This window comes from Squalius cephalus (genome assembly GCF_949319135.1).
Source record: "Squalius cephalus genome assembly, chromosome: 10".
NCBI classification, from domain to species: Eukaryota; Metazoa; Chordata; class Actinopteri; order Cypriniformes; family Leuciscidae; genus Squalius; species Squalius cephalus.
In genome coordinates this window covers 13,017,569-13,161,747 of record NC_137131.1, presented here as the reverse complement: position 1 = coordinate 13,161,747, position 144,179 = coordinate 13,017,569, and the positions used below count along the sequence as shown (strand labels likewise).

Genomic DNA, 144,179 nt, shown 5'->3' with positions numbered 1-144,179 from the left:
AATGACCTAATCCTATTGCCAGCCTGTATGTTACCAATATTTCAGTGAAACTGAACAATGTGTTAATTATTATTTGATTGTTTGTCTTTTGTTTTGGCTTAGGACTGCAATCCTGAAGAAGCTGAGAGAGGAATTTCTGAGACCACTCTGGGGCTTTTTGTGATCCGTAAAGAAGGTGCTGGTGCTGAGGACGAGCCAGAGGATGTTGGAGTAGTGATATAGGGTGTGCAGCGGCTACAGCCCTTTAAGAGTGTTTCCTTTGGATTGGTAATGCTGTTCAGACTGATCTACGCTCTCAACTTAAGCTACCCTCAGAGTCTCAAATTCACATTTGAATTCTTTCAAAAGGTTCTGATGAATTTGGATGGCAGCAAGCTTTCCCCAAAGGTTCAGGCACAGTGTTTCAGTGAATAGGACATTCACTTCTTGCCTAGATGTTTCCAACAACTGAAGGGAGATTAAAAACTTTAAAAATGTAAACTTAAGACACGGATGCCCTGAAAGGAATTTTTCAATGGACTGATGACACTAACTCCAGCATGCAAGAGACTGCACCTAATGCACCATTGTAGCTCTGATACTCTTGACACGTGAGATGTTAGCCCTTGTGCTATTGACTCAGTCCAGGAACTTATCTGATGACTTGTTTTGCAGCAGAGCCAAGACTGTTATAGTCAAGAACAGTTCTTTGCCTCAGATTTTTTTGTTCCTGTGTTCTGCTGAAATTCAGCTTCAGAGAGCTGACACAGAGTTCAGCAACAGTGGAATGCTACTTAATCCACCACCAAAATTAAGATTGGACATTCTTGGTGGAGATCATCTTTAACTATGCAGCATACTCCACGGATAGCTTGATCAGGCAGCTGAGGCAGTGAGTAGGACACTTTGTTCTTGCCTAAATGTTGAGTGAAAACAAAATGTTTACCTTAAAAATGTGAAAATGTTTGATGTTGAAATTTTGATCCCTGTTAATTGGCACACAGGTTTAAAACTAAAAAGTGTAACATGAGTAATAACCACAGAAAGTACAGGATGCATAAAACTGTTGCATTAATTTGTGAAGTGCTGTATTATGTCATTGTTTGTTTCTTTTGTCAGACTGAATGCTTCTTTTGACTTGGGGAGCAAATTGCACACAATAAATGTTTGAAAATATAACGTGTTTGACCGTTTATTCAATAGAATTAGGAAAATGTAAGATAGTTATATAAAGCAAGTAATAACTATTTATTTGAAATGAGTAAAGTTTATTTAATACACAATCTTGAATCACAGTTCATTAGTTCACATAACCATTATTTAATTCATTCACGTCAACTGAACATGATGGTGAAGCTTAAATAAAATGTTAACTTTTACATTGGATTTATGTGATTAAATTGGATGGGAAATTGACATGTAATTGAAATACATAAGTTTTAACTTTTGGGGTTAAATATTTTTTTGAGTGCAGACAGATCCAGGAGAATGAGGACTGAAGATTTGAAAGCAGCTTTTGCGTTCTGTAGGGCTTCTGTGACCGACAATAATGCAGTCTCAGTTGAATGCTCTTTCTTGAAACCGGATTGGTTGACATCCAGCTGGTTGTTCAGAGACAAGAAGGATGTTACTTGGTTGAAAGCAACTTGTTCAAGTGTTTTCGCAATGAATGGTAGGGGAGAGACAGGTTGGTAATTCTCTACAAGTGATGTGTTTAATGTTGGGTTTTTTAAGCAGTGGAGTTACCCGAGTCTACTTGAATGCAGTAGGTAAAATGCCAGTATGGATGGATGAGTTGATGATGTGTGTGAGGGCTGGAAGAAGTGAGGGAGAGATGGCTTGTAGAAGGTGTGAGGGGATGGGGTCTAGAGGGCAGGTGGTAGGATGACTGGAGAGGATAAGTTTAGATACTTCTTCCTCGGTTAGTGGAGAGAAGGAGGAGAGAAGGTTATTGGCTGTGGGAGAGGTTGGTCTGGGTTCTTGTGTTTGTGGAGCTTAGAACTGATTGCTGATAGTTGTTGTTTTGTTGGTGAAGAAGTAAAGAGGAGGTGGGTGGTGGTGGAGGTGGACAGAGGAGAGAGTTAAATGTCTTGAAGAGTGATCGTGTGTTGGAGGAGCTGTAGATCTTGTTGTGGAAATATGAAGATTTTGCGACATGAACATCAACAGAAAAGGAAGAGAGGAGAGATTGATACATACTCAGGTCAGATGTGTCTTTTGATTTGCGCCATTTCCTCTTTGCTGCCCTGAGTTCGGTCCGGTGTTCACGAAGAACCTCAGATAACCAGGGGTTAGAGGGAGTAGCGCATGCAGGCCTGGAGGAGAGAGGGCAGATATTGTTTAGAGAAGAAGTTGAAATGGAGCATAGGGTATCCGTTGCGGTATTCACATCCAGAGATGAGAATTGTGAGGGTGAGGGAAGAGAATATGACACAGCAGAGGAAAGATGGGAGGGAGAAAGTGAGCGCAGGTAGTTGTATAGCTGAGCTCCAGAAAATCAGTAATGAGGAGGATGTGACAGTTACATATTTGAAAAACAAAAAAGCAGGAATAAAGAACCCAAAACTCAAACGCAAAGAACCATTTCAGGATATAAAGGGTTCTTCATGATGATACGGTACTAAATAGAACTGTTGTTATGTGTAAAGGACCTTTAAAGAACCATCTTTACTTTATTAATCCATCTTTTGTCTTCCTAGTTTCCTTAATTAGGTTGAGATAACACTGTGTTGATTATACATTTGGACTGCTAGATTAGATGTTTCTCACTTCATTAGAAACTGTGAACATTGATTGAATGGTGAAACATCATAAAAAATATGTGCAACATCATTAAAAAAAAAGCCAGAGTATAGTTATACAGTTGCCTTTGCAATTCAAAAATAATAGTGAATATAATGGATGCTGCGGTGTCAAAAGAGAAAAGTAGAAAGTGTGGTGATGTTTTGTATTCTCCAAAGACCTTATGTTGTCCCTCAGCATGGAGTTTACATTTTCATTTTACATTTCAGCTTGTTTTATTTTGCCCAAGTTCTATTATCCTAGGGAATTATAACAAAGTAACTACACCTGAAAAGTAATCTCTCCTCAAACTACTGCAAAATTTTGACCACTCTGATGGTGTTAACGGGATTATGTTTGAGAGGCTTCTGTAGAAAGCAAAAGGAGTTTAAAATGCAAATGAAAAGGAGAGAGAGAGAGAGAGAGAGAGAGAGAGAGAGAGAGAGAGAGAGAGAGAGAGAGAGAGAGAGAGAGAGAGAGAGAGAGAGAGACAGAGCGAGAGAGAGAGAGAGAGAGAGAGAGAGAGAGAGAGAGAGAGAGAGGTGCAGCATTCATCTCACATCACTTGCCTCACTTTCTGCAAACCGTCTTCCAACACCTGCTACTAGCTGTAGATGACACATAAACTGTTCCATTTGATTGCACAACTGGAGTTCTGAAAGCAAAAGCAGCCTAAGTAATGACATCTCTTGCAAAGCCTCTGTACACATTATCCCAGTGGAAATTAGCTGATTTTATAAATGACTTGAATTCTATCAGGTTGAAGGAAACGTGTGGCCCGTTAGGAAAACTGCATATCTGAAGAGATACTCTGTGAGTGCTTGTGATAGACTTTTTGAAACGGTTTAGAGGCACCATATGCTGAGCAAGCCAGTTTCAAAGTTATTCAATCAGAGATTATTACAAATTTAGCGCACCATATTGAATCCTGGCCAGGTCGTGTAAGCCTCAGTAAATATTTCAGCTAGAAAAATTACTGCAAAATACTCATATGCCAGAGTGACCTATTGCTAATCTTTTAAATGGCTGTTGCTGCTTGTTGAACCCTTTTTTCTTCTTTTTTTTTTTTTTTTTTTTTTGTTTTGCATTAAACATCAGAAAAACTGATAATGAGAAATGCATACTGTACCTTCAGGAATTAAATTCAGATTCAGAAGATCAAGCAAGCATACAACAAATTTCAAATGTGTTTTTAAGTGCACAAAATAAAATGTATAAAATACTATTCTTAAAGAGTTTAAGACTATTTTACTATTATCACTATTTTACTGAATTCCTCAGAGAATTTATGGACTAAAATTTAATTGGACACTTTAATTTAATTGCTTAAATCCTCTAGATCTTAATGACAATTTAATCTATTTGCCAACTCTTTTCTAGGTTAAATAAAGCTTGAGCTCACAAATTCCATATAAATTATATTAAAATTTTTTTTTTTTTTTTTTTGTTGTTGTTGTTGTTGTTTTTTAGATTAATGCACATTCAATGGATCTAAAATTGTTTGGAAAGTTTGCCCATGTTATCAGAAAACTGGTGTGGTAGAATTGCCAGCCTTGCCTGTGGAAATTAAAACCATTGTAACTCTGTCATGACCCGGTTTTCCTTGCAACTTGCATTAAGGAGAGATGTGATGCAATTACTCGAGAGAGAGAAACTTTTAAATGGAGCAAACTCTACACACAGGAATAATGTCTGAAACACATAATCAACTAGAAGTTCATCAACCAATAAAAAGTACACCTCAAATATTAAACATTGTTTGCTGAAGAAATCATATGCAACAACAAAATTATGAAATACATATTACTGCTTTTAAACTCTCTGATCAGCTTGACCCGTAGACTTGCAATGTAAAAAGTGTACTATAGCTGAAAAGTTTGGGGGTCTGTAAGATTCTTTAATGTTTTTGGAAGAAGTCTGTTATGCTCACCAAAGCTAATATTTGATTAAAAATATATGGAAAATGAGTAATATTGTGTGAGATTATTACGAATTAAAATATCTATTTTCTTTTTAAAAAATTAATGTAATTTATTCCTGTGATGGCAAAGCAGATATGTCAACAGCCTTTACTGCAGACTTAAATTTCACATGGTCCTTCAGAAATCATTATTATTTGCTGATATGCTGATTTGATTTTTTTCTTATTATTATTGTAGTGAGTTTTTCTTTTCTTTTTGTGGAAACCATGATACTTTTAGGATATTCTTTTGGAATAACTCTCTGTAATTACATTCTTAAAGTTCTTTGCCTTTCATGCACCATGGATTCAAGTTGAATAAGAGGGAGCAAATGTACTGCATGTTTCATCTGGAAATCTGGGTGGCCATTAATTTGCTTTGTAGATTTTTGTATGGAAGATCAAATACAAACAAAGAAAAAAAAAAAGCTTTTAAGCTTTGGTTGAAGATAAAACATGATTCACAATGTGATGCATGCTATTAGTCACAGTATGCTGTGAAAAGCAGTTTCACAATAAGTGATAGCGTCTTCCATATTTCAGCACCAGCATGTTTGTTAGCGCCTGTTGAATGTATTAATTGAAATGGCTGATGATGATGATGAGATCTCTACACCTTGTAGAGGTGGGTGGTGGTGGAGGTGTATCCGAACCAAATGTATTTGGCCAACAGCAGTCCTATGGTCAGAAACATCTCAATGACAGATACAGTAGGCTACATGTAATTATACAGCTGCAAGGTAGACTAGAGCTACCTTGTGGCCCTTGTAGACTTGGGCTCTGCTTAAATATATACAGGTGTTTTGTAATGCTTTCACTGCTTAAAGTTTTCCCATATAATTTACAAATTATTTGTGCCCTGTATAGGTTAGAAATTGGTATGTTTAAATATGTTTAACGAGTTTGTTTGCCCATAAAATCTTTAAGATATTAGGTTTACCTTATTTGGCTTGCTGTCCACTGATGAGGGGCTTGATGAAGCAGCTTCAACTCAAGCTCTGATATACCCCCCACAGTGGCTAAATGTAGGATATGATTAAAAAGGGCAAGGTACCTAGATGAACGTGGAGTTTGGGGAGGTGAAGGGATGCTGGAACAGCTGATGCTAGAGAGAGGTAAGCAACTGCTTATACTCTGGCTGTTGATTGAAAGATTAGATGGGCTCGCTCCTCCCTATCTTACGTTTAGGAACTTCATTTATATTTATGGGTGCAAAGATACATTTTACAATGTTACAAAAAGTTACATTTCAAATAAATGCTTTTAAACTTTTTTTCAGGATTCTTTTATGAATAGAAAATATATTAAGGTTCCCACAAAAATATTAAGCAGCACAACTGTTTTCAAAATTAATAATAAGAAGAAACATTTCTTGAGTACCAAATCAGCATATTAGAATGATTTTTGAAAGATGATGTGACACTGAAGACTGGAGAAATGGGCGCTGAAAATTCACAGGAATAAATGTAATTGTAAAATATATTGAACTATAATTTTTTTTTAAATCGTCAGATTTCACAATATTACTGTTTTTACAGCATTTTTGTTAAAATAAATGTAGCTATACTGCTGAACATAAGAGACTTTCAAAAACATTTAAATCGCTGTCAATCATTTAAATTTGCTGCCAATCACCTTTTTAGCAATTTGATAATGCTTTGCACGCCCCCCCCCCCCCCCCCCCAAAAAAACCCACAAAAGAAGATGCATTCGTCACTGAAAAGTATTGAAAAAAAAATGTTTAATATAATAGAAGACTCAGCATTGCATTGTAAGCTTAGCAACACGTTAACATTATTGAAATTTAAGTCAGTCTTGTGTGTTTGCTGCCTATGCACAAGAGAGACAGCTGTATGTAGGCAGTAGCCAGCTCACTAGGTTTTGGAACATAGCCATTGTGTTTCAAACTCTGTGCAGACTCTGCACACTCCAAGAATGACAGCAGAAAAGCCTTGCATGCTGTTTTATGCATGGTGAGTTTGTCATTGAGATTCTTCATCACATGTTCATGGTCTCAAAACAGGAAGACTCTCAACAAAAAAAGTTGGGGATCGTTGGGTGCTTCTACATCACTTCTTACACTTCTAACAGAAGGCCGGAGGGCACTCAACTCCACACTCTCTCTGCCCAGCTGTGGGAATGAGACTCCCCTCCCTTAAAAGCTCAGGTGGTTTGGCTACTTTATAATTCAGTTGTAGTGGGTTACCTTACTTTAAGACATAAATATTAACCAACTTGGCATAAACAATCCAGAGAGTAACATTTCCATAGGGCCTACCTATCATGTGGTTTATCTCACTGACTCTCACATAACTGACTCAATGGACTCTTTTCACCAGACTGTTTCATAGCTATTAACATCGTAAATCTAAAATTTATAACAGAATATATTATATATATTTCCCTCTTCTGATCAATGTGATCAATCATTGATTAATCAATTATTTTGTTACTGGGGCAAATGTGAAGACAAAAAATGTATTTGTTGTAGTTTCTATTCACCAATATAGAAGTTTTTCCAGTGACCTCCGCTTCTAAGTCCTCAAGAAATGCGAAAAGGGTCCATACAATATCCAAAGCACTGATCTTTTGGATGTTATGGTGACTAACTTGGGAATGCCTGCCTAAACCATTCTACTTTAGTTGCTGTAAAGCTTTACATTGATGGCCCAAAGTGACAGACCCTATGGGGCCTTTTTATATTACTTTATTTATTAATTTGTCTTTGATGATACTATAAAAGCATAAAGATCAGTTAAAGTCAAACTTGAATTGACTTACAAATGGTCATAAACTTACAAATGTTTTGAAGTGCTACTTATATAACAATGTTTTCGGGAAAATGGCTGAAGAGATTAAGTACTACTTAAAAGAGACTTACTTTCCTCTTAATGCTTTGAAAAACCCGGCCAAGGTCAGACTTATGCAGTTATGCATTAATGGATTTATCTGTCTGATGTCAGAAAGATGTAGAAATACGAGCCATATTTTCAGCTAGGTTTCCTTTTTTTATTTTTAGATAACATCTAAAATAGCATCTGCTCTCTATTGTATAAGGTTACATAGTAGGCATTGTGCAACTGAAACCAATCTGTGTGGTATTTACTGGTTATATTGAAAATTCTGTTCATGAAGAAGCACACAGCTGTTTTTTGTTGTTGTTGTTGAAATCTTGAAAAAAAGTGAGGTTTGTGAAAAATGCAAAGTCTGAGAAAATTGTTTTACTTGGAGTTCTATAGGTGGTTTGTTTCCCATTAGCCTCTAGCTTTTTATTTTTAAGAGGGGGAGTGTTATTGTAGGTGACACACAAGCTTGACGTCACATAATACTAGCAGGTGCTACAGGCAACCTGCCCATTCCGTGACTGGCCACAGAGGAGTTCCTGTCAGCCCTGCTTACCAGTCTTTGCCCTGCTTTTGGTTATTTGCAAGGCAGATGAAAGGTCTGTTGCAAAACACTGGCAGAGTACTACGGCTGGAAATTGTTCATTTGCCAGGACAACCATGAGCTGGTTACATCGTAGCTATATCGCAGATGTTTAAAGGAGTTGCTTAACACAGGTGGCTGAAGTTCCTGGAGCTGCAGTTGATGGAGATTCAGCACTGACATGCATTTCTTTAATCACATCTCATTCAATACGGCAGCACATTAAAACTGAGTAACTATTTTCCAATGTTATATTAAGAGCCATGAGTTTAATCATAGAAGCAGTCCGTATTGATATAAATGTTCTTTCATATTAGTAACGGCATGAATAATCTATAGGAGTGTAGCTAATGTAGCATTCTTTTCCTGCTTCAAGACAGTTTGTAAATGGAAATTCCTGGCTATGGGGGAGCTTAAATGAAGCTTTACAGTGACTTCTGAAATTGCCTCTTTTGTCTTCTTATTTTTTCAGTTGTCACTCTTGTCACAGCTTTCAAAAAAAGAAAAGAAGAAAAAGGCCATGGGGCATACTGATACTGCAGACCATAATACTGGAGAATTATATCTGTTAGCATTTCCTTTCACAGTCTCACTAGCAGTTGGTGTAGGACCACTGGAAAGTACATACCGTATATGGCTAAAAGTGATGTCCAGCCTAGGAAATTTTAATCTTCACCCTTTATTCAAATATAATTAAAAAATTGTTTAAGATTTTGTAAGCGGAGTTGTGATTTGAGTTTTTTTTTTTTATTATTATTATTTGTAAATGAAACGAAAATGCAATGAAACATGCTAAGCTGTGAGGACATTTTTTGGCCAGGCTGTCATACAAGGAATTATGAACCCATGCAAAAATAAGAGAAAAAAACCCAAAATATTAATAACTGCAGTTTTTCCTGTGAGCTGTAGTTTTCTCATATTTAATACTGTAAAAATATACACTTGCAAAGGCTGTGATTTTATCAAATAAACATATGCGCTGCGTGTTTCATAGTGAATAGCGTCACTGTGCTGTGTAAGTGAGCAGCTCATTATCTGCTGGTATTTGCAGCATATTAGAGTGGCTCGATTCACAATAAATGCTGCTTCACGATAGTAATATTTCTTATTTTGCATTTTTTTTATTCTGGCCGAATTTTGGCACCCCTACAAACAAGCATTTATTTTAAATCACATTTTAAATAAAACATGTTAATTTTTATAGATTAGGTTTTTTTCCCCCAAAATATGTGCGGTCCTACTAATTACAATGGAACTGGTCCATATTTATATTTACTATATATAAAATATAAGCAGACTTCTTTGAAGCATTGGCCAGAATTCAAAATGAAGCTTCAGTTGAAATATAGCTGAAAAAGTGTGGACATTCTGCTACATTCCTTGTTCTGAGAAATTTAACTTTTGTGTTCCATTTGAAAGAAAAAGTTGTAAAGGTTTGGAACAACAACATTAACAACAGCTTACAACATATTTCTCACTTTTGGATGAACTACCCCTTTGAACTTTTCTTGATGTAGAGTGTAAAATATTGCATGGCATTGTCTCTGTGCAAAACAGCTTTCTTTTTGTTCAGTCGTTAATCTAGTGTATGTACATTTCTGTTAGAGTTTAATTTTGTGATGGACCAGTGAGAGCTTTGAAGGATACAATATGAGGTGAACTGAAGGGAGACAAAAAATAAAAATGTGCCTTCAAAACTGGTACGTGTACGTTGCGTTCATTTGTTTTTTGATTTAATGTTGAAAGTAGAAAAACGAGAAAACAATTTCAAAAGATGAAATGTAGTAGTTGCAATAAACGCGTTAAGAATCGGAGGACTTTTATTCTGCTGTGCGGAACTGAGGAAGAACTGGGCTGCGTTCAGCCCGACAAAATGTTGCACAACGGTTTTTTAAACAGAAACGGTGATGCGTTGAACACACTGTTCTGATGACGCAAGAGTTGCAACTATGGCATCTGAGAAGGCCATTCTTTGTGTTATTTGTGAAGAATTTTCGGAGCCTGATGAAGTCGGTATAAATATGTGTTTAATACTACAAAATATGCCCGATGTTACAGTTACTGCACTTGCCGCCCAGAACAAAAGAGAACATCCCAATCTAGTGAAGGGATTTGTGGAAACTGAAATGGAAGCACACATCTTACCTAATTCAGACTAAAACACATCTATTTAGCCTCACATACTGACTTTATTTGTAGTTCATACTGTTTTAATACCCTGTATTTTCTTTCTCATTTTTGGGAAAAGCACTTAATTACCATTGTTTATTTCTATACCAAATGTCATACACTTGCAATGAAACTAAAAATATAAACAACTACATCATTATGTTGATATCCTATATTTGTACAATAAAACTTACGACAAACATGTCTTCTAATATCCTCAGTTGTTGCGTATACCGAGCTGCATCGAACACATTTGTAAATTACTTTCATTGAACCCATTTTGCGAGTTCACTTTAATACTGCGTGCTTTACATGTTGCTGCTGATTGGACTGCAGTTCTGACCATAGACTGTAAAAAATATGGACAAAGCGTCTGTGACGTCACCCATAGACTTTCTCAAGAACGGTTTTGAAGCCGTTTATGGGGGGTATGGGCGGCGCCATCTTGGAAAATCTTGGGAAATCCTAACCCCGCCCACCTTCTGGCCAATCCATATATGGGTAAAGGACGCAGCGCTCGTCACTCAGCTCGCTCTGCTACTCCGGTTATCTCTGTGTATATTTTAGGCAACGAAATATGTTATAAAACACCATACTAACTCTTTTCGTTTTCATTTAAAGAAATCTTAAACATTATAGACACACAAATGTGGTTCAGGCAACACGTATTGATTATATTCACTGCATATAACGTTTGCCTATTTATAACAAAACAAAATATAAAACACACCTGCCTCTTTTCGTTTTAAATATAATATAAAAACATTCAACATTTTAATATGGTCCAGGCAATATGTGCATTTGTACTAAACAACAGATGTTGCAGTAAACAACATTACAGATCATCTTCGTTGTATTAACATTTAAAATGACAAAACTCAACCCAGTCTATTTTTGTTAAATTTCAGTTTTATCATTATTTGCCATTATAAAAGTATAAGTAAAAGGTACAAGAAGCTATACAAATAAAGCAAACAATTCAGTCAAACATCAGCGCTCTAGTCTAACGTTAACCATACAACAGTAAAGTTAAATACTTATAAAGTTATGAAACTTCCCCTCAGACAAAATGATTGGCCAGGGAACAAATTATAGATTCACGAGACCAAAAATCGCCCGTTAGATATACACAAGACGAATTATATCTCATATTTAACCACTACAGAGATGCCAGAGTCACCGGCAAACGTCAGAATGACTACCCGAGGAAAGGCTGTTCCAGGCGGGGTACATGAGCGCCGAGCGCCTGGTCATCGCTGGATCTCACAACTGGATAAAATTTTCATAAATCTTTAAATAAACCACAGATTTGAGCTTTAAACAACTACATTCTCGCCTGAAAAACTCTTAAAACTACATTTCATGATACAGAAACAGTAGTATTATATTTCAACTGTGTAAAAAAATGGCGCTTCTTATGTTGTCATTCTTCTTGGTGCAGCCTATGCTCTTATCAGCTGTCAATCAAACTGTCAATCAAAGTTAACCACGCCCTTATTTGTCATACATTTTATATCTAAATATCTAAACTAACGAGTTAGAAAAAAATTCACTATCCTCGCCATTGTCAGGCACTCGGAACCTATCGAAAAATACAATAAAAGTCCATGGGACCAACCTGTAAAAACATGAATTTATGCTGTGAAAACTGACATTTTAACATGGGGGCTATGGACATTTGCTCCCTTTTGGGACCTTCCCCTAGCGGATTTTCGATGTATTGCAGTTTTTCGCACTTCCGGGTAGGCTTCATTTTTCAGATTAGAATGTTGCCGCTTGGTTCTGACACACCCACCAAACAAGAGAAAACGTATCTCAAACCCCGTTGCACACCGGTGCACGCCGTTTCCAGGAAACATGACGTTCAACCCGGAAACCGTAGCAAAACGTTACGCACCGTTTTGAACTTGAACGTGCCCCTGATGTCGGAACAGTTTGATCTTCAGCTGACAAATCAGAGGAAAGGGGCGTTTCATTCCCGCCTACGATTCTCTACCTGCGAACGAAAAACGAAAAATCAAGCTGAATACTTGTTTTTCGTAAAAAAAAGAAAGAAAAAAAAAAGAAAAAGGAGCTGTTTTCTCGTTTTTCTACTTTCAATATTAAATCAAAAAACGACTGAACAATCATGGAATGATCAATGAAGGTACATGGACCTAATGCATTTTTCACACTCCTTCAATCACATGGAAGCTTTGTTCACAGACAACAGCACAGCCAAAAGAACCATTTAACAAATGCTTTTCCCATTTAAAACCTTGTAAAATGAGTTTCCTTGTTAGTTTTAATTTGACCTTTCAGGTTGTCTCAGAATGAAAGATGAAATTTTTAGAGGCTCCCATATTAAATAAACACATGTCAAATGGAGGGGCCCAATTTTAATGGAATGAGAGAATGTGCTGGATGAAAGAAAATGACAAATCATTACCAACCATGTTTGAGGAAATAAAGGTGTTTTGACCATCCCTTTTGAAAAAGATTTAATGCGGCTTACATTAAAAGCTGGCTATTGATGTGCCCTGATTACACCTCAAAGTTTAGGCCCACCGTTCAATCCATAAAACGTTAATTTACATTACTCTTGTCAGAGGAGCAGGCCTCCACACAGAGGGGGAACTTACAATATGTTTTCCAATATGGTGTGATGAGTGAAGTGTCATCTGTAAATTGTTCTACATCAAATCTGCCTTATTGATTTCTGTCTGTTGGTCTGAAAATCTTGTACTGTTTGGCTCCTCGCACTCTGGAGGAGAATTATTACTTTTTCATCAGCTCATGGATATTTCATCTTTATTCCTCCTCCAAATGCATTGCCAGCTGCTCAGTGAGATGGGTAATATGCCCTGGTCACGTCGATCATACGAGGCAAATAAAGTCTTGGTGCCAGTGTTAGACATTGAACAGACAAGCTGTGCATGTTGCAGCCTTCCTTGGAGCAAGCCGCTCTTTGCAACTTGACACCTGTCATAGAAGTGCTTACATCTGTTTCGCTTCTGAGCACGGAAAATAATTAACACTGTTTCCAAAGTTGTTAATAATGAAAAATGATCACTGTAATTAATGATATCTGCCACTCTTTATCCTCTCTCTCCTTCCTTTTTTTTCTCTGGCACACTGACAGAACATTAACTGGAAATTGTCTGCGCTGTTAATACAGTATGTTATTGTTGGACAACTATTTCTGTTACTGTTATAATATGAAGGATCAGTCAATTTCTTACCTTTTTTAAAATTAATTAGGCTTTAGTAGAGGTATATAGGACATAAATTGTGATGTTTTAGTGCAGGAAAAGGCTTTACTGTTTCAATACTGTTTATCATATGCATCGCCTGGGGAGTGAGAGAACCACCTGGTGTGCCAGCAGCTTGACTGAAAAATGTTTCTCAGAGAGGAAACTTCTCTCAAGGAAGGACCAGATGAGCACCAGATTTTCTGCGCACACAAAGAAATTAGGCATTACTTCTAGAAACATTCTCTTGCCGTTTACAGTTACTGTCTGACTATTTTTTTCTAATGGAAGAATGGAATTTAATGATTTACTTCAAAAAAGTAACTTATTAAAGGTAGGGTAGGTAGGAATTTTATAAAAAACTTTTTTTCCAAATTTGTTTAAACTTTCTATATATAGCAATACATAATTAAAATGTAAGTACTCTGAAAAAAAGAGTATAAAAATCGAGTGACTCTAGACCGTTTAATCTGCATTAAACACAGCTCATTATTTCCATTCGGGACGAAACAAAGGATTGGCTTAGGCAACTGTCACTCTCTCTCGCAACCATGGCAACCACCCTTTTGCCACGGGATCTGCCCACTTGCGCGCGCACGTTTGATTTGAGGAATTCAAGAGGCACAGAACCTAGGAATAGCAAAACAATGGCAGAGAAAGAGCAATCAAAATTCACATTACTGGCATATGCAGTTAGTGAAGGCAAACAAGGCAAAAAAAGGAAGACAGTACTAGAAAAGTTAATGAACAAAAAGTCTTTGGATAAACAAAGAAATAAAACGCGTGTCAATATCGGCGTGGCTTTCCAGCGACCACCCCGTCCTCGGCCTCTACTTCCTCGGACCCTAGTTGCACGGCCTCTTGCACGACCTCCTCTGCTTAGCCCTCGACCACAGACCTGTCCTCGAGCTGACGATGCGGTACTTGTCTCTGGAGTGTAGTCCTCATCAGAGTCAACAATGTTTTCATCATGTAAACTCTTACATGCAGATAGAGGTGGGAGATATATCGTTTAGACGATAATGTCCAAATTGTTGTCTGGACTATATGCAAAATTGGGATATCGAATATTTCATAATTTGTACAATCTGACCCCCCAAACATGAAAAGAGCTGAAAGAAGTTAAAGAGTAAACAAATAACGCACACTATAACATTCTAAACAATTATATGTAGCGATTTTTAATACTGTAGGGCAGTACTATTCCCTGAAGCAACCTCCGATGGTCCCGTGTCGTCAAAAACGCACATTCATACGTAAATTCGAAATAGTGCGCGCAGAAGCACATGCGCAAAAGCGTTTTTAAAATGATATATGAATTATTTTTATTTTATCATATGTCATTTTACAAAAGGACATTTTACAAACCTACATTTTGCGCATGTGCTCCTGCACGCACTTTTTCTGTCACAACACAATCAGAGGAGGACGCGCTGAAAACGGTAATGCTGTTCTCTTCCTTCATAACTCGTACTGAGAAGGTTTGAGTTGCAAAGGAATTTGTGACTGTTTCACCTGTTCAACCACATGAAAGTTTCGTAATTAGTAAGTCCGTGCTTTTTCTCTTTTTGTTCTTATGTGCTGAAGGGCCACTGTGCCTTGGTGAAACGGTGTTTGTAGCCTACGTGAAGAGCTCTTTTCCAAAACGCCATAAACCTAAAAAGCTGCCTCAAAGAACCAGCAAAAGTAATGATTATGAATATGTAAAATACTGCAATAAGACATTTTAATTGTTTATTAATTTCTGTGTCGGCTGCAAAGATGAAGTTGACGATAGGCTATTGACTCGCGATCTAGTGAATGCACCGGAGAAATGCACATTTATTAGGCTACATAGTTTTATTTTGTTTTGGATGGTTTTGTTTAGACCCAGATTTCTGTAAATATATTTCACATGTTTTAGGCCTGTGAGGCGAGGCTACGGTTCGGTTCATGATGAGATAATCTCCAGTTCAAGCACCTTATGTTGTGATTGATAGCCTATATTTACTTTTATGTATTAAAACCAGGAAATTGGTTAATGAAAAAAATATTAAAATTAAGATACAATTAATACAAAACGAAATTCGTTTTAAAGAAAGGCTTTGTGCTTTCTGTTTTGAGGTCTCTGTGAAAGTTTGAAAGTCTTAGTGCCGCTTTCAGAGCGCTCGTGTCCATAATGGAGAACTGTCACGTAATATTGTTTTTTCCTCATAAATGCAAACACGAAAAATAAAAGACAAAAGACTTTTTTAAAAAGACAAACCATACATTTTTGGAAAAAAAAGAGAGCTGGATTTATAGCGTTTTGGGGAAAAAATGGATGGATTTATAGCGCTTTGAACATTTTTTTTTTTACTTTGAATTGATCATCAACAATATTGTTGTTTGATTTAATAATCACTGTTGCAAGAAGTGCCTAGTTAAGTTTTTTTTTTTTTTTTTTGTAAGTGGAAAAAGTAGGGGCTACCACAGATTCTGTTTAGTTAGCTCCTTTATTGTTTTTTCTATAGCCTACAATAATAGGTCAAATGCAGCAAGTCAAAAGACCAACTGGACCTTCTTTGCCAGTTTGCACACATTTCTTTGAAGGATGGCAAAAATATCGCCTGAATATCGATATCGAGATATTGGAAAAAAATATCGAGATATTCATTTTTGTCAATATCTCCCACCCCTACATGCAGAACACCATATATGTTATGAATCTTACACGAAATTCATCTTCATCACAATGTAACTGATGGTAATGGAAAAACGTGTATCAATGCAACCTGTTTTTAGCTTTGCCTTAGATATAACTAGCTCGTTAGCGAATCAAAAAATATATATTTTAAACTTTACCAATATCAATATGCTAGCTTGATAGTGAGTACTAAAAGCCATCTTATTTGTTTATATTCATAATGATAAAGTTAGATTTTTTTATTACATGTGATTCTGACATGATGTCACTACATGCACTGTGCTCCTTCCTCTCCGCTCCTCTAAGGTAAATAATGCGTCTTCAGCTCAGCGGTCGGAGTGGCGCGTTCATGTGTTTTGGGGGCGTGGCTTTGGAAGGAGCCCAGAAGGGAGGGGGTGGAGTGAATGGAAATAATGAGCTGTCTTTAAAACAGTCGTGAGAGGTCTACAGACACTCGATTTTTATACTTTCTTTTTCAGAGTACTTACATTTTAATTATGTATTGATATATGAATAAAGTTTAAACAAATTTGGAAAATAGGTTTTTTTAGACAATTCCTACCTACCCTACCTTTAATACACATAATGCCCTTCAGCCATGACTGTATTCACAATACAGTACGACCTCTCGTACCTTATTGTTTAATGCTTATAGGCCTGGTTTCACAGACAGGGCTTAGATTAAACCAGGAATAGTTCAATTAGCACATTTAAGTAGCTGAATGTGTCCTAGAAAAAAGTTGCTTTCAGTTAAAACAGATCAAACATGCATTTTAGTCTGGGACTAGGCTGAAAAGCCTTGTCTGTGAAACCAGGGGATTAAACAGTTTGGTGGGTGAAAACATGCCCCACAGTACTTGAATGACAACCATGTAATGTTATGTTATGTTATATATGGATATGATGCAGATTTTAAATCTAAATCTTAAAAATTAATCTAAAATATCTAAATCACATGTCAGTAAATTCAGCAGGAACAAGGATGGAAGTCAGCAATGACAACTGGTTAATGTCTCATGCCTCAGCTTCCAAATTTAGTGAATAGAACAGTGAGACTCACCATCTAACTATAGCAAGTGTGTGGATTGTGGGCATCTAAAGTACACTTAATATAGAGCACTGCAAGAAAGTATGATTGAATCACATTATATTTTATTCAGATTTTTTTCTGAATTATTTGAATGGATGACTTGATCTTAAGTAAGTTTAAATACTTAAGATCATAGAGAATAATTGTTTATAAAATGTTCCATGTTTTAGTAAAATTTGACTTGTACCCACTGCCCACATAACTCAAATTCTCAAATATAGTGAGTATTATTTGCCATTTAACAGATGCTTTAAATTCAGGCACTTTAAATTCAAGAATTTTTGCTTAATTGCAGGAATCCCCTCGAGCCATTTGGGGTTGGATGCCTTGATCAAGGGAACAGTGAAAAAAAAAAAAAAAACATCATAACAGTCTCATTACCTTTTTAGTCCCTGGGTCACCCCTACTCTGTTTTGAACTTGTAGCCTTTGCATTAAGCCAGATCTTTAACTACTGGAGTACCACTGCCATAAAACATTGTCCAAAACATTGTCTGTTATCATCTCTTATTATCACATACAGTAACTGTCACTGACTGCTGTTTCATTTTATGGGACATATACAATCCCTCTGTCATCTCTAATAGAAAAATAAATAAATAAATAAATAAAAACCAAGTGAAATGAGTGATGATGAGGAGGAGAGAATCAGCTACCCTGAACATGTTCCAAAATAGTTATATGGGGGAGAAAAAAGAAAATGATGCATCTCCTGGCTGAGCCAGAACCACAGATGGAGATGCTGACAAGTACGAAATAAAGTTTAGTGTGAAAATAAATCATTACAAGAAGCACTGAAAAAAAAAAAAAAAAATTAAAATGCTATTGAAAATGTCAAGCTTTTCTAATGTGTAATATACCATTCAAAAGTTTGGACACACCCGTGTCAGTGTTTTTTCTTTATTTTTATTTTTATTTGGAACATTGCACATAAAAACTGAAGATATCCAAACTATGAAAACATGTATGGAATTATGTAGTAAACAAAAGTGTTAAACAACCCAGAATATGTTTTATATTTCAGGGGCTGTTTACGCAACACCGTTTTCAACTAAAACCGTAAAACTTTTTATGCGTTTTTGTCACAGTTCTGCAAGAGATAGGACCTAGATGCAAATGAGCAGACAGTGGGTTTTTATTTACAATACAGAAGACTTGAGGCAGCAGGGAGAGTGAAGCGTGAACCACATTTCAAACAGTAGGGCAGGGCAGACGACACGACAACAGCCAGAATGCGTGGCCACTGAGACCGTCAGTAAGATGGCGATGACGTGAGTGTAATAGAAGCAGCTCAGAAGGAAAAACCAGGCAGGAACACAAGGAACTCGTAGCTTGATGTAGATCTCAGATGTAGCACCAGTCTTGCCACCAGATAGAGGCTCACAGAACCAGAGGCTTGACACAGGGGTTATAGCTACACCAGTCAGGCAGTTAAAGGGTTAGTTCACCCAAAAATGAAAATTCTGTCAGTAATTACTCACCCTCATGTTGTTCCAACCCCGTAAGACATTCGTTCATCTTCGGAACACAAATTAAGATATTTTTTATTAAATCTGAGAGCTGGATCACTCCTCCATAGGCTTCTAAGGCATTATAACTTGCTGGCCCAGAAAATGTATTAAAGACATCGTTAATATAGTCCAAGTGACTCCAGTGGCTCAATCTTAAGTTTATAAAGTGACGAGAATACTTTTTGTGCGTGCGTCCTACGTGGTGACGTGCAACACAGACGTGCTACGCTTAAACACTACGTGAAAAGACTTGAGGCCCAGAGAGAAGAAAATGAAAAGTGGAATAAAGTCATTATTGTTGTTTGTTTTTGCGCACAAAAAGTATTCTCATCGCTTTATAAACTTAAGATTGAGCCACTAAATGCTAAAGAGCCACCTAGTGCTGCCACCTTCCAGTGCCTATCGAAAGCCTCCTGATCCCCCCGCATTTATTGAGGTGGAGATGGGACAGGGCTTAGGCCAGGGAAGTCCACAGCTGTGACCGCATGACCCACTCAGACAGACTTGGATAACACTGGGATAGCGTGCCCTTTAGTGTAAAGGGAGACGCTGCGAAAGCCACATCCTGCCCGTAGGGAGGTATCATGTGGAGGTTACACATATGGACTGGGCTTTTCCGGGCAGTACAACATATGGAATGTCACTGAGGTGGCTCCGGCCTATAGCTGGGGGGAGACAACACCGGTCAGAGACGGCAGAGTGGGCTCTGCCAAGGGAAAGACATGGGCTCGCCGCAGGGAGCCGTACCGTGGAAGAATACACATATGGGATCGTCATAGGGATCACAACATATGGGACCCAGCCTAGCACAGGTTCCACCAATGCATACAAGTGTTAGGCCAAGCATCAGACGCTCCGGCACGTCCGTTGCCGAGGGGTGTGGAGGAACTCAACAGGGTTAGGCTAATGAGGAACTCTACTGGAGCAAGAATGACGCATGTATCCAGTCCATAGGAGGGGAATGGTGCAGCAAGCCGACACTTTGAGCGGGGCTTACGGTGTTGACTGGCTTCTGTGCGAAGAGAGCACCCGGGAAGCTACCGGCTCGACACGTAGGCTTATTGAATCTAGCGAACATGTTGGTGTCACCCAGCCCGCAGCTTTACAAATATCTGTCAGCGAGGCAAGCTGTGCCAGCGCCCAGGAAGAAGCTTTACTCTGAGTGGAGTGGGCTCACAACCCAGGGGGGCATGGTGTGTCTTGGGATTGATACGCCAAGACGATGGCATCCACTATCCAGTGGGCCAACCTCTGCTTGGAGACAGCCTCCATTCTGATGGCCTCCATAACAGACGAAGAGCTGGTCTGAGGTCCTGAGGCTTTGCGTTCTATCCACGTACAGGGGCAGAGCGCGGACAGGACAGAAAGCCAGGGCTGGGAGCGCTTGCAGGTTCACCACCTGGTCCCGAAAGGGAGTGATAGGAACCATGGGCACATATCCAGGCCGGGGTCTCAGGATGCGAGAGTTGCCCACCCCGAATTCCAGGCATGATTCGTCGACCGAAAATGCGTGCAGGTCCCCTACCCTCTTGATAGAGGCCAAAGCAAGCAGGGGAACTGTTTTTATAGACAGGACTTTTAACTCTGCTGCCTGCAATGGCTCAAAGGGAAGTCTCTGCAGTGCCGTCAGCACCAGAGATAAGTCCCAAGAGGGTATGGGGGGCGAGGCGGATTCAGTCTCCCCGTGCCCCTCAGGAACCTGACGATCAGGTTGTGCTTCCTCATGGATCTCCAGTCAACTGCATCGTGATGTTTGGCAATAGAGGCAACATACACTTTGAGGGTGGAGGGAGAAAGCTCTTGCTCCAACGCATCTTGCAGGAAGGAAAGCACAGTGCCGATCGAACATTTTTGGGGTTCTTCTCGGTGAGAAGCACACCACTCAACGAACAGGTTCCACTTCAGGGCGTAAGCATGCCTCGTAGAGGGTGCTCTCTCAGAAGTGATGGTGTTTACGACAGCTTCTGGTAGATCACCCGGGTGCCCTACAGTGCTCCATCTCTGAGAGAGGAGGTCCGCCCTGAGAGGAATGGGCCAGGGAGGGGCTGTCTAGAGGAGCATCAGTTTGGGGAACCAGGTCCTGTTGGGCCAATAAGGGGCAACTAGCAAGACCTGCTCCTCTTCCTCCCTGACTTTGCACAGTGTCTGTGCGAGAAGGCTCACTGGGGGAAATGCATACTTGCGGTGACCTGGGGCCAGATGTATGCCAGTGCATCCATGCCGAGTGTCAGGGAGTAAAGCAACTGGAAATGGGACGAATCCGGAGAGGTAAACAGATCTATCTGTGCGGCCCCAAAGTGGTCCCAAATCAGCTGGACCACTTTCCCTGGGCCACAAGCTGTCGTGAGAGCTCGGCGGCGGCACGATTGAGCAGGCTGGGGATATAAGTGGCACGAAGCAACCTCAGATGCTTCTGACTCCATAGGAGGAGATGGCGGGCGAGTTGCGACATGCATGCGAGGGGAGTGTAGACCACCTTGATTGTTGATGTACGCAAAGGTCGCAGTTTTGTCCGTATGGAGGCATCTTAGAGCAAGGTGTACTGCTAGAAACTCGAGGAAGTTGATGTGCCAATGCAGTTGGGGGCCCGTCCAGATCCCCGCTACTGCATGCCCGTTGTACGTGGCCCACCAGCCGGTGTTGGAGGCATCTGTGGAGACCACAGCATACCTGGACACTTGTTCTAGGGGCACTCTAGAAACAAAGGGTCTGACCACGGGCTGAGGGTTTGGCGGTAGGACGGGGTGATTGTCACACGGAGCGTGCCGCAAACCCAGCGGCGTTACTGCGGCTATGGATGCCATATGCCCCGGGAGCCTCTGAAAAAGTTTCAGTGGGACCACTGTTCTGCTCTTGAGGGTATTCTAGCAGTTCAGCACTGACCAGACATGTTCCTCTGTGAGGCGTGCCGTCTGGTGAACCGAGTCCAGATAGACGAGATAGTTGAGGACACGATCACCACGCTCTCTCATGGGAGCAATGGCCGCCTCCGCGACCTTCGTAAAGACGCGGTGAGACAGGGCCAGCCCGAAGGGTAGCACTTTGTACTGATATGCTTAACCCTCGAACACAAAGCGCAGGAATGGCCTGTGTTGCAGGAGGATGGAGACATACGTGTCCTTTAGGTCGACCGCTGCAAACCAATCTCGGGGATGGATGCACTCGAAAATGCGTTTCTAAAGGACCCGATTCAAGACTCGCAGGTCCAAGATTGGCTGAAACCCACTGCCTTTCTTGGGTACAAAGAAGTATGGGCTGTAGAAACTGGACTTCATATCGGCTGGAGGGACCGACTCTATCGCATCCTTCGCCAGTAGGACTGCGATCTCCGCACGCATGACAGGGGCATGTTCGCTCAGCACCGAAGTGTACCGAACACCGCTGAACTTGGGCGGACACCGGCCGAACTGAATCGTATAGCCAAGTCTGATGGTGCTGAGGAGCCAGCTGGATAGGTTGGGAAGCACTTTCCAGACTTCCACAAACCGGGCCAGGGGGACCCAGAGGCAGCGAGATGGATGACCCAGAGACCTGGGGGGGGGCAGCGAGGTGGATGACAGGGACCCGACTCGCAAGGCCCGGCAGCGGCCCGAAGAGAGCTCTAAGTGTGCGGTGTAACACTTACCGGTCTCCGCAGGTCGGCAGGGGGTGCGTGAGAAGGCGTAATCGGGTCCTCGAAGCGCACCTGGCTGCCGGCTAGCGATACAAGAGGGGACTGAGGGTTGCAAGGCTTCGCAGGGTCGCACACTGCCAGTCTGGCCCTCTTGGGACCCAGAGATAGAGAAGCTGCTCTTACTGAGAATTTGGGTACCACTGGTTGAGACGCCAGTGACAGAACAGACAACAAAAGATTCTGGCTCTGGGTCACTTCCTGCGAAGGCTCAACGTCACAGTAGAGCTGGCTGGGGCAGAGTTTTTTGGGGGGTTTTTACACAGGGGACTGTCACCCTTGGCGACAAGCAGACCAAGGGGCAGCCCCCGAGTGACTCAGGTAACACATCGGGGAAAGCGCTTGGTTACCTTAGCCTGCTTCTGAACTGTGGCACGGTCTCCAAAAAAGGACACCTTGTGAGATGGGAGCATCGAGAAAGCGAACTTTGGCGATGTCTCGCACCTCTGCAAGGTTTAGCCAGGGGGCGCTCCTGGACCACCAGGGTGGACATCGTCTGGCCAAAGGCCAGCACTGTGACTGTAATCATGGTTAGTCACTATGCGCACCTCAACCCCGACTCAGAACTACCCTTGTGCGTTATGAGTGTTTTGGCCTTCCACTGTACTTGCAGGGTGGCCGTCACATGTAGGGAAGAGTAGCAGTAGCACAGCCACCCCATCCTAGAGGGTAGTGAGAGAGGAAAAACCTTTTCTGCAGATTTAGGCATGTTTGTCTTGCCATAGTGGAGCCAATATGCTTCCATACTGCCAAAGTTTTTCACACACATCCAGGCAGGCACGGGGGCAGGGCAAGACGATTACGCACTGCGCCCCAGAGTAGCACGGGAAAGCATGGCTGTCAAGCACGAGCTCACACACCATTATCGTGGGAAGCTCAGCATCATCTTCATTTCCAGAGCGTAACAGCCCTCTCTCCAATGCAGTGATCGACATCTGAAAAGAAACCAAGTCTTCCACTTGACAAGGAAAAGAAGAACTGGAGAAAATAATTACAAATAAAATTCTAAAGCAAAAGAGAACTCAAACTATATTATAAAGCACAAGAGCTAAAGCTAAGCAAAACAGAAGCGGAGAAAAACAAAATAGCAACAAGGATATTTTGATACTGGGGTTAGGATTAAAAAACACTAGAGTAAGCGCAAAGATAATTTCAAGAGCACAAACTGGAAAACACCACAAAAGTACATACACCAAATGAACCAGCAATGACATGAGGGAAAGAGGCACAATATATAGGAACCAGAGCACATGAGGATCAGGTGAACACAATTAGTGGAGGACAAGCCGTGGACTAAACAAGGGGGTTTGGTAACAGGAAACAAGGAGGCGGGACACGAGGAGCACATGACAAACACAAACCAAGACAGAGCCATGTGCTCAAACACAAGACAAACATAGAAACATGAAACAGGCTGCCAGGAAACAACAAAAACATGAATCTCTGAAGATGATGACGTCATGCACATGTGTGTTACGTGTTCAGTCTAGGGGTGTCCCCGACTATGGATTTTCATAGTCGAATCAGAATCATCAAGTCTTGCCTATAGTCGACTAATAGTCGAATCATGTGTATGGGGCTGGGGGCGAGGCTTTAACATTTCAAATAAATAAAAAATGTATAAAAACATTTTGGATCAATAAAACTAAGAAATAACATAAATAAATCCAGAAAGGCCACACTGCAGACAGGATTTACATTCACATGCAAATCAAATTAAATCGGCTAAATTACCTGTGCAAGCAGGCTCTAAGTAGGCTACAGCACAACATCGATGCATCATGCACCGAACAAATAAACAATTAATTTACTAAATTAAATTAGAAAAGAATATACCTTTCTAATAAATAAAAATACAAACCGAAATAAATCAGAATCAAGTCACAAGATGAGGAGCAAATGTGTGCAAAATGCCTAAAGTGCAGGGGAACATATTCAAAACACAAGCCACAAATAGTTAGATTAGATAACCCTGACAGATCAATAAATAAAATTAAAATAAAGAAATTATTAAAATAACGATAGTAGCCAGAATTTTCAACTTTGTCTTTTTAACTGCAGAAACAACAATAAATGCTAAACTGGAGTGGCAGTCTTTTTAGCTAAAAATGTTCACAGCATCCAAAAATCAAATTAGAACCGGCTGAAAAGTTTTGAAATCACTTGTACCCTACCTGATCGAGAGAACAAATCCAGTCTTTCACTCTGTCTGTGTCTGTTGGAGTCTTTTCAAATTGTGCACGCGGATAAAATACATTCTAAAATGTTAAAAGCGTTTACGGCTTAATCTCCTAAAATAGTTAAATTAAAATATGAAAACGCTTTACTATAGGAGGAACGCATTGTGTTCATATTCTGGGTTCATCTGCTTATCTGCACATAGTATGGTTTCTTAATAAAGTGTGTACTGTGTACATGCATTAAGCCACGTTAAAGTGCCTTTTAACCCCTTAACGCCTGAATTTATATAGCTGTATATAAAAAAAAAAATTATGTGTGTTTTTGCCTTTAAGTAGATGGTAAATAATGTTGAGATTATCAATTTCACTTTTGCACAACAAATAAATAGAAATTTTGGTATGTTGCAAATTTGCGACAACAGGCATTTAGGGTAATTTTTTTTTACAAAATGGTAAAATTAATAAAACACATTTTCCCATCTCAGGTATGTAGATTTTATTCATGGCACAAAGTTGTTAGAACTTATAAACTTTAATTGACAAATTAATGAATCTTGACAACAGCAAGAAACAAAACACTCTCCTACTCCCTAACATTGACAGTAGTTTTTATACATTCCATGTTACACTCTGTTTGACTCTTTCCTTGTTTCTCCAGTGCATACATTATATATTCTTATAGTGTTATATCCTAACATGCTATTTTTTGTGAAAAAAAAAAAAAAAAAATTTTTTTTTGGCTGAAACCATCTAAATACAGCATTATTATAATATGTAGCCATTAGCCCAATCCAGCCGTTATGGACCAATGTCGCAAATTTGCTACAAACAGAAATCTACAAAGTACGTAAAAAATATTCGTCACATGAAGTCTATATGAATAACATAGCTATAGAAGCAATCAATAAGCTGGTACATATTTTTATCTTAGCACAACTTAACTCATTTTGGGCAATTTCTCCACATTTGCGCCCTTGATATGCGGATTTTGCAAACCAAAATATTAGCTTCGGTGAACCGGATGTAGTTCCCACTCCGACCGCTCCTACGAGAAACCAGTGCGTGCAAAATGTTCCTAGGTATGTATCGAATGTGCACAAACAGGCATTGGGGGAAAACACACGCTATCTCGCCTGTAGTCTGAATGGAAGGGGTTTGTTGCAAATTCGCGACAGTGGGCGAAGCTTTTTTCACATTAAGCATTTTAGAATGTCCCGTGGAAAACCAACTTGTTAACGTTGGCCGGCAGGACGTTGCGATCATGGTTTTCCTGATACTAAATCCAGCCTTGGAGAATATCCTTTCTGATGGTGTACATCCACACTTTAGATTTTCTTATCCCAGACATTGTTAAAGATGTAACTCCTTGCCGCCAAGACGCTCCTCTGTCGGTCACGGATTGAAAGTGAAACTTAAATCTGTCACGGGGTGTTTGGATTTATTCACGCACGTTAAAAATATATATAGAAATATAGTTCTATGTGAAATCAGACATTGAGCGCCCTCATATAGCCAAAGTGGCATGATCCTCGTTTCATAACACCTCTGCGAAGATTCGACCGTGAGATCTGTAGTCGAATCAGGCTCCTCCAATCGAAGCATCGAATCTTCGACTATTCGGGGTCACCCCTAGTTCAGTCTATAGTGTTTTATCGCCATCTAATGGCCTGGCAGCAGAATACAGCATCTTTAGTCGTTTTCGCGGATCCGTGTGAATGGGGATTGTTTTGACAATGGTGTTGTCTGTTTGGAATGGGGATTGTTTTGACAATGGTGTTGTCTGTTTGCAGAAAACTCAAAAGAAAAACGTCTCAGTTTTAAGCATATCATTGTCGTGTAAACGTACCCTTAGATTGTTCAAAATAGCTACATGTAGCTTTGATGACAGCTTGGCACACTCATGGCATTCTCTCATTAGATTCATGAGGTAGTCACCTGGAATGGTTTTCAATTCACAGGTGTGCCTTGTCAAGAGTTCATTTGTGATATTTCTTGCCTTCAAATGTCTTGTGAAGAGGAAGGGTGGGTATAATAGTCCATAGTCCTATTAGTGCTACTACAACTACTGTACAAATCCATATTATGGCAAGAAACACTCTGGTAAGTAAAGAGAAAAGACAGTCCATCATTACTTTAAAAAAATGAAGGTCAGTCAATCCGAAAAATCTCAAGAACTTTGAATGTATCCCCAAGTACAGTCGCCGAAACCATCAAATGCTTTGATGAAACTGACTCTCATGAGGACCGTCCCAGGAAAGGTAGACCAAGAGCTATTTCGGCTGCAAAGGATAAGTTTATTAGAATTATCAGCATCAGAAACTGCTGGTTTACAGCACCTCAGATTACAGCCAGACATAATTCATGCTACCACAGCATTTTGCAAATACATGCCATCCCATCTGGTTTGCAGTTAGTGGGGCAATCATTTGTTTTCCAACTGAACAAAGTGCCTGTTCCACCACATCCCAAAGGTGCTCTATTGAGATCTGGTGACAGTGGAGGCCATTTGAGTATAGTGAACCCATTGTCATATTCAAGAAACTAGTTTGAGATTATTTGAGCTTTGTAACATGGTATCCCAGCAAACACATTTACGTTGTGGCAACGTCTGTGGCACGTTGCATTTCTGCTATGGTAACGTCGCTGTCTATGTTTTCGCAACATTGTAACAACATAGAATTGTAAGACGCGACAGGGTAGTTGCAACGTTGTTGTGTGATATTCAACAACTGAGAGACGACGTTCTGACAATTTTTTTTTTTTACTCTAGATATAGATATCCCCCATTTAGCATTTTATGTTTTGAGGTTAATTTTTAGTTAGTCAGATGTTAGATAATATTTGTATAATTATATTTAACAATTATATTATGTTTATCCTTATTATTAATGGGGCTATCAGTAAATTAGCCTAATTATAATCAACACCTGCAAGTGTTACTTACACTTTGAAGAGTAAAAATGACAGAAGGTTACGTTAATTCAACTTTATTAAAACTGCATATGGTAATCAAATTGGACTTCCAAAAGTCATACATTTGTAATAAAAGAAAAAAAAAAAAACGCAAAAAACCCCTAAATAAACGAATATACACGTTTATTTTAAGTATAATAAATAAAACATAAAAAGCAAAGATCAGAACATTTAATGAACAAAACTGGGTTCTGTACATGGCAGACAGGGGAGCGTAGTCGAAAGCCCGTTGATAAAGGTCAGTAACCGGAATGAGTCCAGGAAAGATCAACAAATCCAGAGGAGAAAAGAAACGAATGAGACTAAATGCAGACAAATCAAATGAAAAACTAAACAATGCAAGCGAGGCTACATTAGTCAAATTAGAAAATGAAGTTGTAGGTTGTGTTTGAATAATTACGTATCTTATTTAGCTGAGGTAAATAAAACGCAATACTCACGTATCATTGCTCGATGAAGAATGAGACAACACACAATGAGCCCAACGGGCGGTTGAAATTTAAAAGGCTGATTTTCGCGCTTTAGGGCAGTGACTGTGTACTCGAGTACATATGTCGTGCAGTGGTTGTCCAGACACCCTAGGCACATCTTTAAGCAATGGCCCTGAACGATGGTTCAATGTCAACACTGTGACAACGCTGTAACAACCTTCACCACACAACGTAGTTATAGCAACATTTGGACATGTTGTTAAAACATTGTTAGAAGGTTGGGTACATTGTGCCAACGTTCTGTGTTTGCTGGGATGTTATCCTGCTGGAATTAGCCATCAAAAGAGGGGTACACTGTGGTCATAAAGTGATTGACATGGTCAGCAACAATACTCAGGTAGGCTGGGATGTTAAACGATGCTCAATCGATACTAAGGGGCCCAAAGTGTACCAAGAAAACATCCTCCGCACCATAACACCACCACCACCTGGACCGCTGATACAAGACAGGATGGATCCATGCTTTCATGTTGTTTACACCAAATTCTGACCTACCATCTGAATGTTGCAGTAGAAATCGAGACTCATCAGTCTAGGCAGCGTTTTTTCAATCTTTTATTGTCCAATTTTGGTGCTCATGCGAATTGTAGCATCAGTTTCCTGTTCTTAACTGACAGCAGTGGCACCGGCTGTGGTCTTCTGCTGCTGTAGCCCATCTGTTTCAAAGTTTTGAGGTGATGTGCGTTCAGAGATGCTCTTCTGCAAACCTTGGTTGTAATAAGTGGTTATTTGAGTTACTGTTGCCTTTCTATTAGCTCAAACTTATCTGGCCATTTCCTCTGAACTCTGGCATCAGCAAGGCATTTCCACTCTGAACTGCCGCTTACTGTATATTTTAGATCAGCAGGTTCTGAAATACTCAGACCAGCCGTCTGGCACCAAGAACCATAACATGCTCAAAGTCACTTAAATCACCTTTCTTCCCCAATCTGATGCTCAGTTTTAACTTCAGCTGATTGTATTGGCCATGTTTACATGCCTAAATGCAATGAGTTGGAGCCATGTTATTGCCTGATTAGATATGTATTTGTGTTAACGAGCAGTTCAACAGGTGTACCTAATAAAATGGCCAGTGATTTATAAAAACTTGGTTTGAAAAAAATGGTTTGCTCATTTTAGGTTGTCATGGACAGGTACAGTGTAGCTTACAGTAATTTGTATATGTTTTGGAAGTCCGTTTGGATTTTATTGACCCTCTATGAAATGGTTATTTAATTGGAGTCAATATGATCAGTGTCTCAGTCGTATAAAAGCACTGTTTATCTTTCTCTCCTCTTTCCTTTTTCTTCCCAGATTGAAAACTATTACATTGAAAACTGTTAGCCTGATGTGTTGTGACCCCAAGATTGTAACTGGGGATTGTTATTACCTCTGTTTGTTTAATCCATTTGTGTTGAGGGTCTTTCTGTATTATTGTCCTTTGATCAGATCACTTTTCAATTGTTAGATGGCAACATAGACCTCTCTAAAGCATTTAATACATATATACTGATAAATGACTGTTCTAGTCTCTTGAAAGACCTTAATCCTCTAAAACAATTATAAAGACAAAGACTGTTTGTGCACTGGGAAAAGGTAGCATTGAACAAGCGAGTAAACTTAGTAAAGCGAGTAAAAAATAAATAAAATAAAAACGGCAAGGGAAAGTGGTTTAATTTTTTGTTCCTCTAACTCTGCTCATATGGTTATTGGAAAAGAAAAGCCCTGGGAATCTAATCTAACCAAAGGTGATGCATGCTGTTTTATCTTTGTTTTTTTTTTTTTCCTTTGCAAATGTTGGCAAAATGCAGTACTACTGTTGTACATCCTGACACAGGGCTCTGCTTGGTGCAACCTTCACATATATAAACGTTTGCAAGCATATGAGTCTTGGCAGGGAGTTACTATAGCAACCCTCTGGCCAGATGTTCCAAAGATAACTGTAAAAGCACCTGGCTGTGTGGACGTATAAGACCACTAATTTCAGACAAGCAAGTGTGTGAAGGCAAACATTTGATTGCAACTGATGATTTTTATAGGTAAGAAGGTTTTTTTTTTTTTTTTTTTTTATGACTAATTTCTATGAATCTATAGTTAGAGTCAGGCATAGATTTAGTATTGTTTCCCTTTTATTGATCAGTTTATTTGTGTATATATATATATATATATACATACATACATTTTAAAAGAACTGTTTTCTAAGTTTGTATTTTAGAATATATTACTATACGTACAGAACATACCATAAAATTGTATCCTGCTTTTTGCTGAATAATTGTTTATAAAATCCATCAGAAATCATTCTAATATGGTTCTCAGGTAGTATTTATTATTAAAAACATGCTGACTATATTTTTGCAGAAACTGTGATGCAGTCTTTTGATGAATAGAAATTTTGCTGTATTATATCGTAGAAATGAACATTGTTATATGTTAGATATGTGTTTTTATATTACTTGCACGTTGCTGTTGTTGTTTTTAAGTATCATATAATTTATATTTAAATATATTTAATTAATTGTTTTATTATCTTATGTTGTCTGGTTATTTTGTACTACTTGGCCAATAGCATCATGCAATATGAGCATATTATTATTATTATTATTATTATTGTTATTTATTTATTTTTTACTTTATTTTACTGTATTTATTAATTTTACTTATCTCTAGACATATTTGAATGCATCATAATTTGATATTATGTAAATAAATAAATTAAATTATTAGGTTACGATTTTTATTTCTGTTTCTTATTTTCTTTTCTTTTAGGCATATATTCATATTGGAGATTAAAAAGTTTGGGATTCATTACACAAGTTACGTTATTTAAGTGTCCATCAGCTTGCTTTAAACAACTACCACAGATGGCTCTAAATTATGAGCTGAAATTGGCAATAACATAAAAGCATTCCTCTTCGCTGTTGCCAATATAATGAATAGAACGTCCTTTTTTACTACTTTCAAAGATGCCCATATCTGTCAACTCATGGATTTATATGCCAAATTAAGCAGATCTAAACTCATCCACCACTAAGGCTACTAAGCTGATCCACTAGGCAGATCTGAAATAAAGATACACAAAGGGCCGAAGGCTTTATCGTCCTGTACAATACCTTAATTCCGGCCGACTCCATGTCGTCTTTCAGCTTCTAAGCAAGGTGTACCTGCTCTATTGCATCAAATAACTTTTTTGAGGCTGACCTTTTTACAATACAGACCTTTTTACAATACCTACCTCTAATACCACAAGAAGATTTCTTAAAATGCTTTAAAGAAGACACTTTTGCAGCATCAGAGGTACAGAGTTGGCCCAGGACAGCATGTGATCTAGACTCCGTGTTCTGAAGGAGAGAAGAAATATCAAGGGATAGTTTCTCTGCTGTCTGAGTGCAGTAGCATTTCTGAGTGCCTATCAGAAGGACCTCAAAGAAAATAAATAAATTAAACCGCTCCTAGTGGAGCATTTTACTTTTCACAGCAGAGGCTTGAGCTCAAACTATTGATTGTGCTGCAGTTAGTGCCTGTTAATGTCATTCTGACAACAATATTAGGCAGTTGTATGAGCCAGTGTGAGGTCTGTTTTATTTTCTTCAAATATATATCTACCCATTTGCTAAGATTTCATTCATGTAGTATATATTGGTTTAAATGTATGATTACACTGTCATCACAAATAACCATAAAGTGTATTTCTCAATGCTCTCAGTAAATGAAATAAGAGAGATATTGTTTTTTTTTTTTAACATTTCCCAACAAAAACCAATTTGAAAACATAAATTTTACATATTATCAAAACAATACATTTATCATAATTAGATTCTAATACCTAATTGCCATGAACCAACAGCTGTTTATCAACAGTCTATGGATATCAAAAACTTGACAGGGCTTGAAAGAGCACCTGTTTTGTTGCAGTGTTTTGTTGCAGCGTCTGCTATATAAAAAAAAAAAAACTATAATAACAAGCAATGAATCTATTACTTTTTTTTTAGCAATTATACATTAATTTATATATATATATATATATATATATATATATATATATATATATATATATATATATATATATATTATAATTTTATTTAACTTAATTATAAAACATCTCAAAGCAGAACATCTGGCTAACAATTAAGCCATGCATCTTGCTGTTCATTAGTCTATGATATAAAGGTTCGTTACATGACCTGGCATGCTGTAGTAGTTTTCCATGTCAGATTTGTGCTTATAATGAAAGTATAAATTATTGTTGTTACGATTATTTAATTATAATGAAATGAAATGAAAACTTCTCGTTTCTGATTAATTGCAATATGTCAAGTCATCTTTATTTATATAGCTTTTTTTAATCAGTAGATTGTTTTAAAGCAGCTTTGTACAGGAAAATAACAGAATCAATTATGCAAATTTCATAAAATATGAGACTCATTCAAATTATGCTGTAAAGCAATAGTGTAATTAGTTTCATTATTCAGCTAAAATCAGTTCAGTGTTGGTTCGGTTCATTTCAATAAAAAGTTCATCAATCATAACACGAGATCAGTTCAATTCAGCTAAATGTCTTGTCTGTTTGCTATTTGAGGAGAAATAAAAAGAGTTGTTTTGGGTTCTGGTCAGTCGGTTTGCGTCACAGGATCTCATTTTATTGCCCACATTTGGTCTGTATTCCCATATAGACCTCTATTATAACATGGCTATCATGAAAATGGAATCACAGGAACACTTCAAAAAATGTCTAACCTCCCCAACTCAAAATTTTCTAGTGACTGGTCACATCTAAATATTTCAATTGGCCCAATTGAAATTCTGTAAATTATCAAATTAAATTTACAAAATTTCACTTGGGCCAATTGAAATATTTAGATGTGACCAGTCACTAGAAACTTTTGAGTTGGGGAGGTTAGAAATATTTTACAGTGAACAAACAAAACTTACCAGAATAAAAATAATCACTGTGATGGCCAGCCATCAGCACTCCCTTGGCTTTTCATGGATAATCCCATGAGTGAGTAAAGCTTGATACTGATATGTCGTAATAAAGGTAGAGCACAAAAGGACCATCATATGCCAATCAGAGATTCATGCTTCTCTCTCTTTTTCTGCTGGAATTATGGACTGCCAGGCTCCTCTGCCAACAATGACAGCATCATTTAAAGATGCTGGTCTTGACTGTTTTGTTCCTGGTTAATGTGGCACAGCAATATAAATACCCAGTGAAATCAAAATGAGTTTTGTGGCTTTTAATCCATGTGTGTTAGTTTTGTAGACATCATATGCTACAGTAGCTATAGTGTACTCCTAAATATCTTCCATAACACACTCCCAACAGCTTGAAATTATCTAGCTGGGACCAATCATAAACTGACAATAATGTAAAACCATCAGCGATGTGATTGAAGCCATAGAGCTTGCTGAAATACCCAGATGAGAGAGTCTGGAGGGGTATCCTAGAGTACGTCAGCCAGAGGACACTCTTGCATGGGAATTATATTCCTTGTCCTTGTCTTGTCCACACCCACTGGAGTTATTGTCAAGCAGTGGCCCTGTAGAGTGCCAGAGGCTCACCATCAGGCTATCATGGGCTAAGTGTAATGGGCTGTCATTGAAGTCCCAAAGTCAATAGGACAGTCCCAATGTTGCATTGGCTTTCAGTGGCTAAATGACAGCCTCACCTTTGATGGCACCCAATGCATTTGGTTGTTGAGCTAATAGAGCACCCATACGTGCAGCAATGATCCTTAACCAACCCAATAAACACCCTCTGAGATCAGATTTCACCTGCTGTATGCTTTATCTGTCCACCAGAGTGTAAAAGGAAAATTGGGTTTTGTGCAGCTGGAAATGAAGCAATGAAGGAAAGTCGAGATGAAAAGTATGTTGAGGTAGCACTTGTATCGCTTAATGTAAAACCGATTGAATGCAATAAAAGTGTGCTATTGTGTGAGGAACAGACCAAAATTGTCTGACCAAAGTTCACAGTTAATATTGCCCTATGCAGCAGTTTTGGATCTTGTCGTGTTTTTATTTTCTTTCATACAGGTTTGATTGCTTGGTCCAAACCTGAGTTCGATTGTTCCTCACTCCCCTTGCACCCACTGGATTGTGTTCACATTATATTATTTAAGTCCGAACCAATATGCGTTTGCATTATCAAAGCAGCAGCCTTTTCCTCCTGTTGCTTGGTAACGACGACTCAAGAGAAGGTGGCAAAATGCATAACGTTGCTCACCTCACTTTTAGGGCTGCACGATTTGGGGAAAATGTCATATTGCGATTATTGAGGTAAATATTGTGATTGCGATATGTGATTGCGATATAATAAACAAATAGTTTCATGAGTCAACTTGCTTGGTTCTCAAGGAAAATGCACACACAGATTAGTGATTATGCTGAAATGTGTATTTCTCAACTCAAACTAGCAACAACAACTAAATGCACAGTGTTTTCAGATTAAAATATATTTTTTTACTAAATTAAATAATGACATCTTTGCATTACTGTAAATTTGTTATTGTCTCAATAGTACAATAGTATAAAATAAATAGAACAATAAATAAGAACATTTGTATGCTCATGAAAATAAGATTTTTTTTAACATTCTGTCCAGAAAAGCAGGGACGTTTAAGCAGGATGTAACATATGCTTTGTATAAACTCAGTCTGTGGATCATTTTTGGTGTAAGCATATTGTGATTGTCAAAAAAGTTTAGTGACGACATGTTACAATGTTTACATGCATGGTACAATGACTGGTAGGCTACTGTTTTTGTTATTGCTTGTCACAAATTTCACGAATTGAAATTTCAATTCAAATCTTGTGATCTTGATTCAATATAGATTTATTTGGATAAATATTAAGTACAGTAGGTACATGTTAATTTTTCTCAAGAAAAAAAAAAAACTCACCTAATGCTGTAAACATACAGAGAGCCCTGTCAGCTGGTATTATTATTAAAGGTTAAAAATGACAACTCAGATTAAATATGTGGTTTTTACTAGGCTACAATTGTCACGGTTCGTAAATTCATTGTTTCCTTCTCATCTCGTGTTACTGTTGTTATGTGTGTGTGGGTGTTACCGCTCATCCTGACTGATCAGCGGTCCAGCTGATCTCATTCATCACTCCAGCTGCAGCTCATTCACGCACCTTTAAAACCTCACCGCACTCTCCTTTCATTGTCAGATCGTTGTTTGATGTCTCCCGTGTGTGATCCTGTTCCTGTCGGCGTTCCTGTTCGTGTTCCCGTTCCTGTTTCTTGTTTACCTGGATTTTGTCTTCACTTGGATCATCACGTCTGCATCACTTCACTTCACGGACACCTTCGCTGACCATCTAGTCCCTGTGTCATCAGTTTGCCTACTTCACCATCGGACTATTATTCTTCATCTCAATAAACTGAGTTTCACTTGCATATTTGCTTCCGTCTTTTGTAACCATGACAGAACGATCTGTCCATGCCATGGAAGCAGCAAGTAACCCATCATCACTCGAGTCATTTGTCAATACCAGCATACAGCGAATGGATCATCAGGAAAAGAATCTCAACGACACAGCGAGAGCAGTTCAAGCGCTGGTGACACAGGTGTCCGAGCTCACCCAGCAACTTCAACTTCTGCGAAGTCCCGCTGCGCCACCCACACCGGCCGTTCCCCCCACACCACCGGACAATGCTTCCCAGTCAGAGCCCCGCCTTCCCGTACCTGAGTCCTATGCAGGTGAGCCCAGTTTTTGCAGAGCGTTTTTAACCCGCTGCTCGATGCATTTCTCCCTGCAACCTAGGACTTTCTCCAGCGAATCGGCCAAAGTGGCGTTTGTGTTCACGCTCTTGACTGGGAAGGCAGCACTTTGGGGAACGGCGGTGTGGGAGAATCAAGACCCATGCTGTACCTCGTTCCAGACACTCTCCGCTGAGTTTTTGACCGCGCCAGCACCGGGGGAGAGGCTCAAACAAGGAGAGAGGTCAGTCTCTGACTATTCTATTGAATTTAGGACAGTAGAGTGTCAATGGAACGAGGAGGCGCAGTGGGACATGTTCCTGCATGGGCTGGCTGACCGCATCCAGAGGGAGATCTACGCCCTGGACCTGCCCACGTCCCTCAATGGGTTAATAGAACTGGCTCTTCGAGTAGACGCACGTTTATCCCGGGTCGAGCGACGGAGGCTGCCCAGCCGACTGACGGAAGGAGCCGAGCATCAACGGTCCAGCGGCGGGGATGCGGCCAGTCCCGTCTACGATCACGAGCCCATGCAGGTCGGGCGAGCTCGGCTTACTCGGGAGGAGAAGGAGAGGCGGAGATCCCAAGGGCTCTGCCTGTACTGCAGGGCATCCGGACATTTTGCCTTCAGCTGCCCAGTAAAAGGGCAAGCCCGGCAGTAAGTATGAGGCTACTGTCGGGTGGGATCTCTGCCGAGAAGACCTCATCTACATCTATGCTCCTCCCAGTAAGACTTACCCCCAATTTCCACCAACTGCGGAACGGCTGCGGATCCGCTCCGGAACGGCGGCGGAGTCAATAGGTTTCCATTAAAGTCAATGTGTGTATTTTCACTGACTGCGGAACGGCTGCGTTTCGACTCCGTCCCAGCTCCGGCGATCCGCAGCCCTCCGGAGCAGATACGCAGAGCTTCTATTTTTGCCGGATGCCGCAGCCGTTCCGCAGCAATTCAGCACAGGGCAGATTGTGCGGGACAGGTTATATCGCGCGATCATCCGTGAATCTCGTGGGTCCTCGAAACTTCAAATCCAATCCGGACCTGGTGAGTATTGAAGGACGGCGGAGCACGGAGCCGACACGCAGCGGAGCCGATCCGCAACCGTTCCGCAGTTGGTGGAAATCCGAGGTAAGATGGTCAGCCCATGAGCACGACTGTCAAGCACTGGTGGATTCTGGGGCCGAAGGTAACTTCATGGACTATTCTTTTGCACATAAATTCCAAGTTCCCCTCCTACCACTCACCCACAAGATTGAAGTTCACGCACTCAACGGTCAAGACCTACCCAACATCTCACTCACCAACGGACCCGTCACGCTCGTCACGTCAGGCAACCACACTGAAACCCTTTCATTTTACATACTGGACTCACCCCTCGCACCCATTGTCCTAGGACATCCCTGGCTCATCAACCACAACCCCAAGATAGACTGGCAGCAGCGAGCAGTGATGGAATGGAGCACTAAATGTCATGAGTCCTGTCTTGTGTCTGCTTGTTCGTCTGTTTCTGTCTCTGTGTTTCAGGAGGAGGCAGTGGATTTATCTAACGTGCCCGCGGAGTACCAGAACCTGAAGGAAGTGTTCAGTAAGTCTCGGGCTGCGTCTCTTCCTCCGCACCGTCCCTATGACTGTGCAATAGATTTACTGCCAGGAAAATCTCTGCCTAAAGGCAAGTTATATTCGCTTTCTGTTCCAGAGAGGGGGGCCATGGAGAAATATATTTCTGATTCTCTAGCAACGGGGTTCATCCGTCCTTCCTCTTCTCCAGCGGGGGCGGGGTTCTTTTTTGTGGGGAAGAAGGACGGGTCTCTGCGACCTTGTATTGATTACCGGGGGCTGAACAGCATCACGGTAAAGAATACTTATCCTTTGCCGTTGATGTCTTCAGCCTTCGAGAGGTTGCAGGGAGCGTCCATCTTCACTAAATTGGATTTACGTAATGCTTATCATTTGGTCCGTATCAGGAAGGGGGATGAGTGGAAGACTGCTTTTAACACCCCCAGGGGGCACTTTGAATACTTGGTCATGCCTTTCGGTTTGTCCAACTCCCCAGCAGTCTTCCAAGCACTCGTCAACGACGTGCTGCAAGATATGGTCGACCAGTTCATATATGTCTACATGGATGACATATTGATTTTTTCATCTTCTCTCCAGGAACACGTGCAGCACGTCCGGCGAGTGCTTCAGAGGTTGCTAGAGAATGGGCTTTTTGCTTTTTGTCAAGGCGGAGAAATGCGATTTTCATGCACAGTCTGTTCCTTTCCTAGGTTACATTGTGTTGTCTGAGGGAATACATATGGATCCTGAGAAGGTTAAGGCTGTGGTGGATTGGCCAACTCCAGATTCCCGTAAGGCCCTACAGCGGTTTCTGGGGTTCGCCAATTTCTACCGGCGGTTTATTCGCAACTTCAGCCAACTAGCCTCACCTCTGACTGCCTTAACCTCCCCCAAAACTACATTCAGGTGGTCAGACGCACCTGAGGTTGCGTTTGCCAAACTTAAGAGTCGATTTGTTTCGGCTCCCATCCTGATTACCCCTGATCTATCATGTCAGTTCGTGGTGGAGGTTGATGCGTCAGAGGTGGGGGTAGGTGCAGTGATCTCCCAGCGTTCTCCCACAGTCGATAGAATGCACCCATGCACGTTTTTGTCCCATCGTTTATCCCCTGCCGAATGCAATTATGACATTGGTAACAGAGAGTTGTTGGCAGTCAAGTTGGCGTTGGAAGAATGGCACCATTGTTTAGAAGGGTCAGGGGTACCTTTTATCATCTGGACAGACCACAAGAATTTGGAATACATTAAGACTGCCAAAAGATTGAACTCCAGGCAGGCTTGGTGGGCACTTTTTTTCGGACGTTTTGATTTTACACTCTCGTACCGCCCGGGTTCCAAAAACATCAAACCCGATTCTTTATCGCGCATTTTTGACCGTTACGAACGCCCGTCTACTCCCGAGTGCATTTTACGCGAGAATCTATTTGTCTCCACATTCGTATGGGAGGTTGAATCGAAGGTCAAGAGAGCCTTAGAAGGGGTAACGCCCCCGGCCGGTTGCCCACCGAATCGTTTATTTGTACCAGAGGGATTACGGTCCGACGTTATTCAGTGGGGGCATTGTTCCAATGTGGCTTGTCATCCAGGAGTTAGTTGTACCAAGTTTTTGGTCAAGCAACGATTCTGGTGGCCACTCATGGCTCGTGACGTTCACAGTTTTGTTTTGGCTTGCTCTGTTTGTGCCACTGGTAAGACTTCCAATCGACCCCCAGATGGGTTACTTCAACCGCTGCCTGTCCCTTCGAAACCCTGGTCCCACATTTCGCTAGATTTTGTCACCGCCCTCCCACCCTCCCAGGGTAACACGGTAGTTTTGACCGTGGTGGACCGGTTCTCGAAGGCGGCACATTTCATTCCCTTACCCAAATTACCCTCAGCCAAGGAGACAGCGTTGACCGTCGTTAATCACGTCTTTCGCTTACATGGCCTCCCGACAGACGTGGTTTCCGACAGAGGACCCCAATTTGTGTCCAAATTTTGGCAAGAGTTTTGTAAATTATTGGGGGCGACTGTCAGTCTGTCCTCAGGGTTTCATCCCCAGAGCAATGGTCAAACTGAGAGAGCCAACCAAGATTTGGAGAGAACGTTGCAATGTCTGGTCTCCAAGAATCCTTCCTCATGGAGCCAGCAATTGTCTATCTGTACGTTCACACCGCCGCCGGCGAGAGCGGCAAAATTCGCTCTCGCCGCCCTGCCACCGACGCCGTAGAAAGATTCGGGGACGCTCTGACGCTCTGACGTAGATTAGAATGTGTGATTTTTTTCCTCCCATTGAAAATTTTTTTCGCCGCCGGCTCTCATTGAAAATGAATGGCTTCCGGCCACTTTGACGCTTTCGCCGCCGGCGGTGTGAACGCACAGTATGATGGAGTACGCACACAATACGTTGCCAGTGTCATCTATGGGCCTATCTCCATTTGAGTGTAGTGTAGGTTACCAGCCACCAATTTTTCTTAGTCTGGAGTCCGAAGTCGCGGTCTCCTCCGCTCACGCCTTCGTCCAGAGGTGTCGTCGCACTTGGACTAGAGCCCGTGAGACTCTACTCCAGGTGGGAGCGCGCACCAAGGCCAAAGCCGATCGCCACTGGTCTAGGCCTCCCGTATACGTCGTCGGTTCCAAAGTGTGGCTTTCTACCAAGAACATTCCTCTCCGCTCCGTTTCTAATAAACTTGCTCCTAAATTTATTGGCCCTTTCACTGTCACCAAGATCATTAGTCCGGTGGCAGTCCGCCTCAACCTCCCTCCAGTGTACAGGAGGATTCATCCCGTGTTCCATGTATCCAAAGTCAAGCCCGTGTTTTATTCTCGTATTAATCCGCCAGTCCCGGTTCCCCCACCGCCGCGACTCGTAGAAGGGGAACCCACATATTCGGTCAATCGTATTCTGGACTCAAGGCGGAGGGGATGCGGAATCCAGTACTTGGTGGACTGGGAAGGTTACTGCCCGGAGGAGAGAAGTTGGGTACCGGCCAGAGACATGGATCACTCCCTTATTGATGATTACAATCGACAGGTAATGGAGTCTGGGGACGCCAGGAGGCGTTCCTAAGAGGGGGGGGGGGGTACTGTCACGGTTCGTAAATTCATTGTTTCCTTCTCGTCTCGTGTTACTGTTGTTATGTGTGTGTGGGTGTGAGTGAGTGGGCATTACCGCTCATCCTGACTGATCAGCGGTCCAGCTGATCTCATTCATCACTCCAGCTGCAGCTCATTCACGCACCTTTAAAACCTCACCGCACTCTCCTTTCATTGTCAGATCGTTGTTTGATGTCTCCCGTGTGTGATCCTGTTCCTGTCTGCGTTCCTGTTCGTTTTCCCGTTCCTGTTTCTTGTTCACCTGGATTTTGTCTTCACTTGGATCATCACGTCTGCATCACTTCACTTCACGGACACCTTCGCTGACCATCTAGTCCCTGTGTCACCAGTTTGCCTACTTCACCACCGGACTATTATTCTTCATCTCAATAAATTGAGTTTCACTTGCATATTTGCTTCCGTCTTTTGTAACCATGACAACAATAACAACGTTACAATATTCTAATGATATAAGTAAAAATATAATAACACATATTTAGCAAATATATATATATATATATATATATATATATATATATACATATACATACTGGGCTGTCAATATATGTAAATATATACAACATGTATATATTTAAGAAATATTTGCATGTATATACTGTGTATATATATTTATATTATATATAATTTATATTATATATAAATATTTTACATATAAATAACACATTTTTCTTAAATATATATGCATGTGTGTGTATTTATATATAGAAAATAATTATACTCCATACACACACATATATTATGTAAACACAAACTTTTATTTTGGATGCGATTAATCGCGATTAATCGTTTGACAGCCCTAATATATACATATATATATATATATATATTAGGGTGGTCCTTATTTTTAAAGTATCCAATTGTCATGCTCTTAACCCTTCAAATTGTTCCTTTATATAAGAAAATACAGCATGCCAATTTTTATGGCAGTAACATAATAATTACTGGTAGCTCAATAGCTTTAAACTTTCTGAGATTTTGATGATTTTCGTAAAAACAGATCATTTGATTTGGTATTGTACCTGGCTAGTAAAATTCCCAAAAAATCTCCATAAAAGCATCTAATGCACCATATATTCCTAAATATTTTAGATACATATCTCAGTTTACTTATTGTAGAAACTAAATCCAAATTAATCCATCCATGACCCGGTTTAGCAGATTTACCTTTCCTGGTGGAATCAATACATATTTCTATTGATGATCACCTTGGTTATTGTTTGGGTTTAGAACACATTTTTTGGTTTAAAAAATGACATTACGTTCCTTGAAATTGACCCGGAACTTTGGCAGAATCAAGCAGATTATCAGGAGGCACAGGCAACCATGCAATGAAAGTAGTCAATGATCACGCCGAGCGAGGAGTGGCTCTGATTCAAGAATACAATGGCTATCTCACACTCTGAAGAACAATTGCAGTTTCTCCTTCATGTGGTGGAAGATCACCGACGGATCTATCCAGACTGCAAAAAGTCAACACTGGCTGAGCATCAGAAATGAGGGATTGTTGAAAACTTTGTGCTTTTTTGAGATTGTTGTCATGTCAGTGTTGCTCTGATTTCAATAAAATGTAGTTCATTTGCAGCAACTTTTAATATTACTTGCATATCACAATAACGCCGCACAGCTTAACAATCTTCCACATGATTGAGCTACCTCTAAATATAATTTTGTTGTCAACATTTTTGCATATTTCTAATTTTGAAGTTAAAAGGAACAGTTTAAAAGGTTAAGACACTAACATTTTGCAACAAAAAAAAAAAAAAAAAAATGGACTTGATAAGGACCACCCTAATATATATATATATATAATTTATCTATATATATAATTTGTCTAGCCAACTAACATACTATCAAATGGCTTTCCTGAGGTAAATGTAACGTTATGTGACATTGTTCTCCAGCTGTTTTATTGACCTCTTTCCGCGATCGAAAAACACTGATTAATCGATATTATGTATGAGGCATAAAGCATTCGGTAAGTTGTACTGTATCTTTCAACAAACCTATTGCTCATTCGTGTTTATTTACTATTAACTAGAGTAGGCTAAGAGATGTTTGGTTCACGACCACGATCTGTCACGTCACATTGCCAAAATGCTATTGTTTGAATTTCGTAATAAAATTGACAGAATCTGAGAACTGAGAATTTGTTCCTATCAAAAGTAACCTGCTCTGTCTAGTCTGTCGGTGTCTGTGTTGTCTTTGCTCCGCAATTATTCTCTTCGTGAGAAAATGGATGTGTGGCGAGAGCGTGTGAAAAGTGGCAACTGCGTGAGTCTCACGCTGAATGAGTGAGAGTTGTAGCCCTGCTCTCTCTGCTCAGTGTCGGTTATAGAGCTGGTAAGTCCCGCCCCTTCCGTAAAACCCCGCTGGACCTCTAGGTTGAAAAATCGTCAATGCAAGTGAATGGGAGAAAATAATTATTTTCTGGTCCCGTTTGAATTGTGCCATGAATGTGAACATATGTTGTCTGTGAATTTTTTATATAACTTTTCATGTTACAAGTTTGACAGTATATGGTATGATTCTTCGGCTAGCAGTTGTGGAAAAGACATAACGAGAAAGACTACATGTCGCCTATGTGACGTCACCCCATAAAGTTGACTTACCCGTGGTTTTCGCCAACCTCAATGATTTTGTCCTCTCCCTGAAAGAAGGAGGTGAAGTGCACCAAAGACACAGCCATGTTTAGCGGGATCCGTGAGCTAGTGTCCGTGTGCTAGTGGTGTTGACGTTTCAAACGCGTCGAAAGCAGCGATGAGTTGTAGTCCACAAAGTGCTCACACACAAAGTCTACCCGTATCAAACTTCTACACGTCGCTAAATTGTAGCATTCTTTACACGAAAAGATATATAAAAAATTCACACACAACATATGTTCACATTCATGGCAAAATTCAAACGGGACCAGAAAATAATTATTTTCTCACATTCACTTGCATTGACGATTTTTCAACCTAGAGGTCCAGTGGGGTTAGCGGAAGGGGCGGGACTTACCAGCTCTATATCTGCAGCGAATAGGCCTACTACAAATGTTCTAAAGAATGCGAGCAGGCGAGCACAAATAAGATATACATTATGATTTCTGTGCGTCAGTCACGCTTGTCAGGAAAGTGTGAACACACAAACAGTTTTATCAAATCATGCGTCATAGTGGTTCGCTTCTCTGATTTAGATTGCGTTTATATCAGCAGTGATGACAAACCTAGCATGACATATATAAAAGTGGCAGTTTTTTTTTTAATTGAACACAAATGAGAAGATTTAAGGAATCTTAAGATTATCAGTGATTACAGAATTAAACTTGGGTCTGTTCCTCACACAAAGCTATCATATGGCTTCAGAGGACTTAGTGCACAGGTTGGAGCATCATGACCCTCTTATTAAGTATGGAAAAGAGCATCTAAACAGCCTAATATTTTGTGTTATAACATAGAAGAAAGAATAGAAAAAAAAGTAGTTTCCATTAAAGTACAGTCAAAAAAAAAAAAAGAAAAAAAAAAAAAGAACAAAGAATCAAGTTTCCAAGAAACCTGTTTTCAATAATACTCATGCAATGGAAATCTATTGGGTAAAAGTAAAGCACTGCAAATATGTTTAAAATGTCACTGCTACACAGTTACATTAACATTTATTATTTAGCATAGATGTCCTAAAGTAAATGTCAAAAATATATTAACATAATACATTCTGTTTGTAACCGAGTTTATATAAAACCTATGAGAAAAAAAAGAGACAAAAGTAATATTTACATATAAATATTTTATTACTTTAGTGTTTAAGAAATTAAATATTGATGAAATATGTAAATGTAAAAAATTAGAAAAAATAAATAATTTGATCAGTTCAGAAGCTCCGGCCTCCGTTGGTTGCATCATGACTAGCGCGGGTTAGAGCTATGGTTAGAGAGGAGCGAGAGTCACTTGTCACAGAGAAATCGTGAAATGGCCGCTGGAGCAATGACGCATGTCAATTGCAGCAGCTGAAAAGTTGATAAAGTAAGTGGAAATTAGATTAATAACTGAAGCCAGGATAATATTGATATCGTTGCCTGAAAATAGTTGTTTAAATAGTTGTCGTTGCATTGTATTGAATCCAGGGATTTAAATGAAAAGTCAAGCTGATTCATCCGACGAAAACCGTTCGAACAGATTCATCTGAGATTTAATTCTAATCAATAGCACTTTATTCTTGGTAAGTGAGTTCCTAAACTACTTTAATTTGTTATAGTTGTGTATTAATCAGTGTTTTATGGTCTTAAACCATGCTGTGCTATATGATTTTTGAGAAATGTATTTAGGTAAAGTGATTGAAGTGATAAATTGAGAATTTATTTACTACTTAAAAGTGTTTTTGCACGTTGTTGAATTCATGAGCATAATGTGTGTAACGCTCACGTGGAGTTTTGCTAGCCATGTGTTAGGCTAATTGAGTGCACGTCATTTTCAGACGTCATTTTCTTCATTTTAGCTAATTTTTGTGTTTCTATTAGAGTTAAAATAAGGGTAATGAGCACTGATAAATGTGTATATATTCATTTTGAAGGATTTGTTGTGATAAAATTCATAATTTGAAGTGTTAATGTTGTTTAAATGGAATTAATTGTGATTAATTGTTATTTTTCTGCCTTGTCTTTGCAAGGTTGGGTTTTCCCCCCCTCTTCCTCTCTCTATTTTGTTGTTCCTGTCCGTGATATTCTATTGAAAGTGAACGAGGAGTTCTGAGTTTGAACTGTTTCTGCCATAAATGGGGAGTGCTCAACATTGGTGGAAACTGGCGGGCCAACCTGGTTTTTCCTGAACTTGGAAAACATTTCATGTTTCATCAGAGTGGTAGGACCACACGTATACTTTTTTTTTTTTCCTTGGACATTGTTGCATCTGTGAAAAGAAGTGATTTTTTTCTCCCTCTCATCAGTTGCGTATCGGTATTTTATAACTGAACACTGAAACGAGTGCAAAGGACTTTGAACTGAGCTAAACGAGTCATTTCTGATCCTGACCCTGATTTGGTGTGTCATTGGACATTTCACCTGAAAATTGTCTGCATTGTCATTTTATTTTATTTTATTTTCTCATCTTTTATTGAAATTTTCCTGAAAAAGAGTGAATACAGAGGTTGAGTTACATAACTGTAATTTGAATTTTGAGAGTGAACTGGGTATATTATTTTCATGAAAAGGAAATTAAAGAGTAGCCTAAATAGCTATAATTAAAGGAGTCATAACCTGTAATTTTCACTTTTCCACGAGAATCAATGTATGTTATGATTGCCTAACGATTATACACTGGCCGGGAAGCCGATATTTAAAAGTGAAGCGTTTGTTTACCCCTGGGTTCGTAAACCAGCTCACGTGCACGCGCACTCAAATACGAGATTTTAATTTCTGCCCCGACTTGACGTCAAGATGGGGCAGGATATACCATATATCAGGGTTCACCAATCTCGGTCCTGGAGGGCCGCTGTCCTGCAGAGTTTAGCTCCAACCAGCTCCAACACACCTGTTTGAAAGTTTCTAGTATGCCTAATGGGACCTTGATTAGCTGGTTCAGGTGTGTTTAATTGGGGTTGGAGCTAAACTCTGCAGGACAGTGGCCCTCCAGGACTGAGATTGGTGAACCCTGCCATATATGGTCCTTCGGATAAGACGTCTGTCCTTCGGATGAGACGTTAAACCGAGGTCCTGACTCTCTGTGGTCATTAAAAATCCCAGGATGTCCTTCGAAAAAGAGTAGGGTAACCCCGGCATCCTGGCCAAATTTGCCCCTTGGCCTCTGTCCATCATGGCCTCCTAATCATCCCCATATACTGATTGGCTTCATCACTCTGTCTCCTCTCCACCAGTAAGCTGGTGTGTGGTGGGCGTTCTGGCGCAATATGGCTGCCGTCGCATCATCCAAGTGGATGCTGCACATTGGTGGTGGTTAGAGGAGATTCCCCCATCTATGTAAAGCGCTTTGAAGTCTCAGAAAAAGCGCTATATAAATGTAACGAATTATTATTAATTATTATTAATATGGACACCACAGACCTATGCTGCAGGAAGCCCGCCCTGCCCCTCTCCCCCTCATATTCAGTCGCGAAAGATGCAGAAACGTAGTGCACACGTGAGTTGCTCTGTTGTTGACTGCCAGAATCAACATGTAAATGTGTTTTCTCTCTCAAGAACGGACCAAGCTGTCAGGGACCAGTGGATTAAATTCATTTTTAATGACGCGGTTCCTACAACCCTTCCCACTGGCTTAACGTTAGGTGTCTGTGCTAATCATTTTACGCCGGAATCGTTCACAAATTTAGGGCAATATCAGGCGAAGTTGGCATCGAAGCTCCGTTTGGAAAAAGGGGCCATTCCAACAATCAGAGACTTGCCTGCAAATGAAACGGTAAGACTGTGTTTTTATTGCTCTACTGTGTGTAACAAACAGCAGCTAACTGCTAATGCGGCTATTGTATGCTAGCGGGAGCAGAGAATGTCTAATAGGAAGAGAATTGGCACTCTCTGCTTACTTCCGGTTTCTGGACTGGCTGCAGTAACACGTCTCTGTCCATGCGGGGGCGCTCGCAGGCGAGTGCAGAATGAATGGAGGTCTATTGCGAAAAACCCTCAAAATCCACTTTTCTCAGGATATAATTTTTTGTCTAGTAATTTGAATGTTGTATTCGAAAGGAGATGCAAAGAAATTACACATTGCTGGGTGTTAGATTTTTTAGAGTAACTTTTTTGGTTTAAAAAGTCTTTTAAAATGTCAATGACGTCAGAATGCTGACATCATTAGCAGAATGCTAGCGTGTTATGGGCAACAACAACTCAACCTGTAAGAAATCGAAAAGAAATAAGTACTCGTTCATTCAACTTTCGACCTATAACCCATGTTGAACTTGCAAAACCTACAATAAAATCTGAGATTTCTCAACGGCAATCGGGTGAAAGAGACACATTTAGCCGTCTAGCCCCATAGACTCCCATTCAGTCTGCACTCGCCGGCGATCACCTCCAGTGGAATTCTAATGGAACTGCAACCAAGATCGATACAATGGGGCTAATAGGAAGTGCCAAGGCTCTCCGTAGACGGGCTCTGGCGGGAGTATTAGCTTCGAGGTAAACATGGGGAATGGCTGCTACTTTGCAAACAACAAATGACTGAGATTGCAGTTACATTTAAAGTTACGCTAACTGAGCATGGCAGTCATAGTAATGAGAAATCAGAAAAAACTTGCGCCATGATGTCATTTTGGAATGATATGCTGAAGCGTTACCTGCGGTGTCAACCCCCCTCCTTCCTGCCAACAATCAACGCGCCCCTCATTTGCATTATTAAAATGACCGTCCACGACAGCCAAAATATCGCATCAGATCTCGCGAGACAATAATGCCTTTAGAAATAAGGGTCAGGGGAGCTCTGTGTTTATTTTTTTTCCACTTTTCTTTTTTAGAAGGGCCTGAAAGACTATAATAGAGCGTGGGTATCCAAGGTAATACTAGGTTATGACTCCTTTAAAACAAGCTACAACCTAATTTAGCTAACGTAAAGAGTTACAGTAACTACAGAACTATTGAGCATGAGGTAAATTATCTAATTTAAATTGGGTTATTTCAAAAGTCATTTATCTGTGTTTGTGAATTTTCGTTGAAGCTATTGACTGTTTTTGTTTTTTTGTTTTGTTTTTCCCTCAAACTGAAACAACTTAATTATATATATATATATATATATATATATATATATATATATATATATATATATACACTGCTCAAAAAAATTAAAGGAACACTTTGAAAACGCATCAGATCTCAATGGGGAAAAATATCATGCTGGATATCTATACTAATATGGACTGGGTATGTGTTATGAATGAAAGGATGCCACATCGTTTGATGGAAATGAAAATGATCAACCTACAGAGGATTGAATTCAAAGACACCCCGGAAATCTAAGTGAAAAAATGATGCAGCAGGCTTGTCAATTTTGCTGAAATTTCATTGCAGCAACTCAAAATGGTACTCAGTAGTTTGTATGGCCCCCACGTGCTTGTATGCATGCCTGACAACGTCGGGGCATGCTCCTAATGAGACGACGGATGGTGTCCTGGGGTATTTCCTCCCATATCTGGACCAGCGCATCACTGAGCTCCTGGACAGTCTGAGGTGCAACCAGGTGATGTCAGATGGACCGAAACACAATGTCCCAGAGGTGTTCTATTGGATGTAGGTCAGGTGAGCGTGGTGGCCCTTCAATGGTATCATTCCTTCATCCTCCAGGAACTGCCTGCATGCTCTCGCCACATGAGGCTGGGCATTGTTGTGCACCTGGAGGAACCCAGGACCCACTGCACCATCATAGGGCCTGACAATGGATCCAAGGATTTCATCCCGATACCTAATGGCAGTCAGGGTGCCATTGTCTAGCCTGCAGAGGTCTGTGTGTCCCTCCATGGATATGCCTCCTCAGACCATCACTGACCCACCACCAAACCGGTCATGCTGAACGATGTTACAGGCAGCATAACATTCTCCACGGCTTCTCCAGACCCTTTCCTGTCTGTCACGTGCTCAGGGTGAACCTGCTCTCATTTGTGAAAACCACAGGGCACCAGTGGCGGACCTGCCAATTCTGGTGTTCAATGGGAAATGCCAATCGAGCTCCCTGGTGCTGGGCAGTGAGCACAGGGCCCACTCGAGGACGTCGGGCCCTCAGGCCACCCTCATGAAGTCTGTTTCTGATTGTTTGGTCAGAGACATTCACACCAGTGGCCTGCTGGAGGTCATTTTGTAGGGCTCTGGCAGTGCTCATCATGTTCCTCCTCGCACAAAGGAGCAGATACCGGTCCTGCTGATGGGTTAAGGACCTTCTACGGCCCTGTCCAGCTCTCCTAGAGTAGCTGTCTTTCTTCCTGGAATCTCCTCCATGATCTTGAGACCGTGCTGGGAGACACAGCAAACCTTCTGGCAATGGCACGTATGAAGGACCTGGACTGCCTGCGCAACCTCTGTAGGGTCCAGGTATCGCCTCATGCTACCAGTAGTGACACTGACCCTAGCCAAATGCAAAACTGGTGAAAAACAGTCCAAAAAGATGAGTAGGGAAAAAATGTCAGTGGCCTCCACCTGTAAAACCATTCCTGTTTTTGGGGGTTGTCTCACTGTTGCCCATCTAGTGCACCTACTGTTAATTTCATTAACACTAAAGCAGCTGAAACTGATTACCAACCCCCTCTGTTACTTAACTGACCAGATCAATATCCCAGGAGTTTAACTGACTTGATGCTATTCTCTGATTAAAAAGTGTTCCCTTTATTTTTTTGAGCAGTGTATATATATATACAGTGAGGAAAATAAGTATTTGAACACCCTGCTATTTTGCAAGTTCTCCCACTTGGAAATCATGGAGGGGTCTGAAATTGTCATCGTAGGTGCATGTCCACTGTGAGAGACATAATCTAAAAAAAAAATCCAGAAATCACAATATATGATTTTTTAACTATTTATTTGTATGATACAGCTGCAAATAAGTATTTGAACACCTGTCTATCAGCTAGAATTCTGACCCTCAAAGACCTGTTAGTCTGCCTTTAAAATCTCCACCTCCACTCCATTTATTATCCTAAATTAGATGCACCTGTTTGAGGTCGTTAGCTGCATAAAGACACCTGTCCACCCCATACAATCAGTAAGAATCCAACTACTAACATGGCCAAGACCAAAGAGCTGTCCAAAGACACTAGAGACAAAATTGTACACCTCCACAAGGCTGGAAAGGGCTACGGGGAAATTGCCAAGCAGCTTGGTGAAAAAAGGTCCACTGTTGGAGCAATCATTAGAAAATGGAAGAAGCTAAACATGACTGTCAATCTCCCTCGGACTGGGGCTCCATGCAAGATCTCACCTCGTGGGGTCTCAATGATCCTAAGAAAGGTGAGAAATCAGCCCAGAACTACACGGGAGGAGCTGGTCAATGACCTGAAAAGAGCTGGGACCACCGTTTCCAAGGTTACTGTTGGTAATACACTAAGACGTCATGGTTTGAAATCATGCATGGCACGGAAGGTTCCCCTGCTTAAACCAGCACATGTCAAGGCCCGTCTTAAGTTTGCCAATGACCATTTGGATGATCCAGAGGAGTCATGGGAGAAAGTCATGTGGTCAGATGAGACCAAAATAGAACTTTTTGGTCATAATTCCACTAAACGTGTTTGGAGGAAGAAGAATGATGAGTACCATCCCAAGAACACCATCCCTACTGTGAAGCATGGGGGTGGTAGCATCATGCTTTGGGGGTGTTTTTCTGCACATGGGACAGGGCGACTGCACTGTATTAAGGAGAGGATGACCGGGGCCATGTATTGCGAGATTTTGGGGAACAACCTCCTTCCCTCAGTTACAGCACTGAAGATGGGTCGAGGCTGGGTCTTCCAACATGACAATGACCCGAAGCACACAGCCAGTTCTGGCGTGGCCTAGCCAGTCTCCAGACCTAAACCCAATAGAGAATCTTTGGAGGGAGCTCAAACTCCGTGTTTCTCAGCGACAGCCCAGAAACCTGACTGATCTAGAGAAGATCTGTGTGGAGGAGTGGGCCAAAATCCCTCCTGCAGTGTGTGCAAACCTGGTGAAAAACTACAGGAAACGTTTGACCTCTGTAATTGCAAACAAAGGCTACTGTACCAAATATTAACATTGATTTTCTCAGGTGTTCAAATACTTATTTGCAGCTGTATCATACAAATAAATAGTTAAAAAATCATACATTGTGATTTCTGGATTTTTTTTTTTTAGATTATGTCTCTCACAGTGGACATGCACCTACGATGACAATTTCAGACCCCTCCATGATTTCTAAGTGGGAGAACTTGCAAAATAGCAGGGTGTTCAAATACTTATTTTCCTCACTGTATATATATATATATATATATATATATATATATATATATATATATATATATATATATATATATATATATATATATATATACACTGCTCAAAAAAATTAAAGGAACACTTTGAAAACACATCAGATCTCAATGGGGAAAAATATCATGCTGGATATTTATACTAATATGGACTGGGTAATGTGTTATGAACGAAAGGATGCCACATCGTTTGATGGAAAAGAAAATGATCAACCTACAGAGGATTGAATTCAAAGACACCCCGGAAATCTAAGTGAAAAAATGATGCAGCAGGCTTGTCAATTTTGCTGAAATTTCATTGCAGCAACTCAAAATGGTACTCAGTAGTTTGTATGGCCCCCACGTGCTTGTATGCATGCCTGACAATGTCGGGGCATGCTCCTAATGAGACGACGGATGGTGTCCTGGGGTATTTCCTCCCAGATCTGGACCAGCGCATCACTGAGCTCCTGGACAGTCTGAGGTGCAACCAGGTGATGTCAGATGGACCGAAACACAATGTCCCAGAGGTGTTCTATTGGACGTAGGTCAGGTGAGCGTGGTGGCCCTTCAATGGTATCATTCCTTCATCCTCCAGGAACTGCCTGCATGCTCTCGCCACATGAGGCCGGGCATTGTTGTGCACCAGGAGGAACCCAGGACCCACTGCACCAGCATAGGGTCTGACAATACCTACCTAATGGCAGTCAGGGTGCCATTGTCTAGCCTGCAGAGCTCTGTGCGTCCCTCCATGGATATGCCTCCCCAGACCATCACTGACCCACCACCAAACCGGTCATGCTGAACGATGTTACAGGCAGCATAACATTCTCCACGGCTTCTCCAGACCCTTTCCTGTCTGTCACGTGCTCAGGGTGAACCTGCTCTCATTTGTGAAAACCACAGGGCACCAGTGGCGGACCTGCTAATTCTGGTGTTCAATGGGAAATGCCAATCGAGCTCCCTGGTGCTGGGCAGTGAGCACAGGGCCCACTAGAGGACGTCGGGCCCTCAGGCCACCTTCATGAAGTCTGTTTCTGATTGTTTGGTCAGAGACAGTCACACCAGTGGCCTGCTGGAGGTCATTTTGTAGGGCTCTGGCAGTGCTCATCATGTTCCTCCTCGCACAAAGGAGCAGATACCAGTCCTGCTGATGGGTTAAGGACCTTCTACGGCCCTGTCCAGCTCTCCTAGAGTAGCTGTCTGTCTTCCTGGAATCTCCTCCATGCTCTTGAGACTGTGCTGGGAGACACAGCAAACCTTCTGGCAATGGCACGTATTGATGAGCCATCCTGAAGGAGCTGGACTGCCTGCGCAACCTCTGTAGGGTCCAGGTATCGCCTCATGCTACCAGTAGTGACACTGACCCTAGCCAAATGCAAAACTGGTGTAAAACATTCCGAAAAGATGAGTAGGGAAAAAATGTCAGTGGCCTCCACCTGTAAAACCATTCCTGTTTTGGGGGTTGTCTCACTGTTGCCCATCTAGTGCACCTGCTGTTAATGTCATTAACACTAAAGCAGCTGAAACTGATTACCAACCCCCTCTGTTACTTAACTGACCAGATCAATATCCCAGGAGTTTAACTGACTTGATGCTATTCTCTGATTAAAAAGTGTTCCCTTTATTTTTTTGAGCAGTGTGTATATATATATATATATATATATATATATATATATATATATATATATATATATATATATATATATTACTTACCTTTTTCCAACTATATCTGCCTTCTGTGATTTTTTTTCCCCCTTGTCTTGCTGCAACACTGGCTCATGAGCGAACATAGCCTTCTGATCTGGTCCAAGAGATTAGAAACTGGATTACGTTAAGACCGTAGGACGCGCGTGTTACATGTTCTGACCAAAGTATGACCAAAACCCAAAACACTTTTAGTCTTCACCTAATTGGCTACAACCTCTTTTAAGGTGCTGTAGTTGTTGACCAAGGAGGCTGGAGTCCATTATTCCTACAGAAGATGTTTACAGTTTTTGTTTTATTTTAGCTGGACATTTCATGTGCTTAAAAATATGAGCTTCACATTTCACATTTTAAACCCTTAAGTGCATTCACCTCATAGAATGTAAGAGCATCACTGTGCCTTAATATTATTTTTGTATTTACAGAGTGAAGAATTGAAATGCTTTGGATGAATAAACAGAATACCTGCACATTTTGTCAATATAACTTGAGTTCTGTTCTTAAAATATCTATTTAATTGTGGTCTGGTTAAAGGGATTGATTTTTTTTTTTTTTAAACCAGCACGTAATTGCAGGGCCAGAGGTTAAACAACACAGAAAACTCAGGCAAAAGCTTGAAAATGCACTGCAGCACAGTTCAACTTAGGGACCGTTCGGTATTTATGGAAAGGACCACTGGAGGAAAATAGGGGAGGGTCATGTCTTTTTATTCTTTGTTGAGGGGAGGGTCATCCAACTTTTTTTAGTCTAGGGGGAGGGTCACCCATATTCATGAAAACAGCAACATTTCAAAGTGGCTTGTTTGCTGCATATCTTTTACATGTAGCTCCATGTTGCTCTCGCGGTATCAGCCCCCCATCTATATCAGATGGGTCTGTACCAACAAAAATCCAGTTTGGCGCTGTTTGACAGTGCGCGCGCACTTCAGTACGCGCTCAGAAAAAGTGCATCATGTCAGAACAGAACGCCAATGAAATGTTTACTCGGCAAAGCTTTAAAGCACGAGCAAATAATGAACTTTTGTGATTGCGAATAAGTGCACAGTGTCCTGTGAGTGTAACTTTATCGCTGCATTATGTGATGTGAATGTACGTCGAGTTTTACAGTATTGGGACTGAGGTGCCAGAACTGCAGCTGATAGAATGTGCGCTGTAGTGCGATACTCCCATTTTAGTTTCCATCCTTATTTTGTTTCCACAATAATGTTAGTGAGTAAATCTACTGAAATTGCCACCATAACAGTGGAGTGTGATGTGTAAGATGTAGGGCTACCACATCTTTAAATTACTATTAGTATTATTTAAGTTAACATAATAAAATACGTAGACCTACACCAAAAAACTAGTTGAGGATAAATTCGTTAAAATTGGGCAATTCCAGCGTTATGGACGTGACATTTGCATTAAAAACTTGAAATATAAATTCTCAGAAAATGCATTTAATACCAATATATTGAAACGTCTGTTAATATATCCATACTCCCTTAATAAAGGAGTCAAGACATTAGAAAAATATCAGTCTACACATGCGTTTTATATTTAATATGAGGGAAATACACATGTGACGTGACACAAAAAATCTTTAACTTTTAGGTGGCAAAATATTTTTCAGTAATTCTATGAATTATAGGCTACACTGCGCAAACCAAAAGATGTATACCCACCAGTTGAAGAAGGGTCGGCCTCCACAGAACATAAAATATTCGTTTTATTTAATTTTTTGTGTTCGCATTTATGTGAAAAACAAAACAAAAAAAAAACAATGTTAAGGGCGTGACATGACTTCTCCAGTTCTCCATTACGGACATGACTGCTCTGAAAGCAACTTTAAAAAAATCACAGAGACCTCAAACAGAAAGCACAAAGCCTGTCTTTAAAGTGAATTTAGTTTTTTATTAATTGTATCTTAATTTTAATCAGTGTTTCATCAACCAATTGCCTGGACTTAATAAATAAGAATATAGTAGATATAGTAGAAAAATATAGTAGAAAATAGATAATCATGACACGGAGGCGCCGGTGAGTGAACTGGACTCTTGTCTCATAAATGAACCGAAACTCAGCGTAAGGTAGGCTACTTGCCTCACAGACCTGAGAAATATATAGAAAGCTTAAAATGTCTACTTTTAAACAGAACAATTCAAAACGAAAGAAAACAGACTGCTCTCTTATGTAATCCGTATGAAATGTGCATTTCTCTCTGGCGCGTTCTGCGAAGATCACGACGCATCGTAAACTTCATCTTTGCAGTCGACACAGAAAACACTTGTTTATTAATAAACAATTAAAATGTCTCCTTGCTATATTTGACATTCATAATCATTACTTTTGCTGGTTCTTTGTGACAGCTTTTAGATGCTTTATTGGCAGCGCCACCCACATGTTGAACGCGTCACACCGCATCAGCACCGAAAACATGATTTTTTTTCTAATCTAAAATCAAAAATCGTGATACGAACCGAATCGTAGGTTTGGTCTATCACAGGGGTGCAAACAGCGCGCTTTTCGGCGCCTCCCGCTTTTTTCACGTCAGTTTGGGTGACTTGTGTGAATCGTGCAGATCCGAAGAGTTTTTTTTAAGGGGGGGGGGGGGGGGGGGTTGAGAGGGTCTGATTATAATTTATTCAACAGTAATTCTGGATTGCGTCCACCAACAAGTAAATAGGAAATAAGCGAATCAGAACACTGCGCGCCAAACCAGCAGTATGTGCGCAAGCGTGAACCACTAGTGTTTCTGTCTCACTCTGGATCTGCCACTGCATCACATTTCTCTCTGCGTGGCGTGGAGTGTCCGTTTTTATGTCGGCTCTCATGTTAACTGGTTAGAGCTTGTGTTAGAGCACAATGCCTGCGTGACACACACACTTCTCGAGCCGCGCCGAAACCGCGTGCTAGAAATAGAACCGCAACCGACGCCTATTTTTCACGCGACACGCAAGAGTGTTGGAAGTTTTCAGACAAAATAGAAGGCGCAAATACATATTAATAAATTACATTTTGATGCTTGAAAGTCTCTCGGTTTTGACAAATGCATATATAATTGTAATTTAAAAAATAGGCCTAATTATCGATTTTCAAATATTGCCCCTGTCAGTGTCAATAGGCCTACAGAACGAAATATTCTGTAGCCTATTTTGCCGTCAATACTGCCGACGTTGTCTTTGCTGTATCAGGCTATATATATTATGTTTAACATCCAAATGTAGATGGTCTGTCGGCGCACAGAGCCACGCAGTCACAGACAGCACGTGAAGTTCGTGAACACCGAATTCCCTTTTCTTTCTTATCTATTTGTGTTTGAACAGACATGTGCACGAAAAAATAAGCCAGTGTCCGTCTCAACGAGTTTCCCCGTAAACGCAGTCAAAATAAAACGGATGCGTATCATTACCGGTATTAGATACGTGCATTCGTCTTAAAGGGACAGCACCCAATATACCTGCAGCTGTTTGTGTCACCAAAGTTAATCAAACAACAAAAGAGAAAGAGAAAAATCACGTTTTGTCAAAAGATAAACTGTATTAATACTTAATACAGTTAATTTACCTGAAAAACATAAAGCACTGCTTTATTTCTCGTGTATTTGTGTTTTATTGTATTTATATTTGTATTATGTTTATTAGTTTCTATGCAGATGCACTAGGCCTAGCCTACACAATTACCCCAATCATCCTAGAATTATTAATTCTTTACAAAAAGAGCTATTCAAATCATCAGGTGAAATTGTTTTCAGGAAGTAGCAGTAAAGCAAGAAGAAGAAGTGCAAGATAGTTTTTCTAAATTTCATTTGACTCTATGTGCCTATAGGGGTGGGTTGGGGATGGTGGCAATGTAGTATCTGGATATTTGCCGTGGGACGAGGGCTTCGATTACCTCTCTCTTTTTTGACCATACATGTGTTTGCACCCCTGCTATCATTACAGCCCTAGTAAGATGAGAAAGCAAGAGTTTATGGTTGTAAAAAAAAAAAACAATGGCTATCTGAACATCTTTGCCAAGCGCAAACCAGTACAGAAGTAGGCTAATCAATAAATTATCGGGGAGGGTCATGCCTTTTTTCACAATCATTTTGGAGGGTCATAGAAAAATTTATTGCTGACGAAGGGAGGGTCATGTATTTTTTGACTACAGATCTCAAAACTCCTCCGGTGACCCCTTAAATAAAAAACAAACAGTCCCTTACTATTATACTTCACCTAATTGACGTAACTACCATCCAGCAGCCACAGAAACATCTGCCCTTCTGCACCTTGTAGATCGTAGGAAAGAATAAGAGCCACCATTTGTCTCAATCATTATTGATAAACAAAAAAAAATCAAAAAAATCTTTGTTTAAACATGTTATCACTTTTAAATACATTCTGGGTAGGCCCAGAGACATCACACATTAGTTTCTTTGAAGGGTTAATATCATGAGCCAGACTATATCATTTTTTAGGGCCGCACAATTTGGGGAAAAAATCTAATTGCGATTTTTCTGGTTAAAATTGCGGTTTGCAAATTTGTTTAATTCATACTGGAAGTCAGAGGATGACGTAATTTTTTTTTAAAACAAATTAACAAAAAATTTATTATGTCATGTCTAACATTAATCATTTTTCGCCACTAGATGGCGCTGTTTGCCATAGGTTTAGTTAAACTTCTCTTGGAAAAACTTTATTTGTTATGCTTCATAGCTACAGTCACGCAAAGCTCAACAGCCATTTTCCAGTTCTGCGCAGCAGAGAGATCGCGCTCTCTTTTCTTCCGATTCCAGTTTGTTGTGTAAAGTCCAGAGAAGCTTTGCTTGTAAGTTTATTGAATATAATTGTTATTTTATATACTTTGTGTCTGTATCATTTTAAAATGTAGATATATTAGACGCACGTTAGTGGTGACGCAGGCATTATGCAGACATTTCAGGAGATTGCCATGTGATCACTTAACATCTAGTGTAATTTTCCGATATTAATGTAAACATTGTGTAAAGAGTTTTTGTATATTGTTTCTTTAAATTTAAATAAGCATTTTTGTATTTCTTTTTCAGTTTCACAAAGTAATGTAACATTGACAGAAATAACATGATTACACTCAAGTAAAGAAGAAAATTTACATCCTCTGAGTGGTCATTGAAGCCTCTTCATCACGTTACAATGTTTAGCTATCTGTACAGTATATGCATGCCCAACGCACACCCATGCAGAGGACAGAATATGTATGTTTAATTCATACTGGATGTCGGAGGATGCCCTCGCACAGAAAGTCCAAATATGCCTCACTGAATAAATAAAACTTATGACGTTCCAGGAAATCCCTAATATGAGCTGCGTCCCAATTCTCCAACTTACTTTCCATGCCCTAAAAGTGTACTGTTTTTTGTGATGGAAAAAGTACATACTTTTGAGTGTGTAGCAGAAGAGTAGGAAAGCTTTGGGACATACTTCATCATAATTCCGTCTTTAATGGACAGCTCTGTCGCTTAGTTCCATGCATCCTGTCACCATTTAAACTGCCCTGTCAATCATCTTGTCACAGTTAAAATTCTCCACATCAATTTAATTTGATTTCCTACCATTTAGGAGAGAAAGGTAGTAGCACGTTGATCTGCCAGTTGTGGGTCTTTCATGCGGTGAACTCTCCTCATGTGTTTGAATTTGCATAATGATGCATTTAAAAGTTAATGACCAAACGTATCATTGCAAAAGTTCACAATCCTGTTGCAGATTAAAGGCACACTATGCAGCTTTCCGTTTTTGTCAAACAGCGACCCCTAGAGTCACTGTGGAGTACTTGTATTTAATGTTACTGTCGTAAATACCACTCGCGCAGAGTCGTCTCTGCACTCACGGCCTGACTTGGGGCCCGTTCTTCGTACGTTGCTTATTACATCCGAGATCAAATGACACATCCAAGATGATATCATCGTGCGAATCATGATCTGGCTAACTCGGTTCTTCGAACACACTTGCCGGATATGTTTAGTATCGCTGGATTGAGTTATCTGAGATAATTGCGCGTTCATGCGCTGGTTAAAAGGGGATATGTATCGATAGTAGAAACATTGATCAGCAAAGCTGCTATTGGCTGCTCAGCGTGGCCAAAGGGCGGGCTCAGTTTTTCTCCTCAGCAGAGCAAGAACTAATAGTCGAAGTTTATTTGGAATTTTAATGTTTAATCAAAACACCAGGGAACACCTCAAAGTCTGCAAAAGCCAGGAGAGAGGGCTGGCAAAAAGAAGCAGACAATTTAAATCCGTTAGAAGTGGCCATGTTAGATGTTTTTATCACTTATTAGCCTATATTTTTGTATTTTAATAATTGTATAATTACTTTGTTCATTGTAATGTCAGAGTCACCATACTAGAACATGGGAACAAATAAAAGTGAAGTACAAAAATTTTTTGTTATATTATAGTCTCTTTTATAAAAGGTAGCCTACTGTTAAGTAAATGGTGTTCTGTTTATAAAAGCAACCAAGAAAAAGGCTGAGAAAAAAATAGAAAAGATCTTAGTAGCCTACACTGTAAAATAATTTTTGCTGCATTAAATTAAGGCTGTATAGTCATTTCAACTGTTAAATCTTGAGTAATGATGAATTGCTTTGACTTGTGAAAGTGAAAACTGATAAACTTATGTTAATGTAAAAATATTTTGCCATGAGTTATTGATCACATTTTCCCCCGTGTAGTTCATTGTAATGACATTGTGTTTTCCTCTTTTGTGCGCTTTTACATAATACACACTTGTATCTGTTCCCAAGAAAGTGGTGGCTGAAATATGTGCAGTAAGTGGACATTTTCTAACTTTCCAAAGGAAAAGACTTTGTAATTGTATAAGACTTTGTAATGTCCATTTGTTTCCATTGCACTGGCCAGTGAATAAACCCTCTCAGATAACTGTCATATGGAGGAACTAGCCTACCTGCAAGTGCATAAATAACTTTACTTCATTTATACTTGTATGCTTTATGGCTGCAATATAAGTTGCAGGATTCCACATCTACAGAAAGGCCTAGAGAAGAGTCTGCACAGACAGAGGAGACATAGGCCTACAGGTGGGCAGTGTATAGCCAGATTTTCCTTTTTAATTTGTTGCATGAGGCATGTGTCTAATATCTGTTGTTGCAGGCACTTGATCACTGGCTTTTCTTTACAAAGAACAACTGAAATAAAGCTCAAGGAACTAAGCATATTTGTCTTTTATTAAACATTTAATGAAAAGTGTTTTTTTGTTGTTTGGGCAATGTTGTGTAATATGGCACATGCAACAATGTCACAGGCCCTGTCAGGTGTGCAACCCTCAGACTTTTCAGACACTGAAATCTTCCCTTTAGTTAGCCAAAGTTCATTTCATTGTGTGCCCTTGTCCTGGCTAGAGCTGCATTGTAACTGGTTTGGGTCAGGGAATGGGGCCATAAAACACCTGTCTGCAGGCAGGAACATGTCATAATCACCTATGAAAAAATGCAGTTCTGTTAGGATCAGCATAAGTGTATGTAATACAGTGAGCTTGATATTTAATTGTGGAACTTTTCTTACCACTTTCAAATAATATGCATAAATGTGAATCTCTGAAAATTCTTAAGTCATGCACAGATCCTGGCCATTTTGCTTTCACATTTGTGATATGGAAGATTTTAGTCAACTGCCTTTTTTTATTTGATATAATATTACTAATCTGGAATATTAAGAATCACAATAGTAACTGGGCTGCACATTTACATTGTGAATCCCCTTTTCTGTTCACATAATCCCCTTCACTGAGGCCTTGATGGCAGTCTATGGTAGCCTATAGTCTATGGTACCAATCACGTTAGTGAAGCCTGAGTGACATACTGTAATCGGCATGGTCATGATTGTATGATCTTCAGAAAAAATTATGATAGCCTAAAAAAAAAAAAAAAACTGCTTTACAACATTGGGTCTTAAGTGGCTTGGAAATGTCACAAAAAAAACCAAAAAAACTAAACTGTTTTTTAAACATAAAAGCGACAAAAAACGACAATCTCACGAATCACGAGAAAAAATATATATCTCAGAAAGTGCACTATCGCGCTGCGCTGGACTTCCCGCATCAGCTCCGCTTATGAAGCCGGGACCTAATCCTGTTAATATGAAATAAGCCTGCTCCCGAGCAGGTTTAAGTTTGCACACCTGTTGCTATGACAGCAAGTTCAGGATGAGCGTCGAAGAACCAAACAATCCAAGATCATGCCAAATCGCCAACAATCAAATCCAGCTAAGTGAGTTAGCGACGTACGAAGAACGGACCCCTGTTCAGTAGGATGGAAGCTGTAATGAGTGGAAATAAGGTGTGGCCCCTTTAAGAGCTGCGCGTGCCCTGTTGAACTGTCGGCAGTCTGTATTGTATGTGCACCTTGAACACCCCGTGTATGCGGGTTATTTCAGTTTGATGCTCGTTCTTATCCTACTTTTGTTTATCAAGTAAAGCTGTGGACGGTAGAACGGGTGACAGACAGTTACACAAGTTCGATTGGGGAATAAAGTGCAAGTTGTGAGATGCCAATTGCCTCCGTGAGTCTGTCTGGCCTCTAATAACTTCATCTGTGAGCTATCCCTATTGTGTATATGTGCAGTGCCGTAAAGCAATTTGTTACATCGCGAGACCTGATATCACGCGATACTTTTTGACGCGGAGTCCGGCGGCCCGCCGGCCCAAAGTTGCAAGTGTGGTTTTTCGGCTCACAGGCGCTTGGGGGCTGCGCGACGACCATTTAACCCGAAAAAAGTCATATAACTATTCCAATGACTCCGAAGCTGTTCGGTTAAGGTAAAAAAGTTACTTAGTTCACCTTTAAATATAATGTGGATAACATTGAATAAATATCTTTTCATCAGGTTACTGATAATGTTATCTAATCCTCTCTACGTAACCGTCAGACTTGCACATCTGCCATTTTTGTTTTTAACACTTTTTATTCATTTTTCGAATCGAATCCTCGTCCAACGCGCAATGGGTTGTGGGCAATATTAGCCATTAGAGTGTGCGCAGATCTGCACTTTGGATTCTAAACGGAAAAAGTAGACCATCCGGGTATCTTAGGAACACTCATTTCAACACACTACGATTTGGGACACACCATTTCTAATTTCGAATACTGTTTTGGAAGGATATAGTATGTGACTTGGGATGCAGCAATGGACAAAGGTATCCATATCGCTGTAAATAAATAGAAGATAGAACACTTTGATTGTATTAAACATGAAGACAATAAGCACATGACTGCGACAATATTTATCTGGTTATTATATGGTTATTCAAACCATCTCGAGTATTTTCATAAGAATACAGCATATTTATAATGCAATGCTAATCGACACAGCTGATAAGAAGCCACTTCAGATCCCAAATGGAAGTTGTTTCAATCACTTTACTGATGTTATGAAGTGTGTTTGGAGTAAAAACATGTAATGTTTTGCTTTTCAAATGCACATCATAAGTGACTCAAACTCACAGCACTTGCAGAGATCGAACCGCTTTGATCACACTGCCGCTCCTCATTATGAAACACGCTTTGCATATATTTAATTAAAAATAGCAGTGTTTATGATTTCATAATTGCACTAATCCAAATTATTATTTTTTTATTTCGATTAATCTTGCAGCACTATCATTTTTGACATCTATTCTCATAATGGTGACAGGGTTGCCTTGAAATTTGAGCTGTTTTAAGTTGTTGTGAAGGTCAGGAGAGGGAAATAATTTATTTTACAATGAGAATGATTACCTAAAGGGCAACCACTAAGAATGAACTTATGACATTTATTTTTTTCCACGGGTTTAATCTTGAGAAAAAAATGGGCATCTGCATTACACTATTCCCAAAATACTTGTGTTGATAAGATGGATTGACAATTGCTTGTACTAGCAAATGCAAAATAATATTTATAAAGTACAGTTTTTACATGAAAGACAAAGAAAAAGTCAATAGCATAAAGACATTGCTCTTTTGACTCACACTTTCTTTTCTTTGTATGGATGCCAAACTAAGTTTTTAACATAATAAATCATTTTACATTCAGAATCGCAATAATGTGTGGAAGCTTTTTTGCTGTGGTTCTACATAACAAAAAACAAAACAGATACTTTGTTTAAATACTTTGTATCATATGATTTTTGATTGTTATTCACCAGTTTTTTCCAGGAACAAATGATTTTTAAAAAGTAAAATTTATACATGTAGATGGTCTCATCATTTGGAGATGCATTTTAGAAATCAATTGTTCTTTGTAAAAAAGAAAATAAAAACATAAGCTCGTGGTGAATGACGAACCAAAGTACCTCCTTTTTGTGCTAATTTAATTGTGAATATGTGCCACTTTCCTGATCATTTATGACTATATTTACTAATTTTACTCAGCCTAATGTATAGCTGCACAATTAGTTGTAGCATAATGATAATTACACAATTAAGTTGTAAATTTACCTTAATGGGTAATAGTGATGTCTATGGTGCTGGAGGCAAGAGAACAGTTCCCAACATGAACGCAGTATATGAATTAATCATGCAAACTACAGCTTTACTATATTTGCTTTAGTGCAGTTGTGTTTGTTTCCCCTTTAAATTATGTTTCATTTGATGTTAACTGCATTGCCGTGCAATAATGGATGTGTGCGGAGGTGCCAAATCACCTACCATGGTCATGTTAAAATGATATTTGAGCAAAGAAGAGATGCTCAAATTTATGAAAATTAGTTTAGAACATAAAAAACACACAGTGTGTGAGGGAGTGATAACCATTAATCTAATTCCACTCCTCATCGGTGTAGGTGTTCAATCTTCTTTTCACATATGTCCAAAATTTCTCCTATGCAGTGAAGGTGCAACTTTTTTTTTTTTTGGTGAAAATTAGTGTAATTAACATTTTAAGTGCCTATGCCTAATTAATTCATTAAATATATGGGGGAAAAAATATGAAGTCAGTCACAGTCAATAGAGCAGTTCTGTCAACCGTTCATGTTTTCCTGAAGCCACAGCCATTACTCTTCGGTTAAATTATTTTGGTGGAAAGGCTATTATGAACCAGCAAATAAGCTAGAGAAATCAAAATACTTTGTTCTGATAAGCCTTTTCTATCTATCTATCTATCTATGTTCTGATAAGCCTTATCTATCTATCTATCTATCTATCTATCTATCTATCTATCTATCTATCTATATCTATCTATATCTATCTATATCTATCTATATCTATCTTACTTGCTACATTCATCATGTGCTCTTCACCGCAAATAGAATGAAATTATTGCCTCTTCCTGAAAATGCTGTTACATGCATTTTTGTGTATGGTTGCCTAGAAACAATGGATGGCTCATCTTACCCTGTAGCTCATTTTATCTCCGTCTCCCCTTATCATTAATATAGCTTCTGTGTATCTCTGTGTTAAAATGTTATAGTGTTGCACTGCTTTTGCAAGTCTTGTACATTAGTGCTTTGCTTAGCTCAAATTTCCAATTAAGACAAGCTTTTTTTAACCTGTAGATATAAAGAGCCCAGTATTGTGCTTGCATTTGATCACCTTTTCCATGCATTTATGAAGCGAATGCGAATCGGACCAGTGACGTTGAAGCATTCAAACAAAAGTTTAGAAAGAAGGAAAGTGGAAAATAATCAGGAATCGCATGGTTACATAGATGTTTACAACTAATGAAGTGTATCTTTCACAATCTGTCAGCTGTCTCATGACCACTACCTGGTGACAAAATCAATAGTGATGTGGTCAAACACTCTGTGGTGCTTGAATAGCTGCTCTCACCTCAATCACTCTAAGTCATTATCTGTCTTTTGAGGGCATTTCTTTGTGATTGCCTTCTTAAACTACTAACATATTGTCATTGTCCATCTAAAGCTATAATGGGATCCTTTTGGTTCTCAAGGCGGTTTGCTGCGATAGTAATTCAAGAAGACCTTATTTCAAGCGGTGCTCTTATGAAGCTGAACATTTCCTCATGTGTGCCACTCGAAAGAACTTTAGAGAGGGATATGGAGTTTGGATAAAAATGCAAAAAAAAAAAAGAAAAAAAAAAATTCATTCTGCATGTTGCTATGAATGGGCTCCTAAAAATAACCATAGAAACATTTTCTGTTCATTGCTTATTCCCCTCTGTTATTTAGTTGTGTATAAGAGGCTGCAGTGTAAAGCTCAGATAAGCCATAGATGTTGTAAGGATAGCCATCAAACCTATTTGATATGTCTCGATTGATTTATGGTTCATGATAAGTATCTCTTTTCAGGATAAAAGGCTGAGGTGACAGGCCTGAATACTAACTCTTGGGAGCAAAATAATGAAAACAAAACGGCTGTCTGCTCTTCGAAAAGCTCATTTTAAAACACCCTTAAAATTAAATGCACGTGTAGGGTTTGACAGTATATGCCAGGTGAGATTAGAAATGTTTATTTGGCATGAACTGCCTTAGATATATTTGCATGGCTACAACAATGTATATGAATAAATATGTGTATTTATACATATTTTTTTATATACAAAGTGATATAAAGTTACTGTGATATAAAATTCATTCATATGCACATCACACAATTGGAGACCTAAATTGCTTGTAACGTTTTAGTATGGCATAATTCCACGTGGTTATTTTACTATGAAATAAAAAATACAAATTTTAAAAAAAGAAGAAAAAAGTAAATGGTGATTATTTGTTCACACCTTCATGAATCCTCTATCATGTGCAATAAACTGATGATTTTTTGTTATGATAGCAGAATCAAACAAGACCAAATGCAGAAGACTCAGCATGAAAAAGAAATAAATAATGGGATAAATTTAATATGCAGAAAATAAATCAATATCCATTTCCTTTTGCATCTGACACATATAATTATTTCTTTCTTGTCTCTTTCTTTTCAGAGTGTTCTATCACGTCCTTGAGGGAAGGCCTGTTTGAAATTGGCCTGTAATCATTTCAATCATATCAGTAAATTAATAAAATACAAGCAGCAATCTAGCTTCCTTTTAGCAAATATATTGAAATAACCCACCAGTGATAGAAAATGAAATAACATGTGTTGGATGATGTGAGAGACAGTTTTCATTTTGCACCAACTTGAAAGGGCGGTGGTGGGGAATTAATTCATGACTTCTGTGTCTTCAGGCTCTCTTATCAAATCCAGTTGGAATAAGGCCATTTCACACATGCATGGAGAATTGAGAATTGTATGTAATTATTGCTTCGCACTGGAATATTTTACAGTGCTAAAGATAAATTAAATGATAAAGCATTTTGCACATAGCCACGGCAATTTCCTTGTCTGCTGAACAAGTTAAAAACTGAAAGTGTGTTTTGGATGCATTAGCACGTAGACTACAAATGTTGACAGGAAATTGTGTCTTACTTTATTCTCAACTTTAAAGAGCATCACACTCTGTAGATTTGTCTGCTGCTTTGATGTGGCATGACTATATGTACTGTATTTATTTAAAAAATGTGTTCTAATTACTGTATCTGTTGTTCTGACAAAGTTTGTAACCGTAGAAAGTTTGTATGTCTGTCTACTCAAACTATATAGAGGTAAAATGATGTTGCTTTTGATAGGTTAAAGACATTTTTTAAAACAAAAAGGTACATCAAAGAATGATGTACTAACATCAGCTTTTGAAATGTCAGTCAACAATTATTTGCCCCTAAGCACAATTTGCTTCATATTAAGCAATCTTTATCTTTGTAGCTGTTCTACCTTCCTGTCTGACTCATATACAGTGCTTTGTTCCACATGGTTAAAAATACAGGCCAATCCATGTTTGATTGGGAGGTGTAAGCAAACTCTCTGAACTCACAGCTCTGTACGAAATGTCATTCGGCTCTAAACCCTTTGATGAAGCCATCACTTGTATTTTTACCTCAGTACTGTATCTTTTCTGGCACACGCTGTATTCATGAAACGTGAAGCTTCCTGCATCGTCTGCCATCATAAAGCTTGATTAAAGAGCAGCTTTCGAGATATATGATTTTTGGAGCTGCCAAACAGGTGTAGTCAGATGGTGACGGCACAGCAGCATGGCTGAAATGGGCTAGATGGAGAAAAATGAATCTTTTTTTCTGTCTATAGCTGTTCATGTCTGTTTGGCTAATGGTGTGTCTCTTTTGATTTCTGGCCTGCTAGCCATTGAACATTCCGTGCAAAGACCTTGAATAGTGGGGCGGCCACGTGTCAAGGACGAATGAATAGTGCAAAAAATAGAGTGGGGAAAGTTGAGCCATGCTATGGATCTATTGGGAACTGTGCAAATATTAACGTTTTAATGTTACCATATATTTAGAAAGGGCTTATTATTTATTTTATTGTCAGTCAGTTCAACCGAATATTTAAATACTGTCATTTACTGACCCTTGTGTCATTCCAAGTTGTATGCATTTCGTTCTTCTGTGGATTACAAAAATAAAATGATGAATAAAATAAATACACATATGACATATAATGACTAATATGTTTGTTTATTTGTTTATTTATTTGTTTATTTATTTTTTAGACCACATTAATCAAGCATACTTAAAGGGATAGTTCACCCCCAAAAAGATCACAATTTTGTCATAATTTACTCATCCTCATTCCAAACCTGAATGCATTTTTTTTCCCTGCTGTGGTACATGAAAGACAATATTTTTTAGAATGTTGGTAACCAAACAGTTTCTGTTCCCATTTATATCCATTGTATTTTTTTGTCTATTCAATGGAAGTCAATGGGAACCGAAACTGTTTGATTACCAGTATTCTTCAAAATATCTTCTTTTATGTTCTGCATCAGGAAGAAAATGCATTCAGGTTTGGTATGAGGATAAGTAAATCATGACAGAATTGTAATTATTTGGTTGAAGTAAAATCAGTTTGGTTCGGAGTAAAATCAACCTAGGGTCCTTTGCACCATGACATCGAGCCAAACACCCCCTCAGAAGCCTTTTTTTTTTTTTCCCTTGGTTGAACATTTTTAAAGTTAGAGCTTATTTCGAGATATCAGACGGATGGCTTAGTGCAGGCACGATTGGATCCAAATTTGTATCTTGTAAATTACCCGACTAATAATGCCCTGGGCTGCGTTTCCCGATAACGTTGTCTCTTAGCGCGCTACGAAGACTCTTAAGGTATAACTTCACTAAAGGTATACCATTACTAAGCGTGTTCACCGAACCATACCTTAGGAAGCTGCTTAAGATATACCTTCTTATGTGCAACATTACCCGGTGCTGTCCATGGCGATGTTGCTGAATCTGCTGATATTGATGGCTCGAGAATAAATTATTCTCTCGTGCAGGGGCTGTTTCACTGCATTATGTGAGAAAGCGGTGTTCTTTATTAAAGAAGCACTTCAGAAATAGTTGAAATTGCATTTATTAGGCTCAATGGATATTATAAAAAAAATTCCAAACTATAATAGCCTATAATAGCCTATAGCCTACATATTTTTAAATTGTATCATAGCTATATTGCTGCCATAATACCATTGAAAGTCTTTATGTTCTTTCTTCTCTTTCCCATTTTTGTTGGCTGAAGTGGAGCTGCGATTAAATATTGTTCTTGTAAATATTTTCCAGCATTTCAGTGATAAAAGGGTACATCTTACAGATGGCAATTAAATTACCACACGACCTGTTTGTCAAAAAACTTACGTACTAATTTGGCCAGGGATTTTTACGTGGGTTGGGTGAGAAAAAAACACTGATATTATGCATTCGGACGGCACTAAAATCACAGATTTACCCCTGTGAATGTTTAAAATCCCGTACGAGCCCATGACATGAGAAAAAATAGCGTCCGAATATGACTTAACTGACATAAGGATGTAGTGTAATGACGAATTATAATTTTTTCCGAAGTGTTGACAACTTAGTGTTAACTAATAATTGTTATAAACTGGTACTACCAACAAAATATTAGTGCATTCCTGGAACTGGGCGTCGTTACATACATATCCTTATGCATCGCTTTCTGTCAGGACTTTTACGTGCTTTTCTCATCTCAGTGAAGTGACGTCGATGTCTGGGTTAGCAGTATCATGAGCCGTCAGGCAAGTGTTATTTAAATAAACTCCTGATGTACTTACAAATGAGTGCAAAACCTACTGTTGAAGTTTGGTACCATTCAGGGCATTATTAGTGGGGTAATTTACGAGATACAAATTTGGACTTTGGACAGTTTGCACTAAGCCATTTGGGCTGATATCTCGAAATAAGCTCTAACTTTAAAAATGTTCAACCAATGGAAAAAAGGCTTCTGGGGGGGTGTTTGGCTCGATGTCATGGTGCAAAGGACACTAGGTTGATTTTACTCCGAACCATCCCTTTAAGTATCAAGCTTGATTACATCTATTATTATTAGTTAAAACATGCATGTGTATTTATGAATACAAAGTATTTAGTAACGATGTCCATGTGGCTCATAGGTCATGTTCCTCTATCCCTTTGCTGGTTTTCCTTTAGCTATGCATGTTAACTTGTCTGTGTGTTAAGATGAGTGGTTGCAAAATAGAGAGAACATCTCTCTCTACTCTATCTGTCTCCCTCATACATAAAGCCTCAATTTCCAGCTGTAATTTTTTTCATTACCCTGGAATTGAAAGGAAGAGGGGGACTTTTCACTCCTCTCCCTGTTGAGTTCATACATTTGAAGTGAGGCTTTGTCAGTTGAGAATTAGCACACTGCACATGCACTCTCTTAAGGTTCCAGGAGGCAGGCATCACATCGGAGTCTTTCAGAGTGAAATAGAAACTTTAACACCCAGTGCTGTGTGTGTGAGAAGGAGAAAAAGAGATGATGTCGGTATAAACATATTAGCCACTCTGCCACTGTAGCTCAGTTTGTGCAGAAAATTGGATTAGAAAACAGGTCTGAGGTCGAGAAGTGGTGTAAGAGTTATGGATTTTATTTTAAATTGAAGAGACTTCTTTTGGTGGGGTCTTTACCTCAAACATAACCTTCCAAGTTACCCATTATGAGGTCCTTTATAATCAGCTAAACATGCAAGCATTGCAATAGATCTCATTTTAAGGCAACTACTGTATAAAAACCTTTCCTTAAAGTCTTGTCCTTGCCATTTATCTGCTTTTGAGGAAGAGAACACATGAAACCTTTAAGTGCACTTGGCTCTGGAGACCTATGTATTCCTGCTGTTAATACTGATTAATAGTGACAGGGACCGGGTGAAAGCTTTGTGAATCTGTTTGTTTAGTACAAGTTCACAGTCTGACTTTTTTCTTTCATTCAATTAACATGGGTTCTGTGCTCTGGTAAACTGCCTCAGGGGTTTGATGAATGCGAGTATCCACTTGGTTTGAAGATACCGACCATAAGAGGGGTTGACAAAAAGCATGTTGTTGCCACTCTCATAAATGCACAATTCAAAAGCGGACTGATAAAAGCAATAGAAAGCATGCACTTACAGCATATTAAATGTAGCTGCTGATGTAGCTCTTGAAAATGACACTGTTTAGATTTAAAAATGTAATTAACTTTTAATGAGTACTCTTTGGTCCCTAATTAGATGTCTGGCAAAACTGCTTTAAAAACAAATAGGTATTCGGTCTGCAACAGGTAGAAACAGTCCAAACATTTTAATAAATTGTGATTTGACATAAACGTAAGACATTTATGCTTATTGTAGATAATATAAAAGTCAACATTAAACAGTGTTGAAAAAAAGATATTCTAAATCACAGTCTGATTGCTTTAAAGGTGAAGTATGTATTTTCTGCGACACTAGTGGCACCTAACAGAATTACAAATTGTTTTCAAACAACCCTGCAAATGCCACTTCTCCAAATGCGTCCGACATCCCGCAGTACTACAAACCACGACCCTACAAATTACGCCCCCTACAATGAAACAGCCAATTAGCACCTCCATCGAGAATTGTTGATGTTGGCACTAGTACCGCACTTCTTGTACTTCACTTTCCTTGCTTGTTTTAAGCTTCACTATCGCCACCTAATGATAAGGCATACAGATTGTATTACATTGATCAGCAGATGCCGTAAGCATCCTGTTTGTTTTTTTGAATATTTTAATTATGAAACTCTACAGTAAATTTTAATCTTATTGAAGGGGTAGGGTTTTAGCTATAATTACCATAGATCTGTATTTGATTGTATAATTGAATGTTTTACTAATAGATGTTATTTCATACTTCAGAAGATTCAAAAGCAATGTAAGTTAGCCGTACAAACATAAATAACATAAAATAAAACCTACTTGAAATGATTGATTCAGTCAATGACATCCATGCTTGTTTGTTTGCGGGAGGCGTAACTTGCAGTAGTAGGCGTAACGTGTAGGGGTGTTGTTTGTAGTACTGCGGGATGCAGACGGACCCTTCTCCCCTTTCGTGCCTTCCCAACTCAGACATAATAAACACAGCTCTTACGGGTGCTTGTGACTGAATGTTTCAACAGGTAATAATTGTAGGCTACTTTCAATAAAAGCACCAACATATTAGGAATACTTTTGCCGTGTTGTGTCATAAACAATTGAATAGGCACACACTCTGTCTAGGGCGAATGCAAACGTGAACGCCTCGCTTATGATAAACCCATCCAATGTATCTGCACCGGGCACATTTTTTGACATTACTAGCAATGTTTCTGCAACTGTGAAAATGCTGATGACGTGTGATGTCTGAGAGAGCAGGGTATGCGTGAAGGTATGCAAATACATTGGTTGACAGACTGAATCCCTAGCATAATTAAAGCAAATATTATATTAGCTTAGCATACTCCTAATGGATTGTCTGTGTATGAAAAATTATGACTTTAAAGGCCATTTTTATTGTCTAAAAGAAAATGCAATAACATGATTTTTGAATGTAACATTTTTGTCATTATAAACAGCTAACATAAAATCACCAGCACAACCAGGACACCATAAACTTTAAAAAAAAAATTATTTTCTGTTGAAATATTTAGACAAATATGCATCGAAAAATGCATTTAAGATACTGGGAGGCAACATACAGTTTAATATTTATAAAACAAAACAAATATATAAATAATGTAAATTCATGTTCCAGTTACATTTAATGTTGACACAATTTTACCGTCTGAATAAATAAACATTACTTACACTATCAACCCTCCCACCTCAAAAAATACAATTTCATTTTGTTAAACATAATGCAATTAATGCTCTAGGTATAAATCGCATCAAGTTCGTGTTAAAGCATTTGTTACATTTATTTAAAACTATTACTATAAAGAGGACACAGTAACAAATTTCAGATTGTACTGTATGTATATTTTGATGTTCAGCAGTTATTTTTAATAGTTAATTTATTTTGGGATTATCATTCACCAAAGCTCAATAAACACTGTTCACAAACACAGATGTAGCCTACATTTCATTTCACCAAGCTGTTTTCAAGCATTTTCAAGTTTTATTTTGACATGACATAAAGTGGTGATACGTGGGTGAGCTGTATACACTTTTTAATTAGTCTTCCCATTAACCTCATTATTTAGCTATTCATTCAGATTAATTTGCAGATGCAGAATGCACACAACAACGAGAGGTGGGATTTACAGTAACGTGAACAATACAATGGCCTAATCAGCACTATGGAGGCACTGCCTCCTCACACAGCAAGAAAGGCGCTGCCTGCTGCGTAAACTTTACCTGATGGCGTCGCTGTTTTTAATGTCATATTTGGTAAAGAGGCACTACCTCCCTTGCCTCGGAAACTCATTCTGAGTATAGCACTGAGGGTTAGGGTGATTGAAGTGTAGCCCCAAAAGCCATGGGGGCTCAATAAGGGCTTACTTCCTCTCAGACGTGGAAGCACCGCAATGCATGCTGATAGCAATAATGTGACAAATGAAATGAGTGAATGCATAAATAAGGGGGTAAGAGACAGATCCTTAGATGTGCGCAGTTAGACAGGTGTCACACTGAGCCATGTGTCTTTGTGAGCTGTCCTCATTAGCAGGCTTCTTGGTCTACTTTAAATGCAAGTGCTTTCAGAACGAAATGGCTCCCATAAAAGGACCATGAGTGGATCCTGCTGAATTTTCAAAAAGTTTCTTACCCTCAGGAAACTTGGCTGAGATAACAATTCCGCAAGGGGATGCCAGGAGCACTCAGATAAGCTCTGGATGAGTCCATGATGTATATATGAACACAGGGTTGGCAAATGTTTTGGTGACTCTTTTCCTCTGAGCCACTAAACAGTCAGTGCACAAGACATTGTAAATGTGCACATATATTTGACAGTCCTTTTTTCAGGTTTATCAAATTTCCCAGTAAAGAAATAGCAATTGCATTATAATACAAAATATGAACAGTCTGACAATGTTTTGGACAGGTTCACATCACTTCTTTTGAGGAAAATGGTTAAATCCTCAACCACACTCTGCTGCTGTTTATAAGTAAATCATCAAATGTATCTGCTCCTGATTTAATTTCTTAAGACTTGTCACTGTACATGCATTTCCTGGTATTCAAAAATCACTCCTAAGAACTGCTGTTTTAGATATAGCCCTTGCTTACCTAGTAGATGATCAATAAGGGCCCAGGATTTCTTCCCTTTGTTTTATTTTAATATTCCAGTCTGCTGCAGAGGAAATTTCATCTTATGAGGTGATTATTTGATTGTGCAGAAGTCTAATAATGTTTAAGTTCTATAGTATTCTTTGAACATGCTGAGCTGTCTTTCTTGTCATGTAGTTTGAATAAACTAATCATGTAATGTTCCAAATCAAGGATGTAGGTGTGGTTTTAACATTATTATAGATATTTTAAAATCAATCAAGCTTTATTCATGGACCATGTTTTCATCTGCACAGTGAAATAGCTGATGTAGCTGAGCTTACACTTGTTCTAGTTTGGAAAGAGTTTATGTATGTAATTACCTTCTATTTTGTGTACACTAATTATATAAAGTTGAATCTAAAACAAACTGCATGTAAATAAATTAAATATAAATATATAAACACAGTGGTTGGACAATGAAACTGAAACACTTGGCTTAAAAATATTTAGATCTGGTTACTGTGCATGGGAGATGGGAGAATGGCCTCACATTCAGCTTCATTTTCATGTTCATTCTCATTCAACCATTCTGTCATAAGTCTTGCTGTGTGTATAGGCGCTTTATCATGCTGATACATGGTACCACCTTCAGGGTACAATGTTTGAACCATTAGTTGCACATGGTCCTCCAGGAATGGTTCGGTAGTCCTTGGCAGTGACGCACCCATCAAGCACAGTAGGGAATGCGATGATACTGCAGCCCAAACCATCACTGATCCACCCCGTGCTTCACTCTGGGAACGCAACAGTCCGGGTGTTAAGCCTATTTGGGGCTTCTCCACACCATAACTCCCACAGATGTGGGAAAGACAGTGAAGGTGGACTCATCAGATGTCTACAGCCCCAAATTTGCAATGTTGGCACCATGAAACTGACATTTGGAATTGGCATGAGTGACCAAAGGATTGGCTATAGCAGCCCGACCATGAATATTGACTGTTGAGCTCCTGACGGAACAGTTTTGGGGGAAACCGGAGAGAAGAGTTGCACATTTAATTCTGCCAGGAGTTGAATGGGCAGCTGTGATTTTATGTTAGTACATTGACCCTCTTTTGTGTCTCTGATATGTCTCCCATTATGCTGTGTGGATTGTCAGATCTTACTGATGGAATGTAAAATTAGTGAAGAATTGCCAACAGGCCGCACATATATAGGCGTGAAACCGCTCCCACTATTTTGGCCATTGTTTCAGTTTCATTATCCAACCCCTGTGTGGTTATTATTATTATTATTATTTTATTTAGTTAATCTTGATTCTTTTGAACACTTTCATTATGATTTATACACACCCTGAATTCACAACTCGAAAATTAATTTCTTCTACAGCAATTATAAAAGTAAATGGCACACATGTCACCATTTACAGTGCACACCATTGATGCTGCGAGTATTTCTATTCATCTGCACTTGATATTGTGCTTGTTGAGGCTCTCCAGTGCTTTATCTTTGACTCCCACACAGGCCTCCATTTCTAATTTTCTGATAACAAGAGCAGGAACTCCTCCCTTGAATGACACGACTTGAAAAGCCAAATGTGCAATAACACTAAGAACACTTTCTTCTTGTTACTGATGAAGGAAAAAAAAAAGCTATACTGTATTAGAGAGAACTGAAATTAAACAATAAAAGGGTTTGTCGAACACAATTGAGCTTGATCAACACAGTGCTGTTTACAGATATAGCATCTGCTTTTGGCAAGGCCCTGTCGTTCTTTGCCATAATCTTCACTGTACCTTTAGATTCAAGCTCTTGCTGGAGATCAGCAGCCAGTCCTGCCTCTTTTCCTCTTATCTACATATGCAGGCTATCCTGACAACCCACCCCATCCACCCAGATTATCCTGACTATTGGTTAAAAAAGGGCAACCCTGAAAAGATTTCAATCTGTGTTTTTGCCCACTGCATAAAAATGTAGTATACAATATGCTATGTGTGAATAGAAAATGATTAAATGATCGTAATTTAGATTACACAGATTTTAGTATTGCAACTATGAATTGTGAAGATTTATGAGGAAAAAATATAAAATGTGCTCCTGTGGTGCTGAATAACGGGAAAACTGTTGACGATGAGTCTAGTCCTTATTTCAGATGCATGAGGCTCGGAGGGGATTCGACTAATTTAGCATTCAGATTGCAAATTACACATTGTTCACTTCAATTAGAGCTTTAAATCCTACTCACAGTAACACACTTGCTGTATAAATTATAGCCTAATATATCATTAGGTCTTTATTACTCTCTCAGGACCCTTCCTGTTGGAGTCACACAATTGGTGTGTGGACAAGGGGTTGCTGCGTAAGGGTCTTCATATGTGCCCAGAAGGATTTTTTAGAATGAATTTTGCGGTGAGTAACATTTTACGTAGGGTTTTGCCAGTTATTTTGTCTATTTTTGCTAAACCAACCTAAATAGGTCCCAACAAAGCCACAACATAGTTTACAGCTGCATGGCTCAGAGCAACATAGACTAGTGGTGTTCTTGAATGAATCAGTGCTTTTGAACAAATCAGTTGAGTGACTGATTCAATGAAGACAGTACTTCTTTTCAGTTGTGAATGAATCAGCTTTGTAAACAAATGTTTTAATAAATGATACTGTATGTGAATGTATGTACATATATACTGAGAGAGAGAGAGAGAGAGAGAGAGAGAGAGAGAGAGAGAGAGAGAGAGAGAGAGAGAGAGAGAGAGAGAGAGAGAGAGAGAGAGAGAGAGAGATTTTGTTGTCATGGTTACCGAACTGTTTGGCAACAAAATGACAAGCTCTTGAGATACATTATACATTTACTGTGCTTTCACGGTGAAATGTCCAATTTACAATTTCAACTCCTGACACGAAGAACATAAAACGGAGAGGATTTTTTTCGAGACCAAGACCGATAAAATCCGTTCATTATTTCCTCAAATATGAACACAAAGAAGACAACTGACAGCATCAACGGAACGCTAATGTTTGCTAGCTTGTAAGTTAACGTTCGCGAGCTTGTAACGGCAACATTACGACCGAAAACAAACAAGAAGACACGAAGCACCAAACACTAATCAACGTTACAAGGATCAACCGACTCTGGCACCGTCAAACGGTAATCCTAACTACAGGAAATAAAACCTACCAGAGGTTCGAGAGAATGGATGCCGCGATGGAGGACGGCTCCGCTATCAGCCTGCCGGTAAAAGATTCAGATCTGCCGCTTTTACCACCGGACACTGACAGATATGAGATCCAGTATCCGGACCATGTGACTTCCCTAAAAGATAGGAAGTCCTTCAAAATAAAAGCCCTCCGGGACTCACCTGAGTGGATCATTGCTGATTTTACAATGAAAGGAAATTGTAGGGTCAAAAGTAACCTTCTTTTCTTCACCCATCATCCTCCTGCCTGGCATGCAGCATTTTGTGAAATCTTCACCCATGTTAAAAAGAATGGAATCAGCAAAGGAAGACAAATTACAGTCTGTGAGGAAGACCCTACCTCTCCCACCCTGATTATCAACATATATCACAATGGCACAATCATGATCCAGGGATCAGAAAATAGCCTGGATAATTTTTACAAACACTTCCAGTCAATGAAAAGTGTAGCAGAAAAGAAGAAGATAGGAAACAGACAACAGCCAGAGACCCCAGAGAGACCAGCCGTCCCCAGCAGCAGTCATGTGACCGCCTCTCCTCACTGCAGTCCCAAACTCCTCACCAATGTGAAGGTACTGAGAGAGGGACTCTCCATCCTGGAGAGGGAGTTTGTGGACTTCAAAGAAAAGACCTTGACCTGCCTTCACAACAACAGTGAACAACAACACCCAGCAGTGAGTGAGCTAAGCAGTATGGTCCTTCAGCAGAAAGCTGAAATTCACGAGCTGTACCAGGCCATGAAGGAGCTGGAGGAAGATAATCAGACCCTGAGGTTAGCCCTACACAGAGTATTGGAGGATCTCACCCAACACTCCACCACCCAGAGCAACCAGCGGCAGACTCTACAGGCTCTACAGGCGGAGGTCCACGCCCTGAGAGAAGAGCTGAGAGATCATCGCCCCCCCCCTTCCATCAACCACACACCCACCACTTCCCTGCCCCCGAAACCTCCTATCCTATCGGAACCCAATACACCCCACCCAGCCCCCACCACTTACTCGCCTCCAGAACCCCCTCAAACACACATACTGACTACAGACACTGACACACACACTGATCACAGTACTGATAAACCCAATCACACACACACAGCACACACTTCTCAGATCATATTAATGTGTGACTCAAACGGGAAACACATTGACTTAAAACGGCTCTTCCCAGGCCGAGAAGCAGTGAAACTCTGGAGCCCCACCACGAAGAAGGCTAGTGAGCAGCTATCCAAACAGAGGTACCAAGACGTGGAGCACATTCTGATCCACACAGGGACCAACGACCTGACTGCAAGGATCAGCGACCTACCATCAGCACTGTTGCAGGTGGCAAGGAAAGCGAGTGAGAAATACCCCAGAGCAAGAGTAACTATATCATCTTTACTTCCAAGGACTGACACACCCCAACACACAATTAACACAATCAACGCGGAGATTAGAGAGAAATGCACACAACTGCAAAACGTCCATGTAGCCCTCCACAGAGACATACTTCAGCAGCACTTATGTGACCACATCCACCTCAGTAAGAGAGCTGTGGGACTATTTGCGAAGAGCCTCAAAGACACTGCCCTAGGCCGCCGCACTTCCACACCTGACCGCAGAAGAAACTACAGTCATTCAGGAAAATCTCTTCACCCACGCAGACATCACCCTACCCAGCAGAGGTACCCTCAGCAGCCCCCCTACACAAAACAACCACAACAACAATACAACCAAACAAACCAAGAAATCTACATGTCACAACCCACTATCCAAAGAGAGAATGCTACCTACCTGCCACAGCCCCCACCTCCCAGAGAGATTTACCTACCTAACGAAGTCACAGCCCACCATCCACCGAGGGAGCTACCTGCCTACATGCCTCAGCCCCCCAGCCTGAGAGAGAGCTACGCCATAGCTACCAGAGCACCAATACCACCATCTGCACCACCCAGCCAGAGAGAGAGCTACGCCATAGCTACCAGAGCACCAATACCACCATCTGCCCACTGCGATCCAAACCAGATAAGAGACCTAGTCACCTTGCTGTGCTCAAAACTGTTAAATTAACATGGGCTTTCAACATTATTAGACACCAAACCTATATATCATCTATAACATATATAACAGGTGCATAGCATTTATAATATTTAATATCGTTGGAGTTGGATTATTATTTTTTATTTTATTTTTTTTATTATTTTTTTTTTTATTATTATTTTTTTATTATTATTATTTTTTTATTTTTTTTAAATTGTACATTTCTACGTGGAACACAGTTCCTGTATCTAGACAAATGTCATTCTCAATTAGTAGTTGGAATATCCAGGGTTTGTACTCCACAACTTTTGGGGATAAAACTTCAGATCCTGAATTTGTAAAAAGTGTAAATAATTTAGATATCATCATTATACATGAAACATGGAACTATTCAGATTTACTATCTAATTGTCCTAATAATTACATTGAATTTTCGGTACCTTCTGTAAAAAAGAAAAATGTTAAAAATGGAAGAGATTCAGGGGGAACATTAATTTGGCATAAAGCACAATATAAAAATTATATCTCACCAGTGAAAAAAGGAAAAACTCACCTTTGGATAAAAGTCAACAGAGGTATAGTTAATAGCAACAGAGATATATATTTATGTGCTATCTATATCCCACCTTCAAACTCCCCCTATTACACTGAGGAGATTTTTCAAGAACTTCAAAAGGAGATAATTCATTTCCAATCATTGGGTCACATCTTATTATGTGGAGATCTCAATGCAAGAACTGGAAAAGAGAAAGACTACATCGAAGTAGATGGAAACAAACACATTTTCGGTCAAATCTCCCCAGTCCCAGCTCACGCAATACCACAAAGACAAAGTTTTGACAATATTATAAACAAAAACGGAAGACAAGTTCTCCAGATATGCAAAAGCCTAGGCTTATACATAGTTAATGGAAGGACCCGTGGTGACTCTCTGGGTAGAATGACCTATTCCTCTGTGTTAGGTAACAGTGTGGTGGACTATACGATCACCGATATCGACCCAGAGGATATCAATGCATTTGTAGTTTCACCACAACTTCCCTTTTCAGATCACTGCCAAACAATTCTTTATTTAAATAAGTCTACAAAGTATAGCTTTGTACAAGAATCAGAAACCAGCAAAATGTATGACCTCCACCAAAAATATATATGGAAAAAATGCAGCAACATAGAGAATTATTTAACTGCACTTGAGAGTACAGAAATCAAATCAAAACTTAATCTCTTCAGACTTATTAAATTCCCATGCACAAAAGATGGAGTAAATTTGGCTACACAGCATTTAAACAATATATTTGTTGAATTAGCTACAAAATCAAATCTCAAAATAATTAACTATAGTAACAAAATAACAAAACACAAACCCTCAAAAGAAAAATGGTATGATAATGAATGCGTTTATGCTAGAAAACAACTAAGACTATTATCAAACCAAAAACACAGAGAACCCCATGAGAGTCAGATACGGGTCCAATACCATCAGGCACTAAAAAACTACAAAATACTAATCAATAAGAAAAAAGAGCTTTACAGATCTGAAGAACTTAACAAAATAGAAGAAGCCATTGACCAAAACGTCTTTTGGAATTTGTGGAATAAATTCAGTCCAAGACAAACTAAAGATAAATTAACAATACAAAATGGTTTGATCTGGAAAAATCACTTTGAATTATTGTATAAGAATATTGATTATAGTGCAATCACCCCCCAACAACACTCAGTAGTTGAAAAACTCCACCACTTAGAGGAAAAGGTGAAAGACTACCAAAACCCCCTAGATACAGCAATAACTCTAGCAGAAATACAGAGCCAACTGAAGGCCCTGAAGGCTGGAAAGACTTGTGGAGTGGACAGCATCTGCCCTGAGATGCTAAAGCACAGTAGCCCTACACTGCAGGCAGCTCTCCACAAGCTGTTCAACCTCGTTCTGGAGTCTGGTTATTTCCCCGAGATCTGGAACCATGGACTCATCACCCCTATTTTCAAAAATGGCGACAGATTGGACCCTAACAACTACAGAGGCATTAGTGTGAACAGTAGTCTGGGGAAGGTTTTCTGCAGTATTATTAACGCCAGAATACTGTCCTTTCTCACCAAGCACAATGTCTTAAGTAAAAATCAAATTGGCTTTTTACCAAAATATCGTACATCAGACCACATTTATACTCTCCACACCCTTATTAAAAACTACACCAAAATTAAAAATGGGAAAATATTTGCATGTTTTATAGACTTCAAAAAAGCTTTTGACACAATATGGCATGATGGGCTTTTTTACAAACTTATCGAAAGCGGGATAGGGGGTAAAGTCTATGACACTATTAAATCACTGTACACAGAAAATAAATGTGCAGTAAAAATTGGCTCCAAAAGAACAGAATTCTTCAAGCAAGGGCGTGGCGTGAGACAGGGATGCAGTTTGAGTCCAACACTGTTTAACATTTACATCAATGAACTAGCAACCATGTTGGAACAATCTGCAGCCCCAGGTCTCACTCTTCATGATACCAACATCAAGTTCCTGCTCTATGCCGATGATCTGGTTCTGTTGTCCCCAACAGAAGAAGGTTTACAACAGGGCCTGTCCGTCCTAGAGCAGTACTGTCAGAAATGGGCACTGACAGTCAATCTGAAAAAGACCAGTGTTATGGTATTTCAAAGGAGAGCCAGATCTCTGGGAAATAGACAGAGTTACAACTTCACTCTGGGCAACACCAGACTAGAACAAAAGAGTTCATATAATTACTTAGGGGTTGAAATTAGTGCATCAGGGAGTTTCAACCTGGCCATAAACACACTATGTAATAAAGCTCGGAGAGCTTTGTATGCAATCAAATGCAAATTTGGAAAAACAAATATCCCCGCAAGAATTTGGCTAAAAATCTACAATTTTCTGATAACACCAATAATGCTTTACGGAAGCGAAGTTTGGGGCCCGATTTCGAATCCAGAATTTAAAAACTGGGATAAAACTCCCACTGAAAAACTGCAACTGGAATTCTGTAAAATTATTCTAAAAGTTCGCCCAAACACCCCAAACAATGCATGCAGAGCAGAACTCGGTATATTCCCTCTGAAAATTAAAATCCAAAAAAGGTCAATTAAATTTTGGCAGCATTTAAATCAAGCTGATAAAAATTCCATTGCATACAAAGCTCTCCTGAGCAACCAGCGGGGTTCAGACGTCCACCCCCTGGACCAGCTAGCTCAGAGGTACATGGAGATAAACACAGTCAGTAGTGGACAGACAGGCAGAGAGAGAGACAGGTACTCTGAGCATCAGAGTCGCCACAGACACAATCCTCAGTCTTCAATCAAAAGATTTGAAACTAAATTAAAAGACGAGTATACAGAACAATGGCAAAATGAAAATAAAATACATCACAAACTCCTCTGTTATCAGTCCCTGAACAGAGATATCCAATTGGCCGAATATCTCAAAACAAAAAATCCAAAAGAAATACGAATTTTAACAAAATACAGAGTCAGTGACCATGAGCTGGAAATTGAAAGAGGTAGACATTTAAAAGTGTGGAGACCAAGAGAGGAACGTGTCTGTTCACACTGCCACCAGGATATCGAAACAGAATTACATTTCCTATGTACATGTCCCAAATATGAAGACTTAAGAACCAAATATTTCCAAAAATTTGAAAAACATATACCAGGCTTCACTACCTACACTGAGGACAAAAAGCTTCCTTTTTTATTAGGGGAAGATAAAAGCACAGCATGGCTAGCAGCTAAATATGTCTTCTCCTGCCACAATACAAGGCTAAATTAATAGAAAATTGTTTAAGAGGTATTTATACAAGTTATGTATTATATATATATATAGAGTGCAGACGGGCAGGATGGTAGCGGAGGGAAGGGAAGTATATATATATAGATATACAATAACATATATGTATATTTGTATATATATGTGTTTTTTTTTTTTTGTTGTTATCTTGTTTGTCTGTATTCTCTTCTTTTTTTATGTACATATATATATGTGTATATGTATGTATGTATGTTTGTGTATGTATATATATATGTATGTGTATGTGTATGTGTGTATATATATATATATATATATATATATATATTATTGTTTCAATGTACCCTTTGAGGGACATGCACAGAATGTGTTTAGTATCTGCATCTACATCATAATTGTCCTGTTTACTTGTACTATATCAGATGTATTAACTCCTTGTTGTTGTTTATATTTGTTCTTATGCTTTGGCAACACAGATGCATTTTTTTTGTCATGCCAATAAAGCAACATGAAATTGAAATTGAAAAAAATTGAGAGAGAGAGAGAGAGAGAGAGAGAGAGAGAGAGAGAGAGAATGAATGTGTATATAAAGTGGTTTATATTGTATTTTTTTTGCTGTGGAGTCAAACAAATAATCCTTTCTTCTGCAGTTTTGGAGTGTGTGGATGTTTTCCAACAAATCTGCACAGTGTTTGAAATAAGACTTCTGAACAGTTTTGCCTACTCTCTTTGAAAGATAATAAATAAGAGAGACTGGCCATGATGTAATCACCAACTGTCTTTACTATGATGAAGGGCTGGCAACATCTTATTTAACCATTTTTTTAAAAGACGAACAGCTATATTAATTAGAATTATGACTATTCTAATGAGGATTCATGAATAATATGTAGAATACAAAATGAGGCCATAAGTTCTCAATTAGCATAACTTCTCTCTCGTTTTTCCTTTTGAGTCTGTGAATTAAAACCTTTAAATTAGAGCCTGTGTTGGTATAATAGATACGCCTACTTATAAATATTTTTAATCACTGGTAAACGTGTTGTGAACAATGAGAAAATAATGAAGATGAAATTGAACAGAATTTAAATTAGGCTGCAGAGGACTGCAAAGGGAACATGACCACAATAATTATGACCACATGAAATGTACTTCACTCATTAAAATCAATTTATCTCAAAGTAATACAATTCCTTCCTAACATGCTCCAGGAAATTGTCCTGCTACTCATATCCTGTTGGCCAGTGGTTAAATTTGAAAATGTAATGTAAAATAGGGCACTGATTAGTTCAAAATATTGACTTTTGGTTGTGAAGCCATTGTGGCAAAGGTTGGATCAAGTTTCCAAATTTGTATTTACTTTTAAAGGCAATATTGGACTCATAGGTTGAACTGTCTATAAATAAAACCTCTATGGTGGAAATGCAATCTGCTGTCAAGAATGTTTAAGAATTCCTCCAGCCCATATGGCTCTGATGATACAGACTGATGTGATGTATGTGAAGAAACAGGAGGGAGGTTGTAATTCATGCTTTGTGTACCACAGTTAAAGATCATTGATTGAGTCTATGGAGGTCTGAATAATGTATTCAAGTCCTCTTTTGATCTGTGATGAGGTCCTGGAGGTGGTGGAATGGACAATTAAACAACAATACAAATTGGATTTGTTTAAAATACTTGACTGTCCAGGGAGCAGTAGAGAATTCTGAATAGACGTTTCCATAGAAATTCAGGGCTATTTTAAACCGCTTCGCTGGGCGTAAATGACTGAAGTTCAATAACAGTAAAATCACCAGAGGAAATATTGCACAGTTTGAGTCTTTCTTTACCCCGTGTTTTATCAATATTCTGCATTTGAAAGCACATCAAAAGATTTTCAGCAATGTGAATGTATGTGCATGGATTCCCTGTTCCATAGATCGGACCTGGTAACCTTCTTTGATATGTGTGCATTGCTTCAGAACCGCCAGAAGCTATTTCCGAAGATTTGGTCCCTGGGCCACTCAATGGTAAGGCGGCAAAGTTCCTGCCCTACACATTACGCTAAAAGCAAAGCCATGTTTTTGAAGTCGTATAGCTAACCTCTCTACATAAATTGAATATTTTGCCCTCCTTGCTGTCCTACCACCAGACAGTTGATTATGACACGTGACCCCAAAGTAATAACTTCAAGAGGTAGAGGTGACCTCTGAGAATTGCATGCACATGAACTTGTTTTGTCAGAGCGATCTGTTAATTATATGCACACTTGCATTTTTAATTTGCCTGCGAGAAAGAACATGACAAATGAGACATGCGCTGGGATGCTCCAGGACAGCATTTCCTGGATGCGAAAGACATCTCATTGCATTGAATTAATTTCATTTTCACATGTTCATAATAACTTGTGGCTATGCCATGTCAGCTATTTTTCTTGATTTAACTTTGAGCTTTGTTCAGAGCAGAGGTACGATTGACGTTGAGTGACCTAGTGAAGGCAGTACTTGGAAAGAAGTCCTTTTAAATTCCCCATTAGTCAGCACCACAAGTCACATTTACGCTGAAGAGATAGGCCTACACTCTAAGTGACATTCAGACGGACATGATGTTTCTGTTGACAGCATCCAAGCTTTTGCTTGCCACCTTTCATAGTAGTACAGATAAGTTATTAGAAGGCTACTTTGTGTGTGTTTTTTCCCTCCGGATTGAGGCATAATTAAACAGTTAAATTGATATACAACCAAAATGATGCCTTTTTAGTCCGTAATGAAATAGTCTGGGCTTCAATACAAGTTAAGATCAACCAAGAGCATTTGTGAAAATTTTAAACTTATGGTGAGGAACTTACAATAGAGGTAAATGTGGGCATTTTTTAAAAAGCAGAAATATGAATATATATTTAATTGGATACATGCACTTATTTATTCTGTAAACATTGTGTATTATTTGAGCTTTTATTACAGTAATTGTATACATGTTGTTGTCTGGTCATGGTGACAAAGTTGTAAAACTGAATATAACTTTACACATAAAAAGTTAGCAAGCAGTTTTTTTCATTCTAAAACATGTTTACCATCATTTTGTTTGATTTCAGAGTATTTTAACTTTTATTTTTAAATTGGCCCCAATTGGCCTCACTGTAACCCTGACTGTTATTGTACACACAATGAACAATCTAACCAATGTAAAGCACTGCTTTATTTTCTTTGAAAGTATCCCAGTCACATAGCAAAAGGTGAGAGCTGGCTTTTGAGAGAATGTGTCTAGCGACTAAGCTGTCATATCGGCTAATGGGAATCACTTAGAGCTCTAGCATCTGATATAGTAAAGGTGGGTTGCGAGTAAAACCATCCTGACAAATCTAAAGTAGGATCAAGAATGGCAGTTTGACTCCAGATTAGGTTGCAACTCCCACGCCATATAAGGGAACTCTATTCGTACTGTTTATTTCAGGAGTGAGTAAACTATAGACATTAACACCAGCTGAGACTGAGAGCACCTGGGCCAACTGCAATTTTCCCAACTGATAGAAAGCCCCTTGGCCATCACCCTGAGCTAACTGCTGTAAGAGAAGTCTAATTAATGACATGCACAAATAAGATGCATGACTCATGAATATTTAGTAGATCTAAATATATCAAGCATACTGTCTATGCAAGTTAATATCAAATAAAGTGAAGTCGTGCACTGTCTGGGGTAAATCCAACAGGGTAATGGAATGGTGTTATACAGTTTAAAAGCGGAATTTGAATATGACATAAAAGAAAATCTTTTAATCCTGGATAAAGGTTTAATTTGCATGATTGTATTATTATATAAATCGTAAATGGGGAAACTCTTGTTTAAATATGCTTTTTATGCATGGTATGTATGTGTGGCCTTTCACAGTATGTAGGATTTATTTGCCTTTCTCTAATTTAAGAGAAGTTACATTTGGAAATAATCGTGTCAATACATAGAGCTACGTATTGGCTGAATAAAAAACATTTTTCTTGTAAAAACTGCCCAGGTGTTGGGAACAGAATTATTTTTAGAAGTTTTTTATTTAATGTATTTTATACCTGTCAGTAGTGCACTATGTGTAAAAATGAGCCATCATCTTCAATATAAGAAGGTGCCCTTTCTCCGTCTCTGTTGCTACTGAGGACGGCAATAAAGTACAGTCACGGTGTTATCTGTTTTTAGCACTTGTCAGCAATGCTGCTGACACAAAACCACTTTTATCTTCAACAAAAAAGTCTCTGGAATTCAGACATTGTCACTTCATATACACATGAATGTCTTTTGATGATATCATTTCATGTAAGAAGACAAACATTCATTCAGTTTAATACTTTTGCTTTCATAGACACAGTCAGTACTGAATGCATCCACATGATTCATACAAAAATGGTATGACCATGGTAACCTTAACCTTACCATGGTCATACCATTTTTGTTTTTTACAGGCATTCTCGCCGTATCTGCAAAGTAATCTAGACCACATACCATGATGCATCATGCCGTTTCCATGCAGTATTTATCTGCTCTCTCTCTCTCTCTCTCTCTCTCTCTCTCTCTCTCTCTCTCTCTCTCTCTCTCTCTCTCTCTCTCTCTCTCTCTCTCTCAGTAGGAAGACAGATAGATAAAGAACATCAGAACATCATGATAACAGCAAGGTTTGCAAGAGCTTTTTCACCTGACTGTCAGTATAATGCAGCACACAGTCTCTCTGTAGACTCATGGGAGTATGGGCTCTGTGAGATTATGCTCTTTTAGAAGAGTACTGTGTAGTGGAGCTGAACAGGCTCTCTCACTCTAGTACATCCCTCTGTCTTAGGTCTGTTTCATCTTCCCATCCCCCGTACCCCATCACTAGCCTTTTCTCTTGACTTTAATCATCTAATTTTCCAAGGTATAAAAGTTGGTTGTAGGCTAATTTAAATCCCAAGTAAGACGAACGCTGTCTTATATTTAGGTCATCATAAATGGATTTCTTTTTTCTTTTTTTCTTTTCAGGTTTAACATTTGTCCTAAATGTGTTCCTTTACAGCAAGATGTGGAACAATGATCTTATGGAAGTGGTTAAGCACAATATTCAAAGCAAGTGCTCTTTGAATTTAAAGCAATTTGTCACTTGTCCTGAGCGTGTAGTATGCGTGTGCACGCCGTTGGCGTTTTCACAGATACGCGTTTTTGAGGTTTACGCGGAGATGATACATTTTTTTTCTACATTTTTCAACCCTTGCACCTTGGAACCTGTTTCAGGGACTTGACTTGGCTTGACTGAACCAGCAATTAATTTGCTAAAAAAACATTATTGATTGATTCATTGGTTGATTGATTTTTAAAATGTTTTCACACTAAGAAGAAAAAAAAAAAAAAAAAAAAAATATATATATATATATATATATATATATATATATATATATATATATATATATACATACATTTAAGAACTGTTCACTATAGGACTTTGGAGGTTTATAGGTTCTTTGGAGAACCAAAAATGGTTCTTATACAGTACTGAAGCAAAAACCCCTTTCTGGAACCTTCATTTTTGAGGGTGTACATGCAACATGTATTTGGTAAGGGTGTACATGCAACATGTATTTGGTAAGTCCTTTTGTTTTCTGCAGGACAAATTCATACGAGTTTCAACAAGCGACATGAGGTGGTTTTAGCCTTGCAGTGGATAAGAATAAGACTTATCAGTTAGATTAAGACTAGGTCAGTTTTTGTAGCTTTGTGGCATATTCACACTCCAAAAGCACCGTGGGACTGTTGAGGCCTAATTTAATGGGTCTATTTCCCTTTGATATGATACATATCTGTGAAATATAGAGGAAGCCAGTTGTTGTCTCAAGTTTCTAGTCATGTTAAAATTTGTTCATATGCCAAGTCCAAATTTTAGTCACTGTCCTTATTAAAAATCTTATTGTAGAACAATACAAACCAATTGACATGAAATTTGAAAATGCCCTTTGTTAGACTTGTATATACACTGCATTTGCATTCATTTACATTCATTTGTGAATATTTTAAAGAATGCCATCAGAATAATCCCACAATGGAATAAATCACATCTTTATTGTATGAACAGGAAAACACATTACAAATTAAATTACAAAGTATTTGCACACGTAGATCAAAATTTTGGGTTGTCCCCGGTTTATAAGGGACATCTATTTTTTACATAACCCTCATCGTTTGGAGTCTGCAGTACACTTATGGAAAGGTTTTAACACTATGTTGTGGTCAGTTCCATCTAAGATTTATTTACTCACTTGGCAGACGCTTTTATTGAAAGAGACTTACTGTGCATTCAAGGTAAACATTTTCTGTTTATGTGTTCTCTGGGATTTTAGCTCATGACCTCGATGTTGACAGCACCGTGGTCTGTCAGCTAATTAGGGAAAGTAGGATGTGTACCAAAATGCTTTGTATCATCCTCATATGCATAATATATAAATAATTTATCATTCAACAAACTCATCTGGATGGCTTGCTCTTTTATTGGAGTATCATTTGAGATACTGAAAAATATTACAAAAAGGAGAATGTCTAGCAAAAATGTATTTCATCAATCTCATAAATTGAGAATGCATCATGTGCACTACATGACACATTACTCAGACAAAAGGGTGCATTCAGCAACAATCTGTTTTCAGCAGAGTGCTATAAAGAGAGACACAGGAAGTATTTTGTTCTGTCAGCGTTCAGGTTGTACAATACATCCCTCAGCTAAATAGATTAACAATCTAATGTATGTTAATATGTTGCTTTTTTTAGTTGCTTTTTGTTGCTGTTTGTTTGTTTTGATACAATGTACTGTTATGATGATGATGATGCTGATGATGATGGTTATTATTCTTATTAATTCATGTAATATATTAATATAATATATTAATATATTTCTAACAAAGCTGATGTTTTATATTTCATTGTGTATCATTCATTTATAAATGGTGCCTATTGATTGCAGAAATATTGCTAAACTTTATTCTCACCCAAAATGGCATTAACACTTGTTTCATTTCTTTTTCCAAATTATAATAATAACACTAATAATAATAATAATGTGTTGGCAGTATAGGCTATCAATGAGAATCTCACCCATGTCTTAGCCAAGTCAATTAAAATGCCTGAGATTCGACTTTCTAATAACTGGCTAGTCTTGTCAGGATTCTACCATGCAATTACGGGGAGAAACGCTTCTTGGCATCGCAATTATAAGTTTAATTACACTAGATAGCTATCAAGAAAGTGGCGGCATCAGGGAGAATCTTCCATCATCTGACGTGGCCCCAGTAATGGAGGGGTGACTTAATGAATTCAGTGTTTGTGGTGTCGGCCAATTTTGGGTTGTGACACCAAAATGCCTCATAAGCATTTCCGACCTGTCCTCCAATAGCAATAAAAGGGAGCGGAAAGTGGTGAGAAACAGGAAGGGAATTCAGTTAACACTGTCCAATTAACTTGGCACTTTGCCCTGAACAAACTGCAGCGAGATAAAGGATGAATGTATTCCATTGTTATTTAATTTCTAAAGTGCTCTTTTAGTCTGATCAGTCATTGTGAAACACTGAGAACAACTACGCTTTTATTATAAACAATCTTAGCTCAAATTATTGATTATACATTTTTCTTGATCTACGGCATCAACAAAGTATCCAAATCGATTAAAGGGACACTTCACCCATTTGCATTAAGCTTTGCATTGTTAGAAACCCAGTCATACTATTGAATGGTCGTGCAACACTCTCTCATTTTCCCCTGAGACGGGAGAAATCTGTTATTTACCTCTTACACTTCCTCCTACAATGACGCAAAAATCGTCATTTTGCGTCATTGTAGGAGGAAGTGTAAGAGGGGGGGATTTCTGTTGAGACTACAAGCACTAGTTCCTCATCTTTCCCAGGGGGCGGGACCCGATCACGCTACAGACCTATTACAGATCAGTGGGTGGGACTTTACTCTCTGAAACTGAAAGCAAATATCCTCCATCTTGTTTGAAGCTAAGCTAACAGGCGCTGTGGAGACAGATGTAAAGTTATGACAATAGCGGAGGAGAGTGCTCAGTATGATATAGAAGAAGAGGATTTCGGAAGTCTGATGCTTGAATCAGGTGTTTGTGGCTACCTTTACAAGCCGCATTATAGCGAAGAGCAGCCGAGGCAGAAGACCTGTCTGCCGCGGACGAGGAGCCCGGACTGGCTCGAGTTAGGGCGGACTGGTGGCGCCGGTGATCTCACTATGCAACTCATAGACTGTAAGATGCAACTACGAACACAGAGATAGAGTCCGTCTGCGGCAAAGAATTTCAACGATGACAATTTCTCCTGGACGAAATCTCTGAATCAGACGAGGACACGGACGTTTGTGTTGAGAACTATCCTAGTTTCGCACCGCATATGTTCTGACTGAACATCCAGGTACCATGCAATAATTCACCTTTTCGAAAGAAATACAAACGAGGAGTAATGCACTAATGAGTTCGCCAACTAACTAGACATTTTGTGTGAATGTGAAATGAATTTCAAGCTCTGGTGGTAGCTAGCCTTGTAGACGGAAGAGTGATTTCTCTTATAGGTAGATATGCGCTTTCTGGATTAGTGGGAGTGGCTTGCGGAGCTGTGCAATGTGGTGCATTGTGGGAGTTGTTGTCTTTCATACAAATGCGTCCTGAAGTTATTTTTTGTCTTTTCTCGGTCACAAAGGCACCAAATTCAAAATTTATTTTACATTTCGACTACATATATGACCCACTTTCAATAAAAAACAATGTTCAAATGGGTGAAATGCCCCTTTAAAGGAACAAAGTATAACAATGTGTAAGAGAATGTGAATGCAAAAATACATTCATACTAGTTAACAATAATCATACATAGGCACATTTACGTTGAATTTACTTGTGTTGTATTGAAACTCGATTCACTAAAGTAATTATGCAAATAAGATGTAACAAATCTGTAAAGAAATGTGAACCGTTTATTTGCTGCACAAAGTACTCATGATATTTTAATATTTCTGAAAGAAGTTTCTTATGGTCAACAAGGCTGCATTTATTTGATTAAAAATATTATGACTATTTAAAATAACTATTTTTCATTATTATTTAAATATTTTTTAAAGCGTAATTTTTACTGTGATGGCAATGCAGCATTTACAGCAGCCATTTCTCCAATCTTCAGTATCACATGATTCATCAGAAATCATTCTAATATGCTGATTTAGAGCTAAAAAAAAATATTTTCATATTATTAATATTGAAAACAGTTGTGCTGCTTATTTCTGTAGAACCCATGATACATTTTTGTTCAGGATTCTTTGATAAATAGAAAGTTCGAAAAAACAGCACAGATTTTTGTTTGTAACAATGTAAAAGTCCTTGCTGTCACTTGATGAAAAACAGGACCAGCTTTAGACATTCTACTGACTATAACTGAACTATTATCTGCACAAGTACTAAAAAGTAACTGCAAGTACGTGTCAACTTATTCTACTTTCCCGACCCTAACACCTAACAGTCTACTACAGTCTATTAATACTACAATGAGAGTTAGCTGACATGTAGTTGCAAAGTTATATATTCCTCAGAGATGTTGGTCCACATTGACATGATAGCATCACACAGTTGATAGATTGTAGATTTGTCGGCTGCACATGCATGATGCAAATCTCCCGTTCCACCACCCAAAGGTTGGATTAAGATCTGACTGTTGAAGCTATTTGAATATGGTGAACTCATTGTCATGTTCAAGAAATCAGTTTAAGATGATTTGAGCTTTGTGACATGGCACTTTATCATGCTGGACATAGCCATCAGAAGAGGGGTACACTGTGGTCATGAAGTGATGGACATGGTCAGCAACAATGCTCAGATAGGCTGTGACATTTAAACAATGCTCAATTGGTACTAATATGCCCAAAGTGTACCAAGAAAATATCCACCACACCATTACACCACCATTAGCCTGAACCGATGATACAAGGCAGAATGGATCCATGGCTTTCATGTTGTTTGCGCCAAATTCTGACCTCTGAAATTAGCAGCTTAAATTCAGACTCATCGAACCAGGCAATGTTTTTCCAATCTTCTATTGTCATTTTGGTGAGCCCATGTGAATTGTATCCTGTTCTTAACTGACAGGAGTGGCACCAGCTGTGGTCTTCTGCTGCTGCATCTGCTTCAAGGTTTGACATGTTGTGCATTCAGAGATGCTCTTCTGCAAAAATCGGTTGTAATGAGTGGTTATTTGAGTTACTTTTGTTTCTTTCAGCTCGAACCAGTCTGGCCATTCTCCTCTGACCTCTGGCATCAACAAGTCATTTTCTCCCACAGAACTGCCTGTCACTAGTTTTTTTATTTTTTTATTTTGTACCATTCTCTGAGATGGTTATACATGAAAATCCCATTAGGTCAGCATTTTCTGAAATACTCAGCCCAGCCGTCTGGCACTAACAACCATGCCACGTTCAAGGTCACTTAAATCACCTTTCTTCCCCAATCTGATGCTCACTTTGAGCTTTAGCTGATCATCCAACCCAATCTCATGGCAATTCGTATGTATTTTACAAGGTGGCTAATGCGTACAAATTCATACGACCTCACTCGTACTAATTTGTACGATTTTTGCCAAGTACATATTTTACGAGTTGCCCAATCGTATGAATTCGTACGAATTACCTACCCCTGACTCCGCCCCTAAACCTAACCGTCACTGGGGTTTAGACAAATCGTACAAATTCATACGAGTGAGGTCGTACGAATTCGTACGAATCAGCCATATTTTACTCATTCGTATGAATTTGTATGAATTGGTCGTGAGATAGCATTGGATCATCTCGACCATGTTTACATGCCTAAATGCAAGTTGCTACCATATTATTGGCTAATTAGATATTTGCATAAATAAGCAGTTGAACAGGTCTGCCTAATAAAGTGGAAGTAAAGAAAGCAAGAAAAGAATGTCAGTAACTTAATTTAAATATATGCATGCAGTTATGCATTAAATTGGATTGCAGGAGCTTTGAAGTAAGTTTTTTTTTTTTTTTTTTTTTTTTGCACGTTAATGGCATGCACAAAAAATACAACTGTTTAGTTCAAGTTTAACAGTTTTTTTTTTTTTTTTTTCCATATTCATATATTTCCATTGACTAGAACAGGCCTTCCATGAACCATCATGTGTTTGGCCCTAATTTGCATACCACTGTTGGTCAGTGCCTTGCAGAAGCCTAGAAAGTTGGATTACAGTAGATATGACAGGAGCATGAGAGCATGATTGGCTTCTGCTTTAGGCCAGGAAGCAGGATGGACCAAATTGCCAGCTGAAGGCTTACATTTCAGCTCAATTGAAAGAGTGTGAAGACTATATTCTGCAAACATGATCTTTTTTCACCACCTAACAACACTTCAACACATTGTTTGGTCCATTGCTTCTCCGCCATGGACAGACAATTGCACACTCACCCAGTCCACAGTTCCTGGTACCTTCTGTGTGTGTTCCTCTAATGAGCCTTAGCACCTCACCATCACCATGGTTACCAGCATGTATTCCACCCTCCCTGAACACAGACACACACATGCACGCACACACACCCTCAAGCTCTAAGTAAGAGCCTGTATCCCCAGAAGGCCAAAACTACAGCAGCCTGCCTCAAGAGTCTCTCACAGTCTGACAGTCTACTAACACTTACAGCAGATAACAACGGTTGCTGTTATACAGCTAATACGTGCACCTAAGCTATCTAATGAAAGAAAAAAAATCCTACATTTAGAACTTCAAAACATGTCTTGAACTGTAGCAACTATATTGATTCCTAGATCCCAAGAATCTAACTTTAGGTCTGTTTTCAGTTGATGCATGAACCAAACTTCACTAAACATGATTAGTAGTTTTTCTTTCAAATTGTCAATTTTATTATGAAAAACGCAAACAATAAATACCATTTTGCCGCTCGTTAATGTGGCGTGACAGAACGCATAGGTGCCTCAAGCTGCAGCTGGGATCACATGATCATCTCTTCCTCTTTACTAAGTTATAGCACCAAATGAACATGAATGAACATCAGAAGTTGTGTTGAATGATACAGTAAAACTTAGAAAATGGATCACTCAATCTGTGTTTTAACAGTGGAAAGACATCAACTTAACAGCTTGTAAACAAAATTTCATGTAACTACATTTACCTCAAAAAAGCCATTCAATGTCCATAGCTCGATAGTAGGCTTTATGCCAAACATTGTGTGAACTAACAGGAAAACGGGTCTCATTGCATCCGCTTGTCAGAGAAAGTGTAAACGGCAGTACGAACTGATGGCAACATCTATGTACTTTTTAAGGTAATCACCTAACCTAGCTAGTTATTTTTATTGTTGGTATTTTATTCAATTTAAATATCTAAATGTATCATCTTTGCTCGCTCCTTTGAAGGTATCTTGAGTAAAACAGCTTAATAGCACATACAAAAGACCTGGGGTCTCATTTATAAAGCGTGCGTACGCACAAAACGGGTCTGGAAACGTACGTACGCCAGTTCCCACGCAAAGGTTGTGATCTATAAAAAACAAACTTGACGGGAGAATGTGCGCACCTTTAAGCAAACTTTGAGCCGTGCGTACGCACATTCTGGAGACAAAGGGAATTGGCGACACCGATGGTGAGCTGGAGTTAAGTGTATTTTTGGTCACTTTTAGACAGAAAATCTAAAGAAATTAAACATATACAGAAAGATAATACAAATATAATTTCACTCACCAAGCCTGTAACTTGAAGCAAATATCCATCCCTTCTTAAATGTCCGCGCCAGCGAGCGTGTTGAGCCGTTTAGTGAAACTGACGCAAATAACAGTTTAAATAAATAAAATAATGATTTAAACTATGTTTTACTTCTGATATAAACATTTAGATTAAATAATGCCATTCAAATTAATGGAGTTAAGCACTTAAACATGAAATCATTACTGAGAAGTTATAACATTTTTATATTCAAATTCAGTCAATAGAAATATTTGTTGTGGATGCGATGTTTTTGAACACTTTTCCTGTGGCATGCTGTGTTTTAATGTTTTAACCACAGAGATAATTTCTTATGATAATACAAGATTGTCTGAGAAAATAGTTTCGTGCAAATAATGCCCAAGGCCTATCTGTTTACATTAAAAATATAAATCAATTAAAAATAAAATTCGGCCAGTGGAAAAGATTGAGAAAAACTTTCTCTGAAATGTATTTACACTATTTGATTTATGTATTCAAAAACAAGGCAAGGATAGGCAACTACTTGATTTTTATTAATGTAATGTGTCTTGTACCGTTAAACGTTATCACGTGGATGAATAATCATATGCAAATGATATGCAGATGAGGATCTGCATAGTAAAACTAGGCGTTGTAAGCTCCATATATGGTTATTTCGGGGAGGAGACGCATGTACGCACAATCTTCCGCTGACTGGGATTTATAAAGTGAATTCTGCGCAGGTTCTGGCGTACGAACGGTTTTATAAATCTGAATATTTTTTTGCGTACGCCATTTTTGGCTTTCGGGCGCACGTACACTTTTAATAAGGTTCCTACGCACAGTTTTATAAATGAGACCCCTGAACCGAAAGTGATGCGGAAGTTTGTTGTGCATAAACCCCCGTAGGCTAGAAAAATTTAATGTTGAATGTATGCTTGAATAAATCCATCATGAAAACAAGTGTTAAACACCATTTAAATGTTTATATATCAATTTATATTTTATATTTTTATGTGCTGTACCTGATATACAGTGGGGAGAACAAGTATTTGATACACTGCCGATTTTGCAGGTTTTCCCACTTACAAAGCATGTAGAAGTCTGTCATTTTTATCATAGGTACTCTTCAACTGTGAGTGACAGAATCTAAAACAAAAATCCAGAAAATCACATTGTATGATTTTTAAGTAATTAATTTGCATTGTATTGCATGACATAAGTATTTGTTACATCAGAAAAGCAGAACTTAATATTTGGTACATAAAACCTTTGTTTGCAATTACAGAGATCATACGTTTCCTGTAGTTCTTGACCATTTTGGCCCACTTCTCCATACAGACCATCTCCAGATCCTCCAGGTTTCGGGGCTGTCGCTGGGCAATACGGACTTTCAGCTCCCTCCAAAGATTTTCTATGGGGTTCCGGTCTGGAGACTGGCTAGGCCACTCCAGGACCTTGAGATGCTTCTTACAGAGCCACTCCTTAGTTGCCCTGGCTGTGTGTTTCGGGTCGTTGTCATGCTGGAAGACCCAGCCTCGACCCATCTTCAATGCTCTAACTGAGGGAAGGAGGTTGTTGGCCAAGATCTTGCGATCCATCCTCCCCTCAATATGGTGCAGTCGTCCTGTCCCCTTTGCAGAAAAGCATTCCGAAAGAATGATGTTTCCACCTCCATGCTTCACGGTTGGGATGGTGTTCTTGGGGTTGTACTCATCCTCCTTCTTCTTTCAAACACGACGAGTGGAGTTTAGACCAAAAAGCTCTATTTTTGTCTCATCAGACCACATGACCTTCTCCCATTCCTCCTCTGGATCATCCAGATGGTCATTGGCAAACTTCAGACAGGCCTGGACATGCGCTGGCTTGAGCAGGGGGACCTTGCGTGTGCTGCAGGATTTTGATCCATGACGGTGTAGTGTGTTACTAATGGTTTTCTTTGAGACTGTGGTCCCAGCTCTCTTCAGGTCATTGACCAGGTCCTGCCGTGTAGTTCTGGGCTGATCCCTCACCTTCCTCATAATCATTGATGCCCCACAAGGTGAGATCTTGCATGGTGCCCCAGACCGAGGGAACTTCTTCCATTTTCTAATAATTGCGCCAACAGTTGTTGCCTTCTCACCAAGCTGCTTGCCTATTGTCCTGTAGCCCATCCCAGCCTTGTGCAGGTCTACAATTTTATCCCTGATGTCCTTACACAGCTCTCTGGTCTTGGCCATTGTGTAGAGGTTGGAGACCTCTCCATTACAGACCTCTACATGCTTTGTAAGTAGGAAAACCTGCAAAATCGGCAGTGCATCAAATACTTGTTCTCCCCACTGTATATCCAAACCAATCAATATATATCAAATGGGAATTAAATTGAATCGCAAGCTTATGAATCGAATTGAATTGTGACATTTGTGTCAATGCCCATCCCTATACGGAATTTTTTGGAAAACAATGTTTCTATGTAATATAATACATTTCAGCCCCTTGAGGTCACTGTGTGAACTTGAAATTGTACGTGGAAAATGCATGAACATAAATGGAAATCAATTACACTTAGTACAAGGGGTTGATAACAGTGAAGCATGGGGAGATCTCTGCGTTCCTACTACAATTTCCTTTTTTTCCTCTCACCCTCCAATTTATTCTTTCATGAAGCATATTGATGTAACTGAAGGTCTTATTAAATCAGACAAGTTCATTTGTTTAAGTCGTTTAAGCCCCACAGGTCCCTAATGGCTAATGATTTATAGCAGGAAAGAATTCGGCATTCGGGCACTTTCAGACCTGTTCGCCCTGTCGTTCTATGGAGGTGTCACATTACTTAATGCAGGAGGAAGTCACTGTTTTTGGCTGGAGAATTAATCACTAACGAGACAGATGAGATAGAAGAGAATGCTCCAGTTTTTATTCCGCCATGCAGACGATCCGCACCCCTTTGGAATGGTGGCCCGGGTGGTATGCTAGTTCACAAAGGCTACGGCAAAGAAACGTAGCGTTTGTTATAAACAAAGCAGGCTGTTAATGGGCAAGGCTCTCCTCATGCTAATACATCATACCTCCCATATCCTGGGGCCACAACACATTCTTTGTACGCAGTGTTCCTGAGAGAACTGCTGTGATGGCTTATTGTTCTGGCTTCGTTCAGGAGGTCAAGGTGATGTCAGATATTAGCCTTGATCACACCTCTTCTTACTTCCATTATGCTAAGCAACTTAAATCCATTCTCTGACTCACATCTGCAATAAGAACCTCATCGGAGACTGCTAGCTGCTAACATATCAAACATCTCCTCAGAGACTGAGAGGAGCGCTTGTAATTTAAATTGTCACAGCGTGTTGGTTTATCGCCGACACCTCTTTGTGTATTTCCAGATGTAATGTAAAATGATACGCAGGGAGAAAAAATTAAGAAGAAAACTTAAAACTTGGCTTGGCTTTTCGGAGGTGGCGAGAACTATGGGATTTGAAATGTTGTAAAAGCGACGCGGAAATGGCGATTTTATTACTCAACAGGTGAGTACTGTATTTTATTGAACAGATAAATTTCCATATGGAGCTCTCTAACAGATTTAATTGTAAAGCATTATCCATTGTGAAGGGTCATTTCATGATGGGTTGTTGTAGCACTGTGCTGGAATTTATTTTCAAGAAATTGTCTTAATGGGTAAAGTTTATAGAACTAGTAAATCCTTTCGAGTAGGTGAGTCTTGAAATGATGTTGACCACTGGTTGATGACAATGACAATCTATAAATTAGTTACTACCATAGTCAATTTGACCAGAATATCAGCTATAACAACGTTTGACCATATTAGACTGGCAATTTTAATAACTTTTGTAACATCCTTAATAATCGTTATTTATGTTAGTCTAAACAACAGCATAAAACACTGCACTTAAATGCTCAGATGACATTAGATTTGGATTTCCATTTGTTCACAGGCGCTGAGAACCATATTCATCCGCAAAGCTGAAGCACAGCGAAACAGAGGGACAAAAGTTACACAGAGTACCTTTAACTGATATTAAACATTTCATTTCAGCAAGTTGCCAAGGCAACATTTCTCATTATTGTTTAGTTTAACTTAAAGTACTAAACTAATTAAACTAAGACTAATAAATACAATTAATATAAGCTACAGCAGACATAAAAAAATGACGAAAACAAGCAAAATTACTAAAAGTTTACAGAGCAAGTTTAGTAGGTTAGTAAAGCCATAGAAATGGAGCTGTTTTTGTGATGCAATCACATGCACATAAAGATGTTTTGAGGTCATAATGTTGTATTGTGCAAGGAACCATGCAAAATAAGTCTTTATTAGCCTAATTGATACCCTGCCCCTGTAATTGTAATTTGTGTGAAAAGTAATTTGTAAGTTGTTGGTGTTTACTGTCAGTGGTATTCATTTCAACTGGAAACTGCAGTGATTTGTAAGTAGAGGCACGTTTTTCCAGTGAGCCAGGTTGAGGTCTATTTGCCCTGAGCCGTTTCTTTGAAGGCAAATCCTTCACGTTCCTGTCACAAATCTCTGGTGTTTTAATATGAAAGGTGACATATTAGATATGAGTGATTCTTGTAATCTGCATACGTGGTGAAAGATGAAGCTCAATCACTCATTGTGAAGTGACGAAGTATGTAGCCGTGCTAATAGTGCAGCAGATGACAAAGCAAGCATTTTTGATGGCTTGCGGTGAGGAGTTTATTCTGGAGTAAATATCGTGGGATTTAGAAACGGCCTCATTATGTTGTATTATCTGATACATCACTATTGCTGCCATAGTTTTTGTTCATTTTCTCTCAGGGTGCGTTTCAGATGACAGCTATTTCTGCTCAAATGACAGTCATGTTTTCAGCTTGTTCACACTGATGAGAGGTAAATTAACAGTGCTACAGTGAGCTTCGTGGGGGGATTTGAAGATTAAAGGGGAAGTGATATTTCAAGGCAGCATATTTCAGGTGAAATTTCATTATTTTCATAGTGCAGCACAGTGAAATTCAATTTATCGACACTCTTTCTCCAAATTCAAGCTTATATGCGGGATCACAGATCTATAACTTCCCTTAGTGCTCCATCATCAGAAACTTGATTGGCATCATTTAAATGAGAATTTGTGCAAAAGTCTTTTCTTGGCATGTCGGCGTCAGTTGCTTTCTGGAATTTGACCACCGATCTGTGAGATGGAAAGATATGAAAAACTTTGATCAGATTGACTGGGTATGAAAAGATTGAAAACTGCATGATTCGATATCAGCATGGACTCTTTCTTTTTTCCTTCTTTTTTTATGGCTCTTTCTCTCTCATTTCAAAAGGATATGTGATTTTGAATGTTCTGTTCATACACTCTGACATTGACGCTTTTATGTAAATCACACTTGCTCAGACATCTAAAAGTTACATTCAAGCGGGTGACTCATTCAAGGGGATTTGTTTGCCACCTACCGTGTATTGACCCGTGTAACTGTCGGAGCATGTACAGCTGGCTGAGCTTTACACATTTTAATACACATAAACACCATATAGGCACACTAACATACACATAATAAATATAAACCAGTTATTACTAAAGCAATTGCAATGAGTATTTTTTAAAAGCTAATGCTTTGTCCCATAGCTGAACAAGGTCTGTTATTTAATTACAACCAATTAATAAGTTAAAGGTTTGATGATGCATAAATATAAAATATTTCTAAACAATAGATCATAAACATTTGTATCATAAAATGCACATAATCCATTTACATACACTTAGTATAATATGCTCTGTTACGTTTTATATTTGCAATAAAAAAAATCCCGTTTGCTTGCTACATCTACTAATTTTCCTTTAAAATCGCAGTTGTCCACTTTGCATTGGTGAACTGAGAGGCATCTTCCACATGCTAACATCACAAGTCTCTCTCACACCCCGTCAACTTACACTGTGACTGAACAATCTGAACTACAATTTGGTGTTTAGTAATGCCATCTGTCCTACTTTGTGGAAACATGGAAACAGGAGAGGGTGAAACTGCAGTACGAAAGCCGAAGCAACAGTGCCACCCTTGGGTTTAAAAAGGAATTTAGTTAGTAGAAGAAATTCCTGTACATTTATTGTACACAGTCTGTTTATAACAAAACTACTGCGCTGATCTATATTGATTGATGTATTAATTTATTTATTTTATGACGCTGTTGTCCTTGACAATTTCTAAAACATTTTCATAATCCCCTTAGAAACATTTAATTATCAGCAGATTTTTACATAATTGTGCCTAATTTGTGTAAATCCTCACATGAAAACGGAATAGTGATATATGTAATATATTAAATGATGTTACTGCTTCTAAAAATACCCCTTTAAATGCTTAAAGTTTTAAATTATAAACTGTAAAATAAATCTGTCCAACTACTAAATGTTTAGTGACCATATTACATTGTTATTTGCCGCAGTAAATATTATATACATTTGTGAATTTTGAGTTATATGCATTGTATTTCCACATCTTTTGAAAGATTTTGCAAGTTGTTTGTTATATACATTTGGCAGACATTTTTGTCCTAAACAACCTGTATTCAGCATGTACATGTTATCAGTTTGTATGGTTTTGTTTTTAGGAATTTTACCCATGACCTAGATGTTTCTAGTCAGCTTTGCTGAGAAGACTTTTAATTATTTGCCAAAGAGTTAATCTCATTTACAGTCGTCTTTTTATCTTGTGCTTATTCGATTCAACATGTCCACTCACACAATAAAGATTTGAATTGAAGAGATCAGCTCAGCATTTATAACAAATAAGTTACATAATCAGAAATATTACATAATCATAATCAACATTTTTGGAATTTTATGTTATATTGAATCATTGTTGTATTGGGTCAACACTTTCTTTTTTTTTCCAGATTATTATTTTTATTGTATTTTATTTATTTACTTGGAAATATGAGTAATTATTAATCAATTTATAATTTCAACTGTTGCTCAAGGGAAAGAAGATTCTCTCTGTGGGCAGTGTTTTAAGACTCTCTCTGTGGGACACTGAAGGCCCAGTGCGCACAAGAAAGGCAGAGATATTAACAGATTGTTGTGGCTGACCTGAGAGCATGAGATGCTTACAGTGATGATGACAACTGATGACACATTAAGAGATCAGCCTAGGGCCTCTGACTGGAACCACCATGCCACTTCTGCAGATTGGATATCAGGTGAGCTGAGGGGAGGGTCCTATCTTCCCTGACCTTGGCAGTGGCTTCACTTTTCTGCCAAAGAAATGGAAATCTGATTTACCTGCAGTAGTTGATGAACTCCCTTCAATAATACAATGCACACAGATACAATCACTCTTAGAGTTAGGCGTACTAGAGCACACGCATTGAATTCTATGTGTTCCTGTGTGCGATTAGCATTCTGCAAAACTTGGCAGATTTTTCATAACCAAAGGACAGGGCCAATCCATGAGTTTTGTGGGGCCCTAGGCAAGATTATGAAAATGAAAACTTACCTAATATATCATTTAAATGAATCCATTGAACCACTGAAACATAAGTGGATTCTTCCACTTATTCTCCCCACCTCCCCCTATTAAGAAACAGAAATAGTCTAAAAAGAGATTAATAATAAGTCATACTTTGCATAACCATGTGTAACAACTGGACATTTACAACTAGTAAATTCAATTATAAATTAAAACCCATTTTGTGCAAACAAAATTGTCAGTGAAAATCTAATATAAAAATATTATAATTTTAAATAATATTAATGTATAAAAATTACCTAGGCCTGTTCATAGAAACAAATACATAAATAAACAGACATCAAAATTGTATATTCAGGCTAAAAAATTCAATAAAAAGTCAAATAAATAAATAATTGAAAAATATTAATATTAATGTATAATTAAAACTACATACATTGTGCCTATGTTCATAGAAACAAATACTAATAAATAAACAAATAAATATACAGAGATCAAAATTATATTTAAATAAATATAACTAAATATATTCTAAATATTAAAATAAAAATATCAAATAAAGAAATGGTATAAATGGAACAGCTCTTCTAAACAATATATCAGACGAGTTAGTTTGCATATTAATTGCTATATGTTCCTACTGTTTGGTGCTTCTACATGGGCAGTGTCTGAAATCCTTCCTCACATTCTTAAGGAAGTCGATGCTTTGACTGTGCAAATTTGCTCCAACATTAATTGGGTGCTAAACGTCCTCGCTTTCATATTTTAATTTATTTATAGATGATTTGAGTGAGTCACCGGCATGTCTGGGCCCTATTGCTGATAACCTATATTGCCGATAGTATGTAGCGGCCCAGCGGCTGAAGATCCTGCTGATAATGACTGGGAAGACCGTGATCAACGTTTCCTTTATGGAAGAAAAAAAAGGTACACTTTTCAAAAAATGCTTTACTCTTCTGTTATAAGGGGCAAAATGTTTTGACATCATTATTAAATGTTCACTTGAAAGATTTGCAGAGCCCTTTCTGCCGTCTTTAATCTTCACAAGGCTTTATACTACAACAGTCTGTTCTTCATCAGTTTGTAGACGCGTCTGTTTGTTATCTGTTTTCTTAGTTGCCCACCATGCACCAAAGCTCATTGCGCTTATGGAATAAATCGATACAGTCATCCTCTGCCTGATACAGTAAAACACACAAACACATTTCTCACACATTCAGCAATGCTTCTGCTGAAGTTGGGCTCACGCACACAGCTCACAAACTTCCTTATCTCACACATCCTGAATCTCGCAGCTCTCTTGGCGTCAAGTGGCACCAGCTGACATTGTTGAGCATAATCGCATTTCTCTCTCCAAATGTGACACCCAGGCATCTCCAGACGGGGCATCAACGTCACAGCTAGTCAGCAGGTTTGTGAAATATTTACTGCGGATGATGGTTCATGAAGAATACATGAGGGCAGTGGAGCAGTGCTTTACGGCCTCGCTGCTGTGCAAAACCCTGCAAGGAAAGACTGCTGCTCGCTTGGCTGACAAAGTTTTCACAGGGCTGCCTGGTGTGAAGAGGTATGAGACTATTTGTAACATAATATCAGGGATTTTATTCAGTTATTCTAAATAAAAGGAGCGTTACTCATATATATGTGGGGAAAAAATCTTTTTATTTGCTGTGTGTGTACTGAGATATCACCTTGTCCAGATTTCAGATGCATGATGCAAGTTACATTTAAACCATAGTCATATCTGAACCTTACCCAAAATTCTCTACGAATTGTGATTTTTTTTATTATTTTTTTTACATTATCCTCTATTGCAGCAAAACATTATGTTGAGAGAAAGATTTTTTAGAAAGAAGATCTAAAAATATTCTCATCAATATGATCAGTAAAAACATTAATTTGTGAAATGTTATTACAATTCAAAACTTCTGTTTTCTATTTTAATACATTTTAAAATGTAGTTTATTCCTGTGATGGCAAAGCTGGATTTTCAGCAGCCTTTACTCCAGTCTTTAGTATCACATGATCCTTTATTAATCATTCTAATATGCTGATTTAGTGCTGAAGAAAAATGTCCTATTATCAATGTTGAAAACTGTTCTGCTTTATATTTTTTTGAGGAAGCTGTGATACATTTATCTGAACATTTATTTGAAACAGAAATCTCCTATAACATTATACATGCCTGCTGTGTCACATTTGATCAATCTAATGTGTCCTTGCTGAACAAAAGTATTAATTTATTAAACGGGTCATGAATTGAGAAATCAAATTTTCCTTGAGCTTTTTACATATAAGAGGTCATCATCCTGTAAGTTTCAGAACTGAAAACTCCATTGTTAGTCCAAAAATAGCTTTCATTGAAACCAAGGTCTGAAAATGACCCGAGGAATGTGCCGATGTATGACGTCATAGATATTTGAAAGAAAGATCAATGCCTACTTCTACATAGTTACCACTGTAGCCCCGCCCACTGATTCACGCGTGACAAGTAGTAGGTAAAAAAAAAAAAATGTGACTCTAACACTGGATCAAGCAGCCAAGCGAATAACATGCATTTGAAGAGTGCAAAATGTTGTGCAGTGCCAGGTTGTCAAGTCACCTTTATTTATATAGCGCTTTTTACAATACAGATTGTATCAAAGCAGCTTCAGAGTGATAACATGAAAATAATACAACAAAGTTTGTTTCTAGAAGAAATTTGCGTCATCATCCACCTTAACCCTTTTGCACTTACGATCACACCGGTGTGATCAGTCTAGGCTGGTCCCTGGAGCGTACATCACACCGGTGTGATTAGCACGGTCAGCGCGTCACGTGATCAACTGCTAAATTCAAATGTCCTTTCGCTCGTTGGCTGGCGCTGAGCTAGAGACGGACACACTCAGCGCTGTCATATATCACAACTTTTCAGTGTTTTCAACCACATAATGTTTATTTTAGGTTTCAGACATATACAGTATGAGTACTAAAAAAACAATATATTTAGAGTTTATAAAATACACACTGAAGTCTATGGAAGCGGCAATAATAATCCTTTCCATTATAATTAGACATGTTTTATTCATATCAGATACACATTGTGTAAGTAACTTTAAAGTTTACTCTATTCTTCTCCCAGTTCAACGGCCACTTACTTTCATGTATTTCGGGAGAAGTGGATGAATTCACGTGTTGTAAATCCAACAGATCCGATTCTCTGAGTTGTGGCCCATCGCACATACAGCTCAACTATCGCGATCGTTATAAAGGTGTTTAAACAACAAGACACATCCACTTGCATATATTTGACAATCGGAATATCAGATATTTCATGCCATATCTAACAAATTTGTGAATATTTTGAATAAAAAAGGAAAAATGACATAAAAGCAGATCATCATTCATTCAGCGCTGTTGTGGCTGCAGTGTGTCATGTGACAAGCAATGACGTGTCACCATGGAAACCATAAAGTGACACGTTCTAAATAATGGTTGCCTTGAAAAACTCACGCTGGGGGGTCAGCCAGAATATTTCAAACTTACGTGTGAAAGGGTTAATACTAGGGATGCAACGGTACACGGTAAAATCCCGGACCGTTCGGTCAGCCCTCCACGGTACAATCTACCCTCGTGTCCCGCGGGACTTCGGTTTTGCCATTGAGTTCGCGCTGATCCTTTTAGTTTTTGCTTTAGGCACCGTTCACATATCGCGCCTAAAAACGCGTAGAAAAAGCTAGGCGCGACGCGTTCTCCTTTTTCCAAAGCGCTAGGGCGGTTGCGCTCCGGAGGCGTCTGTCGTTGCTAAAGCAACCGCGCTATGGTTGGTTCTTGTCACGTGACCTACGGTGCGCTTGCGGCATTCTGAAAAGTTGAGAATTTTCTGCTGGGGACATCGTTAGTGCCAACCGGTCTCGCCTTGCACCAGACAGTGTTGATAGACTCATCTTTTTGCACAAGAATCTCTCAATAGTGGATGAGTAAATAACATTGCACTTTGTATCCTGAATGCAGTGTTTTTTTATTATATTATTTTGCTCTGCTTTTTTTTATTCAAAGCACAAGCTAATTTATGTTTGTTAAAGGTAAAAGTGCACTTTTTCTTTCACATTGATCACTTCATATACCAGTTATCAAGGTTTGGAATTGGGATCCACTTGAATATTTTGAAGTGTGTTTGTTTACATTTTGTATTTCATATAAGTGATAGTTGAAGAGGTTGTATTACTTAGTGTTGTTCAGTACAGACTAGAGTGTTAATTTATTCCATACATTGATGTTCTTCCTACTGTGACATTCTGTTTATGCTCATAAGAAAAATAAAACATATTTTTGGGATGAAATAGCAGTCTCTTTCTGCACAAAACGTACCGAAACCGAACCGAGACCGTGGCCCAAAAACCGAGGTACGGACCGTACCGTGGGCTATCTGTACCGTTGCACCCCTAGTTAATACGCTCTATGCACGAACGCTGCTGACGTATTTCCGGTAGAATCTCAGCCATTTCAACTTTATGCTAATGAGAAGCGATTTTCGCGAGCGACAACCAATAGGAAAATACTTTCAGTGGAGCTCAGCTCACGTCACCGTCTCGAGTGCAGGCAAGACAGAAGAGTTCGAGGGCGATTTCACTGTTTTATATGATTTGACTGTAACTAACCACATACATGGATATAATAAAATTATGCATGGAAAAGAAACTGTCGACAGTCTCAGTGAGTTTAATTCACACATTAAGTTCGAGTATTGTAATTTTATGATGCAAGTTTAGTACTGCTGCAGTTCATTTTACAGTTTCCTCAGCATTATGTTGACTAGGGACAAGAAAATTGATTATTTGTCAAATTCGAATGACGTTTTAGTAATTTATGACAGTTCAGACGAGACCACTTTGGCAAGTTTACTTGAGTTTATTGAACACAATTTATCTTTGGCGGTATGGTTCCTTATGGGGGTTCTTGCTCCATAATTAATGACATACGTAGCTTTAGCATTAACCCCCCCTATGGAACCATGAGCTTGAGCAATACACAGATGATTAAGACAGTTTAGTAATGTCTTTAAGCCGTGGTTTAACATGTAGACGTAGCAGTGAAGTCTGGGACGTCTATGCTGTAGCTTGCTATGAGGAAGGGTGTGTCTCTCACGATGATGTCCGTGACTCTAGGACTTAAAACCTTGATAATCTGAAACAGAGAAGACAACAGCAAAAAGGTGCACAGAAATATGCTTGATACTTATAGTGGTGAGGGTGGGGGGGTTGCAAGCAGTTTAAGCATATTTCCCGGGCGGAAGTGCCGCGTATACTGTATATATCCTTCCGGTCTAATAGGAGAGCGGTAGTGGTTGGAGCGATTTGACAGCTGTCCGCGTCAGCTGATCGCAGCCTATGCCTACGTGGCCTGTCTAAACTGACGCTGTGCTTGATTATGAGTTAATCTGTTGATTGATCGATCGTTAATCCAGTAGGCTAAATGATTTAATCCACTGAACACTGCTGTGGTAATATAAAAACACTCTCCCAACAGCATACTGTTTCTTTTGAGCCTAACTCTTAGTAAAATTAAAATGATATAGTTGTATCACTTGTGATGGTATTTTGTATAGATATGGCCAGACGTGCAGTCTACCAGTCACATTAGAGCGACAGCCCTACGAACGCCCACAAGAGACTTCACAGTACAGAGACTAGCGACATACAGCGACAAAGTCGCTGGCGGTGTGAACGGGGCTTTAGCCCATAGACAGTATACAAACTGGACACAGCGACCCCATTGGATTCAACGGAGACAAGTGAAGTCAATTAGAAGCACTCACTTCCTGATGGTCGAGCGTACTGCGCAGACTCAAACTGAGCTTGACGACGTAGATGTGACGTGAGCAACCAGTCTGTCTTCTAGCTGTGCCAAGAGAAATCTGAATCATTCCCTTCCGAAACTTGCAGAGACGGAGATCGTGAGTAGGTGTTCATGAGCTAGGAGTAGGGCTGGACGATTTTGGAAAATAATCTAATTGCGATTTTTTTTACCAATATTGCGATTGCGATTTAATATGCGATTATTTTTTAAGCTCTTTATCTTTTCTATTATTCAACAAAAACAAGCAATAAATCATTGTAAAATAGGGAAGGGAATCTTTAGGCACCTCATGAGCCAATACATTTTTTTTTCTTTAATTGATCTTATTAATAAAACTTGAAATATTTAATTACATAATTATAAGTAGGCCTACTTATAATAATTACACATTAAAAAACTAAATTAATACAATTACATGTTAATAATTTTAACAAATATAGCTTCAAAACAAATAACAAAGAGGGAAAAAAATATTACAAGCAATAAACAAAGAGTGCTTTCAGTAGCCTATTTAAGAGTAGGCTGTCTGAACGTTTTCATCTCTTTTGAAATTATAAGATGTGGTTTGTCCTGTCTGTTTAATAACTGACTGTGTCACATTAATTTCGCGTCATAAAAGCATTTTGAGATGCAAGTACATTTAACCACGTAGACAGAGTCGCTCACAGCCGCATGCTCAAACGCTCTTCGCAAAGCGCACGTGAGTATTTGAAATTGAAAGCAGCTTCTGGCGGTGATTTTCATATTTTTAATATATAATCCAACTGCATTCCAAGACATATGATTCCTTCGTAGAACATTTGTAAGTAAAATACGGGCGGGTGAGACCGCGCACTACAAAAGTAACATCACGCAGACTGTGCGTATCTCATATCTTGTGCAATGAAGCCCGCGAATGTCCTTGTAATTCGCTTCAACTTTTCCGAACTTTATTAAAGATTATTTCTCGTAAGGTTCGAGTGGTGTCGTGTGTGTGTGTGTGTGAGACAGAGGAATTAGAAGCAAGCAGAACGGTTGTTTATAAAGCACACGCGTCATCACGTATCTGTGTTTAAAACTAAGCTCAGACATAAATCTGAAATTATCTTAATCGATACAGAATCGTTGGAGAGAATCTATAACACAATATCACATAAATTAAACATAAACTGTTATTTCCTGTAGCCAGGTCTATGTGTCGCGTGCCAAGTTGATGCTTCATCTGCAATACAGACTGGTTTACTCTCGCATGTCACGTGACCAGACTATAATCGCAGCTTTGCGGTTAAGAAAAAAGCATTTCATCATATCGCGATATTATCGCAAATGCAATTAATCGTTCAGCCCTAGCTAGGAGCAGGAGAAACTTTTGCTAAGTATTCTGATTAATTATTTTGTAATTTTGCCTCCACGTCCCCCCGATTGCCCGCGAGCTTCTCCTCCTGTCCATACGGTAATCTCTCTACTTTGCGACAGAGAGTCGCGTGGTTATGACGCAGTCGTTAGCCTATTTTTACAAAAATTGCTTCTACAGGGCCATAACGTAAGATACAAGGTAATGGAGCCTTTTATACATTTTAGTGTTTCTTTAGAAAGAAATAATGGACAAATGGAGTCTTTAAATGCCTCAGATGTAAAGTTATTCGCTGTCAAAGTGACGCCAAAATGAATGGGAGTCAATGGAATGCTAACAGCAGGTGGGGGTCAGTTAATCAATGGCGGCGCCCAGGGAAGCTTCAATATTTTATGAAACAGTGCCCCCCTGCTTTAGCCTACCGAGAGACCTTATTCAGCCACTCTGAATACTATACTGTTGGCTCCTCCCCTATTGGAGCCAACCATTTACAAAAAACAGGGGGGATATGAAATTTCACGGTGCACAAGTACTACATAAACTCGCACCAATCAACATCGAACATAAATAAACCCATAGAATGCATACCAACATCACGTAATATTCTTTTAAGACATAAATTAACTATAAACACAACAACATTTCCCACATCACACAACACATAGTAACCTCTGTTCCGGTTGGCGCCATTATTGTGGAGACGTGACAGAGCGCTATAAATAGCCCTCGATACCAACAATCACGTTTAATCTCTGTCTCTTTCGCACTCTGAATCAACACATGAACGAACTGGTAAACCTATTTGTATGTATGCATGCATGTGTATGCGATGTGAGTTTATTGTAGCAGGGCGATGGGTACGTTGAGTTTGAATGAACAAGTGTTATGGGTCTCGTATCGTGTGCACCCGGACCATTGCGGTAACAGAGGAGCGGCAAAGTGTGTGTGTGCGCGCCAGAACCAGTGCCAATCTGCCGCCAGATTAGGTCTCCCCTCTTTACACTCATGAATAGAGATATAAGAAACGGCTGCACAGTTTTGCAATAAATAAATAAATAAATAAAATCATCAAATATTGCAATTGAATTATATTTGTGTGTGGCAGCTGCATGCAAAATTATTATTATTATTATTATTATTAATAATAATAGTAATAATAATAAACACGAGCTCAAAATCACATTTTAAAGGGTTTATTGCATGAAAAAACAGGCTATATATATATATTGGATAAAGCTATAAGGCTATTATATATATATATATATATATATATATATATATATATTTATATATATATATATATATATATATATATATATATATATATATATATATATATATATATAATTTTTTTTTTGTTTTTTGTTTTTTTATAAATAAGTGATCAATGCATAGTAAACAAATGTGGAAAAAATTCCAACATTGTGAAAGTCCAACAAAGTTAAATGTGGCAAAATAAATATATAAATAAATACTCAAACCTGAAAAGTTGTGTGGCTCCCTGTTTTCATTTCATTATCATTGTACACTTGGCGGCTTAGTTATAATACTGTGCTACAACTAACCCCGCTCTGTAAAAAATATTTTAAGCCTATAGCTAACAGTTGCTAGGAGTTGCTGATATGTTTCAAAATTGTGCTATGTTTTAGCCAACAAGACAGTGATTAAGGTAATATAAAGTTAGATTTGGTGACGTACACACCCAACTCAGAAACTGAAAAAAAATGTACTTGCATGGTGTCAAAACACTCTTTGTCCAGTATCTTCACAAAATCTTATCAAAACTTTCCACAAATCAGAGGGAGACAGGGATAGTAGGGAAGTATGCGATTTTGGATGCAGCCTATGTGTCCTGTAGAGGCATTGAAACGTATTGTAATATGAAACACTGTTACCTAACTATAGCAGTGGGCGTTTACTTCCCAGTCTTTAATGTGGCATGCCCATAAAAACGAGTGTTTCATGATCAAGGCTCAAAAACGGGGTAGAAAATAGCCTACTTATTAATCATGATGTTTTTTTTTTTTTATGTAAAAAAGTAATAAGTTGACCTCAGACAACAGCAGAAAATCATTAAAAAAAAGGAAGTTCATGACCCCTTTAAAAAATACAGACTCCAAACGTTTTAATGATTGTGTGTACATGTATACCCATTTAGTTTAAATAATCTAAAAGATTACAAGATTACAAGAAGCTAATATTGCTTGAAAGATTTGAATCGTGGGTGACTTTGAATAAAGTGTGTTAAAATAGCAATATCTGCTGGCTTGGAGAGACACAATAATCAGTAAGGGAAACTGAAAACATCTGCTCAGTAAGATGTCAAGTTGACTGCAAAGAGATTTTCATTGGTCACACTGTTGGTGGAACAAAGTGCACAACGTCTTAATCTACACTGTGCTATCACTTTCAGAGTTTATTTCTCTCTGTCTCAAGGTCTCCGGGGTCGACCATGTCTTCCATCATACAGAACATCACAATTTGTTTAATCTTCTACTAACTTTTCACATCAGAGGCCCCTACAGACAGCCTTTTTATTACACATCTGAAGACGTAGAAGGTCAGTGTGCATAAGCAATTAATTACATATGCTATCAATGCTAATAATAAACCTCAAAACAGCACTGCAGGACTCAGCTGACCTCACCTTATGGTTTGTTCAAGGGCACAGAGAGAGTCAACTGGCATTCCAAGAGATGAATGGGTTGACAAAATGCCTCTGCTAGGCCAAACACACGCTATGCATCCTTCAACATAATCAGGAAGCAAAATAAAATAAATATATAACTTACCAACTGTTGCTTGACTCCAGCTTGTCTGGATAAAGATGTCAGGATAATTTAGGCTGAGAAGAGGATCTAAAAGAAGGAAAGGTAATGATAGACTTCCCACCTTTAATTAACGCAACTGTCGGTGATTTGTGAGTATCAGCCACATTTCCTTTATATATATATATATATATATATATATATATATATATATATATATATATATATATATATATATATATATATGTATATATGAGAGAGAGAGAGAGTTTAATTTTTATAACGTTTATGATACATTTTATATTCATATGATACTGACCCCAATTTTTATGATATTTCTTTGGGATTCATTTAATTTACTGTGTTATTTGTGATTTAAACAGTTGCAGCCTATACTAATGAATCTGCATCTTAATTTTTCTGTTCCTTTTATTTATTTATTTAGGTTTCTAACCATTGGAAACTCATTAACTTGTCTAATGAGTAATTGAAAGATAGCTAACAAGCTTTACATTTCCTGCTGTGTTTCAATCAGATGGATCTGTAAAATCAAATGGGGAACTTGATTGTCATTGGGCTTTGATGCTTAGAAGCAAAACAAAAGATTAAAAGGGAAACTTTGTGACAGATGTTAGGTCCTTGCTCTTAAGTCTCTTCCCACTTTTTCATTTGTTCAAATTTCAGGGAGTGTTATGCTTCAATTATGACACTTGGAGAGAGAAAAAAAAGCATCATAAGATGGAATGTAAAATGGAGGAAGATTAATCAGTTAATCGGTACAAAAAGTTTTTGTCGAGTGAAAGTTTAAAAGGTGACAAACATTTTTTCTTTTGTCAGTCTATTATCTCTAACTTTCTATTATACATCTATCATAGAGATTAAATGTCAGTTTTTTTTAAACCTTAATTACATATTTTATTGTTCCTATTGTTCCTTATATTTCCATTATTCAGCCAGAATTCAAACTGTGAGAAAAATGTTGTTGTTATTACTCAACAGATGGTGTTTGTCAAACCCCCATGGCTGACTCAAGGGTAGTAGTAGGGAGTTCATTCTTTTTGGTATTAAGTGTGAATTTCGGTGTTGTCGGTCCACAAATGATTCCATGGCAAGCCGACAGATCCCACTGCACTCTTCTGTTTCCTTGGAGCAGAATATGGCTATAGCTATATGATTAGACTTTAATGTGTGCAGTGTTTTCAGTTGCTGTTAAAAAGGGTCTAGCAGACAGAAAGTCAATTGGTTAACAATTTAACAAGGGGAATATTTGCATGAGTGATTTGTAGATGTGGAATTCACATCTCTAGGCCAAGCACAGTGCAAACCTTTATTCATGTAGCCTAGAGATAAATCTGACTCACAATAAAAGAGGTAAATAATATATAATAATAAAGGAGTGGAAATGGGATTCTTTACTGAAAGGGTAAATAAATTCATCAGTGCTGTGCAGAGTTGCTCTCCCATTTCGTAAAGGGCCCTCTTGCATGACAAATGAAGGGTTAGCGTATAATAGAGCAAGCGTACTACAGCAAAGTTCAACCTCTATTACGAGCATCAGTTTTATCTACATCCCTTATACTCAAGCATTTTACATGTTGATGAGCCAATCTGTGAAAACATAAGTCAGTCTAAAGTTTTTGTTTAATATTAACATTTTTATCAGGCTCCTATGTATAGGTTTCTACCCAAGTACCGGCATTTCTGAATGGGCTGAGGCTGGGATTTAGTGAGTTTGAAGTGAAAGTATTTGATGAACGTATACTATGTGTGGAGAGCATTCACTAAATTTTATCATCTCATTTTTGACATAGGGGGCTTTTAGAGGCTTTTGCATCGGAGGTCTTCATATGTTAATAATCCATTTGAAAAGTAATTTTCTTATCTGTTCACACTTATGTCAACTATTTCAGCATTCTCTCAAAGTGTTAATATATGCAGATAATTTAATGTTAAATCTCTGTATAAATCCAAATCAGCTATTTGAAAATGAATGTGTTTTTGTATATGCCACCAGTGCCACCAAATGGAATGAAAAAATAATGTAAAGTTACTGAACATGTTTCTTGAACCCTGTCTTACATTGCTCAGACAAATATCCTACCCCAACCTCACACCATTAGTTGAGTCTAGTGTGCCCGTGGCTTTATTTGTCACAATCACGTTTGTTTGGAATCTTTGGGCAAATTCCAAATGGAAGTGAGCATCCCTATGCCCTACTCCCTTCGAAGGGCAGAACCCTTGAAGTGGGGAGTTTGGAGGGAGCAGGACACTTGCGTGCCATCATGTAGCCATTTGGAATGCACTTGACGAAGGGAGCAACAAAGACAACGTAATTTCCTCATTATTTTCACCTGGGATATTCCCATGACAACGCAACATGGTGTAGTTTTTAAAATAAGCATTATAGATCTGTGTGTGTGTTTCGCTGCTCTCAACTTTAAAACTTAACATCTCATCTTTGGACCCTGCATTACCTAACACATTTATGAAACTTATTTAAACATAACATGACAAAAATGTGTGAAATATATCACGAACAAAACAACTTGAAGTGCTCTGTTTGTAAATGAACTCAACTCTCCCGCCATCTAGCTTTAAAATGAATCACGTGTATTTGGGTCACATGACCACAAATTATAAAATTACTTCCTTGAAGTGACCATTGCGTGTTCCCTTCACTAACGGCCTTGTGGAAGGGCTCTTCGTGAAGGGCTCCAGTTGTTCACTTTCGTTTGGAACACCTCTACAAATGGCGTCCCGATCCCAAAGGGCCCTTCAAGGGTGCAAAAATGCTGTTTGGAATGTGCCCTTCGTGTTTCGTCATCGTTTGCCTTAGTCATTCATTTGTTGTCACGGACACTAATGATGTTCATCTGTGCACTCATCAATCACCATCATTATCACCTGTATATATGTTCAGTTCTGTTTCAGTCTAGCTGTCCGGTGTTGTCTATTGTATGGTTGTGTTAGTTTGCTGTTCTCCTTGTATGGATTCACCTGTGGCTTTATTAAAAGGCTGCCTACTATCTTCATCTTCATGTTTGTTTGCGTTTACATAGCTCAACCCATGACAGTAGTAAATCATTGAATCATCCCATCACTTGTCTCACAAAATCTACAGAAAAGGCTACTAAATATCCCCAGCACTAATGCACAGACTGACTTGCATGGAACACGTACTGAAAACATACATACAATGTATAATGAGCCTGTTAATAATATTTAAATGTAAATCAATGTATATGTAAGCATTTTATATTTTAGCTTTCTGCAGTTGTTGCTAGGTAATGATGACAGTAGTAGACATGCACACCATAATATTAGCAGGTTTTTATCAAAGGACAGGGGACAATGACCTTTGAAACGTGCCATGATCATTTAAAACAGCATCACAACAAATTATTTAATTTATTTCCTTTTCCTCAGACATCTTGTTCTATTAACGCCCATAATTGTTTTATCATTACTGCATCTTGTTGTTTAATGACCTGATTTAAATGTTAATGACATCCCTCAATAAATTTTTAATCTGTCCACAGCATGCTCTTTCACCTTGCCAAGGCTCAAGGCAGGAGTCTTTTAACTTGCCCTGTTTATATCTGCCGTGTTTTCTGGTTGTAATTGATTCTGCTGTATATTAATTAGTCCCTTTAGTACAGCGCAAGCATGTTTTGTTGATTACTGTGAGATTGAATATGAGGGGAAGCAATGCATTATCAACCTTAATGAACCGACTTGAAAAATCATAAGTGTTGTTTATGTGAGTATGATACTTGGGCTTTATTATTGCCCTGTTATTGCAAGGTTACGAGATTGCAAAAAATGATGACTGTGAAGCTTTTGGTTTGTCCTTACCTTTTTCATTTCTGTGCCAAACAGTGGTTGGGATATTTTCAGTGTTACTGGGCTAGACGTTTACGATGTGTCTGTGTGGTCACCCTCGTCTTAATATAGTAACCTCTGATGCAGCTGCCCTATTTTACTTGGGTTTACTTGGAGCTTCTCTCTCATTAGTCTCCATGTCGTGACACCATTTTTTTATTTTTTGTGAAATCATTACAGCAACATTGTGAAAATGGTCAAAAAAATGTTGTTCCGTATTATTGCTTCAAAATCAATATAGCTGCAGTTTTTAGGTGACAAAGTGATAGAACCTCACACATGGATGGATAACTATATGAGCATATGCCTTGGAGACAAGCTATTAGCATTTTTTAAGGATAATTGCACCCTAAAGGACCATATTTCTCTTGTTTTTTTTATATCTTTCTCAATTTCTATGGCACTCCTCTTTTGCTTTCCATTAATCTGACTGTAATGAAGCAATGTGGTGACATTTATAGAATCTTGAAATGTTATACATGTAAGACAAATGGGTCACTGCACTGCATTATACCAACGACTCTTGAGTTAAGGTTAAACAAAACAACTTTTAATTAACCTATTGTCATGGTTGAGTGCTTTTCTCTGTTATTAGCATTAGAGAATTGGAATCAACTGGCTTGTGTAGACATATCAGACCCAGACAAGAACCTAGATGTGTGTTTGGTTGCTGTCTGAAGGTAAAAAAAAAAAAATCAGAGGTGATGAATAGTTTGGAAACATTGCTATTTTTAATGTTTTTGAAAGAAATCTCTAATGCTCATCACGCCTACATTTATTTGATCGAACATACAGAAAAACAGTAATATTGTGAAATATTATTACAATTTAAAATAATGGGTTTCTATTTTAATATACTTTGAAATGTAATTTATTTCTGTGATGCAAAGCTGAATTTTCATCAGCCATTACTCCAGTCTTCAGTGTCACATGTTCTGCCATGGCCATCCCAATCTCCTGACCTGAACTCTATAGAAAATTAGTGGGGTGCACTCAATAGGTGAGTGCACCAACATGGACCTCGGAATTTGAAGAATCTGGAGAGATTCTGTGTGGAGGAATGGTCTCTGATCTCTTGCCAGGTGTTCTTCAACATCATCAGGCAATATTCAAGTAGACTCAGATCTGTTAAATTGGCGAATGAAGGTTGCAGAAGGTATTGAATATAAGGGGGACAATAATTGTGGCCTATGTGTATTGGAGAAAAAACATTTATTTCATAATGAGATTTGCCCCTTATTTGTTATCAACGGGGCCAACTGACCTCAACTGTGTGTATATAAACCAATCTTTTAAAAAGTGATCAGCTTGAGGAAGATGCAATCAAACAGCTTGTGCGGTCATCCATGATGTTTCTAGTCCTTGAAATGGTCTTTTGGTCCCAAAATCAGTCATGTACTGAAACTGGGGTGAGATTTTGATACAAGGCTCTAAAATTGCTATCAGGTAGTGTTGTCACGGGTGGTTGCAGGAAGGCAGACGGAGATGAAGATATTTCTAAGAACGAAGGTTTAATGTAATTAAATATACAGGGCAGCAGAAGAGGTTGCAACACACACTAAATATAACGGAGATCGGACCAAGACAGACAGAACAGACAGAACTTAAATACAAACACAGATTACACTGATTAACAGAACACAGGCGATGCAGATGACGATGATAGACTAAACAGGTGATACAACTTAACTGATAATGACAGTAACCATGGAAATGAGGGAGTGGCGGGAAAAGAACAAAGGAAAACAGGAACAAATCAAAACACAAACTGAAAGTCCAAACATACACTGACACGTGACAAGTGTCCAGTCTGAGATTAGTTTTTGTCACTGCTCACTGCCACATATATTGAAATTATTTTTCCTAACTGACTTCACGACCTAATAAATAAAGTCCTAAAAATTGGTTATTAGCATTAAAGCGAATACATATATCATATAAAATATTGTTAACTTGTGTTTAAGATAATTAATTTTAACTCTTAACAATCAAAAACCTAAGAATTGATTTTGATGATGTACTATTTTATTTTATTCCACTTAGAAATGTTGTCAGGAAGCCTTGTTATAAAATATATATATATATATATTTTTTTTTTTTTTTACTTAAGAAACCTTTCCAGCAAGCGATGATAGGCTATATGTGGATGTATTGATCTCAGAACCTTCTAGTAACCTATTAGTTATTCAAATACAATATTTATTTAGCAACTTTATTTTGACATGCCACCAAACTCATTTTTAGCAATTTTTAACCCCTGTATGACACATAATTACTTAATTGGAAGATGAAACACATGGTCATTTCAGATAATCATTACTGCAGTGCACTTGGTTACATAATTGCTCGTTTATTTTAATGGAGTTTTTTTTTTTATGTGTTGTCTCATTCAAATATGAATAATGTGCTTTTAGCAGCTAGTTAATATAGTAAAATGGAATTAAAAAAAAAAAAATTTCTTTCAACTTGATTCAAGGACTAAAAATGACAATCACTGTGAAATTGTTTTTCTAAAGCCATGAAATGTGTGATTATAAAACATGCAAGGAAGATTGTTACTGCGGCTAGTTCTACCTACCGGGGAAGAACAATGGCATGTCAGTTGTTTAAGAAAATAAAAAAAGTATGTTTTTATTTATATATTAGGCTGCTCCTGAAATATACATATATGAGATTGATAAATAAATGCAGGATATACTTAGAAAACTGAACTATTCTATTGCTTTGAAATGTCACGTCTAAACATGATTACTGCGTCAGTAAACGTGTTTATCTTCTCAAAAATTATATTTTGATTACCTCAACAGAGACTTCACTGGTGGCACTCATCAATTCAAAGTGAGTTCATCAATGAGCTACATGATGCACCTTTCAGTGAGATCGCTGGTGAGTTTTTCAACCAGTTCAGCAAATGTTTTTTTAGTTACATGGTTACTACTTCTGTAACCATATAACTTGCCATTAACCTTATTGGTATTTTCATTTTCAAGCTTGAAATTGTTAAGCATCTCATGAATCACCCCATGCTGTAATTAAATGTAAAATGATGATTACCTTAATTGTGGTCTTTTAAACACCCCCTTTATCATTATTTACTTTATTGAAGACTTGCAGTGCCATTAATAATCTTTGATTATCAGGAAGTGTATTAATTGCAATGTGTATGAGCTTACTCTGTAATCTATTGTAGGGTTTAAAATAATACAAGATATTTGAAAATGAACAAAGACATTTGTTTTTATTGTTCTCCACCCCCTCTTTCTACCACAAGGACAATTTTGGAATTCCTAAAGGCACAGAGGTGCTGATAGGGCTCAATGCCTGTAGGCCAAACTGGGTGGACAACGGGGGTCTATGAATTGTCACACCTTTAGTACGTTGGGGGAAGCTGTAATTATCTGATTGGTTTGAATGTCTCGCATTTTGGTTTTAGTCACATGCAGGGAAATGATAAAAGAAGATTGTAACTGTTGCTCTGTCCTTTTTTGCTCTGGCTCTCTTCTTATTCTCTGGGTCCCTTTCTTGGGGCTCTCTCTCTTTACCTCCTCTTTTCTCTTACTCTCTACACACTCTGCTATGCTTATTTCCATCGTTGGTATAAGTAGCAGTGGGTGGTATTAGACAAGAAATGTCTATCTAAATTTTCTACCATCTTCCTAATAACGTTTCTTTAGTCATTCGGCAGTCTTGCTGACTGAACCCCTGCAGGAAATCCACCCTTACACTATATTAAAAGCTTGTCTATTAAATTCAGTTGGGGTACATTATTAGCAAAAAAGCACAAAACATGTTGAGCAAGTAGTATTTTTACTTTTGATTCATTTTACAGAACATTATGCATCGCAAATGCTCAAAGGAATAGTGACTTTTGTGCTGTGTTTGATTAGTAATCTTAACTGTTATGACATAAAGCAGAAAGAAGATATTGTCAAGCTTCTTAGTGTACTCCACACTTGTGTTTTGTGCCGTCTGCACCACAAAGGGTACAATTATTTTCATGCTTTCATTGGTGAATGTAGAGAGAGATTCCAGTGAGCTGTAATCAAGTGAAACTTGAATGCTGTCCAATATTCCAATGCAGCAGCAGAAGCCCACACATTTTCCAATTGTTCTTATATCTAACAGTGAGCTATAGAGGTCGTAACAAGTTCTTCATAACAAGAGCCAGAAGACATAACTATGTCACTTTTTAAAGTTTTCTTCCACCACATTACAGAGACAAATTAAGCTGTTGTCAAGCCCCTTCTCTGTGCTACTTCTTTATAGCCATACAATGACAAATACAATTAAAAACAGTACAATAAGAAGCTTATATAATACTGTGACATAAAACTTCGAGTTTCGAGTGTCTGAGTTCACTGAGGCTCCCTATACCCTTAAAGTCCCCCTGTAGTCAATAATTGTATCCATTAGAACTTGACATATTTAAGTTTTTTCCTTGAAAAAAAAAATCTTCATGCCTCAAAATAGATTGAATGTAACTCTACACCCTTGCCTCATTTAGAATATGTGGTTTTATGAATATGCAAATTATCCCCATAATATCATCCAGGTATAAATTCCTTTTTAATTGATTAAGGTTTATACATGCTAGTTTCCATGACAGAGTTCAAGGTAAATCTTTTCACTAGAGCTGCCAGTTTGCTGAGTTTCAAATGGTTATTAAAGACCAAGGACAATCTATGCAATAGCGGCAGCCCTTCCGGAGCACTCAGTGTTATGGACTATGCAGTAATGTAGGAAATAGTGAATGAGGGTATATGGTGTGATTTCAAACACATCCTGAGTATCACTTGAATAGATACGCCTAAATTATTAGAACTGTGGTGAACACCAGCTGATGAAGCAATTAGACAATGGCTTCATTAGCACAGTTAGAATTCTTGTGTTTAAACAAGCATGAGGTACAATGAGCTGCTCTGTTTCTGTAATTAGCTATTTTAAAGCAAGAAACTGGCCTAAAAGACTATCTAGGCTAATTGCAGCTAGAAACAGTATATAGCTAAAGCAACTCATCTTTTCTCTTCATGTGAGTGATGATAAAGCCATACGAAGGGATGTCTTTGATGCCAAGGCCAAGGCTAGACATCCTCAGAGGTCCTTCAGAGTCTGGAGTGATAACAGTTCAGTAATTTTCATAGTCAATTTTAACATGTCCATTTAAAACATAGTTCAAAAAATTTAAATGTGGATTGTTTCATTCATAGTTTACCCCTTGACTATGAGGCGATTCCTTAAAGCTCTTTGGGGACCCTGAGAATGAAGAATGAAGTTATAGCTGATAAAGTTTTCAGCAGTATATATAATGACCAATATATTAATCCATGTTGCTGAGTGCTTTATTGACAGTGTTGAAATAATTTGCAAGCTAGTCCATATGGCATGACAAAATATGAATACTGCCCCAATAATAGTAATAAAAATGTGTTTTCCTTCTTACATGAATTAGATTGGAATCGCATAGTCTTTTTTGTGTTTTCAAGGTTAAATGTTGCCAAATTACTTTTTGTTTAAATATATTTTAAATCTTAAAATAAGGATTTTTTTTTTTTTTTTTTCATTCATATATCAGGACAGTTGTATCATCCTGACACATTTGTCTTTATGAGCATAACATCCTCTACAAATATTAAAATGCGTTTGAATTTTTAAATTAAAAACAAGCTCATCATAGAATAGGTTTATTCAAGTCATTGAATGTACTGTATGTATTTGCAGTTTTCATTTTTCGGTTTCACTTTATTTTAATGGTCCCTTTAACACATTCTTTTAACAATAAGTAACATTGCACCTACATGTCTACTAGCTCTCATTAAAGTGTTAGTAGAGTATTAGTAGACTGGTAGGTTTGGGTTAGAATAAATTGACATGTAGTTGCAAAGTTACTTATAGTCAGTAGAATGTCTGTTGGAGGACCATCACAATAAAGCAACACAGGCTCATTGGAAAAATGTTCCTGTGGCAACATTTTTGCAAAACGCAAAATACGTGCCAATACGTACATATCACTGCAGTTTCAAAAAATAAATGAAAACTAGAGGCAGTAAAGCAGCAAGAACTTTTAATCATTTTCACACACAATTTTTATTACAGGGGCAGATTAAAGACTTGTTTTCACACGGCTCCTTGCACAATTAAAAGTGCTCAAAACACTTTTTACCATAGTGCATGATTTGTAAACGAATATATTTTGGAGTTTGCATCACTTAACCAGCTCAATATGTTCAGTTTTACTGAATAATTAGTCTTTATTACTCAGTTATACTTTATTACTTAATTACTCAGTAGCTCAGCTGGTACAGAATTGTACTTGTGATGCAGAGCATAGACATAATAACATTTACATTTAGTCATTTAGCAGATGCTTTTGTCCAAAGCGACTTACAAATTAGGACTAAATTAAGCGAGTCATAGATACAGTGCTATGCATAAGTTTAGACACCCATGCTAAAGTTGACTAAAAAGAGGAATACAAAATCATCTTTTGGAAATTAAACTTACCTTAATTAAAAAAAAATAGGAAAAATCCAACCTTTAAGGACACCAATTTTCTTTATGAATGAATAATGTATCGTAAATAAATAAATGTTCTTCCTTAAAATACAGGGTGCATAAGTTTGGACACCCCTATGTTAAATTCCCATAGAGGCAGGCAGATTTTTATTTTTAAAGGCCAGTTACTTCATGGATCCAGGATACTATGCATCCCAGCCCGGTCTCACCCCAAAACGTCACATACTGACGCGTCTTGACCAAACGGCAATATACGACGAAAAGGGTACCCCTAAAACGTCCATATGAGACGAAGACATAAGCGCACCAGCAGCGCCTCTTAGCGGTACCCTAACGCATACCTAAACCTACCCATAACCCGAATAGTCACATACGGACGTTTTAGGGGTACCCTTTTCGTCGTATATTGCCGTTTGGTCAAGACGCGTCAGTATGTGACGTTTGGGGGTGAGACTGTGTTGTGCATCCTGATAAAGTTCCCTTGGCCTGTGGAATTAAAATAGCCCCACATCATCACATAGCCTTCACCATTCCTAGAGATTGGCATGGAGTACTTTCCATAAGATCATCTCTCAATGCAAATCAAACTAGCTATTAGGCTAACTGAAATAAAACCATGACAATCTCTAGGTATGGTGAAGGCTATGTGATGATGTGGGGCTATTTTAATTCCACAGGCCACTAATAGTTAGTTGGCCACCGGAGTCAGACTAAAATAGCTAGCGATGTCACTAACTTACCTGTGAAAGTTGAAACATGAGTTGACATGATTTATTTTATAGTTTTAGCTTATATTATATTTTATATTATAAAGTAAATTTCCTGAAATCTAAATATTCATCTATATTTTCTTAAAACAGTAGTAACAATAAATTATATTTTCTTATATGACATGATAAATATCATAGTTTTAAATATGATGGTTTCATTATAAATATGGTAATTATAACTAAGGTGGACACCCAACTTAATAAATTATATTTACCACCTGAATCTAACCATGTCATGTCAACAAATGGAAAAGTCAGCCAGCTATTTATTATCATGTTAATTATTGTGCCTTTAGCCCAAACAGCACTACAGCAGGGGCACCTTTTACCCCAAATTCCATACGTTTACATATTATTCCATTATTGAAAAACTGTTGCTTAAATTACTTCGAAAATCATTACTATCACTTTTTCTCACAATATATTCAATAATTTTAGAGATTCTCATTTGCTACTTAAATCTACAACATTAAAAACAACATCAGATATTCGGATAATCAAATTAGCACAGAATAAACTTTGAATAAACTGCTAAATTAATAAATGTAAATGTGCCTTTTACCCCAGGGTGTCTTTAGCCCCGCTGTACCCTATCGTTTTCAGAAACTTGCTCTTTGAAACCTGTTCAGAAATCATGGGAAATAATAATGACCAGGAACACAGGCAAAATGTGAACAGGGTAAACGAAACCAAAACACAATTAAACTAGACATTAGTTAAATATAACCCTGATACTAGGCTAATAAGAAGAAGAATGTGGTGAGAAGATGAGTGACAAGTGGTATTATTTGAGGTGAAGTAAACTGTCACTGCTCTGAATGTTGTCACTCATCTGGACTGCTGCAGATTGTCTGTTACTTTGAATAAAGATGACAAGCTTGACTTGTCACAATCTAAATATTCCGATAATAAGACTTTATTTAATCTCCTACGGCGTATGTTTTCAAGGGCTCATCACCCTTCAGCATGGCATTCTTAACATGTTGAGGAGCTTCACAACCACCCCCTTGCCTTCACTTGGCTGTTAAAACGATTCTTTAAACTGCTGTTTAAACAAAAGGAGGGAATGGCAGATTTATGAACCAGCTGCGGCTTGGTTGATAGCATTAATTAACAAAAGGTGTATAATGATGAATGCTATGTTTTTACACGAAACCATAATTTATTTTTAGGTAATGCAACCAGAGGCTTAGTCCAGGTAATATAAGAGTTCTGAGTCCCAGCCTGCAAGGGTGGGACTGTAACAGTTCTGAGCCTGCGGCCGTTACAGGGAAGGCAGCGACAGATACAAGTTCTGAGTCTCCCATCGGGTGAGACATAACATACACCATTCTGAGCCTCTGTTTCGTCCAGAGAGACAACAACAGATTCCATGATCTGTGTCTACAGCTTGTGAGGCAGCAACATATACAACCACGTTCTGAGCCTCCAGTCTGTGAAGAAAGAGTTCAGAGTTCAGAGTCTTCGTCCACCGAGACCGTAATGACTACAGCACATCCCGAGTCTCCATGTTAGCGAGACAAAAGCGGATTGACCAAATTCTGAGTGTCTGGCCCAGAGAGGCAGAAGACACACAAATACATTTGCTCTGGAGAGCAAACCACCTCTTCAAGGTTCCTTTGTCTGCATGTTCCAGATTTTTGCCTTCGGTCTGCTCGCTCAACTACATGTACATGTAACGTAGATATCACTTGTACCAAACCTTGCCATTGTTGTCTTGCCATCATTGTGTGGATGATTTGTATACATTGCAATGTTTTTTGATGGTGACTGATCTGTTTCTGATGCCATGTTTACACGACAACGATGTATTTATAACGGAAAGGTTTTTTTCCTTTTGCATTTCCTGTGTACAAGAGATAAAACGATCCCAGTGTACACACAGACCTGCGAAAACAATTAAAAACGTTGTATTATGCATGCCAGGCCAGTTGGCAATGTCATTGTGTAAAGAAAAACTATTTGCCAATAGATGGAACATGTAATACACATGCGCATGATGTCACTGGTTTCACAAATTCGCGTTTGTGTAGTTTACACAGAGAAAATAATGGTATAAAATCTTGCTCTTTGAAACCCATTTTCAAAAGTTTGCATTTTCAGGGCCCCAAAACACCATTGTCTTGTAAATGAACGACCAAAACGCGGAAAGTTTTCTGTTTTTAGTTGAAAAGGGTGTTGTGTAAACGGACCCTGCAGTTTGTTTTTATTTGTGCTCATTTTTATTTTTGTTGTAATGTGTGAAAAGTATTAATATTAAAGTTTTATTGTTTTTACTGTGATTTTTCGTGAATTGTACATTGAATCCAATTAGGGTCAATTTGACTTGCAACATAAAAGTCGTACCCAGAATTTAAACATAATACAAGGCAAGGGTTCAACAAGTAACAGCTTAAAGACTTTGGCTGCTGGCCATGCAGCAAGAGAACCAGCACCACAAGGGATGATTGGATGGTGGAGGTCAGCTTGTAAATCCAGTAGTGCAGTGAGGTAGAAAGGTAAGTGCTCCTTTTAAGCCTAGACAAGTCTGGCTAAAACATGCCTTTAGGACATGGTAAATATGATTCATATTCCTAAAAAAGTTTATTTACAAATGGTAACTTGAGATCAGACCACAGTAAAATATCATCTTCTCCCTGCTATGAATGCATGAACATTACAGCATATTTGAAATTATGAAGGAGTAAGAATGCAAATACCAAATGGTTGCTTGGCAACACCAATCACAAATTAACTTAGCTAATATTTTTACTCAAATGGCAAGACTGAAAGAGATGGTAATACCTGCTCATTTTGTCTAGCTTGTGTTTACAAAGCTTCTAAACAGCAACATAAAACATATTAAAGGAGATGGAGAGAGAACTGTTTGAGGGGGAAATAAAAACATTTTACTCCCAGAGGTTTATTGCAGTGTCCAGATCCCATTCACCACAAACATATAAGAAATTAAAAAGAAGGAAATTAGATTTTGCATTCAAAAAAAAAAACAGTACTAGTACCCTTGAGCACTTTGATTTGAAAGTATTTATGGTCGCATTTGTTTTGTTGTGTACTGCATTTAATTAAAAAAAAAAAAAAAATGCATTTTTTGCTTGATTTTGAACTTTGAGATTTTTTGTTTTACTATTTCAGTAATGGGAATCATTTTTTAAAAAAAGTGTAAGACCATACCAAACACTTTACAAAAATGTCAATTGTGGGGTAAAGTAGGCTTATTATTGATATGTATTCCCTGGTTTTGTGTTTCTTTTCTTTTCTTGGTGTTTTTTTTTTTTTTTTTTTTTTTTGTTATGTCTGTTAGTTTGCATTTTTCTCTGAATCTGTTCCTGTTTCCTGTCCTGTATGCCATTTTTGTAGTCCTTTGAAGTTTTTCTTGTTAATTAGATCTTTGATTGTTCCCATGTGTGTCTTATTTGCCAATTACTCCTTGTGTATTTACACCCCAGTGGTTCTTGTGTTCCTTGTGTGGTGTTGTTCTACATGGATGTATTTCTGTTCCCGTGTTTGGATGTTCTTTGCATCGGTTTTGTTGTTTTCTGCCTGGATATAATTTTGTTTTGTTTAATAAATGTCAGCTGCATCTGGATCCAACGCCCCTGTCTTTACTGAAACAGCCATGTGTGGTGAACAGCATATTCCAGGGCCCAGTTTGTGTCTGGGTCCCTCTCTATCCGTATCAGTGGACAAAGGTTTGCTACATTTTGTTTGGATCTTGGTGGACTTACACAAATTGTCCCACGCCACCAGATAAAGATGCTAGGACAACAGCCAGAAACCTCTTAGAGGGCAAGAAGACCTCTGGTACCAAGCCTGGAAAGGATATGGCTTTTCATTGGTCAACATGCTGTTTCTGCCCTTCACCCATCTAGAGACTAATTTCTTAGGTCTTGGTCTGTGACTGCCATTAAAAATTCCTCAGGACCTCCAGATGCAGCAGTAGTGGGTGAAGTAAAGAGAGATCACAATGATCCATCCAAATCCATTCATAACTATGTTTGGAAACCTTAAAACTGATGTAAACTATACATATCCATTTCATACTTATTCAGAGAAATGAGTATCCTTGGTAACAGCTACTTGTAATGCAGCATCTTACACAAATTCAGCTGTTAATATACAAATGAATGAATGCATGACAGTTAAATCTTTTTCAATCATGTTTGGTGTCAGTTTGTTTAGAATATTGCCAAAGGTCTTCTGGTGGTGGTTTGCAAAGTGAGAAATGCATCTGTAGAACTTTAAATATACTTTAAAGACTTCTAACTGTGTGCCTTATGCAAATGAGTTCCACAGGGGAAAGAAGGGTGGGCCACACTGTGTGTGTCCCTTCTGATGCCAGCAGCCAATCACAGCACTGGAATGGAGAAGCACAAAATTGCAGTCTCCTCATCAGAAAGATACCCTTTCAACAGACACCTTGTTCTTCCAGTGAGACATTAACAGATACATTCTCATTCTGAGTCTGTCCTATAAGGGGATAGGTAGTAACATATATAAGTTCTGAGTCTGTCCTGTAAGGGGATAGACAGAAACGAATCAACCAAGTTCTGAGTCCCAGCCTGTAAGGGTGAGACTGTAACAGATCAACCATGTTCTGAGCCTGCTGCACGTTACAGGGAAGGCAGCGACAGATACAAGTTCTGAGTCTCCCATCGGGTGAGACATAACATACACCGTTCTGAGCCTCTGTTTCGTCCAGAGAGACAACAACAGATTCCATGATCTGTGTCTACAGCTTGTGAGGCAGCAACATATACAACCACGTTCTGAGCCTCCAGTCTGTGAGGAAAGAGTTCAGAGTCTTCGTCCAGCGAGACCGTAATGACTACAGCACATCCGAATACAGAGTCTCCATGCTAGAGAGACAAAAGCGGATGGACCAAGTTCTGAGTGTCTGGCCCAGAGAGGCAGAAGACACACAAATTCATTTGCTCAGGAGAGCATACCTTCACTTCAAGGTTCCTTGTCTGCGTGTTCCAGATTTTAGGACCCTTTGGTGTTCCAGGAGATCTGCATCCCACAGAGCTTTGTGTTCAAGATTCTTGAAATGGATTCTGGCTCCTTTCTCCATTGCATTGTCACCCAGCACAACAACTGGAAGACATCACCGCCATCGGTCTGCTCACTCAACTACATGCACATGGAACGTAAATATCACTTGTACCAAACCTTGTATATGATTTTCTAGTTTACATAAGATGTAATATAACTGATAGTCAATATCAAATAATCTTTCATTTATTTGTTTGATGCATAATAAGGTTCTTCAGCTTATTAGTTTAAGAGAAACAACAGTTTATCTTTCCATAAGATAAAGTAACTCTTCCATAGCCTCACTCAACTTAATCACTTGAATTTTATGATTCTTATGCACATGCATTCATGGGATTAATTTAGTGGTTGTGCTAGTTATTCTTGTATATCTTTTTCTAATAAACATTTATTTTATTACCCTTGTGTATTCCTTGTAATGATAATACAGAAGAGGCTCTACAAGTTAGCAATCTCACCAATCTTTCAGATAAATCAGCTGACCAACTCCCCACTTTACATTATTTTTTTCTGTTGAACAGCCTCCTGTTGGGAGTGTTCTCATACTGCCAAGGTAAAAGAACTTTGCGGCATCTCAGTTCACCTACTTCTACTACCCCCTAAAAGTAAGTACTCTTTTTGTGAAGAAAAATTAGATACTTTTGAGTGTGTAGCAAAAAGTAGACAAACTTTGGGACATACTATCACGTCATACAATTGCGTCTTTAACGGTTGCTCTATGTCACATCCTGTCACAGTAAACTGGCCTGTCAATCATCTTGTCACAATTAACTTTAATTCAATTAACTTTCCCTTTTCATTTAATTTAATTTCCTACTGTATCGGAGAGAAATGCAGAAGCACATTGATCTGCAGTCACGGGTCTTTCATGCGGAGACTCCTCATATTAATGCATAATGATGCATTTAAAAGTTAACGGCCAAATGGATCTTTATAAAAGTCCACATTGTTATTGCAGATGGAATAACACGGATAACATTAAATCAATATTTTTTTTATCAGGTTAAACTTTGATTAGTCACTCAAACCTTTATCTGAACCTCTCACCATCTGTCGCACATATCTGCCATGTTTTTTTTAACACTTTTTACTCGTGTTTGTAGTTCCTCATCCAAAGCGCAATGGGTTGTGGGCAATATTAGCCTTTAGATTGTGCACGGATCCACACTTTGAAAATCCAACGGAAATAGTAGATCAGCCGGGAACTTCTGGCATCCTCTTTTTAACATACTATGCTTTGGCACACACCTATTCTAATCTCACATACTGTTTAGGATGGATAGAATGGACATTGAGACACAGGGCTTGACTGGTGCCCCAAACTAACAAAGGGGGAAGGTGGTCATGTGATGTATTCAGTGTATAGTTGTATGAGTGATCAAAAATCACAATGTCAGCGGTGACGTGAGTGCCGGTCACTACATTATTTGCGTCCTTGGATGGGCGAAAGTAAAATCACTACACACGCTAAAATTATAATGTAATTTGAATTAATGTCTTCATGAAAATATATATTTTACAGTATTTACTAATTTAGTTTTTTTGTGGAGTTTGGGAAGGGTTAAGTTTGTGTCGCACCAATTGCTTTGAATTTAGCTAAAAAGCTTGATCTTGGTCAAATCTGAAATATTTCCCTTATGCTCTTAGAGAAACACACTGACAGACCAGTGTCCTCCCTCACAGGCAAGAATTATTATTTTTTTTAAAGCAGAGATCTTGATATGGTTGAATCATGCTCCATAATCCCTTTCAGCTACTGAACTCTGTCGCCCCCTGAAAGTGACTGTTGGCCTCTCAGAGGCTTTTCACGAGTTTACTTCTTCAGGGAGCTTTTTCTAGAAAATGTTTAAGAAATTCACTGTATTTCTAGTATATAGAAATAGTTTTGTCTGTAATTTATGCATTCGATTTACTTAATCTTTACCCTTTTGCGATGTTCTTTAGAGTTGATTTTCAAAGAACTTTCACATTTACAATCTAACTCATAAACTTTAGAAGTATCCTTGTTAATTATACAGGTACTTAATACTATATGTATAGTGTAGTAAATGAATGAGCTGCAGGCATGTGTGGCAGAAATGCATCAGTTTCATAATACTTCAGAAGTCTTGCCATTATTCACATTATTGCCATTCCCGAAGATGGATTATTGTTCATAGTGTGCAACACTCAGATGTCAGGGCTGCTCTGTTGGAGTCCATCAAAGTGAAGGGTGAACATCTCCATGCTTTCTGATCAGAGAAGACAAGCCTGGCAGGGGATATCCCCTCATAGACGATGAAGTGTGAAAGATGAGTGTTTTTTTTCTCTCTCTATCTCTTCATTTTGAAGACAGACTAGAAGGAATCATTTGGCGTATATGGGTTTGTCGGCATGTTTTCTATGACAGGTGAAACAAAGTAAGGGACAGGGAAATCATTTGTTTAAAAATTAAGTATTAGACCTTGTTTATCAGTGATTATGATAAAATTGACTAAATTCAAAAGCGTCCACTTTCAGTTTGTAATATCTTGCTGTAATTAATTGGTAAACTTGAGTTTCAGAAAGGCATTTGTGAAAATTCTCAAGTTGTCCACTGTTATGGGAAGCCTACTGTATGTGATGGCTATTATGTAAAACAGGGTTTCTCAACCAGTTGTTCCCAAACCCTTAGGATCTTGTGACTACAGTGGGTTTGCGAGATCCTGATAAGCCAGATTATGCTGCTTCAACATGTAATGCTGCATAAAAGGCACTCTAAAATATGCCAACTCATATTTGACATGCCTTTCCTCTGAGTGTCAGAGGTGTCTCTGACGCTTTTTGACTCTGTGCAAAAGAAATGCCACATCATAGCCACTTTGAACCTTGCCGTTGTCATGACAGTCATGTATCTTGTTTTCTTGGCTGTGTATTTAAAAGATGGTAGTGTAAATGCCAATGCCAAATTAAATTTAAAACATTTTATATGCTGTTAATATTTAAAATAATATAATTCGATTACATTCACATTTATTTATGTTGCACTTTTCACAATACATATCATTTCAAGGCAGCTTTACAAAAAATGTATGTTTTTACATAATTTTTATAGCAATTTATCAGAAGTGGCTGTGTCCAAGTAATGTCCATATGTCCAATCGTGCAGTTAGCTAACATCATGTATTCATTTAGGCAGAAACAATGATCTCATTAAAGCAATTGCTACAAGTTGTGATCATAATGAACACAATATATAGAAAATTTGGCAGTGGTGCATTTTGATTCAGAGTTGGCCACAGCACACGTGTGGGTCATATGAAATTGTCGTAAGAGGCTGGATCCAAACTGGAGCTGGCATATCGAGGTAGAAACAGAAAAGCAAATGCAAAGTAATTAGCGTAGCTGCTGTTCAAAACATTTCAAGCAAAAGATAATCATGTGCATTTCATCTGATATAGCTGGAGTCCAAGGTTATGAGATGTATTGTGTGAATGCTTGTCTAAAGAGATGTCTAATCTAGATTTAAACTGGGAGACTGTGCCTGAGCCCCGAACATTATCAGTAAAGGCTATTCCAGAGTTTTGGCTCTCCCTCCTTTAGTGGACTTAGATATCCTAGGTACAACCAGAAGTCCAGAGTTTTGTGACTTTAAAGAGCATAAGTAAACCATTTAGGGCCTTATAGGTCAGTATCAATACTTTGTAATCGATACAGAACTTAATAGATATAGCTGTGTAGAGATGAGAAAAAGTGGTGTTACAATATACAGGTATGATCATATTTTCTGAACCTGGTAAGAACTAGCAGTTGCATTTTGGACTACCCTTGTTTATTGAGGATGTAGGACAACCACCCTAATAATGCGTAACAGTAATCCAGTCTAGAGGTAACTTTTCTGCATCAGAAACAGGTAACGTTCCGTAGCTTAGTGATGTTTCTGAGGTGGAAGAAGGCTGGTTTTGTAACATATGAAACATGATTTTTTGAAAGACTACAGTTAAAGACACCCTGGACCCTAAAGACCAGGGGCTAGACACCCTGGTCTTTAACTGTAGAGGATGACGTAATAGTACATCCTTCTAGATGCAAATTGTATAGAGTCTGTGTATAGATTTTTGGTCCAATAAGCAATAACTTATCTGAGTTTAATAGAAGAAAATTACTGGTCATCCAATATTTTATATTTTTAAAACACCCCTGTCAACTTGGATAATTTAGAGATTTCATCTGGTCGTGATGCTCCGATGCTCTTAACACCATTGAGGATTGTGGGTTCTCTGCAGTGACATCAAGAACATGAGCACCAGAAAAGCAGTGACTTTGCACTTTACCTTTAGCTGAGGTCGTGTGAACGTGCCGGACGATGGAGTCACAGATGCGACAATAATAATAATTGTGTAATATAATAAAATATAAGATTACAAATAAAAAAAATTAATGATCATGTTAGGATTTGAAATTCACTAGTGAACCATTAACATTACTTACAATCTCTTGAGGTACTCCAAGTAAGGCATAGGTGCAGCTGAGCAAAAATGTTGGGAACCCCTGCTGTAAAAGGTCCTCCGCATGTAATATATCCCCCTTGTGGTGCTGTTGGCTAAAAAAGGACCATGATAGATTTCATAACCTTCAGATAATGCTTTCACACTGTTATGGGAATAGTGCCATCCTGAAGACTTGGGAGTGTGAATGAGAAATGGAGAGAAACCTAAAGGAAATATTTTTAGTGGACTTATTTAAAGAACAATTGTTTCCCCAATTGTTCAACAATTGTTTACATTATGTGAATAATAATGTAGTATATAATGTAGTATATATAATATGTAAATAAAATAAAAATAAATATACACATTTAAAATGTAAATGTATATATTTAAATTTTGAGCTATTTTGCTTCCATAACATAGTCTTCTGACTAAAATATACATTAAGTGTTTGTTTTTATCATAATTTATCTGTGTGCATCTGTAGATGTCTATTTGCATATTTTTAAAGGTTTTATCAAAAATAGATTTTTTCTCTCTCATGCACTGAGCCAGAAATCCTCACTTCAGTATCACTTGCATTCACAAAACATTCCAGTTTTATTCCTATCTATCAAAATATTCTTGTGGTGTCCCCCTGTGGTGAAAATCAAGTTTTTAATGTTGTTTATATGTCTATGTGATGTTTTTAATATGCTTTAAGACAAACCATGTGCAAACTGATGTCAACACCATTGCTAAATATTTTCTCCTTAAAACTGCAGTGAACCAAAAACAGTCTCAAAAATGCGGTTTAAAATCGCTGGTGTTTCTGACGTCACAAACTACCTTGTAACCAATCACAACAACCAGTGGATCTCTGAGCTGGTGTGAGTGAGTGGAGGCAGGGCTATTGGATATTCATAGAACTGCGTATACTAAATGAGGCAAGCGTGTAGCGTTACAGTCAAGCTATTTTAAGACATGAAGTTTAAACGGCATTTTGGTGATCAAAATTGAGCTTTAAGGGATACAATTATTGACTACAGGGGGATTTTAAGGTTTTAGCAGAGGGGTTTGTTAATTCTGAAAACTTCAATAACACAAAACAATTGTCTTAATGTTCTGTTTATTAATCAAGTGGGGACCTTCAGTATGGTAATATCTATATACAACTTCAATGTGGCAACAGTGAATGTTCTTCCCAGAAGAGGTGTCTACAGTTTTTTGAAGATTGCAATGGGAATTCCGCATTTCTGAGTGCTAAATTGGTACTACCGATTACTGTCAGCTGCATCTACAGTATGCAGAAATACAGCTGACTCTTAAGTTCTGTTTGTGGTCTGAGAGATCCTGAGGCCTTTTAATGAAACTATTTATTTAATGACAATGAGTAGAATATTAAATCACCTTTATCTTTCAAACTTAGTTCTTGTAGTTCTTGCCGTGTGTTTCTTGACCCTGTTAAATTATGTCTCTCTGTACACTTTCTTGGCCACATGGGACTACCCTTCCTGTGATTATTCAGCAATTAGTTTGCTGTCTTCATCGGCCACGCAATACTGAGCTAGAGACAATTACCTTATAGCCGATTCTTCATGTTCTTAATGTTCTTAATTATTTTTGAGTCTTCAGTTCAGTAGTGGAAAAAAAGATGTGCACTCAAAATGTATAGCTTAAAGAAAGAAAAAGACAAATACAAGAGGGAAACTGAGCTTATCCTTTAAAAGAGCTGATATCAACAACAAAAAAAATTTAATCAGGAACTGGAATAAAAGAAAAACAGCGTTTACCATAGTTGATGGATATTACGTGGCATATCTGGTGATGCCATATGGTCTGGTTGAATCTTCTCAGCCTCTGGACATTAAGGGTAGTTTGGCATAACAGATTTGTACCCTACTGAATTCCTGATGCAGAGACAGACAGATGTATTACTTGGTGGGCTGTGAAGCATATGGTCCCAGGGAATCGTCGTCGGTCTCGCCAGAGAACTTTTGGATCTTACAGTAATTGCTAACTTCCCATTTTGGTCATCCAAAACACTGTGCTCCCATCCTACAGACTATGATAAACATGCAATTCTATGAACTGTCTGAAAAGTATTCCCTGCAATGCCATGTACACACATTTCCAAAATGAATTCCCTGGCACGCTAAGTAAACATTGTACCCAAATTAGTTGAATTGTGGCAAAACATTAAAATAGATGGAATCCAGTGATATCATGGGACATGTAAACATATCCATCAAATGAATGAAACAAATTAAACAACAGAGTGCCTTCTCATAGTGATAAAAGACTTGGCAAACGCTGGGCTAAACACATCAAATGACATATGAGTGTCATTTCATTTTATGTCATGCCAAGCATTGTCAAAAACACCAAAAGCCATTTTATGATGTGCTTAAAGGTACACACCTGCCCACTACTAAAGGCAACATAAAAATGTTCTTTCTAGAATTATTTACATTTATGCATTTGGCAGACGCTTTTATCCAAAGCGACTTACATTGCATTTCAAGGTACACATTTTACATTCTTGTCAGTTCTTGCTTTCCCTGGGAATCAAACCAATGACCTTGGCATTGCAAGCACCAACGCTCTACTGTTTGAGCTACACAATTATGATCTAGGGACACAATATATATGTGTAACCGTTATATATATATATATATAACGGTTTCAACTCTGCATCCATGTTGATGTTAATTAGCCTGTGGTGGTCAAGGCCAAGAACAGGCAGGACAGGTAGTGAACATTAAGATTTCCTCCAACCAAAAAGGACCAAAAATAATATACAGGGGCAGATATAACACAAGTAATCTTCAAACAAAATCCTTACAGAAAGATGGAAGTTAACTGAAACTAACAAAATTAAAAAGGCCTAAAAATAAGTAAATCTCTCCTGTTAACAAAGTAACAACAAAACAAAAACACTAAGATCAGCAGCTCAAATGTTATTGTGGCTGGACCACTCTGACTAACTCTACTTCTTTTCAACACTGCTATAAATACCCATTTAGCCTCTACCAAACCAATAATAGAGGTAAACATCAAATAATTACTTTCCAAAATAAACCACAATCAATAATAATATTTACAACACAATATGCACTTTCTCCTAACTAACATAATACAATCAACTACTTAAAGCACAATGTAACAAACTACAAACAAACAAAACAAAAAGATAAACTGACCGAAATAAATTAAAGGATCCCCCTCCGAATCGGATCATGATGGCACAGTTAAATTTCCTCTGGAACAGTATAAATTGGGAAACTGAAGTAACCTCGGTTCCCTGAGAGTTACAGGAACGGGTATTGCGTCGTTAAATGGGAAAACTCCTTTTCTCAAGAATATTGAAGCCTTTATTTTAAAACGCAGTGCAGCTGCATAGCCAGCACAGTGCAGAGCTTTATAGTGTACTGATTGGCTGGGCTGCGGGAACTGAAGCTTATAGTAGAACTAAAAGCCAAAACCAACAGGGACCGGAGAAATGTCGGAGCCCACGAAGGGATACCTAGAGGCTTGGGCCCTTCAGGGGCCAAGATCTCCTAGATATAAAGGACTCATGCTTGCAGAGCCGGCACTTCCAAGTTGTAGAACCTCACAAATGTAGACGGCGAAGACCAGCCAGTCGCCTTACAAATGTCTTCAATTGGTACACCACTGGACCATGCCCATGAAGAGGCCATACCCCTTGTGGAATGAGCCCTAATGCCTATGGGGCATTGAAGCTCCACTGAGGCGTAGGCCAAAGATATAGCATCAACTATCCAACGTGACAATCTTTGCTTCGTGACCGGGAGCCCTTTGGTACGGCCGCCGAAGCATACAAAGAGCTGTTCCGACTGCCTGAACGGGGCAGAATGCTCTATATAAACTCTGAGAGCCCTGACGGGGCAGAGTAGACTTAATTCTCTATCGTCTTCCGACAGAGGAAGGGCAGACAGTGAAATGACCTGGGCTCTGAACGGAGTTGAGAGCACCTTGGGTACATAGCCATGTCTTGGTTTGAGGATGACTTGAGTCATTGGGCTCAAACTCAAGGCAGAAAGCCTTCATGGAGAGCGCTTGCAAATCACCCACTCGCTTGACCGATGCTAGGGCTGCGGAGTGCGTTCTTGAGCGAAAGTGGCTTTAAGTCAGCCGACTGAAGCGGCTCAAAAGGGGGTCCCCTAAGGGCCCTGAGGACTGTGGATAGGTCCCATGAGGGTATAGAGGGAGGACGAGGCGGGTGCAGCCTCCTGGCCCCTTTGAGGAAGCGTACGACCAGGTCGTTCCTTCCTAAGGATTGGCCGGCCACAGGAGCATGGAAGACTGCTATGTCCGCCACGTATACTGGTACGACCCGCGTCCAGAAGCTCTTGTAGAAATGAAAGTACCAGTGGTACTTCACATGAGTAGGGGTCTAGGTTCCGAGCTGAGCACCAGCTGGTGAACACTGACCACTTGAGGGCATAGAGGCATCTCGTGGACGGAGCTCTAGCCTCGGCAATAGTGCTTAGGACTCCTTCCGGGATGTCCCCGGGTACCCATTGAGGGGCCATACATGGAGGGCCCACAAGTCAGGACCGGGGTACCAGATCGTCCTGTTCGCCTGAGTAAGGAGGTCCTTCCTCAGCAGTATAAGCCAAGGAGCTACCTCTAGCAGCTGCATCAACTCGGGACCATGTCTGGGTCCGCCAGAGAGGGGCCATTAGGAGGGCTGCACATTTGTTCTCCCAGATCCGTTCAATGACCTGAGGGAGCATCGAGACCGGAGGAAATGCATAAAGAGGGTGACTGGGCCATTCGTGGGCCAGCACATCCCTGTTCTTTGCAAAGAATGATGGGCAGTGAAAGTTGCCTTCTGAGGCGAAGAGGTCCACCTCTGCCCTCCCGATGACACTCCAAATTAAGTGAACCATCTGAGGGTGGAGAGACCATTTCCCGGGGGGGACATTGTCTCGAGATAGCATGTCTGCTCCCTGGTTCAGTATGCCCGGTACATGCGCCGCTCTTAGCGCTCAGGTTGCTTGACCTGAGACCACCCTCGCACAGAGCCCCCCAACTTAGGTTGGAGGCATCCGTCATGACCACCTTCCTCCTCGAGACTAGACCCATGCTTACACCTGACTGATACCAGTTGGTGTCTTTCCAAGGGGCCAGGGCTTTGGTACAGCATTGGTTCACCCTGATCTGCAGATGGCCAAACTGCCACGCATGGGCTGGGACACATATGTAGTACGCCTAACTGGAGTACTGACGATGCAGAGGCCATAAGGCCCAGTGCCCTCTGAAACATTCTGAGGGGCAGGTAAGGGCCCTCTTTGAATGAAGCTGCTAGCTGTTGAATGGAGAGAGCGCGGGTTGGCGTGAGCCAAGCTCTCATCTGAACATTGTCGATAACTGTTCCCAGGAAGGTTATACTTTGGCTGGGGGACAGTACACTCTTGGAGAAGTTTATCCTGAGCCATTCTAGATGGCTGAGGAGCCAGGACTTGTGAGTCTGTAACTCGGCCTCTGACTGGGCCAAAATGAACCAGTCAACGAGGTAGTTCAGAATGCGCATTCCCCGCTGTCTCAGGGGGGAGAGAGCTGCATCCATGCATTTTGAGAACGTACGAGGTGCCAGTGACAGTGACGAAATCTCTCTATGTGGTGAGAGCGAGGTACGCGGGGACTGAGCCGCCGTGAGCTCACTCGTCCTCTGACCCCGCCATTTCTTCCTCCGAGCTTCCTGGGAGGTGGGAAATGGGAGGGCGCGAGGGGCGGGGTCGCTCTCTAAAAAGAAAGCTAGCTGTGAGTGCAGAGAGGAGAGCGGCATGTTGTCGCAATGAGAACAGCCGCCCTGAGTGAGTGTAGTTTTTACATGGTTTTTGCCCAGGCAAGAAACGCACTCACGGTGCTCGTCTGTGCGATGCAGAGGGGCTCTGCGTGTGACACAGTAGGGGCGCGACATTTGAAACAACGCCGCGCTACTCTTTTAGACGGAAATTTGCCTTTTAGGCGGTTTTGCTTGTTAAAAGGATACGTCGAAGGCCGCAGAGAAACGTCGAATCAGCAGATGACGGCGTCGAGTCAGAAGCACTGAGCAGGATGTCCGCTGAACTGCTGCTGCAGATTCACTGCGTTCCGCTGCTGGGCTCGTTCGATGGCGAGAAGGCTTTCAAGCAGGAGAAGATCAGCGAAGAGGTGAGTCGTCGCTGAAGGAGATTAAATCTGATTCCTATGGTGAAATGGGCCGCTTTGTAGTCAGTAGCCACGCCCATTTTGGCGGTTTTCCTGATAGGTTCGCGCTGCTTCGCCATAGGTTCGTGCAGTTCCCACAGCCCAGCTAATCAGCATGCTATACAGCTCTGCACTGTGCTGGCTGTGCAGCTGCACTGCATTTTAAAATAAAGGCTTCAGTATTCTCAAGAAAAGAAGTTTTCCCATAGCGTCTAGCGACGCAATATGAGTGAACCGTTCTCGAAAGGGAACAGTCATTTATAAACTGTAATATTTCATACTATTATAATATTTTACTGTATTTATGATCAAATAAATGCAGCCTGGGTGAGCATAAGAGACTGCTTGCTTTCAAATAAAATAAAATAAAAAAAGTTACATTACCTTTATATAGAAATGTAAGTTTGCTTGTATGTGTGGATATCACCTCCTTGTGAAAGTGCAGAAAAATATCCAAATTCCCCCAGTCTAATCTCCCTCTGCAGTGTGTGTGTCCCTCAGATGCTGTATATACAGCAATAGAGTGGGCTAATCTTAAAAAGATTATGGTGGCAAGATTGTAATTTCACTCTGATACTATTGGTTGACTTTCCAGTTCCCCTTTTAAAGCAGTGTGAATTTGACTTGAGACATTCTGGAAGGCAACCTTTTTGGAATATCAGTCCTTGTGGAAGACGTGTGAGAGAAATCTCAGGATCCCGAAAGAGCAAATTTCTCTCAGTGAAATGTCTCTCTCCTATATCATTTACTTCTCTCTCTGAAGTGGCAGTCTTGCTCAAAATCAGCTGAGAAATTATATTTGAAATACATTAAACTGGTACTATTACATTATAGGAGTATTCTCACAGAGACTAATCTTATTTGCAGTTGTATCCCACTACTTCAATGAGAATCGGTGTAACACTAAAGAACACCAAGCAACCCACATGTGTATCAAAATCTTGCACTTAATTAACTCAGTCCACATCTACTGTATATTTGCAAGCCATTGCCTATACTATACTATATTATAAGCAACATTCGATCAGATTAGAGGTCTGAAATAAACTGCTCTATAATCTACTATACACATGTTTTGCATTATCTCTTGTGAATAAGAAATTACCTTTAAAATCAGCCTTGACTCATCATGCTTATGCATTTCAAGAGAGAGAGAGCAGAAAGAAACAAAAATAAATAAAACATCAGCAGTAGAACTTGTCTTTGAAATGAAACATCAAATGCATTAAGAAGTTCCCAGGCAAAGGCAAGTCACGATGACTCAAATTGAATTGAATTGCCAAGTCAGTTGTACAGATAAAAGATAAGGATTTCGCAAAGATAAAGCAGTCGATTAAGAGCTTTAATAATGAGCTTGCCATTAATGATATTGGGGCTAAGAACATCAATTGGGATGAGTATCGTTTTTAGTCTTGAGCCATAGATCTTACACCATACAAGCTGTTCTAAAGCAGCTCTAACAAAATCACACCGGGATACACATTAATTTAGAGAGCAAAGGAACAATCTTTGAAATACATTTTATTTACTTATTTATTTATTTCAAATTAACAACAACTCACCATTCAAAGGTTTGGGATCAGGGTAGTTACCAACAGAGGTTTACCAAGACTTCTTTTAAAAACTCACACTCATACACACTCTTATGTGTGAGGAACAGATGGAAATTTAAGTCACTAATACTAACCATTGTGAGTTTGGGACTCACAAACAGGTGAACAGGTGAATTTATCCATGCATTCTCTGCCAAACTTTTGCAAAATTGATTTCAGTTGTCAATTCACTGAAATGAGCATCCTTTGTGCTAAGCACACAATTCTAATCTGCAAAAGTGTTAGAAGCCCTAGGCAGTTAGCAGTGAGTAAAAAGGTTTTCAATATGACTTATGGGACAATTCCGTTTCGTAAACTCAGATGCCAATTCAGACAGGAATTAAATTACCACTTGGTCATTCGCTTGGGAATTATCTCCACCGACATTTCTGATTCACGCAATAAAATCAGACTATTGCATGCAAGTGCTGAATTACATTATGTCCACATGTAAAACAATTACAGTCTGAATAAAACATTTGATCTATGTCCATAATGTATGTGCACAATAATATCACTTAGATCTTGCAAACAGTTTCCATATTCATGTCATCAAAATGACACTTCAGCAGAGGGCTGACCCAGACATAAAGCCACCAGAAAGCATATACTGTGTGATCTCCTATTTATTGTTATTTAATGAAGTTTTAGTGCTATATTTATTATATTCAATGAACAAACTATATTATATGCTATTTATAAAAAAAAATGTTTCATAGTGCCCACATAGACACTGCTGTATTTGCACAGACAGACAGTTCATCAGAATCTGTTTTAGTGTGATTGGGAGAAGCTTAGCTCCTGTTCTAGAAGCCTGACAGAATGGCACATTTATTTTTATGATACAAATCCTCTTTCATCCTCAATCTAAAGGACACAGGAAGATATCAGTGCAAGCCATACACTGTATTTGGCAAATCATTTATTTACCTGTCATCAGATAGGCTACATGTTTCTGACAGCTTTACTGTCAGGGGTGTACAAAATACACGTCTGATCAGTTCACTGCTCCTGAGATATGTGGATGAAAAGCAGATGGATAATATAGGAGTGAATTCACTAAGCGCAAGTTTTAAGCAGAGTGTTTCCCTGAATCTTATTGACAAACCACAAAACAATCTAAAAGCTATATCTACTTAATTTAGCCTATTGTTCAACAGTGCTTTTTAGCGATATTTAAATCAAGTCATCGTCATCATTTTCAGCAAAACATAATTGTTTTTTTTTTTTTGTTTTTTTTTCTGTGCTGGATGGAAATAAATGCAACCCAGACTCATTGAAAAATCCCTGTTGCGTCATTTTTACAAATTGATATTACGCTGCTTCTTGCGCATTATATGACAATTTCTAAGTGAAATATCCTGTGAGGGGCGCTAAAGACCTATTCAGTTTTATCCAAAACAGATCAACGTGAATCAGGCAATGGTTTATTATGTTGGTTGTTGTACGTAAAATGAAATGTACGATGAGTGGTGCCAAAAGGTTATATTCCACTTGAAAATAACATACCACCTCTAAACCTGACCTACAGTGTCAACAAAATCTAACTTGAAATTAAAAATGCATTTCTTGAAGCAACCATGTCATTTCAGCTTGCTTCTAGTATAGATCATTGAGCTTGTTTATTGTGACTAATATAATGCTGTACCAGGTGAGCTATCAAGCAAGTTTACTAGGTCAGAAAAGCCATGGGTTTTTTTTTGAAGTGTGTGTGTGTGTGTGTGTGTGTGTGTGTGTGTGTGTGTGTGTGTGTGCATGTAGTGATTCACCCTTATGATTATGGTCTGTTAAATGTTTCCTTAAATTTCTCTCTTTCGCGCAGGTTATGTTTTGAAAGACGATGTCCTGTAGCTCAGGCACGGCCCCACTTTTCAACAGGCCCACCCAAAACTTAAAAAAAAAAAAAAAAAAAAAACTTTTACTATATTCTAATTTTGTCAATAATTATAAAAAAAAAATCGCCAATAAGCTCATAATTTGTGCTAAAATAGTGTTTAGCTTTAAAAAGCATTTTAAAAAGCTGGTTATATTTTGATGTTTCTGTGCAAGTTCAGCAGACAGTGAGGTTCGGGTTTGTCCCGATCAGAGCTCGTGAGTGGAGAGCGCATTTCTGAATATTCCGCTCCGCTCGTTCATTCCGCAGGGTCGCTTGTCAAAACCCAGATGTCCTGTTGCCTGGTTCGAAAATATGTGGAATAAGGGCTGCTTCCGACTAAAAGTTTTTTTTCCTAGTCGAGTAGTAGGCTAGTTGTTCATTTAAGTCATTCGTGGACAAATGGCCCCTTTATATTAATTTAATTACTTATATAGCCTACATGATAATCTTACTTAATATAGCCGCACTCAAGCGCACGACCGCACGCATAAAGCTTGCCACAAAGAACCGGTAAAAGTAATGATTATGAATGCGTCTAAATACGCTGTGAATGTGAATGTGCATTATACGCTGAGTTTCGGTTCATTTATGAGACGAACTCCAGTTCACTCGCCGGCGCCTCCATGTCGTGATTCTGCTATATTTCTTATTTATTAAATCCAGGCAATTGGTTCATGAAACATTGATTAAAATTAAGATATAATTAATACAAAACGAAATTCACTTTAAAGAAAGGCAGCTGTTCTGTTTGAGGTCTCTGAAAGTTTTAAAGCAGTCTTTTAGTGCCGCTTTCAGAGCGCTCACATCCGTAACCGAGAACTAACACGTTGTTTTTTCCGTCATAAATGCGAACACGGAAAATAAAATAAAATTAATATTATAATGTTTTTTTGTTGGGCCAGACAATGATTACCACATTTCTCTCTCATATTGCTCCTCACAACCACTGAAAACGGTCAAAAAAATCGAACCAAAAGTCAAATTAATATGGATGGAAGTAAAAAGTGGTGGGTACAAAATGACTCATGACGAAATCTGGTGAGTACGCGTCCCCCCGTCCCCCCCGAAATTGACGCCTATGAGAAAAGCCATACATATGTGGGATGCACACATCAAAATTTAACAAATCATACACATGGTAAGTGTTTTGAGGTCATAACAGTTGGTGCATGGAGCCACATGAAACCTAGTCTTTATTAGTTCATACTCTGCCTTTGAAATCATAATTTGTTTTAAAAAGTAATAAAAGTTGTTGGTGTTCATTTCAGCTTGAAACTG

The 144,179-nt window shown here is 38.6% G+C and overlaps 1 long non-coding RNA gene across 2 annotated transcripts; it reads left to right on the top strand.

The window, feature by feature from the left end:
• The first annotated feature begins 44,415 nt into the window (after positions 1 to 44,415).
• Positions 44,416 to 104,250, top strand: LOC307166464. Of its 2 annotated transcripts, none has more exons than XR_013822630.1 (4): positions 44,416 to 44,464; positions 102,144 to 102,362; positions 103,412 to 103,558; positions 104,002 to 104,250. It is a non-coding gene; the product is annotated as an uncharacterized lncRNA (long non-coding RNA). The 2 variants fall into 2 exon arrangements; XR_013822631.1 differs by lacking the exon at positions 44,416 to 44,464 and adding an exon at positions 71,309 to 71,454.
• The last annotated feature ends 39,929 nt before the right edge of the window (positions 104,251 to 144,179 follow it).